General features: G+C 44.2%; 5 protein-coding genes and 1 long non-coding RNA gene across 8 annotated transcripts; 2 read left to right on the top strand and 4 right to left on the bottom strand.

Annotated features, from left to right (window-relative positions):
- Positions 1-9962: 9962 nt before the first annotated feature.
- On the bottom strand, positions 9963-12984 carry EGR1 (early growth response 1). The gene is made up of 2 exons (XM_068159399.1): positions 12568-12984; positions 9963-12266 (listed from the first exon to the last, which is right to left on the bottom strand). The coding sequence occupies exons 1-2, from the start codon at positions 12800-12802 to the stop codon at positions 10969-10971; spliced, it is 1533 nt and encodes a 510-aa protein (XP_068015500.1). The 5' UTR covers positions 12803-12984; the 3' UTR covers positions 9963-10968.
- Positions 12985-20601: 7617 nt separating this feature from the next.
- On the top strand, positions 20602-24095 carry LOC137451689 (uncharacterized). Its single transcript, XR_010989872.1, has 3 exons — positions 20602-20864; positions 22383-22465; positions 23504-24095. It is a non-coding gene; the product is annotated as an uncharacterized lncRNA (long non-coding RNA).
- Positions 24096-28621: 4526 nt separating this feature from the next.
- REEP2 (receptor accessory protein 2) lies at positions 28622-48314 on the bottom strand. 3 transcript variants are annotated; one of them, XM_068159377.1, is made up of 9 exons: positions 48096-48314; positions 47622-47694; positions 43143-43219; positions 41984-42052; positions 41661-41781; positions 41002-41115; positions 40462-40609; positions 40040-40197; positions 28622-38122 (listed from the first exon to the last, which is right to left on the bottom strand). In XM_068159377.1, the coding sequence occupies exons 1-9, from the start codon at positions 48125-48127 to the stop codon at positions 38048-38050; spliced, it is 867 nt and encodes a 288-aa protein (XP_068015478.1). In that variant the 5' UTR covers positions 48128-48314; the 3' UTR covers positions 28622-38047. The 3 variants fall into 3 exon arrangements, with proteins under 3 accessions (XP_068015478.1, XP_068015463.1, XP_068015471.1); XM_068159362.1 differs by lacking the exon at positions 41984-42052 and having other exon boundaries at positions 48096-48229; XM_068159370.1 differs by lacking the exons at positions 47622-47694; positions 48096-48314 and having other exon boundaries at positions 41661-41869; positions 43143-43172.
- A 4830-nt stretch (positions 48315-53144) lies between these two features.
- Positions 53145-102102, bottom strand: KDM3B (lysine demethylase 3B). Its single transcript, XM_068159350.1, has 24 exons — positions 101801-102102; positions 87990-88157; positions 87507-87620; positions 87023-87128; positions 85438-85562; positions 84029-84097; positions 82565-83143; positions 79438-80680; positions 78857-79058; positions 76744-76958; positions 75625-75777; positions 74449-74556; positions 73525-73652; positions 72631-72910; positions 71415-71671; positions 69668-69934; positions 62243-62414; positions 58788-58878; positions 58570-58700; positions 57222-57341; positions 56604-56743; positions 56101-56277; positions 55440-55574; positions 53145-54446 (listed from the first exon to the last, which is right to left on the bottom strand). Exons 1-24 carry the CDS (start codon positions 101969-101971, stop codon positions 54366-54368), a joined length of 5232 nt encoding a protein of 1743 aa, XP_068015451.1. The 5' UTR covers positions 101972-102102; the 3' UTR covers positions 53145-54365.
- A 2220-nt stretch (positions 102103-104322) lies between these two features.
- On the bottom strand, positions 104323-115191 carry LOC137451655 (C-terminal-binding protein 2). The gene is made up of 9 exons (XM_068159337.1): positions 115041-115191; positions 114280-114434; positions 114022-114166; positions 111451-111657; positions 110650-110864; positions 109784-109914; positions 109477-109604; positions 108824-108944; positions 104323-107730 (listed from the first exon to the last, which is right to left on the bottom strand). Exons 1-9 carry the CDS (start codon positions 115087-115089, stop codon positions 107559-107561), a joined length of 1323 nt encoding a protein of 440 aa, XP_068015438.1. The 5' UTR covers positions 115090-115191; the 3' UTR covers positions 104323-107558.
- Positions 115192-121528: 6337 nt separating this feature from the next.
- On the top strand, positions 121529-132531 carry GFRA3 (GDNF family receptor alpha 3). The gene is made up of 8 exons (XM_068159324.1): positions 121529-121630; positions 124594-124869; positions 125567-125659; positions 126071-126416; positions 126490-126599; positions 127629-127763; positions 128649-128779; positions 129053-132531. Exons 1-8 carry the CDS (start codon positions 121588-121590, stop codon positions 129185-129187), a joined length of 1269 nt encoding a protein of 422 aa, XP_068015425.1. The 5' UTR covers positions 121529-121587; the 3' UTR covers positions 129188-132531.
- The last annotated feature ends 1959 nt before the right edge of the window (positions 132532-134490 follow it).

The following is a 134490-nucleotide window of genomic DNA, read 5'->3' as shown; positions in this document are numbered from 1 at the left end:
CCACCTCCCTGGACAACCCATTCCAGGGCTTCACCACTCTCATGGTGAAGAACCTCCTCCTCACATCCAGCCTGAATCTCTCCACCTCCAGCTTCATTCCATTCCCCCTAGTCCTATCACTACCTGATATCCTGAGAAGTCCCTCCCCAGACTTCCTGTAGGCCCCCTTCAGATACTGGAAGGCCACAATTAGGTCACTTTGGAGCCTTCTCTTCTGCAGACTGAACAGCCCCAACTCCTTCAGTCTGTCCTCGTAGGAGAGGTGCTCCAGCCCTCTGATCATCCTTGTGGCCCTTCTCTGGACCCGTTCCAGCATGTCCATATCCCTCTTGTAATAGGGGCTCCAGAACTGGATGCAGTACTCCAGGTGGGGTCTCAGCAGAGCTGAGTAGAGAGGAAGAATCACCTCCCTTGACCTGCTGGCCACACTTCTCCTGATACAGCCCAGGATCTGATTGGCTTTGCGGGCTGCAAGTGCACATTGAGAGCTCATGTTGAGCTCCTTGTCCACCAGCACCCCCAAGTCTCTCTCCTCTGGGCTGCTTTCCAGCCAGTCACTGCCCAGCCTGTATTTGTGCCTGGGATTGCCTCGACCCAGATGCAGGATCCTGCACTTGGTCTTGTTGAACTTCATGAGGTTGGCTTGTGCCCACCTCTCCAGCCTGTCAAGGTCCCTCTGGATGGCCTCCCTTCCCTCCAGCGTGTCTGCTGCACCACACAGCTTGGTGTCATCAGCAAACCTGCAGAGGGTGCACTCAATGCCACTGTCCATGTCACCCACAAAGATGTTGAACAAGACAGGTCCCAGGACTGAACCCTGAGGGACTCTGCTTGTCACTGGCCTCCACTGGGACATGGAGCCATTGACAGCCACTCTTTGGGTGCGGCCATCAAGCCATTAAGTCTTTCTATGAAGAACTTCTTCCTAACATCCAGCCTAAACCTCCCCTGGCACAGCTTGAGACTGTGTCCTCTTGTTCTGGTGCTGGTTGCCTGGGAGAAGAGACCAACCCCCACCTGGCTACAACCTCCCTTCAGGTAGTTGTAGAGAGCAGTAAGGTCTCCCCTGAGCCTCCTCTTCTCCAGGCTAAGCAACCCCAGCTCCCTCAGCCTCTCCTCATGGGGCTTGTTCTCTTTTTTCTTTACAGTTTGAATTGCTGTTTGTTGTTTCTGGATTTTTGCTCGTATTGCTTAAATTGTTACATGTTCCTGCTGCTGAGACATCTGTTCCACAACCAAGTATTTTGAACCACTAAACAGGTTTTATTTTCTGTGGGATTTTTTAAACATGAATAAAGTGATTAATATTTTTATTAATTGTTCCATCTATTGAATATTAATAACCTCCATACCATCATAACTTCCACAAAGAACTCTACTGAGTCATTTCTTAAGCAATTTCTTAAGCACTATTCCTACCAGTGTGTGCATTACATCCAGCTCTAGTCTTAAGATATACTCAGCTATGAGCAGGAAGCAGAACATTACTGTAATCATGTTTTCCAAGCCATGGTTTGGGTTGATCTAGATAAATTTTTAGAAAGGTGTAGGAAATTAGCTAGTTTCAGTGCTAATAGCAGTTGAAAAACAAAACAAAAGCAAAACCACAACAACAAAAATAAAACATACAAACTTGCTTAAGTTTTAACACCAACATTTATTCTGTACCTCTTTTTTCCTGCTATAACCACTGGTGATGCACAAACAGGCGTCCAGCTACCCAACAGCACAGCTCGGCGACCGGACCAGAGGGCACTGCTTCAGAACCTGGCTGGCCAACAATCTTCATACCTTTGAAAAAATAACTTTCACCTAGGGAAGTGATTCAGAGATACAGTTCCACCATTTAGATTTGCATTTAAATTGTCCTTGAAGCAGAGGAGGTTCCTGTCACCAAATACCCTGGGAAATAATTTGTTGGAAATGTGTATACACACAGTTCCAATGAGTTACATGGCTTTAAGAGACGGCAAAATGTCTTCCACTACACAATATCTACGTGCAAAGTGATCACTACAGTGTTTCTCAAAGATTTAAAGCTGATCACTCAGGCATTTTAATCATAGTATCATAGTATCATAGTATCATTCAGGGTTGGAAGGGACCACAAGGATCATCTAGTTCCAACCCCCCTGCCATGGGCAGGGACACCCCACACTAGATCAGGCTGGCCAGAGCCTCATCCAGCCTGCTCTTAAACACCCCCAGGGACGGGGCCTCGACCACCTCCCTGGACAACCCATTCCAGGGTTTCACCACTAATGTTAGGATACTTCAGCCCGCCTGTCTCCTGACTCACTAAATCAAGTGTTACTTTCAATGGCATCACAGATCCCTTCTGGGAAAAGTATTCCCAGTTTTAAGAGTTTGTTCACTCCCAGGAATTTTTCTGAATTGTTAATTTTCAGATTAAGACAAGGCACAAAGGTGGCTCTCAGCTGCGGTACCGATATTCGGACACACGGTGGCAGCACCGAGCCGTGCAATGCTTGCACAAAGATCATAGAACGGCCTAGGCTGGAAAGGACTTCAGAGATCATCTACTCCAACCTCCTGCCATGGGCACGGACGCCTCACAACTAGACTCTGTATTGGGCACATTCTGTATTGGAAGGTTCAGACAGAACAAGGGGAATAAATCAAGAATTATTCTCCTAATTCTATGCTTTGTGTCCTTGCCTCTCTCCTCTCTGGCATTGGCCAGCGGTGACATTTTCATGACAGAAGAACGTAAGAACCCCACAAAAAAGCAGAGCTTCAAAAGAAAATCTGATTTACATTTAAAAAAAAAATCCTAGTCTTTTTACTAACTTTCACCTAGTAGCAAATCTTACCATGCTGAGATATGTTGTGTAGATATGCAGTTCTACAGGGATAGGAACTTCCATGAATACAGAGAAAACTCCACTCCATGGTAAGAACACACTATTGGTATAGGCTACTGCATCTCAAGACAATGACATTTTTTAAAAGATGAAGTTATAATTCCCTTTTTTTATTATTTCTAAGATTTAAATTCACTGTTTTCAGTTAAAAATCAAGACTGAATACAATTTTACTTCGCAGAAGCTGGACTTGTTTAGCATTGTCCATGTATAGTAAATACATGCATACAGAACTCACCACACAGCAATTCTGCCTGGAGCAGAGCTGGTTATTAGTTTGTAAATGCTTAAATCACTTAGCAGAAGGAATTCAAGTAAATTCAAGTAAATCCTTAAGAGCTAAGGATGAAATTCATACCATACAATGACAGCATCAATATTCAAGTATATTCAAGTACTCGCCCTGCTGCCAGAGGGCAGATTCCTGCTGAAAGACAAGATTTCTCTCAGGTGTTGAAAAGATCTCTGTAAGGCCACGTGTTCCAGGGGGCACTGAACAATTTTAACTCTCTGAAGTGTGCCCAGGTGTTGCACACATGCAAATGAAGGAAGAATAAAAGCACTCTTTGTCCTACCTAGGCTCATTGGAGACAGATGGGCATCCCAGACTCCAAAGCACAGTGAAGTTTATTTAGTGTTGTTTTGTGCCTTTCCCAGATACTGGAAGCAGCTTGGCTAGTACTCCTTAAAACAAGAATCTAGAAGTTTGGTGTTTACACAGGGCCTCACAGAGCATTCTTGGCTCTTCTGATTGTTGCAAACTGACAGCAGGAACGAACCATGAAAAGCAGTGTCAGAAAACGAAAGTTACAGATTTCTAGGTGTAAGCCATGCTCTTTATGTCACACTCCAAAGATATGCCTTCCAACATTTGTCTCTAGGAACCCTGAACGAGAAAACAAAACAACTATGTTCTTGTGAGTTCAGGGAGGAATTGGGAAAGAGGAAGAAAACTACACACAGACAAAGTAACCCAAAAGCCTTAGTCTCAGATTCATAAAGGAAAGCATACTGATTGTTTTCATACACAAAGTGATTGTTTTCATACTCGAGACTGGACCTACAGTTATAAGGTCACTTAAGCACTGTTAACACAGGTATTTCCTAGAAAGATCACACATCCAAGCTGGGTTTGTTTCCAAACACAAGGTGGCAGCATATGGACATTAGTATCTAACGCCCATTAGTGCCACCTCTGAAACCGCTCGGTTACGGCACTCTGACACAAGCTGCTCTCTCTCAAGTTGAAAAATCACTCAAAATCTGTAAAGCTTGCACAAAAGAACTTTAAGTACAATCCTTTCACCTATTTAGCTATGCCTGCCCTCAAAAGAAAACAAAAGCTACCACCACACTACAGGAAAAGTGGAAAATGCATGTCATTTCCTGTGCTGGCAGTCACTGCAGTCAGGTAGCCAGCCTTTCTACTCCATGAACAGATGTCACCCATTACAGTGACTTTCTTTTTCTCTCTCAGAATCATTATAGCCTATACTAGACAAGGCATAAAAGGCCGACCAAAAAAAACAATCTCAAAGACCTTTTCTGCTGTCAAGCATTTCTTCTTTAGAAAATGCCACATTCGCTGCTTCTGAGAATGCCTCCTTCAGACAGGAGAGCTTCTAAAACCCAATTTGCAAGAGTACTTTGTGGTTTGATATTTCTAATGGAACCTAAATGCATTTACATCCTGTTAAATTCTGTTTAAACAAAAGAACATCTTCTGGTACATCAAGAAACACACATACGATAATCTCTGAGAGAACTGGCTCTGCCTCCAACCAGATGGAGAAGAGGGACAGCTGGGTTTGTTGGTTGTATGGATCTGATGGCGTGGCAAATTGAACCCACGAGAGTATAAAGCTTTAGTAGATACAGGTGCACAGTGTACTCTGATGCCATCAAACCATGAGGGGTAGAACCCATCTATGTTTCTGGTGTGACAGGGAGAGCCCAACAGCTGCATGTGTTGGAAGGGGAACAAAGGAATGCAAGCCACAGTTTGCTTACACTTGGTAGAGGTGGAAGGAGCCACTGGACTCAACTGCCCCAGAAGTGAAAACCCAGCCACACAATTTGGACTGGTCATGGACTGATACAGACTGTAATGGAACAGGGTGGAGCTCCAGACTATTTGCAGCAACAAAGTCTCCTGTGTACCACACAGCAATCCCATTTTGAGTGAGAATGGACAGTGAATGATGTATGATGTGTGTTGTTTGATATTAATTGCTGCTGGAAATTACGTAGATGGTATAGAATAAGGGGTAGAGAATGTCATGGGTTGAGTTGAATCTGCTGCTGATATTCAATATCATGCTGCCATCATGCCAGCTTCAAAACAATAGTCCTATATGGATCAAAGTATCATCAGGCTGGAAGTTCAGATTGTAACATGAGAGGTTTCTTGCTCCAGTTGCTGCTTCAAATTTTCAGGGGTTTGGGGTGTTGCTCATCTCCACTGGGCAGGCTGTGGATCATAAGTGCGGGGAGGTCACTGGGTTCTGCTGACGCTTCTGCATTTGGCTACCCTTTTCTGCAAAGAGGCTAAGGTAATTGTGGATTGTATCATTACCAGTCAAACTTTTTATCTTAACTCTTTATCTCAACCCAGAGGGGTTGTGTTTTGGTGTGTGTTATTTTCCCTTACATCTGTGTGGGGAGAGAGTAAGGTTTGTGAGAGCGAGATGTGTTAACTCAAGACAGTGCTACACACTAGGTATAAGCATCAGCCCCTGATATTTATCATAGTATCATAGTATCATTCAGGGTTAGAAGGGACCAGAAGAGTGTTTTATTAAGTCAAGACCATAAGTCATTAAGACCTATGAGTCAAGATGGTTGCTTGTTGTTGATTTGGGTTTTTTTTTTAAGTCACTTTGATGAATAACTTAACCACTTAAAGAGTTCATTTTCTTTAGCTACAGCTCCTATTTCATCCTAGATTCACTTTAAAACACACAATCCTCCTTCTAGGTCTAACCAGTACTTATTAGGGCTGCATTTGGTTAATGTACACAAATAAGAACATGGAATGTTTAGCTCAAAAATCACACAACCAAGCCCTCTTCATATATGTGTTATCTTCACTCCTAAGTCTTGAGAATTCTTGAATCTGCTGGGCCACAATTAGGAAAAAAATAAAACAAAAATGAAAGGCACAGACATTTATACCAAAAAGTCAACAAATACACAAGCCCTCTAAATGTTAACATTTTGCTTTAGAGGGGGACAAAGATATTCTGCATAAGCCAGCCTTCAATCACCCCATTTAGCTTTAGTCAAACTTGACAAGACTGAGGGTGTACTTGGGAGAACCTCTTCTAAGGACATCTTTCAGTCCCCAGCTACTAAAGTACACACTTATTTTTATTGGGGTTTCTTGAAGCCTTGCTCAGACACACAAAATCATTCCCCTCTGATCCAGGCATACAAAATCAGAACCCTACGGTCCAGACCTTTACAGCCCCATAGGGAAGGCCTTGTGATCACATGTACTTCTTCACTCTAGCGTTTCTACCTACGACCCTCTGCTTTCTTTGCTAAGCCTCATCTCTTCAGCCAGCCACGGCCCATGACCTACTTGGTAAGAGTAATTCAGAGTCAGAACAGAAATAGCTTTAACAGCTGCTTTTCACCCGCTTTATATGGATTCTCCATTAGCATTTCCTGAACATTAGCAGGACACAATGGAACAAGCAACGCCGGATCACAGAGGGCACGGGGCTCTTTACAGAATGCCTGAGCTGGTTTTTATCTATTTCTAATGAGAAATTAAAATTTAAAAAATAGGGGTTTAAGTGTAATTAAAGCACAAATCAGTCACCTAGGCGAGGCCTGTCCACACTTCCTCAGGGGAAACAGAGTTTATGGAAAGGCTGTACAGGGGAGAAGCCCGGGTGGAGAGGGGCACTAGCCTCTTCAGTAGCCCCCACGTTTAAACTGCATCCTACCTATTTCGGAAGCGTGTAGACAAAGCGACTCAGTCCCTGATAAAGAAATCACGAGAGCAACCAGCAGCAAGGGAACGCTCCATGTCTGTCTGTCTGCCTGCCTGCCTGCCCTCCAACGCTGCCCTTGGGAGCGCTGCACTCAGACGGCAACACATAGCCGCGGCTAGCCGAGGCCGCGCCGCCAGCGAGTGCAGCAAAAGGCCCCGGGCCCGCCGCGGGAGCCCGGGCGAAGGAGAGGTTTCCCTTGCCCGCAGCCGCCAGCCGGCTCGTGCGCAGCTAGTGCGGGGCGCGGACCCTTCCCCAGCGAGGGGCCTGCCAGGACACCCTGAGGCAGGAAAGGGGTCAGCTCCGCAGCGCAGCCCCGGGAAAGCGAGAGCAGGAAACGCCTTTTTTGGGCCGCGGAAGTTCCATAAAAGGCTCTGCGGAAACGCCAAATTTGGTGAGCGCGGTTCCGGCCGCCGCGGGAGCGCCGTTTCCGCTCGGCCTTGGCCGCCCCTTGGCTTGCGATGGGGCTCCGCCCGCTGGCGCGCTCCCGGCGCGGCGCGAGCCGGCGCGGCGTGTCCCCGCGGTGCTCCCCGAGCCCAGCTGGGTCCACGCCAGCGGTGACGCGGGGCCCTGCCTGTCGCTCGTCGCCAGCTCTGAGGCTAGGCTGTAAATCACAAACAGCTGAGCTTCAGTTCAGGCACACAGACCTTCTGACAGCGAAAAGCGAGAGGCCTTCGCTTGCCGTACCGCCGCGCTGCGCTTCCGGCGCGGCTTTGGGCCTCCATTTGCAAGGGAGGCGAGGGGGTTCCCCGGCCAGGGGCAGCACCTGCTGACTCCTTGGCAACAGCTTCCTTGAGACCCAGTTTGGCCAGGAACAAATTTTTTAACAATCAAAAGTCCTGGCTTTTTCGGACCAACAGCAAAGAAAAAGATCGTGCAGGAAATGAGCAGTCAATGCTTTGTCTGCCCTGAAATCTGCATCCTTTTGAGGGATGAAGGACGTGAAAAGAGTGAGAGAAGAAGATTCCATCTGTTTTCTTTAGGTTATAACAGGGAAGACAAATGTAAAGCACAAGCTACTGCAATTTGGAACAAATGCCAAATCTTAAATTATGAGCACTTTATAGGAAATTATACCAAAGGGGATCTGCATTAAAGTAGCCTCATTTGGCACATGCCAATAGTTAGGACTTTTTTTCTTTTTCCCCAAACCAGACACTCTGATACTGGGCAGCTTTCTGCAGTGAGATGCAATTCAGACTGATCCCCCCAGGCTGGACAGAAAGTGGATCTGCCACCTTGCAGGCTGCTACAGGCAAGCTACAGTGCATAGGTGCTGAGCCCTGCCCTCGGAACCACTGGCTTGCACTACTCTATTTTTGAGTCAGAGTTAATGTGAGGCTAACAGTAACCCTACATACCTGATTCGGTGCCTCTGGATATCGCTGCTACCTATGGAATGCCAATGCCTGTGACCAATGCAGCTGTGGGAAGCCAGAATTCTTCTGTTTAATGGGAAACTGCAGCACCTTCCAGAGAAGGCCTAAGGTGACTTGGAAGGGGGGAAGAGGGTTGAGGTGGGTTTCTGGAGACCTCCACGAGTCGAAAGAATCTTCTATCACAAAGCAGAGAAATCCTAGGGTGCGTAAGACCAGTGTTTCTTTGAGCTAGAGAGGCCTTGCATCAGGGGACATGCAGTGTTGACGTTAGGAAACATTTCTTTTCCAAGAGGGTCATCAAATGGGAGGCTCCCTAGAGAGGTGCTCAGTGCCCCATGCCTGACAGTGTTTAAGAGGCATTTGGACAATGCTGTTGATAGCATGCTTCAGCTTTCGATCAGCCATGAAGTGGTCAGGCAGTTGAATTGGATGATAGTTGTAGAGCATAGGTCCCTTCCAGTTGAACTATTCTATTCTAAACATCTGAACAGAGCAGTGCCCACAGATCAGAATGGGCTTGGGCCGACTCCAAGTGTTTACATTGCTGTTGACTTTGGAAACTGGAGGTGGGAAAAAAAGTTGTGGTTAGCTTTACATAATTTGCTTCCTTCTTTGAAGCATCATATTTGAAGGCCGTTGTTCATTGTCTCATCTCCCATAAGTGGATTCTATGGCTTCTGACATGAGTTACATGCTCAGACAGTGTGAACCCACACATTCAGCTTGCCTAGTCAATCTGCCTTGGCTGGAGGCCGCAACCCCTTGGGCTGAAAAGAGCTAGTGTTTTTCTCTGAAAAGGCCCAGCAGGGCCAGCTGCAAAGTCACTGTTAACAGCCTGCAGACCGCACCCGGCACTGCAGGCACAAACCAGCAGAGAGACAATGCAGCACATGCCCTTACCCACAGCTTGTCCCAACCCGCTGAGGACAGTCCTGTCTGAGACACAACAGACTGGGATTCATCAAGGCCTGTATCTGCATTTCAGCCCCTCACAATCCTAAACAATAGTGATTTGTAGAGAGACCACCTGAAAGGACTGGCACTAGAACCCTCTGTGCCTGCACCACCAGTTCTCATGGATGCAAACTCCTCTGCACTTTGCAAAGAGTTCACATGCCCCCCGAAACATATTTCAAGCGACCATGTAAAGAAGTGCTTTCCTCCTGTAAACATCTCTACCGAACATTATCAGGCCCATGCCTTTCTATGCCTTGTGTTGTGTCAAGGAGGAATTTGTGAGAGCTCTCAACTGAGCAAGGCTACTTTCTGTCAGACAGCCCTTCGAACTCAGCTTATTGGATTTCCAGGCTAGAAACTGCTCTATTATCTTGCCATCCAGTAAGATTTCTGACTACCTGTGAACACACAATCGAGCTGCTAATTTTCAACTCTTATTTTCAAAACTAGGAGAATTGCTTTTTCTTCCTAAGATTAACTTGCATGCTTCTGGAGAAGCCAGAAAGCAGCAATCAGGACTACTACAGAAGAGCAGTCGATGCACCTAATGCAGGAACAGGTGTACTCCATCCATGTCTTTGCAAGCAACTGGACTTCAGAACGATTAGTCTACCCCTCCTCTCCAAGTGGGTATTTCCCTAGGACACAAGCCCCAGTGGTTACTTACCAGCCACGCAAGGAGTCAGGGTTGCTGCAGCAGAGTCTTTCTATGCAGCAGCTTAAAGGAAAGCGTGGAAGCCACATGATTTGGTATTTTTTTTTTTATTATTTTTCTTTTTTTTCTGAGGGGTATTGTACACCAAATATCCCATTGGCAGGAAAGCGCATTCAATGTGTTCAGAAGCCAAACAGTCACTTTCATTTTAACAAACACAATTACAAAGTAAAAATAAACCACAAAATAATGAACTGCATGTTCATAACATACAAAAATTGCTGCCTACTCAGTAGGTAACTACAACATTCCAACTCCTGAATATATATATATATATATAAATTTACATTTTGGTAACAAAAATAGACTTTGAGAGGTGTGGGGTTTTTTTTTTTTTGCTTACATTCCATCCCCCAGGGCTTTCTCATGCTCCCCTCCCCACCCATTCCCTGCTCTCCTTTACATTCTTGAGTAACATCCCTTTCACTTTAAGGCAAGATGCAAAGCATCTGTTCACACATATGCATGACGTCAGCAAGGCTTCACAAAAAGGCACCAAGACTTGTAACTTTAAAAACAAAACTTCTGCCACATGTGAGTGTCTCATCAGGTGATATTTACATAGCATCACTCTAACATGCTCAAATACAGTAAGTGCTGTTCCCAAAGAAGTTTGAAACTTATCGTAGCATTGTCACTGAAACAGAATTAACATTTACAAAATATGGCCCTGCAAACTCCAAATAATACAATATGGATATGCAAAGATTTGTCACATCAATAGTACCTAAAGGAAAGCAAAACCATGGCACATGTACAATTTACATCAGCTATATACTTAATCAAAAGTCCTTTCTTCCTAATAAAAGACTATTGTTTACGGGGGGGAAAATATACTGAACTTATATCCACAGTCCATGCAAATTAAGTCATTCGACAGAGGTGGAAAACTTAAATGGCAGTTGTTTCAGGCAGCTGAAGTTTAAAGAAAAGTTAAATAGCCTTGCAACGCATGATGTCGGGGGAGTAGTTGGAGACTCCATGTCTGATAATACCAAGGAAAAAGGTGAATTCTCCTGTTCCAGAAGGTAATCTCAGCATATCTCAATTGTCCTTGGAGAAAAGGCTGATGTCATGTCTGAAAGTGCTGAGGTCACCTGTGAGCTGAAATTGTTGGTGACCGCTGGAGATGAGAAGGAGGTGGCCACTTGGGTCTGAAAAGTGGCAGTGCCAGATGGGTAAGTGGTTGCTATAGAAGGAGACGGGAATGTGGTGTGTGCAGGGGAGGGATATGAAGAGGGAGCAGGGGAAGAATACACTGTGCGCACTGGAGAGGGGTAAGTGGTGGAAATGGAGGAAGGGTATGATGTAGTCACAGAAGATGAGTAGGCAGGAACTGGGGAAGCGGTTGAGACCGGAGCTGCCTTCTCCACTTTCTTGTCCTTCTGCCTAAGGTGGATTTTAGTGTGTCTCTTCCTCTCATCACTTCTGGCAAACTTTCTGCCACAAATGTCACAGGCAAATGGCTTCTCTCCTGTGTGTGTGCGGATGTGCGTTGTCAAGTGGTCGCTCCTACTGAAATTCCGCATGCAGATGCGGCACTGGAAAGGTTTCTGTCCTGTGTGGATGCGGATGTGCCGCGTTAGCTCATCGGACCGCGAGAACCTCCGGTCACAGGATTCCACTGGGCAAGCATAGGGTCGCTCATGAGGAGGGGTCTTGCTAGGACGGTTTGGGTATTTCCTCATCCTGCTGGGCTTGATCAGCTGGGACTGATAGTTAGTGTTGAGAGTCTTCAATTCTTGGGAGCCAGTCTGAGTAGCAAACGCTTTAATAGTGGACAGTGGTGTGAGGGAAGGCTGCTGTGCTCTGGTCTCAAGGGCTGGGAAGGGCTTCTGATCAGCTGGAACAAGACTGAGCTCACCCTGTTGCTGAGGAAACAGGTAATCCGGGATCATTGGCACCTGAAAGTTGGTTTTAGCAGTCGGATAAGCTGGAGGTGGATATTGGATGGGGGCTCCAGAGGGGTTGGGAAAGGACTGGGTCTGCGGTTCAGGGAAAATGTCAGAACTGGAATTGGGAAAAGTTGGTGCAGCTGAATAAATTGGACTGGTCTCACTGGCTTGGACAGAACAGCTCAGAGGGGGGCTCTGCGAAGAAGAGGATGGCGATGATGAAGAAGGCGTAGAGGTGGGAGGTGCATTAGCCATGCCCACCAGCCCACTGACGAGGCTGAAAAGGGGTTCTGGCCATAAGGTGTTGCTACTGTTGGGGGCCGGCTCTAGGGAGAAGCGCCCCGTGTATGTTATTGGTGGCAGTCGCGTTGTTTGGTTGGGATAGCTGGTTTCTGGCAGGGTTTTCTCGTTGTTCAGAGAGATCTCGGGAAAAGTGTCTGAAAAGAAATAAATAGTGATTACTTCCAGCAGTTGTTGCCAGTACTTCGCAAGCCATCCCCACATAGCGCAGCCCCAGATCCTTGCTTCTGGTTAATTAATAATTGAGCGTCACATATTGCAGCGCCACTGGCAGCTCTCCAGCAGCAGCTAGCTCGGGGCCGCTGACGCACACAGGAGAATCCCCCCGCGCAGCCGCTGGGACAGGAGCACCGCTGCAGCGCGGAGTCCCCGCAGGCGCCGCTGCCCCCGCAGTAGACCGGGACTCCCCGCCCGCACGGGCGAGGCCAGTGCGCTTACCTGCGGCGAGGTGCTCGAAGTGCTGCTCCCCGGGCTCCCCGGCGGCGCCGAAGCCCGCGCTCTCGGGCGCCCCGGGTGGGGCAAGGAACTGCGGGCCACCGCCGCTAAGCAGCATCATCTCCTCCAGCTTGGGATAGTGAGTATCCATGGCGGGGGGCGAGTGCGGGAAAGCGCCGAAGGGGTCGGAGATCTGCAGCGGGGGCAGCAGCTGCATCTCTGCCTTGGCCGCGGCCATGAGGGCGCCGGGCTCGGGCTCTGACGGGTGGTGGCGCTGCCGCCGCAGGCCCGGCGGACGGGCCGGCTGTGGAGAAGCGGCCGTCGCCTGCTGCGTGCCCTGCGCCGCGGTCGCCCCGGCGCTGCCCGCTGAAAGTGGTCGTCTCCCCGCCCGCCCGCCCGGGGCTCCCCCGGCTCTGCCCGCTGGAAGCGCTCGGCTCCCCGCCCGCCCCAGAACCGCCTCTATATATGGGGTCCCACCGGCCGCAGCCCGCCCCAAGCCCTGACGTACATGGCCATATATGGAAAGCAGGAAGCCCTTATATGGATGCGGGCTGGAGGACCCCGCCTGGCGTCAGAGCCTGGCACCGGGGAAAGCCAGGCCTTGGGGGCCTCGCACGCCCCGGGCTGGGAGCCCCGCGCCCGTTGCGGGCCTGTGTCCCGCCATTGGCAGCGCCGCCGCAGCGCTACCGCAGCGCTGCCGGCCCCAGAGCGCGGGGTCCCCGGCCCCCGCCCTCCCCGGCCAGCCCGCCGGAAGCCCCCGCCGCACTTTCCATATTAGGAAACAACCTTATAAGTCTTGGTTCCGGCGGAGGCTTCCCGCTCCTTATTTGGCGATTCCGGCCCCGGGAACGGAGGTGGGGGAGCGGGGAGCCCGGGCGCAGGAGCCAGGCTGCTACTGGGACGCGCGCCCGCCCCCGTGCCGCGGGAGCGCGCGGAGGCCCCGTACCACGGCGGCGCAAGGCTGCTGCCCGGGCACGGCCGTCTCGGGGAGCTCCCGGCAGAGCCTAACGGCCGCAAAGCTCTCACTCGCACCCGCCTTGTTTGCTCTGCTCGCAGCACTACCCTCCCCACAGTCTCTGCAGAGGGACTGCGCGTCGGTGGCTCACGGTCAGCGGCGCTGCGCGCTCGGCAGCCTCGGAGCGAAGGAGTTTTCTCGGTGCTGGCAGCGCGCCCCAGGCGGGGGCTGCCTGCTCCAGAAAAAGGGGAATCTCTGGGACTCCGGAGGCCTGCCAGGACCGCCTTGCTCTACTCGCTCCAGCGGAGAGCCATGGAGCTCTACCCGCAGCGCCAGACTAAAGCTGTATGCGCCTCTCTCCCGCAGAGGAGAACGAGTCACCACTAAAGCCAGAGCCCCGAGCACCGCACGGCAGCAGCCGCCCTTGACTTCGGCACGACAAAAAGTGACAGTGCTCGGGACTCTGCTCTCGCACCATTAGGGTTGTCCCCTGACACAGCCGCGGCCCCTTCCCGCCTGCCTTCGTCGCAGATACGGGCTGCTCCCAGTACTGGCTCCGCACGGAACCGAGAACCGCGCACAGAGGGGCCGGGAACCCGGGCTCCTCGCCCGAGGCAAGACGCACAGCGTGGAGCCGCGGGAAAGGACTTCCCGGGCCAGAGGGAGCCTCCTGCGCTATAAATAAGCGCTCGACGCGGCCCCCGCCCCGCCCGGGCGGCCTCGCTGCCGGCGCGCCGCGGGGCTCCCCTGGCGCCGGGCCAGACGGCACCGGCGACGCAGTGCGGCCGTAGAGCGCGTGCGCGGCGGCCAGGGCTTCCCCGCAATGCGCGGAGCTCCGGGGGCGGCGCCGGGAGCAACAGCTGGGGTTATGGCGCGGCGCGGGCCTCGCCGCGGGCTCCGCTGGGGCCACTGCAGCTCTGTGCTCCGGCGGGCCCGATCCGTTGGAGTCCTGCTCGTCTGCTGCGCGGAGCTGGCCGGAGTCCTGGCTCGATGACGCCCGCTGCTCCGTGCTTTGTTGCGGCCGGCTCTCCCTCCGCTGCAGAGATGGAGGGGAACCACAGGCGCCCTCGTACCTAAGGCGCAATCTCGCTCCGCGCATGGCCCATGTCCGATGTCCGGGCAGGGGTACATAGCCCTGTCCGCAGCATACACGCCCTTCGGCCTCGCCCCCCGAAATGCGCAAAGCGAGGCCGCACACCTCGGGCGCCAGGCACTCCTCTTCTGCTTTTTAATTCACCTGCTACATTTAGGTGTCTTGTCAGTAATACCATGCAATGCCTCCCGCACCTCCCACTCTAGATTCAGTTATGGGTTGCAGCCAAGCAATGCCTCTAGGAAAAAAAAATGTAGAAAGCTCTCACTTGCAACTTGTGCGTGTCACTCAATGGCAGCTAATACACATCTGTTCTTTGGTACTCAACTTTTTATAGAGAGAAATCTTAGTGGTTTTCAAGTGTCAGTACACTAGGCCAAAGCTCTACTTGGCTGTTTGGTGCTTTTAATTTTTTCAAAACAAATCTCTGCTGAAGGTTGTGAGAAGTTCCATACATAATGATTACAGCTAGTCTCTGATTTCCACCCACTTCTCACATTCTGGAGCCCTGTCAGGGGACAGTAGCAGAACTTGACTTTTTCTGCTAACACTGTAGAAAATTAGACATCTTGAGTAAATCAGAAACTGAGATTCTCACTGTTGTCAGTGGAGCAGAGCAGGACCTGCGGAAGCCAATTTACCTTACCTCATTTCTATACTTGTCCTTAATGAGTTGGATCCCTCTCTGTAAATGCCTAGCAGGTTTTGCTTGAATGTGTAATAATAACAGCAACAATAATTTCTCTAGGTGCCTCACTAGCTCTTGATTGCCTTTATCCTAAGCCTCCAATTAGCTCCTTCTGTTTTCTCTATTTCCCCTGGGTACTGTTTTTAACATTCCATGCAGGAAAACATGTTTACATAGATACCCCTTTAAAAAGTGTTCTTATTCTCTAATTTTATCATTGCCTGATTATTCTGTTGTATTAGTCTATGAACCTGAAGAGTTAGAAACAAGAGAAGGTGTTTCAGCTTTTTAAAGAAGTGTTGCAGTGTTGTTTCTTCCCTCTCAGTTGCTCAGAACCAAGCCATCTGACTTTAAAAGCTGTGGTATTTTAATGTATTGTACTGTAGGTCATTCTACAGATATTTTAAACTTACTTACCATTATTTTTGCTTTCTGTGGAGTTATATTCATTACAATAAAAGTCTAGCACAAATAGAAATGCAGATACAAATGCACTCATAGTTTAAAATGGGAAAAAACAACCAACCAAACCAAACCAAACAAATTTAAGCACCTTTTTCAGCCCTGTGAGGAATGAAAAGGGGATTTTAGCACTCTTTGAATGCATGGCTTTACTCTAATGACCTAGATAGAGGTCCCCGTGTTTGCTGCAAAATTTTTTATCCCATTCTGGTGACTCTTCGTTCCGTAACCAGCTCCGAAGTGTCACATCCCTTGTCTGCAGCAGGATTCTCTATCCACAAGAGGGAACTCTTCCCTGTGATCACTGCAGGAGCTGGGCGTGGTCTACAAACATTAAATAGAACAGGGATTGTGTAAGAATCAGGTTGGTTGGTTGATTATTCTTCTTGATCTCTCAGACATTACAGTTGACCAGAATGGTGACGTCACCAATTTCCCTCAGAAATCTAAGGCAGCTCAGGCTTTTCCCCTCAGGCTTTTATGCTCCAATTTAAATAAATCCTTTAAAAATATTTCATTTGGGATGCATGATTAAATAGACTTCAAAAGCCTCTAAAGGTTGTGTCATTGCAATGAGTTGTTATACACCGCTTAAAGTATTCATACGTTTCCCCCAGTGCCTAAGAGGAGGACATAAAGGTTCAGCACAGTCAGTCCAACAGACAAAACATAAGATGAAAAGCATCACAATAGATCACTGTAGAAATAAAGCTCCTGTTGCCCATTTTTATTATTTGTCATCATGTTTGGTCCTCTTCCAAGTCATTGCAAGCCTTGCATCCTACAGGAATCTAATAGTTCTTCCCATCTTGGGCTGCCATAAATGAAGTCAGGTACAAATGGACGGTGAACAGAAGCGCTGCAAGCACTTTCATGGATAGCCGTGATGCTGGAGTTCCCATTCATGACATGCACAGAATCACAGAATGTTAGGGGTTGGAAGGGACCACCTCTGGAGATTATGGAGTCCAACTCCCCTGCCAAAGCATTTTCACCTAGGGCAGGTCACACAGTAATGCATCCAGGCAGGTTTTGAAAAGTCTCCACAGAAGGAAACTCCACAACCTCTGGGCAGCCTTCTCCACCACCCTCATAGCAAAGGAGTTTTTCCTCATGTTGAGATGGAACTTGTGTTCCAGTTTGTGTCTACTGCCCTATCACTGGGCATCAGTGAAGAGACTGGCCCTGTCATGACACCTCTGGCCAAGCACTGTTATAAGCCTACATGTTTTGTGTTGCATCATTTGAAAAGTGGGATCCCAATGCAGCAGAATCCTTGGATGTGTGTGATTTTAGGTATACAATTAGTCATGGTGAGTTTTTTGCATTCTCAGATCTTCAGGGCATGGCCTAATAATGTATCAATTCACATGCTCAAACTGAAGTGTGTACTTGAGCACCTTTCTAAATTGCAGCCAATATAAGGCAAGTCTGCAGCATTTATTTTTAAATAACATAACAAATGAGAGCTGCAATGAGGACAATTACTGTCTGTCATGCAAATACTGAAGTACTGTGATTCAGCCTGACTGCAAAAGGTTTGGAAGTTAGGCAGCAAAACACTAGTAATTCATCAGGGAAATAACTGTGAGCTCTTAACTACTATGCTTTTCTCCTTCACCTGGAGTACCTATGCAGAATACTCTCCCTCTTGCTGGGATGGTTCACTAAGAACAAAAACAATTCACTGCTGCATCCTCATGATGTTATAAAAGGATAGCAGTTTACTCCTCTGATGATCTGTTTGGTTCTTTTGGTTGGTTCAGGTCTTGTTTGTTTGTTTGGGTGATTTTTTCCACTGCAGTGCTGGATAGGAAGTAACTTGAAAAGATGGTTGTGTTATTACAGCAGTCTATCTCCTGTTCTCTCCAGCCTATAATAAGAATTCAGGAAGTGGGAATTTTATTGTGGGTGACTGGCTGATAACTAAATCATAGTAGCGAAGGGAGATTCTACCTCATTATGCAGAGGCAATTAATTGGTTTTCACTTCACAGCAGCAACCCACCAGCCACAGACATAGTACCCTCTCACATGCACTTTTGTCTGTAAATGGCCCCTCGCTTTTTGCTTGTGCACAGGTGTTTTTTCTTTTCCATTAGTTGGCTTCCTCAGGTGTTGTAGGTGCATTCATACACACACATACATACACTATCTCATCCCGGGATGGTAAAAAGCACCTACTCATCCTGTCATGGTTAAAGGCAGCAGCAAACTGCAGAACACCATGCAGTGATCACAACAGCCAGAGTCACTCTGGCAAATAAACTATGCCAAGGTTCCTCTTCCCTCTGGAGAGTCCATCTGCACCCTCTGTTCTCCCTCTAAAGGAAACAAGATGGATTTGTCCAGACTGTTAGAGAGACCAGTTCCTGGGCTGCGTGACTTGCCTGAACTGTGCTTGGGCCCACAGTGATCTGCAGAGCAAGTAACAACTCTGAAGTGAGGACAGCCATGGAGCTGTGCCAAGTGCATGACCCAGCTAATAATGGTCTTAACCATATGGGAATCCTATGTCTTTTTGTAATACCTAAAAAGAGGAGGAATCACTTTTTAATCCGTTTAGAGTTCCTGGATGCATTTCTTAAGAGATTAAGTCTGTCACTTAAAGAACAGTTCCCTTCAAGTTTTAAAAATAGCATTTATTTTTCTTCATTTTTTGCTCTTCCTGAAACAAACATTGTTTGCCTGTGGAGATGGATGGGATGTATAAATCCTATCTTAAATACCTCAGTGTGAGAGTTTCATGAAAGTTTGAATGGATTTCTTGAGTAGGAGCAACAGGTCAGAGATCAAGGATTGATGACTGCATTGGTTAGGCCACACCTTGAGTACTGTGTCCAGTTCTGGGCCCCTCAGTTTAGGAAGGACATTGAGACACTTGAACGTGTCCAGAGAAGAGCAACAAGGCTGGGGAGAGGCCTTGAGCACAAGCCCTATGAAGAGAGGCTGAGGGAGCTGGGATTGTTTAGCCTGGAGAAGCAGCAGCTCAGGAGAGACCTCATTGCTCTCTACAACTACCTGAAAGGTAGTTGTAACCAGGAAGGGGTTGGTCTCTTCTCCCAGGCAACCAGCACCAGAACAAGAGGACACAGTCTCAAGCTGCACCAGGGGAAGTTTAGGCTCAAGGTGAGGAGAAAGTTCTTCACTGAAAGAGTCATTCGTCATTGGAATGAGCTGCCCAGGGAGGTGGTGGAGTCCCCATCCCTGGAGGTGTTCAAGAGGGGATTGGACGTGGCACTTGGTGCCATGGTCTAGTCATGAGGTCTGTGGTGACAGGTTGGACTTGATGATCTTCGAGGTCTCTTCCAACCTTGGCGATACTGTGATTTGGAAACATTCTCAGTTATACAACCTTTCCTCATGGATGTCATCAGTGTTCATCCTGTATTTGATGGACTGGTATATGGAGTAAAGAAGATGGTGAGATTCCCCACATTTTTACTCCATGGCAATTAAAAATGTAGTGCTAAATACTACTTTGACTTGAAAGAGATTTTAAAATGCACATACTGCCAACTACCTTTCTTCCTCTCACTTATCTTACATGTTTTTAAATGAGTTCATCACCTATCACTATGTCTGGCAGCTAACTTATGAGAAAGAACTATAATTTGGCTTTTCCATACTTTAACTGGCAGGTATCCCCCACCACCACCCCAGTTCGCTTTCATGAGTGCTGATGTACATATTGCTGCAATCACCTAGGTGAACACCAGCAATGTTGTAAACACCTACAGCCCTGCACCAGAATAGACACTCTCCTCAACTATATCCTTGGTTTTAAATCTGCCTTTCCAGAGGCCTTGCTGTCATCTGTAGTGATTGCTAGAAGTTCAATAAACGACAGCCTTGCCTTCCTCCTCCTCCAGTTTTAGTGTACTTTGTTTTAGCCATAATTGTACCTTAAAATTGTGCATCTCTCTTGCATTTCTTGAGCAGTTTCTAGGTAAGGGCATAGTATTGTGTTACTTCACCCATTCCTCAAATGCCCATTTGCTTCTTTTCCTTTAAAGATACAGAATAGAGTGTGATGGCAGGGGGGTGGGGAGGAAGGGGGAAAGAACTTTCCTTAGGAAGCAAGCTGTAGTGAAACTAAGCTTGCATTTTCTATGTGTGTCAGTGCTGCTTCTGGCTCAGTATCCATGGAAACCTAATTTCCCATCCTACTGCAGGAATTAGTTGAAGATCCCAAACCACTTGTTCAGAGAATCACTATGATATAATTCACATGAGGCTATCAGGCTCACTCTATTATCTCAGATGCTCTTTTCAGCACTTTTTGTCAGAAGAACAGGTTGAATTAGCGTTCATCAATTTATCTGAATCTTTACATCCCCAAACTAGGGCACAGCACGTAAAGGCTACATATTGGAAAGCAGTGATCTCAAACAGAGCTTGGCCAAAATGTCAACAATAGGAGGTGGCACACAGGTAGGAGCACCCTATGCATGTCCCCTTTCCCACATCATATACCGAGCTCTATTTTAATTCACCTATGTTACCGACTGGATTATCTGGCAGGAAAGTCACTGCCCACTTTTCAGTATCGGAACATACCTTCCTCTTCCATCATTCTGTCCTAGGATATGACATGCAAGGCTTCAAAGACAGTAACCCCAAAGGGACCAGACTTCTCAGAAGGCTTTTTGTTAATTACAAACATAAGCATATCAAGTTCTCACAGGGTCTGCCCCTGGGTCACCCATCACTGGATATCTGCCTTTGAACTTGCTTCCCTCCTGCTTTTATTTCCTGCTTAATTCCCTAGCTGCTCTCCCCATTCCGTTTCTCCCTGACCTCCAAACCGTCTTCTCTACTTGGACATTGATTTCCTCCATTTTCTTTTTTTTCTGATAACTTTGTATTTAGCAGCTAGTGCTTTTGTAACCATGACAACTGCATCATGATGTCAGCAAAGGACTTCACTACTATCTGAGGAACTGGATCTCATTAAATGCAAGGAATACTGCTTAAGCCGACCTTTAGTGCCACGTATCCAGAGAAGGAGTTTTGTTTGGAATATTCCATATTTTGTCTATAAGCCAGGAAAGGCTCACCATCAGAAACACAAATCTGGGTTGACCACACCACATAGCTGAGGTAACTCAGCAGTTGTGTCTTGATTTTTTTTTTGAGGGGGGGAAAGGTTTGAAGTTTGCTATGGGAGCAACAGGAAATTTCTTGGGCCTGGCCCATGTCTTGGGCCTGGCCCATGTCTTGGGCCTGGCCTGGCTAACATTGCTTCTTTCATTTTACAACTGCAAGTGGGTTGGGAAAAGAAGGGAAGGAAAAGCAGCCATTGTTTCCTGACACTGTTTTTTGCTTTATAATTTTCCATAATGTTTTGACTTTGAATTAGCAAGTGTGCCATAAAGCAAATCAAATAATTCAACTGGAATCTGAAAACTCCTTCATTTTACATGTGCTGCAGCCAAGAATTCCACAAATGAGCAATCACAGTGTTAAAAACTCCTATGTATCTAGAGACAAAAGGAGAGAAATTCACTTTCTCTTATTCCCAGAGTAAGCCCAGGGAATTAATTTCCATATTATATAAGAATTTAACAATACCTCCTCTTGTACTGTTAAAGTAGTAGAACAGGAGGAAATACAGTGTGGCTGTACTGCATTCACTCTCTTAACCTTCCCATTTGCATTCCTGACTTTTATTTTTAGATATTCAACTTCAACAGTACATGAACAGAAGGGTTTTATTTTTTGCATTGCCTTCAAGAACATTTTAGGTACACTGAAAAATAAATGTTACAGCCATTTTAGCTAGCTAATCTCCTGCCCTACCTCACAGCATGTTATTGTTCCCAGATATTATGTAGCTTTTGTTTATTTCCAAAGGTTGAGCTGTGCGCCCCCCCCCCCCCCCCCCCCAAATAATCCAAAGTAAAGCACAGGTCTTGCTTCAAAGAACAAAATGATGAAGGAAAAAAAATTACTTTAGTTTATAAACCAATAAACCAATGTTTAAGTATACAGCAAGTTAAAAAAATCACCATCTCCTGACAGGAAAAGTCTTATAGCAGTCATAACAGTGGTAGACTTAAGGGTTTTATTAAGCCCAGCTTATAAAAGGTGAGGAAAGAAGTTTGGTTGTAACAAACTAAACCACAATCCAGACCTATCTCTAGAGGCAAGGGTCCTGTCCTCCTCATGACTGAAACTGGCCAAATCTGGACTGTGTCTCTATTCTGATCTTGGGTTTGCTTAAACTGTTCTATTACTGAATGCTAAAGAGGTTTTATCCCAGGCTGAGCAAGAACTCTGCAATCAGCTTGACTAAAAGCCCATTGCTGCTTCCTCATTAATATGCCAGAAGGCCTGTGTGACATTTCTATGGAATGTCTCCATTCTCTTGAGATTGATGATTCAGTGCAGAGCTGCTTGGATTTTCTACAAAACTTCATCCCTCCTCACTTCTCAAATGGCTTCCTTTTACTAGCCTGTCAAGCTAAACTAAAAATAATTGCTTTGTGTGCAATAACAAGGGGAAGGATGGAAATTTCACAGCACAATGTATTAGGCAGCCCACTAGAAAGAGGGAGCTGCATTTTCGAGAGCAGTGTGAAATGTATGCTCCATGTTTAACTCCTTTTTTTCCTGTAGTTGGAAAAAGAAATAGCCAACTTTTAAGATGCATAATGAATAACACTCAAGCTAAAGGAGCCATCAATTAAGATCTATGTAAGGTCAGTTTGATGAACTTTATTCCTTATCTGATTTCTTTCACGAAACTGTGGCAAGGAAAAAGCTGTGTTTAGCTTTTGCTAGTCACTGGCAAAACAGACATGTGAAAGAACTGCAAACCTCAAAGCAACTATTAAACCACAGGCTCATTTTGGTTCTCACAACACTGTGGAGCTTAGAGACTGGTCTCACCAAAAATTCAAAGGAAAAGACCAGTTTCAAGAAAATGAATGCCTCAGCATACCTCTCAAAATCCAGCAACTGTCCTCACAGGCCTATAGACAGGAAATACACCAGTATGTGTACTGCATGTTAGTGATTCTGCTACAAGGAATCCTTCAATTCACACCAAAACAGAACTGGGACAAAACCAGCAGAAATCATCAGATCCACTGGCAACTAGCAATCAAGGATCTTATGAACATGCTCCCCACATGGCCTGTTTCTTTGTCTGTTAAGATCATGAAGCTGAGGAGAGTAGGTTTAAACTGGATCTTAAGAAAAGTTCTTCAGTACAAGGGTGGTGAGGCTCTGGAATAGGCTGCCCAGGGAGGTTGTTGATGCCTCCTCCTTGGGGGTGTTAAAGGCCAAGCCAGATGAGGCCTTGAGCAGCTAATTTAGTTGAGAGGCATCCCTGCTTGTGGCAGGGATGTTGGAGTAGATGATCTCTAAGGTCCCTTCCAACCTAAGCCACTGGATGATAAACTATGAAATGACATACTTTAATCTCCCTCACAGGCAATTTCAAAAGGAAAGAACAGAGCAGTTTTATTAAGAACTTTTAGCACATTTAATTATAGATCCAGATTTTTAATTTTCTGAGATAACAATTATGTTGAGAAAGACCTACAAAGATAATGGAAGTGTTGCTGAAAAAGAACTGAGTATCTTAAAACCTGATACACTTCAGAGTCATTATTGAATCATATAAGAAATCCATAATTCATGCAAGTTAAGATGCATCATAAAAGCTGAGGAACATTGGTTTTCCTATCTAAGAAATCTACAATACCTAACTGCTACATTCTGTTTGATTTCAGGGATAGAGGATGGCATCATCAGAGGGTTAAGGAAAAATCATGGCAATAAATGATTAAATAAAAAAAGAAAGAAAGGAAGAAGAAGAAAATATAAAAAGGTAATTTGAAAATACTATCTTCCAAGAAGAAACAATGTCTTGAATCATAGAATCAATGAGGTTGGAAAAGGCCTCAAAGATCATCAAGTCCAACATGTCACCAAAGACCTCGTGACTACTAAACCATAACACCAAGTGCCACGTCCAGTCCTGTCTTGAACACCTCCAGGGATGGTGACTCCACCACCTCCCTGGGCAGCACATCCCAATGGCTAACAACTCCCTCTGTGACGAAATTTCTCCTCACCTGAAGTCTAAACCTCCCCTGGTGCAGCTTGAGACTGTGTCCTCTTGTTCTGGTGTTGGTTGCCTGGGAGAAGAGACCAACCCCCTCCTGGTTACAACCACCTTTCAGGTAGTTGTAGACAGCAATAAGGTCTCCCCTGAGCCTCCTCTTCTCCAGGCTAAACAAGCCCAGCTCCCTCAGCCTCTACTCATAGGGCTGTGCTCGAGGCCTCTCCCCAGCCTTGTTGCACTTCTCTGGACACATTCAAGTGTCTCAATGTCCTTCTTTAATTGAGGGGCCCAGAACTGGACACAGTACTCAAGGTGTGGCCTAACCAGTGCTGAATACAGGGGCACAATGAATTCCCTGCTCCTGCTGGCCACACGATTCTTGATGCAGGCCAGGATGCCATTGGCCTTCTTGGCCACCTGGGCACACTGCTGGCTCATGTTCAGCCAGCTGTCAATCAGCACCCCCAGCTCCCTTTCTGTTTGGCAGCTCTCCAGCCACTCCAACCCCAGCCTGTGGAAAGAACTCCAGAAAACATGATGTACTCAGCAGTAAGAAATCATGGGATCAGTATTTGATTATTATGGGAGCAAGAAAAGATCACTCTGTGATTTTCATTTACATAACCTCACCTGTAGGAAGAAGTCACTCTGCTTTTAAGGAGTCTGTGTTCACTGCTGAATACTTCTGTAACAAAACCAGACTCAGGCAAAATGCACAAAGTTCAAAGCAGAGAGTACTTTATAAGATGACATTTAAAGGTTTAGGTATATATTAGTAAATCATCAGCTTTTACGGCCACAAATCCATCTGAGATGCATGTGCTACAGGAATGCCAGCACTAAACCAGAATTAAATGAGTAACTTAAACTAAACAACATATTCAGTTAGTTCTTTTCCATTTTGAGTCAGTCTAAGCAGGCCACATCCAGCTGTCGTGGTCCTAATTGTTTAACATTTTCCTTTCAGCCTGTTTTCTTCAGCCACAGGTGTGTGTACATCTGTGTACAGTGACTTCTGCCAGTCGGTGCATGCTCCCCTTTGCTCTATCTACGTGCTGGTTAGTAAGATTTCGCTTCCCTGCTTCTCCCTTTTGCTTTCTTACTGCATGGAAATCTACCAGAAATCCTAGCACAGGAGTTGGCTGAAAACAATCCAGCTTAATTTGGTGGGACTGTTTCTCCTGTTTAAGAGTGGGGTGAAGGCAAACCTCATAAAATTCAATAAGGACAAGTGCAGAGACCAGTATCAGGGGAGGAATAACACCAGATACCAGTACGGACTGGAAAGCAGCTCCATGGAGAAATACCTTGGAGCCCTAGGGGCCAGCAAGTTATCCATGGGACAGCAATGTGCACTTGGAATACTGTGTCCAGTTCTGGGCTCCCCAGTTCAAGAGAGACAGGGATCTGCTGCAGAGTCCAATGGAGAGCTACAAGAATGATTTAGGGACTCAAACATCTCTGCTATGAAGAAAGACAGAGACCCAGGCTGTTTAGTGTGGAGAAGAGAAGGCTGAAAGGGGGATCTTATCAATGTCTATAAATATCTGAGGGGTAGGTGTCAGGATGAAGGTGCCAGGCTCTTTTCAGTGGTGCCCAGTGACAAGACAAGGAATAATGAGCCAGCACACAAGGAAGTTCCACCTCAACCTGAGGAGATGCTTTTTACAGTAAGGGCAATGGAGCACTGGAGCAGACTGCCCAGAGAGGTTGTGGAAATTCCTTCTCTGGAGACTTTCAAAATCTGCCTGGATGCGTTCCTGTGTGGCCTGCCCTAGGTGATCCTGCTTTGGCAGGGGGATTGGACTCGATCTCTGGAGGTCCCTTCCAAGCTCTAGCGTTCTGTGATGATGACAGCTTTTCCTGCAAGCAGACTGTGGCAGCATTTGCACTGTCATTTACTATGATGATGGCAGAAGCTCCATAGCAACAGCATGTTTGAATTCCTACCGGAACAACATTGCTCCTGTACTGTCTAACAGGAAAATTGGGTTTTGATATATATAATCACAGTTATTTAGCTTGTGTGCTAAAGAATTTATTCTGATTAAGGGAATAAAGTTTGAACTAAAAAGCTGTGTTTATTTGTCCATTGTTAGTACAAGGTTTCACTGTTCCAGCTTTACTGGAGTTTAGAATGACAACATTTCTTTGGTGCTAAGAAGCTGGAAGTTTTGGCCCCCTTCACCTGTAATTCACCAATACACAAACATGGGCAAAACCTGTTTGTAGGGTTGGTGCAGATATTCTCTGAAATAATTCATTTCTCTTGTAGAAACCCTGATCCTTTTCTTTCCAGGCACCCACTTCCAAAGTGTCTGCACTCACATAACACTGTCCAAGAAAAGCCTTTCACCAAGTACACACAAACAAACTGAAAGAGATTAGATAAAAAGCAACCAAATGACTGGGCAAAATCATATGTAATATAACTAGTAATACATGTTTTTAAGGATAAACCACCATGGATATATTGTTGTACCCCTGATACTACCACTTACAGCCAATACTAAGAGGCTCCAAAATGAAACTTAAGTGTTTCACTGTGCCTGTAGCACGATCCATTAAACATGACACCTGAGTTGACATGTGAAATCAAAGGCAGAAGCACAAATAGATCATACTCACCTCATTGCTCTGTATCCTTGCTTTCATTTTCATCCCTGTTTTATGTAGCCAAATGACATTTATGATTTAGAAACAATTCTAACGGTTCCTATACGCTAGGAAGAATGCAGACCATCCCCCCACCAAATAACCAGCAGAAGAAAAAGCACATCAGCTCCAAACAGGTAAGTGTACTCCCACTGCATGGGAAGTCAGGCTGATGAGAACTGCACAGAACTCCTACTGAATGGGCAGAATTTTGTTTCAAAGCTTCATGGTTATCCACATGATTAAATAATGACAGCTCTAGTGACTCAACACCATAAACCAGGATGAATGCTGATGACCAGATAATCATCTCTGGGCTCCAAAGGGCTTATCTCCATTGCTGTACTAGCATATTAAGCTGCTTGCCAACCATCTCTAACCTATTACCCACAACTCACAAATTCAGAGATACTTTACATCGGAACCTGATAACCCAGGAAGAGAAGTTAAAATTCAAGAGCTGCCAATTCTAACAAACAGGCAAACTCCAAGTCCAAACCTGTGCAACTCATTAACTGCTCCTGTAACCATTCTGCATAAGTCAGGATCTGTTATACCCTATCTGAGTGTATAATGAATACATGAATAGACACTTGTCCTCTGGGAAAAGTGGGGATGTGAAATGTCACAGACATACAGAGAGTAAAATAAGCACATAATACATTTTTCTGCATATACAGAGAAGTACTTTCTATTTACTCCATAAAGCTTTCAGCTTCTGCCTGCTGGGGTTGGGACTGTCAGCTCTGAGCTGGCTGAAAGAGAAGCAGCTGCAAATCAGCCTCCTTCATCAAGACATCCACAGAGGCATAAGGCTGGCAGGTTTGACATTCATAGCATTGGCAGGAAAAACTGACAGCAAGGGGGGGGGGGGGGGGGGGGGGGCGGGGAAGAGAAGGGCTTCACCTACACAAGAGTCCCAAAGGGAAACTACACCTGAGGGGAAAAAAAGAGCAAGGCTGAATTTCAAAGTCAAAAGGGTTTGCAACTCTCACCAAAACCAGAGACTCAGTCCATTACTGCTGTTACTAAGTTCCAGCTGGAAACCACAGTCCAACAGCTTGAGACCCCAGTAGTGTCCAAAACACCAAGCAGAAAGATGGCAGTAGAAGCCTGTTAGCTGAACGCCTTTTACCCCAGTCACTACAACTGCTAGTGCTGACTACCCACTTTACACACTAGCAGGGCCTGTGGAGGACCAGCTGTTGACAACTGCAGAAAATTCTTCTCATAGTCCATATTTTTCTCATGATTTCATAGAATCAATATGGTTGGAAAAGACCTCGGAGATCATAAAGTCCAACCTGTCACCCAACACCTCATGACTAACTAAACCAAGGCTTCAAGTGCCATGTCCAATCCCCTCTTGAACACCTCCAAGGATGATGACACAACCACCTCCCTGGGCAGCCCATTCCAATGGCCAGTAAATCTTTCTGTGAAGAGCTTTCTTCTCACCTTGAGCCTAAACTTCCCCGGCACAGTTTGAGACTGTGTCCTCTTGTTCTGGTGCTGGTTGCCTAGGAGAAGAGACCAACCCCCACCTGGCTACAACCTCCTTTCAGGTAGTTGTAGAGAGCAGCAAGGTTTCCCCTGAGCCTCTTCTTCTGCAGGCTAAACAACCCCAGCTCCCTCAGCCTCTCCTCATAGGGCCTGTGCTCAAGACCTCTCACCAGCCTTGTTGCCCTTCTCTGGGCACATTTGAGTATCTCAGTGTCCTTCTTAAACTGCACACACTCTGGGTCTGCCTGCACCAGAGACTTTTCAGTAAGCTGAATTCTTGCTACCTGCCCAACATGATTGCAATTACTTTCTCACCAATCTAATATTCCATGCCTAGGTTCAGTAGCTCTGTAGTACTGACTAAACATTAATGCTTCTGCACCCAGAAACAGATATTCACAATTCTCTAACTCTGCATATTCAACTTCTTTCAAATACAAGTTATTTTCAGTTGCAATTCAGGTTATGTCTCCTAGATACATGACAATCTGTACCTGTAGAAGCAACAGGGCCATGTAACAAATACACTTAAAAGACAAAAAAACCCCAAACAAACCAACCAGGACAAATCAGATTCTCAGAAGTTGCCTTCATTTTTACACCACAGAAACACCAGGACTCAGTATTAATTTTCATATCTTTATTCAACAAAGGAGAGGAGGGAAAGGTGGAAGACCAAACACATGAGGAAGACATGAAGAGAAATCAAAACAATTTAAGAGCACAGTTTGAGAAGATAACAAAACAGTAGCCTTTTAATGAAAAAATATTCACAGGCATCAATAATAAGAAACCAGGGCAGGGAGTGGGAAGAAACTGTGTAAACTCAGTAACAACAACAAAAAAAGATGTACCTGCAACTCAAAAACTTCTAAACCTATTCTAATGACACATGGGAGTTTGCAATTCCAATTATCCAAGATATTTATCTGCCAGAATAAGCTGGAAGTAATAAGTGAATAACTAACTTCCAGAAGCGATCTCCCCCACCCAAATCAATAACTAGACGAACAACTTTTGTCTGGAGGTGCCACCATGTATTTGTGTTCGGCTATGCTTGCAGCACCACTTACAAAGACTCACACAGAACAGTAGCAATATGTAATAGTCAAAATCTAGTCCTTGGGTGATGGTTTGTTTGTGGGGTGGGGTTTGGTGCTTAGTTGTTTCTTTTTGTCTTGTCAGCTATTACAATCTTCAGCAAGTAGATACAGCCTGAACAGACACAGCTTTCCCAAATACTGTTTTTCACCCCAACAAAAGGGCTGTATTCACAGGTTCATGACCCCTATGCCTCAGAGGGGAACTTGGCCAGGAAAGCTGCTTCCAGCAGAAACGGCAAAATAACAGAGAAGGGAAATAAGGATTAGCTGCCACCCTGTGGAATGAAAGCACATCGGCACCGATAAAACCTTGTGTGTCATACTGCAGGGAGAAATGGAAGGAAAACAACATGTCCTTTGAAAGAGGAGAAAATAAATGAGAGCAAAAAAGATATCAAAGAGATAAAAACCAATTTTCTTTAATGATGTTTGATAACGAGAATGGAGAAAGATACCTAGAAAGAGTCCAGGGAGCAAAGCAAGCACAGCATGGGATTAGGATGCCTTAAGGTTTCTACACTTAAGTCATTATACTGCAGCAGGTGACCAAACTTTTAATGACTACAAAACACTAGTGAAAGAATTCCAACTCCCTCTCTCCAAAACCCCCAGTAATCCAGTCATTTAACATCACTGTGCTTCAGAGGATGGGTGAAAACAAGACAGAGGCAGGAAAAACCTTTCCCAACACACGTGCTAGTTCCAGAGTGCCCACTGTCATCAAATAGACTGAGCAGTATCAGAGACAGGAAACTGGACTCAGTTTGGGCTGAGTTTCTGTTCTCCCTTTTCTGAGGTAATGGCCTTTGAGCAATACAGTGGCTCCACTGATCAGCTACTATATTCCTGTGTCAACTACAGAATGGTCACCACAGCTGGCTTTCACAAAAATTGTCTTTTAAATGCAGTTTGGTTTTAATGCAAGACATTCATTGCCCCAAATTAGTAATAGCAGCAATGTTGTAGTGTCTATTCAGTTATTAGATTCCCCAATAAGAACTAGGAAAAAGCAAGCTTGGAAAATTCTGTGACTTGGGCTTCGGCTAAACTCCTATCTAGCACATTTCTTCATTAAATCAACATTAAGTGATTCTAGTAGAGCTTCATGCTGGCAGAGACAGCCATTCACTAAGTACAAAGCTTAGTCATCAGTGTCCATTCCTACCTCACTCAAAATACATTAATTCCATTCTTCTAATGTAATACATGCTCTGGGGGTCTCAACTGCATCAGGGCAACCTACAACTTGCAGCTGAAATTAGGCACCTGCCTGAAAGCAGGTTGTGTATTCAACTCTGATCATAGGATGGAAAAATATAACAGAAACATTCCTTTCCCCCTCCCCTTCCCCCCCTTTTTATTTCCCCGAAGTCTGACAATGAAAAATCCCCAGCCCTAGTCTAAATTCTACTTCTGATATGTCCTGGACCTTTCTTCAGTCTGTAAGTCTCCAGATCAAAGACCTCAGAAAGAATCTCAGTCTCATTAGGTTCCTATTAGGATTTCCAAATATTTTTGAGATGCAGGGTCAGATACTCTATGTAGCTCTTGCTGCTTCCTGCACAATATTCTGGCATATCATAAAGGTCCTTTCCAACCTTAATGATTCTATGACTCTCTATCAGCCACTCCTCCCTGTTCAACGGTGTTATCAGCAAACTCGGCAAGGGTACACTTTGCCCCAATCACTCAGGTTATTAATGAAGATGTCAAACAGGACCAGACCCAGTATTGAGCCCTGCTGCTAGCTACTGCCCTCAGACTTCCTGGAGCTGATCACCACCCTGTGTACTTGGTCATTCAGCTAGGTTTTTATCCATTTCACTGTTTGCTCATCCAGCTGGTACTTCATCAACTTTTAATTAAAAAATCTTAAGAGGCAATGCAAAAATCTCTTGTATGATTAAGAAAGAAAAAGTCAGTGGCTTTGTTTGTTTGCTTGTTTTCCTCCTGAAATGCTTGCACTGTTAATTAGGTTGCTGACAAAATGGAAAAGGACCAAGAAATTATGGAAAAATGGGGAAAAAAAGTAAGATAAAAAAGGAAGTAATAAAAAGAAGGGGAGGAAAAAAAAGAAAGAAGCATAGAACCTGCCTGTTCTTCAGAAGGTTAACTGTTGCCATGGTCACAAATTACTGTTGGATACATCTGTATTTTTAGATGAAAATTGCTTCTCCTTTCACAGAATATAGATCAAATTGAAAGAAACTACTTATTCTTACCAGGAAATATTACAAAATTCAGAGTGTAAATTAGGACAACGCTGCTGAATGAACAAATACACAGAAATTGGCTAATTGCAGAAGGGAGGGAATAAATCATGTACTTTGCCATTTGCAGAGCTGCTTTCTGCAGCTAGAAAATGGTTTGCACAGATAAGAAAAAGATTCGGGGGCAGTTATTTGCTAACACTGTTGTCTCAGCAAGCCTCACTGGAAAGGGACTCAATTAGAAAGCCCAGCAAGGTTAAATAGCCTTTGTGGTCAGGGGTTAACTGCAGTATTGCTCCCTACTGATCCAAAAGAACCTCAGTTTGTTCTTCCCCCGGCCTCCACCCACATTTTAAGCAGGACCTTCACTCACATAGAGGAAGTATTGATGTTTAACCTGTCCTAGTTCAGCTGTTACAAGTCTCTGCTTCTGCTTCACCTACAGCAGTCGGATATTGTGCTTCTGCCCTCTGGTGGACAAAACTCAAGTTGCAGCCCTCCCTGCGCCTTACAGCCTTTAGTCAGCACTGTGCTAACAGGAACTCTGTCAAGAAAACGTTGAATCAAAACCAAGCATCACTACATACTCTTTTAACTTCTGAACTCCAAGGAAGGTCTTTCAGCTATCTTTAGGATATGCTGAGGGAGCAGGATAGGCTGAAGGAGCTGGAGTTGTTCAGACTAGAAAAGACTCCAGGAGGACTTCACAGCTGCCTTCCAATGCCTGAAGGGATCCTATCAGAAGGCTGGAAGGACAGGAAGGGAATGGTTTTAAGATGAGGGAGAGTAGCTTTAGACTGGATCTTAAGAAGTTCTTCAGTATGAGGGTGGTGGGACGCTGGAGGTTCAAGGAGGTTGGGGATGCCCCCTCCCTAGAGGTGTTTAAGGCCAGGCTGGATCAGGCCTTGAGCAGCTGAGTCTAGTTGAGAGGTGTACCTGGCCATGGCATAGATGTTGGAGTAGGTGATCTCTAAGGCCCCTTTCAACCTGAGCCATTCTATGATTTTCTCATTGGGCTTCCATTCTGCCAACACTGTCTCATACATAGCTCAGAATGCCTGAATTTAGACATGAATTTCTGGTCACATGCCAAAGCAAATATTTAATTTCTCTGTGACAGCCACAACATTTGAGAAATAATCTACCAGAGGAGTCAAAAGTGAGGAGTCTGTCAACTCAGTGCTTCCCCAGAAAAGCAGCAGCATGAACCCAAAAGATTTGTATTCAATGATGATCAGGATGATTTACTTCCTAATTTTACAAATCACAAACCAAATTCAACTTGCTTTCTTTGTGGGAAGTTACTAAGCATTAATTATGGTTTTAAAACAAGTTCCCTTGTATGTGAAAATTTTATATGCTTGCAGTCCAGCCTGACTGTGCTTCCTGACCTGCCATAAAGAAGGGGACATTTCCCATCTTTGCTCAGTCACTCTAGCAATGTCTTTCTACTTCTGCTGCAAAGCCCTTGGATAGTTTCAGGCAGCTTTCTATTACAGATCACTTGAACTCTTGCTTCTTCAGAGTTCACTCACCTTTGCAGCCTTCCCAAAAGTGTTAATTCTAGCATTATTTGGCTAAGCAGAGACAGAATGCTCTTGTCCAAAGGGTCTGCAGTGTGGATATTACAGCCAGAACCCACTGCAAGGAAAGGGAAATACATCAAACTATGCTACTGGCAATAGATGCTCAGATTCCACCTGGGAATCCAGCCGTAGGTCTTGTTGTACAAGTCACTGTATGATTCTAGGTCATAGGATTTAATAATGGAAATGGGGTAAAATTCAGCTCTAGAAGACAGTACTTTTCATGTCTCCACAGTCAGCAAAAAGTAAGTAGTCCCTTGCTTAAAAGGAGAAAAGATAAGAAACATAACTGGGTTATGAAAGGATAGAAGCCAAGAAACAGAATAAGGAAGTAACAGTTTGCTCCCAAGGGGGATGTGAACTTCAATTGAGCTGTAAAATTGCAGGGGATTAAAAAGGGAAAAGAAAAAGAATTCAATTTGACACTGTTTCTTTCACTTCATAGTATTTTGACTCCAGTACTGGCAATTCTGACACTGAAGGTCAGGATTCTGCAGACAGCTGTGCATGCAAACATAGCAACGTCCAGCATTTGGTTCAGCCAGAAATGTAGGCTTTGGAAGGGGTATATGGAAGTAATTCTCCAGATGAAGTTATCTTCTGGAGCTCCTGGCTGGTGCTTCCACAGCATAACACATCTACTACAAAGTGATGTGAGGTACTTGATATTCACCTGGTCCTCCCTGCAGATTAACTGCTGGCTGAGGTAAAATTCAAACTTTTTCATACTGAAGTGATAAAAGATTCAAGAATCCCAAAGCATGTAGCTCAAGTTCATCTTAGAGGCAAGACACAGAATAAGAGGTGTAGCAAGAGAGAAATCAGGCTGTAATCTGTAGAGTACTGTTGCTTGAGGATCAGAAAGTCAACAGTACTTCCTGGAGAACTCTCTACTGTACACAGCCCGTTTTCCACTCTTAATTCTATCTCACAAGACAGGTTCTTAGCAGCTGTGCAGGTTTACTATCTTCCTTTTGTGTTTGAACCAACTGTTCCCACAAGTTACTCCCCACATCTTCTAAAGACCTCTTCTGAAGCCTGTAGCCTTCTTAACAATAGCTATAAATAATCTAATACTGAGTTACCTTTGTAGTGCCTTCTAATAGTGCTAAATTCCAGATGAAACCTGCCCAGGAACCCTTTCTCCTCAGTAACACTAAAGCTCATCCCCATACAGCATAAGCATTTCTGCTCAACTCAATGGCTGCTCTCCAGCATATACTTCCCAGTTACCATGCAAGCCTCCTTGATACAATGCTATGTACAAATCATGGGATCAGCAGAGTATTCCATAGTCAGCCCTCTTCCCTCCTAAGGCACTAGATTTCCTGCTGATTAAGATAGTGAAGAAGAACGAACAAGTTCTGGAAAGTCAGGGTCCTCTAGAAACCTTGCTTTGCAAGGCAGAAATGACTTAACTGTACTGTGAGGGAGTCCTATTTCCAAGAGGGATATATAAAAAGAAAGGCCAGCACTGCAAAAAGACAATGAATGGAACTCCCATTACTAAAATGGAGGAAAGGGCAGCTGCTCCAGAAAAAAAGCTTTGCAATTTTGAGAACATCAGCACCTCTGTCTCTAGCACACCCTCTACCCACCAGGGAAGTTAATCTAGTCTAAAAGAAACCAGAGCCCTCAGACTCAAACATAAGCCTGCAGAATCAGAAAATTGATAAAGAGCAGTAAGAAATTAAGAGGTTTAGTTCAAGTGCAAGGTTTACAACCTGACAGCAGTCTCTGTATTTCTCTGTTTCTTACCCACTGTGAAGGATACTGCTGACCAAGAAAACTTTTGTTCTGTCCTATGCAGCAAATCATTATGTTTCTGAGAAAGGAAACTGCATTTCACTGTTTTCTTTTCCAACAGCAGAACACTGACTCACAGTGTTATGAAGCATGAAAGTACAACATTTCCTTCCTAAAGGCAGTCATGGCTTCACTTGGTATCTCGTGGTAGAGGAATTTTAAGACCATTTTTAGGCACACCAAGTTTGATACACAAGTACTACCACCTCTCCACCCAACTTGAGGTTTCATTCTCTCTCTGTGCCCAGGCATATTAGCAAAGGGCTATAAACACTGAACACAAGAGGTTGAGCTGCTAGGGGAAGATTTCACTGTTTAATTGCACAATGAAGCCCACAGATGATACTGAAGAGAAACTACATTCCAGCATTTCCTGCTGCAAACACTGCCCAGCTGATAAAAGCGTTTTATCAAAACAGCACATTCAGCATTCCCCTTTGCAAGAGAATTTCTATGTAAGACCACACCAACCAATGCAGAGCTACATCTAGAAACTCACTAAGAGATCATGTGGGTGGTCGGCAGATCTGCAAAGGCTTTGATCAAGCAGAGCACAATCTAGCAGTCACATTTGTGCTGGAAGAAGAAAACAGCATCCATGCTAAGATATTGTTCTTGCTCTGGGTAAGTTCTGCTGCTTGACATCAGCTTCAGATTGCACACTAGATAATAGTCCCTGACAACTCTACTCCAGACTGTCTCTTGCAACCAAAAGTCATTTAACTCCCCTGTACAATAAAAGCCAGAGTATGACTGACCTGTACTTACCTATAGGCTAATGACATCAACCATCCACACTAAATAAAAGACACTTAGCACAGGACCTAGCTCAGAAAGACAAAGGTGAATCCAAATGCCAAAACACAGGCTTCAGAAATCCTTCCTGTGCTTCAAAGTAGGAAGAGTTACTGTAAATGAACTGATTCTAGAAAACATTCTGCAAAGTCTGTCAGAAAACAGGGTAATCCAGCATTACTGCAACAAAACCACAAGGAAAGGGCTTGAAGATCAGCAAAAGGGGAAACTAACCAAGCCCTGGCTTCCAAAAAACAGCCAATGGCTCACTATGGAAATGTTTAGTTAAAGAGAAAAAAACCAAAACAACCCAAACAAAACTCAACAACAACAAAAAACCAAATCAAACCAACCCAACCCAAACCATTTCAAGAAATGTGACCACAGAGATGCCTGGTTTAGAGAATAATGCTTCTACCCTATCCAGTACAGTAAAATCTAGGACAGTAACTCTTCATAATTAAACCTTCTACATAATTAGTAAAGATTTTTTTTTATCCCTTCTGTGGAGAGAGGAATTTCCTTTGGAAATAAAGAATTCCTACTCCAGGATATGACTTTGCATGTGCTAGTGAGATATGCACACAATGCCTGCTAATAAAAGATTATGAAGTACTTGGTTTTCTTCATGAAGCTCAAAATTCAAAGCCAAATCAAGGATTTTCTACTGACCTCCTCTGGCTAAGGCCCTGTGGATAGGATGCAAGTTTCTGACATGGGCTGTCAAGGCTTCCAATTTCAGAATCTACAAATCAAAGTAACTTAACTGCTTTCCTGACATAACGAGTCAATTCCTAATCTGCCATCAAAGCAATGAGAAACAAGAAAAACTTCAGTTCTAAACTTCAACTTCACAGACTTTTGAAGGGCTGCTCTTGTGGAACGTTACTTGCAGAAGTGCTTCAATATATTATCAAGAGCAAAATGCTGGGAGCTGTGAAGAATCCACTGTAATTTCAGAAATGTGACACCAAAAAATGTGGGCAAACAAACACCTGCACCTAGACCTAAGAACGGTCTTCAGTAGGGAAAGAGGAACCAGGTCCCTTTGAAAACATTAGATTAAGACCAAGATTAAGACCATCAAGACCCAGACAACCATGCCTACAACAGTGCTCCTCTGTTAGAGATCTCAACAGGAATCCTACTGATCTCAAATTCCCATGAACTCTGTTGGCATGGCTACAGGTGATCTCCCCTCAACAACACTCAACAGATTAGAATCCAGTACGGCTCGGCATGACGCAAATCTTCCTGCAGCACTGCAATTTCACCCCGACAATTCACACTCTGCATTCAATGCAGTTCTCTCCCAAGTGTTACCACTTGAGTCTCAGGACATTGATAAATGTGGTAAACAGTCAGACAGAAAATTTGTGCAAGAGCTGCAGCAGGATAAAGCAAGAGGACTGATGAATCACAGTATCACAATACTCCCTGCCTTTTATTCTTCCATAAATGGAATGCTGGATTAGTGGAATTTGTATATCAGCTATTCATCAGCTCTCGTGGTCTGAGGACTGGATCTCCTAAAATTGAGTGATAAAGGCTTCTGAAATTCTCAAGTATGCCTGAAGATTACATTGAGCCAGGTTTTGCCCTGTCATCTGCTACAACGAAAGAATCTGTCCACGGTAATAAGCATCAGGATGACATGGAGTTCAATCACTAAACAGCAAAGCAACGGTCTCCTTGCCAACTTTTCCCACTGCATGGCACTCATCTCACTCTGATGCTCTCAGAGGATTCAAATAGAACAACAGAACCCAAAATAAAATTCAAGCAGCTTCAAAATAAGCCAAAACCTCCCAGATACCAAACTTTCCTTTTTAATGGTTAACTCTTGCAGATACCTGTATCTACTTCATTACACATGCACACAACAGTGCATTTTCTTCATTACTCAGTTTTTCAATCATCTCCCCTCACCTTCTAGAAGAAATAAAACCCAATCTCTTCATCTTCCAGTACTAGTAATGGGAATCCAGCATATTCCCATGAGCTAGTCCTTCATGTTCAAAAGCACACAGCATATATTATTTCAGTCACCTTCTCAAAGGGGATGGACATGACAGGTATGGTCCATTCTTAAGGAGGATGAATCATGGTGGGCACTTCTTAACAACATACAGCTGCAGAAGAATACCCAGAGCAAGATAAGACATTTTAGGGAGCCACCCACCCCTGTGGAACTCCAGTATCTAATATTGTTCCAGCTTCTGTGCAATGGATGTCTCTAACCCTAGTCAGTTCTTCCAGCAAAGATTGTCCCCAACTAGGGTTATACAGTGGGAATTCCAAAGCAACAGGCTATGTACAGACATATCAGCATTCCCTCCAACAGAGAGATGAAAAGGAGAAAATTCCTGAGGATGTGTATCCTCTACTCCATTTTCTGAATCCCAGCCTCCCCCTTGCCTTGGAATGAGCTCTACAAAGCAGTATCTGTTATGTACATGAATCTCAGCTCCCTTCCTTTGGGGAGTTTCCCCTCAAAAGTGACAGGCAAATCCCGGGACACAGACAGGTGCTGGGGAAGGGGAAGGTCTCCTTAGGATGACTCGCCAGAAGCAAGAGAGCCTGCAGCTTTCTTCTTAGGACGGGCTTTCACACTTCTTACTGGAAGCTGGGGAGAAAGGAAACAATGAATCATAGCTCAGTTTACTTTAACACCTAAATGTCTAACAGGGAGATAGAAGAATGCAGAGTGAAAAGGGGTCAAAACAACTACAACAGGATGGCCCCATTCACGTCACCCATGGTTTCAAAAGGGCTATTTAACCTTTCCATTTGTTTTGGGTTAGTAAAATAAATCCCTCCTGAGCATATCCATCAAACAGCAACCAGGAGAGGAACACATTCTAAAACAGGACAAGTGTGGTAATAAAATCAAAGTCAGCTGTCTCAACAGAAGAGGAGACAGTGATATTTCTAACTGGTGACATGCACATAACACTTCACTGCTAGAACTTTTCTGCCTCTTGACTGTCGCCCCAAATGCTGTTCTCTGAAAGAGGGAGAAACATTATGAACTAGTGTGCACACTTCACTACAGTCTTTGTTTCTAGGTACTGGCCAGAAGAGCACATTTATGATCTATGATGCATTCAGCACTTTCAGACAGTCACAGGAGATCTCAAGTGAATGTCCTCCTACAAGTCCCACATCTGAACCAAAGAACCAAACACATGGAGCATAAAACCTGACCAAGCTGCAAAGGGCTTTGCTGGAATTTCTCCATTCAGTTAACAGCATAGAAGAGTCATTATTGTCTTGTCATGATTTCACTTTAAAAACTCCTCAGGAGGAAGCTTGGAAACCATTTTTTTTGTTTTGCTGCTCCTGTCTAATATGCTAGAGAAAAAATGCAGAGGGGTCAGCTCAGAAGTAAGCCTTGGGAATTCAAAAGAAGATCCAGACTGATCTAAAATGCATGTTTAGATATGCATGTCCCTCCCTGGAGATACTCAAAAGCAGTCTGGACATGGTTCTAGATAGCCTTGCTTGAGCAGAAAGGTTGAACTAGATGATCTCCAGAGGTCCCCTCCAACCTCAATTATTCTTTGATTCTGCTTCTAAGAGTACTTAATCCCATGCAAAAGTGTCCTGCATGCTGTAAAATCAGGTTAACAGTACAACTCAAAATTACTCTCCTCCAAATTATTTAATATTTAGCTTGGAAAGCCTGACAATGTAAGTAGCCATATAGCACACTCTATCTTACATGGAAACAAGAAATAAAATTAGGAGTCCAAGCTGAGTCAAGCAAACAGGATCTCAACTTCATGAAAAGGGAGAAGCAATTCATCAAATGCAAATCAATCCATAATAAACATTCAACTAAGAGTCAAAATCTGGAAAGCAGTACTTCACAAAACATATTCTCCAGACTGTGAAGCTAAAATGGCTCTTGGTCCCAACTGTGTTTCTTTTCCTGTAAGGTTTGTTTTCATAATAAGATTACAGGCAGCTCATGTCCCATCCTGGATCATCACATGGACATACAGAGAGGACATCTCAACAATGACTAGTTAACCAAACTTCAAGACAAAAGCCCAGGGTAGGGGAAAGCAGGCAGGGCAGCAGGTGGTGGGCAGGGGTAAATTACATTTTTCTCCTATCCAATATGCAGAAGTCCAGGAAGGCCTAAGGGAGTACAGAACTGTTGCATTTTAGATGAGGAGAAAGTGGCTGTCTCAGGGCTAAATGTCACAACAGTATTAGATATTCAGACTGTAACAGACAAGAGAGATAATACAGTCAACAAAATGTTAAAAATATTTAATGCTCTGCCTTTCAACAAAAAAACTGAATGAAAGCAAAGCTGGGTCCTAGCTTATGACAGAGGCTTAGAGGCACAATAAAGATACAAAAGCTAGAGACTAGCATTGCAAGTAGACAGGAAGCCCTCTGACACAGAACTCAGCTAGCAAAGACTGAGCCCAGCAAAGCTTTTAAATGCATCGAGACTGTGAAGCCACAGACTTCCAACAAAGCTCACAAATCAGTTTCTGTGATGGGAAAAATTCACACAGCAGCTCACCTCAGTTTTCAACACCTTCTTAGGAGCTTTGAGACTCTGGGTGCGTTTAGGAAGTTTGTCTCCTGCATCTTCATCTGACGGGTCCGTCCTAGCCTCCGACAGAGTTCCATTAGACCTCTGTGTCACATTGCTCTCCTCTCCTGAGGAGTAACAGGAAGCTAAGGAATTAAAGAGAAAAAGTCTGAAGTGGCCAATCCTGAAGGACCCTGTGAAAGGGAAATGTCAACAATCCTAAAGAATAATAATACAAAAGGTCCAGAGATACATTAGTAGATGGGAAGGGGCTAGGGAAGACAATGCAACTTCTTCCAGATAATCAGGCATCCTGGAGTCCTGAGATCCAGTGCATGAAAAGTCTAGTCCTCCCCTCCTGGTTCACCATACAAGGCCTTGTACAATGGCCCAGAAGAGGTGTTCTGTACCTGAATCCTCAATGGTTTCAAGAAGACCCCCACCAGAGGGGTGCAGCTGTGGCTCATGGCTTCGCATATGCACAGTATCTTCATCCCGGATCAGAGTGAGATCCTGCATGCTGAAACTTCGTAGCTTCTCTGACAAAACTCCCTGGCCCTAAGAGGACACAAAAATTAGGGTCAGGAGCACTTTGCCTTCATGAAGATCAGCTCATATGAGATCATTCAGAAGAAGAAAGGTGCCCTATTGCCCACTAAAGTAGTCTGGAAAAAATAAAACCCAACAAAACACAAAAAAACAGAGAGGGGAAAAAGAAAAGTATAATCCCAAGACCAACAGGGAAGAGGTTAAAGCAAATTTCATTCCCTTCTCCCTCCACTTTTCTTAAGTCAAAGGACAGGGTTAACTGCAAAGCAAAATGGAGGAAAGGAAAAGCACATTGGTACTACCAAGTACCAGCATCCCCAACAGACCCACAGCATGAACTGCTGGCACAGAAAGCTAAACTGCTGGGAAATTCCTGACTGTTAGAGAAGATGTTGCATTACCTTGGCAGCTGCAGTAACTGCTGCATTGGCAGCAAAGTTTAACCCTCTCTTGCCAACTCGCATCATGGTTTCATAGCTCTTGTCACGAGCCTGAGTAATGTATTCATCAATTTCCTGGGAAGGCAATGAGGAACACAGCATTTAGCTCCTCCTTACTAACATGATCAAAGTCTTCCCACCCTTACCAGCCCAAAGCTCATCTGGAGACTTTTCTCCAGGCTACAATATCACCTGTCATTGATCACTGATCACTTAACTGCAGTTTCTGCAAATGCAACTTTTACTTAAAGTCTGCTATTTCCAAGTGGTAACAACTGAAACAGAACAGCTGCTTATATTGGCAACATGAAAAAACCAGCATGGCTACAGAACATGCTGCTTCCATCCTGATTCAAAGAGCTTAACTACTGACAGTGACTATAAGAGCTCATGACACTGGGTTAGCCAAACATGCTTTCTAAGCATTAGGCAAACTACTGGCTACATTACAATCTTCAGTAAGCTGCAGTATGACATCATTGTCAGAGACAGAATCATTCTACATCCACTAATGTCAGCACAAGCATGATTCACACATTTCAGGGGTTATGGTGGCATAACTGAATCAGAAGTCAGTCAGGTCCCAGACAGGTCAGTATTCTCTAACAACAAACGAGTACCTTCTCCTTATTGGAGAGCGTTGGGTGCACAAACTTCCTGTAGAGGACACTGGAGCCCTTGGTGTAAGGGGAGAGCAGCCAAATCACAAATGCGATTTTCAGCTCGAAATAAAAGGGAAACCTGAGAGAAAGAGGGAAGAAAAAAAAGAGACAGAGAGAGAAAGATGGAGAGCTGGAATCAAGATCAGCGCAGAGACAGGTGGAGATAACTGGCAGAAAGCAGCACAGGCAGAAAGAGCAAAGGCAAGATAAAGGCTCAGAAACAAAAGAATTGATGTATCAGGTCAGAATAGCAGAACCCTGTTTGGAATCCTAGGACATACCTTCTTCGAGTCTCATTTAGTCTTTCATCCATAGCCATGAATACTCCATAAACAGGGCATCTCTCAGCCCTGCAAACACACCAAATTACAATCTGATAGCTACTCTCCTCATTCTGAAGTTTGTTCAGAGGCTGGATGCTAACAATACATCAGTTTCTCTCTCATTTTCAAAAGTTTTAAACTATGTATCTCAATAAATCTCAAGTTCCTGCTAAGGCACTGGTGGCACAGTTTCTCAAACTCCAACTCAAAAGGAGGATTGGTGTAAACGAAAAAGGGCAGACAGCATGCAAGTCTTTTCTCTTACCCTCACCCAATAAAGTCTCTGGAAAGATACAGTAACAGAGATTGAAACGAGTAAACACAAACTTTCTACTGGCTCTGTTAGCGGTGAAAGACTTCTGTTTGCAGCAGTCCATTTTAAGTACATGAACAAAGCTCTCATCTTTTCAGATCTTTCTCTGCTTTCCAAAGTTAATGCAGGAAGAGGCAAAACTGCTGCACACTTTTGTAAGGCATGTGTAGCCACTTCTTTAAAAGATGCAACTCTCAACAAGTATTCTTTCAGAAATGTATGGAAAGTTAAACTACAGCAATGAAGAAACTCAAGATAGCCCTGTTCCAAAGCTTCAGAAGAAGACATGTAATAATGAACTGTCATTTTTTAAGGCCTCCATATTGCCAAGCATAGCACACAGCACCAACAAGATTAAGAATCTGCTTCCTGACTCCACTCCACCTCACCCCTGCTAGCAAAAGAGAATTTCATCACGCAGAACACCACTCAGGGCACAGATACATATGTGATCTGCCCTTCCTTGCAGGGCAAGACTGGTCCCTTATTTCTACCTTTTTAGAAGTGTCTTTTAGACCAACATTTCTAACTTTACCAGCCCACATTAACAGCTTCTGTGATGAATGGAAGGTCCTCTTACAGACGCTGTGTATTTACCCAAATTGTTTGCAAGTATAGGCGATGACATGGCTAACACAGCAGCTACTACCCACCAAATCCACAAGCCTGCAGTCTTTATAAAGATTGCTAACTCCTGAAGGAGAAGCAGTTTGTTCTTAGCATCCTAACACTACTACCCTCTTCTTAAAGCCAGCCAACCAACCAACCAAACAAGAAGAAAAACCATGCTGCCAAGGAACTCACCAAGAGAGAACAATGTCTGTAAGTGTTTCTGCGGTGGTGAAAAAGGCAAACACAATCCAGTACATCATCCACTTCACCTGCAAAAAAGAGCAGTCACTCAATGGACATCCAGCAGAGCCCAGAAAAAAGCAAAATGTCTTCTCAGGGAAAATGACTCGGCACCTTCACACAGTAAGAATTCAACAAGAAGGCATCTATAATCAGGAATGGAGCAGGTCACACCCCAAACGGTACATTTGAGTTTGGGAAAACATGCAGGATTGATGGCCACTAAAAAGATAAATGCACACTGATGAATACATGCCCTGTAACAGTATTGTGATGCAACAGTGTTAAAGGCACAAATAAGCTGAAAAGAGGAAGTGGCTCACTTCAGGAAGTTAGAGTCTTTTATTTATGATCATTGTGTTTTATATATATATATATAGAGAGAGAGAGAGACACACACACACACGTGTGGGGTGTGTGGGGTGTCCCTGCCCATGGCAGGGGGGTTGGAACTAGATGATCCTTGTGGTCCCTTCCAACCCTGATTGATACTATGATACATGTATATATACACACACACACACACAAAAGTTTAGCTTCAACTGTAGCACTGTATTTTCATAGAATGGGAGGGCTGGAAGGGACCTCTGAAGATCATTGGGTAAAAAGGAAAAAACCACCACCAAAACCCAATGCATTTTGTTCCAACTCTTTCTTTGCCTTAATCATTACTCCCAAAAATTCCAAGAGCAATTCTCCTTTTAAATAAAGGCTCAGTAGGAGAGGTATGAAAGCAAAGAGCATGCTACATCAAACTTTTCTTCTTCTCTAAAGGTTACCATGTGTACTCGGTGCCATGATGGCATATCTGTACGTCTATTAACTATCTCCCTAGCTCCTCACATCTTTTCTCTGGAAATATTTCTTTCAAAGCAAATACAAATCAATTTCCCCTAACACATGCTCACACTTGACTGCCTAATAATAAGTCTCCCAGGTACAGACCTAACTGTTCCTCAAGAGGAATCAGATGAATTATAGAAACTGCTACCCAAAAATTTCCAACGGCATAGCAGTTGATATCTCACACAGGAAGCTGCCAGTTTTCCATGTTAAAAAGTAAAGACAAATGTAAGCAGCAGGTAAATGGAAAAAGGAGGTAATCTTTGCTCAAAGCATCTTAGCATTCTTACTGTCATCAAGAATGGGAAAGGAGAACTACACTGACTCAAGGAAATGCCACATACTGAATCCATACGTTAATCCATCTATTAAAATGACATGAAGAGTTTGGTGACAGTCCTTCTTACAGTTACAAAACCAAATATTCTCCCAAACTTGCACATGCTGGAAAATTTTGTCATCTGTTCTTGAAAGACCATCCAAAACTCTCTAAAGAGCCCAGTAAAATTAAGCTGCCTCCAATCCCTTTAACACAGTGCTTTTGAAGACAGTGGTTAATCGCCCAAATCATTGCCACTTTATTGTGCCATTTTTTCCCAGTGGGAAGCAGCAAAGCCTGTATTTTATGGTGCTCTCCTATCCTTCTGGTTTTCAGTTTTTCCTCTTTGTATCATCAGTTTAGGACTAGATGGCATTCACCAACTTCTAAAGCAACCCTATGAAACAAATGGTTAACTCTTCAATGCAGTGGTATTAATCAGCTTGTGTGACTAACACATTCAAGGTGGTAATAAACAGGGGTCTTCGGGTGAGGGATTTCAGGGATACTACACACTGGTAAGCCTTACTTCGGTATCAGGCAAAATGAAGGCAATAATAATAAAAGCAATTAGCAGATACATAAGTCTATAGAACATAAGGGGGAATATTCTTGGTTTTGCAGAAAAAAAGAATTAACCTCACAAACACAGAAGAATTCTTAAGTTTCAGTAAGCTCTTACTATAGTGCTCCCCTTTTAAAGTATGCAGCACAGCATTCAAATTTTCCACTGACTTTTCACATGAAGAACTGTTAGAACAGATATTGGCCCCCTTTCCTGTGTTTAACAATATCATTTTCCCCCATCTGCTGAGAAGAAAGAAGCCCTCCAAACATAAGTGAATCAGGCAGACAGCAGCCCGACATCTAAATGCTTACTTCTGATGTACTTCTCTCAAGGAGAAATCATTTCAAACACATTTTCTTGAACCAACTTCAGTGTTTTCACTGAAAATAAAAGCAGGAGACAGTTTTCTGCTGCAGCAGTCCAAAACTATCTACATCAAGAAAACTGCATCAATGAAGCATTAAGCAAAACCCAAAACTGAATGCCAGAGTTTTCTGCATCAGCCCTAGTGGGACTTACAACCAGGGGATTAGCCAACGTTATTAAGACAATTTTATGATACTCAAGTATTGCATCCCATTTCTTTTTCATCATCAGATTAGGGAAGCCTTACAGCAATTTAGGTAAACATCTACACAAAGAAAACCAGATCAATACAATGTTTAGATACTGTGCTTCCTTGCTGAGTATACGCCTAAACACAGGAAATAAGCAAGTTTTTACTGTAAAGAATGCCTACAAATTGAAAGGCTCCACACTCACTGGGTCTTTGAGCTCCAGAACAAGCATGCTATAGGCTGTTTTAAAACCTGAAGTGTTTGGAGGTTTTTTCCCCCTTCAAGTTCTCAAGAAAATTTAAAATTCTGAAACCTGTGTCTGTCTTAAAGTCAATGTAAATTCTGTAACTGGAACACAATCATTCTGTGACAGACACTCACTCATGAGACAGAATAAAACCTGGTGCAAAAAAATATGCACTTCATGCAACAAATAAATGTCATAGAGAAGTGAAAGGAAAAAGAAGATCATAGTTTCATAGTTTCATTCAGGGACCACAAGGATCATCTAGTTCCAACCCCCCTGCCATGGGCAGGGACACCCCACACTAGATCAGGCTGGACAGAGCCTCATCCAGCCTGCTCTTAAACACCCCCAGGTACGGGGCCTCGACCACCTCCCTGGACAACCCATTCCAGGGTCTCACCACTCTCATGGTGAAGAACCTCCTCTTCACATCTAGCCTGAATCTCCCCACCTCCAGCTTCATTCCATTCCCCCTAGTCCTATTACTACCTGAGATCCTGAGAAGTCCCTCCCCAGCCTTCCTGTAGGCCCCCTCCAGATACTGGAAGGCCACAATTAGGTCCCCTCGGAGCCTTCTCTTCTGCAGACTGAACAGCCCCAACTCCTTCAGTCTGTCCTCATAGGAAAGGTGCTCCAGCCCTCTGATCATCCTTGTGGCCCTTCTCTGGACTTCTCAGAGAATACAATAGTGCTATGATAGTACTTTATACATAACTTGAAGGTAACTATGCTATCACAGGATCATATGATTGATTATTCAGATAGCTCCTTCAGTGTTTATTGCTTTGGGTTTAGTTTCTATTGTTATTACTACTAAACGTCCAAGTTCAGTAAGGTTAATCTCTAACAGCCACTGAAAACACTGTATTGGTCATTAATGACTCCAGAATACTCCAATTTTCACTTTTCTGCTGAGACCAGTATTAAAAAGTCAAAAACCTCAGCCAGATGGGGTTTATTAAGCTGCACACTATGAGCAGGCCCCTCACCTCAGCTAGCATCTCCTTCAAAAATCCAGTGGACTGAATTTTAAGGCAACACATACGAAAGGCCTAGGCAATTCTAGGGGACTGAAGCAGCATGAGCCAAAAAAATAAAAGGACTATATCCTGCAATACTTATTGTGGAGGTCTCACTTTGTAGAGAGCAAACAGAGCCAGATGGATGAAGAGTCTTAAGCTGCACCTCAAAGCAATATTGACAAGTTACATTCTATTCACTCACATATAACCTGTTACCTCTCTTCTCCACCAGGTTATTCCTCACTCTAGATAAACAGAAACTTGTTCCACGCATAAACCAAATTGTTCTTGTCTCTATTGGTCAACTTAAAACACTCCTTCTGTAATAAGGCAAGACACAACACTACATTCTTAAAAAGCATTTGGTGTTTTAAATTGTAAAAATAGTGCAGAGACAGAGAAGGGGAAACGATTCCAGAAAGGGAGGAGGATGAAGGATCAACAGAAAACACTTTACAAACAAGGCTGATAAAAAGACACAAACAAAGGGAGATTACTCAGCCCTTTTTTTTTTTTTCCAAACAAAAAACAGTACTGGAAAAGCTGTAAAAGAACAGAGCGTAAGGATAAAGTTAGAAGAAAGAACTTGTCCTGACACTCAGATGTTTCCAGACTGCGGTGTTTGCCTGCTCATCCTTCCTCACTCAGCGTTTCCTGAGGAGAAGCTACCCACGTTTATGGTGCGAGACCTCCCGTTTCATTGAGCTCCCTTCCTCGGCAACTTCCCCCGAGGCTGCTGGGGCCGGGCCTCAGGGGGCCTGGTCACCCGACCTCTCTGCGGAGCCCGAGCCCTGGCCTCAGGGCCGGGCTGCAGTTTGCAGGGCAGCCCCGAGAGGCAGGGCGGGCGCGGTGCCGGCAGGCAGGGCCGTACTCACGTATTCCTTCACGTTTTTCGTCTTCACGGCCTTGTAGGAGGAGTACGCGGGGTACAAGGTACCGAAGATCAGCCTGCGAGAAGAACAGACCCCTCAGCGTCTCGCGGCGTCCCTCACCGCCGTCTGCCTCTGCCGGGACCTCCCCAGCAGCTCCCAATCAGACGCCGGCCCCCCGCGACCGCCCCAGGCAGGGCTCGGCCGCCCCCACCGCGGCACCACCCGTGGGCCGCGCTCGTGCCGCCGCAGCCTGCGCGGCCCCGCAGGTGCACAGCCGCAGCCGCCTGCGAAACAGCAGCCGTCCTACAGCCGCCCCTTCCCGCGGCGCGGGGACCCACGAGGCAGAACCGGCGGCACCGCTGCGGCCCCGCTCCGGGCGGCGGTCGCATCCCCCGGAACACGTCGGGGCGCCCCCGCCGGGGCCGGGCCCTGCGCGGCGGCCCTGCACCTCCCTTCGCCTTGACCGCCCGCACTCACACCACGAGGCGAGAGATGATCCAGGACACCATGGCGGCGCCGGGCGGCGGCTCACTACTCGGCGGTGGGGGGAGGTAGCTCTTAACGGGCAGGTTCCTGCAGCAAGCGCAGCCCCGCCCCGGGTGCTTGAAGGGGAGGAGCCGCCGCGGCGGAGGGGAAGGGCCGCAGCGCTCCCCGCGCCGCCGCCGAGTCCCCAAGCCCTGGGTCGGCCGCAGCGACGCTCCCGTTAGAGCCCGGGGCAGCAGGGATGAGCAACAGCGGGGCGGGGAAGGGGCGCTCCCGGAGAGGTGGCAGGAGAGCACCGTACGCTATGTAAGAACAGGACGAGAAGAAAGCGCAAAATTAAGGTCACGGATCCTTCGGCAAACGGAGCAATATTGACCACAGCAGAAGCCATCTCCCGTCAACTTGCCTCCTCGACCAAGTTCAAGACAACAGCGATTAAATGCTGCAGAGAGACTCGTTAGGGGTAGAAGTGGTCCCACGGCTACCGGTTTCTCCCTGAACCGGATGTAAACCAAAACGCCCTGGCGGAGAGTGGAGTCAGGGTTATCAAGCCGAAGGGATGAGGGCTGTTAGCTATAGTATCCAGCACAGCTCAGCGGTACCCGCACTGCAGCGGAGAGGCCGAGCATTCTCCTGCTGCAGACGGGCAGGGCGGAAGAGGGGAAGGAATCCCCTTGTCCTGTGGGAATGTGCGTGTGTGAGCATCCCATAGCACCAGAAACTGTTCTAACAACTCCGCCCCCTCGGTCAATGCCAGCCTTAATTAGGGGGCCGCTTTTGCTCCCCTCCCGGGGTAGTGCGTATGTACCTTACTGTCAAGGACTGATCAGACCCTGCACGTAGATCTCTGAATCCCACGAACATTATCATTATGTAAGCCGGGCTCTTATTAAAAAGCAAAATTATATACAGATGTTGAAAAAACACGTTAGAGAACTATTGTGATTCTTGAGCTAACCAAAAATAACCCTGAAGGAAGGCGCTGTGGCAGAATCTCATTACTTGCCAAAAAGGAAAGAGTCCAAAGAAAGAAAGCAAAAACAAAGGGAAGAATTTTCCCACGAATGCATGAACTTCAGTGTAATGAGCAACGATAAAAAGTACAAGGCATTACCAATATGCAAGAGCTTTGTCTCTACAGTGACAAAGAACATTTTGTCATAGTCTGCTTTTGGATATGAATGGCCACAAAATGATTGCGTAAGGGACTGCACAGTTGACACCACTGATTGCAAAGCTGACTTACAAATAGGATAAAAGGAATCTGCTCTCACATACCCAAGCATCAATATGCACAGCCTACACCAAAATAATTCTATTTCTAACAGTACTAGTTTCATCTCAGAGACCAGCATGGCAACAGCTCTGGTACTTGAAATAGATGACCATACTGAGGTGAGCAAAGGATGCAAATAGAGGAGAAAATTCAGAGACCTGGTAAGTACAAAGTATGAAGAATGTGGGAGTGCTAGTACTGCAGCACAGGTTAGTGGCACCTAAATAAAATGTACCCTAGTATTTTAAACTGTTTAATGTGCCAAGTAACAGTATGAAGATTTACAGTGCATTAGAAAGAAATGGTAGCAGAAACAACAGAATACGAAACATCAACATTAGTAGAGTAGGTGGTCTTGTGAATGTCTTAAGCAGCAGCTCATTGTTATGTAGTACATTGAGCTTTAGAACAACTTTAGGAAAGGTACTTTAAGGTAGCAATGTACCATTAGCAACAAGTAACTCAATTCCTTTCAATATTATAGTGAAGAATGAGAAACGTATTCATTAACTTTCCTTCCCACACAGAGAAACTCCTGGTACTGAAGGGCTATTCTTGGAAGAAAAGTCAGCTGCAGATTGAATTAATAAATTCATAGGATGGTTTGGGCTGGAAGGGACCTTAAAGATCATCTAATTCCAACTCCCTGTCATGGCCAGACACCTTCCACTTGACTAGGTTGTTCGAGGTCCCATCCAACCTGGCTTTGAACACTGCTCCCTAGGGAGGGATCATCCACGACCTGCCTGGGCAACCTGAGCATCTCACCACCCTTACTGTCAAGCATTTCTTCCTAATGTGCAGTCTAAAGCAAACTAGAATGACTTATTAGTAGTATTTTTATTAAGCAGTTAGTAAAATTGTATAGGTGCTGTGCAATTAAGACCTTAAAGCCAACCCAGGAAATCAGTTCATTGTGTTCAAATTAAGGATGTGTATTTTTCTAGCAGACATGCCACTTCTGAAACATCTCATGACAAATTTGTGTTGCACCAGTGGTTAAAAAGGGTGACCAAGGAAGGCATTGAAAAGAAGTGAAATCTTGGGGACATTTCTTCATCTGCACCTGAGAGAAAAAGATGCATAACAATTTGAAGGTTCTGTGAAACTGCAGAGCAACAGTGCTAAATATGCCTCTGCATGGTTGAGCACACACCAAGCTTCAGCATTATATTCCACATAACAGATCAGAAGATACTGTGATAAAGCCTACTGACTCTACACCCTAAAACAATTATAATCAGTTCAGCTGGCTGCTTTTGCTAGAAGCTCTATATGAAGCACAACAGAACTAGTGTTGGAAACTCTGTTGTAGTGTTGGAGGGTGAGTGCTTACATAGTATAAGCATTATACTGACCCTTGACACAAACCCTGTTAAAACAAAATCCTAACACATGCTCTTGAGGGCACCCTAACCATCCATGGATAAATGTGTATGTGGTAGGCACCAGATTAGCTGTTGGTACTCAGGAAAGATAATAGAGTCAATGCTACTGGAAATCTCAGTGCTTAGCATTAGTAAGAAATGCAGCAACAGGAATATTTCAGAGATTAATAATGAACATCATTACCTCAGCACAGAAATGCATGGTGAGAAAACTTTAAACCCCTGCACGTGGTTTGAATCCTCTTCCCTCACAAATGGGGTAGATGAAGAAACAGGAAGCACAAGAAAGCCAACAATAACGAGAGGCACTGACCAGCTTCTGTGCAAAGATTCTACAGTCCAAAACTCTTGGAAGAGAGATGCATCAGAGAGTTGAAATAGCACATAGAAGTATGAAGGTATGAAAGTTGTCAATGGAGTAAACAGGAGAAATACTCCTTAGGAAAAAAGGCTCTGGGGCCCAGGTAAATTACTAAGATAACAAAAGTACATACTTTAAAAAAAAAAGCATAATTGAATCTTGCAACTCTGTCAGAGGATGCAGGAGAAGCTTCTAATACAGTTATTTCAGGCATCAGCAAGACAGATTTGTTGTGAGCTTCATATGACTTCTAGAAAACATCCCTGACCAAGTAATGCTACAGCAGAGAGCAGCAGGCTGAGCAACTCTGAAAGAAACTAACCCCAGACCAAGCCCCTGCAGTTATGCAACGTGTAATATATACACCCACAAACATAGGAGGTGTTACATATGATCTCTCAATATGTATTTATAGCTCTGATCAGTATTAATAAAACACTGGGTTTGCAGATACACGATACATGAAAATTCCATTTCAGAAATTCTGGAATTGCTCTACAGCAAGAGCTGCATTTTAATTAGTTGAACAGAATTCTAAGAGCTGACAATTGCAACTTTTAATTACCTGAAGACCTTCTCCTAATGAAAAACAACGAAGAACTCATAACTAGATTCTGAATTTAAATAAATACATATCTGTGCCTATTAAAAAAAAACCAAAACCCAAACCAAACAAATAATACACACACACACAAACAAACCCTAGTTGGAAAAACTTAACAAAAGAAGTGGTAGTCTCCAGCCCCTGATGCATGCAATCCAGATAGAGGATAACATTTTTACATTGTAAGTTACTGCAACTGATTTGCCAGTTGAATTTACAAATTCTTCCTGACCTCATCTGGTCCAAAATCAGTCTTAGTTTTAATCTGCATTTTGTGTGCAAATGATTCCTCTGGTTTTGGCTGAGTGCTGCTTTAGGCTGATTGTGCTCTATGATTCTAATGAACAAGGAAATTCAAGAGACACAAGCAACATTTGATAAACTCAAATCAAACAATGGTTCAGCAGGAGATGCAGCATGCAGTGCAAATCACTGCACTGGAAATGACTGAGGCTATTGTCTCACACATAGCCAAGTCTTTGTCTTTTTTGATCCTTACCTAATTGCCAATTTACAGATACAAGTGAGGGAAACATCTCAGCTATAATTAACCATTCAGAACGTGTGGTATGCACAGAGTGAGAGAGGAGTGCCCAAGAAATTCTGCACAATAGGAATATGAAGTTGAATGGTTCAACTGTGATGGACTGAATTAGCCCATATTCACAGAATAGCTACAAGGCTGGGTCAGCAGCAGAAGCCCAGGAGTGAGCTACTTGCACCAGCCTGAACAGCTGCCAGCATGCCACACATTGGTGAACTAAACTGCTGCTTACATCACTATCTCCAAGGTCAGAAACCAAGGAACTTTTACCACCCCATCCGTATCTCCAGCAATGAGGGCAACTCTGAACTCCAGCCACTCAGGAAGATAGTGAAAGGTGGAGGAGCACAACACAATAGATGTTCGACAAGACAGATCCTCTGTCCAAACTGTCTCTGAGACTCAGGAATCACAGAATCACCAAGATTGGAAGAGACCTCAAAGATCATCAAGTCCAACCTGTCACCACAGACCCCATGACTAAACCATGGCACCAAGTGCCACGTCCAATCCCCTCTTGAACACCTCCAGGGATAGTGACTCCACCACCTCCCTGGGCAGCACATTCCAATGGCAAACGACTCTCTCAGTGAAGAACTTTCTCCTCACCTCCAGCCTAAACTTCCCCTGGTTCAGCTTGAGACTGTGTCCTCTTATTCTGGTGCTGGTTGCTTGAGAGAAGAGACTAACTCCCTCCTGACCACAACCACCCTTTAGGTAGTGCAGCATCAGGAGGACAGCACCCAAAGCGTTCTGCGTCAGACACAGGGCAAGAAATTACCAGGTAGCCTACACTACCAGAGACGGCAGCTGAGACAAAGGCAAAGCAGGAAGATCAGTGTAGAAGTCTGAAAGAAACTGCCCAGGCTGTTACAGTAAATGACTTTTATTTTTTAAAAAATGAAATAACCGTGAACATATTAACAGGCCTGCAGTGGCACTACAGTACAGCTGGATATAAGGTAGATACATTTCCCCATGTACCCAAACAATGAAATCCATTGCGTCGATGCTGACATTAGTAAATTCTGAATACAGGTCTATCAAGCAGGAACATTTTACTTAAAATAGTTCTGGACAAAGTTGACACTGAAAGTTAACTTCTCCTTCACTTTGGAAAGGATAGATGTTTTCGGCTAGCACTGGTATGGGGTAAACTATTGCCTGCAGTCACCAGTGCAGGGAGAGATGTACAACATCTCCACACGAGAACAGAGTATATACTCCTTTTTATTTCTCATTCTGAGGAAGTAGGGTGGCAGAGGAAGAGAGGGTAAAGTGGGTGAGGAATATGGGCAAGGGAGATGGGGTGTCAATTTCTATTCACTCTCCTTTGGCTGTTTTTGTGCTGTTTTGGACCGCTTTCTAAAACTCACTTCTTGATTTTATTGAAAGGAAGACTAAACGTAATGCGCCTTTCCTTGAAAATCCAGGAACAGTTGTGGTACTTCAAAAATACTAAAAATAGCTACTTTCATGAAATATTAACTGTTTCACTACAAACCTAGTTTTTCACTAAATACACAATTCTCCTATTTCTGGAGTCTCCTGGGGAAAAAAAGTGGGTTCTCCCTTTATTTCTGCAACTCTACAGTGTATAGAGAAACGGCTACGAGAAGGGGAGTGCAGTTAATAGCTTTATTCTTTTCCTTGGCCTGTATCTCACATGGGAAGTTTGCTCCAATTAACTAAGTCTGCAGTAGGACAACCCACCTCCGGCACATTCCTTCTAACTTTGTGGAGACTAACTAGGCATGAGGAAAAGAAACATCCACACTCTTTATACCATTTCTAATCATAATATGCAGGAACACCAAGTGGTTTCCACATTACTCCAATTTGCAAAAGGCCACAGGAAAGGGACATGACACCCTTCGTTAGAATCGGAATTCTGCGTATAACAGTGCGACCTCCCGTGAGACCTTCAGTGTTGAGGCAGCATAGGAAACAGTGGCTGAAGAGTGTGTGTAATACTGACCACACCAGCTCTCACTGAGAAGCCTCTGCTCCTGCAGAGGCAGTCATGTGCAGTCCCTGTACGTACTGTGAGCAAAAAGGCTTACTTCACAGGGTGTTTGGAATTAGCAATTCCTACGATCTAGCTAGTTTGGATTCGTGAGCTTTCAGTGTGCCAACAGCATCTTTCACTGCGTGGTAGATAATGTTCTTCACCTGTAATAGGACAAAAATAAAGAAATCAACTTCCACAGACTAACAAGGAGAGTCTCACATACCTGTGCAATCAAATCTGACAGCCACATTCACAACAGTTGGCAAGCACACCCGAAGTATATACTATTGCTGCTTAGGATGTCAACAGCACAAATTTTAAGTGCCACAGCTAAATGACAAATATTTTAGACAGCTGCACTTATTTAACTTACACATTTACTCATGTTATGTTAAGATAAAGTCTCTCTTCCATGAGAGCTAGGAGGAAGTATACCATAAAATCACATACATGATTTTATTGTGCAAAAGTTCTTGTGATCCTGCTCTAGCAGGGAAGTTGGAAGGGACTTCAAAAGATATCTAGTCCAACCTGTAACATTCTGTGCCATTCCTGTTCAGAACTAATTCAGGATCATAGAATTATTTAGGCTGGAAAGGACCCTTAAGATCACCAGGCCCACCTGTAAACCCAGTACTGCAAGTCCACCTCCCTGATTTAAATAAAGCCAGCCTTCACTTCCAGAGCAATTTTCTGTTAGTCCATAAAAAAACAAATGCAAGTCTACTCAGTAAAATAAACACATCTCTTCAAAGCAAAGCACTGCTTCTTCCTTTTTAAGAGTTTTGTTGGGTTGGGGTTTTTTGTTTGTGTTTGGTTTTTGGGGGCTTTTTTTGCCTGCTATACTTCACTGTCATTTAGGATTCAGCCATCAAAAAACTTAACTAATACTGACACAGGCACTAGTCCAACAGCAGGAAAGCTATCTGGAAGTCTAACAGCTTGTTATTAATTTGTGATGACATAACAGTGTAGACACAGGGACATTCTTTGGTTTTTTTAATACTTATCAAACAGGAACATCCAAGGCTGCTGAAAGTTGGGCTTTTTCCTTCCCTCCCTACCCCCCAAATCACCATCCACATGTTCTTAGTGCTGAATAAAGCCAGCAAAACACAGGACATATTTAGGGAGCGCTATCATGAAATGGTTACCTGCAGTTTATCCTCATGGTTTGTGTGAGTATTAGACAGGTGCCTGAACTCCTGGGTCAGACGGAAGCAGTGCTTCACGTGCTCTGGAGATACAAAATCTTCTGCCACTTTAATGCAGCTGTACAAATTATGGACCTACAAAAACAAACCATACCAAATAACAGAAATCAAGACTTAGTCAACCACACAAAACCCCAACTCACCCCTGCCCTGTATGTTAGGTTCTTCTACATTTACTGCTCAGAAACAGGAGCTGAAGACTATGTGACCTCACACAGAATTGTGTCTAACAGAACCACAACAAGCTAGGTGACATCTTGCATCTTCCCTGTTCTCCCCCCCACACTGGTGTTCTCAAAGCAAGCTCTCTACTGTTCTCAACACTTTTTTTGGCATCATGTTCCCTTAGATGAAGTTTCACTAGACAGAATTGCTTTCCCACCATTCACTCACAGTCCTATACACATAATTCAGGTATTTATGTAATTGTTACTAATAGAATGACTCATTCAATTCAAACAGTTTTTGTAATACCTGCAAATGTAAAAAAAAAGGAACCCAACTCAGCAATATTAACTAAGAGCTATTTTGAAGTTGCAGGGGTTGCGGGCCTCAAATTCAATTCTATTTATCCTATTTGGTTTAGAATTGGCATACCTACCTGATGAGGAGCACCTGCAGGAATGAACACAGCATCTCCAAGGAACTGCACTATTGCCCAGCCTTGTACACCATACTCGTCATAGAGTCGCTTACGTAAGGTCTGGTCCAAGTACCAACTTTGGTCATGAATAGGGTCATGGTCTGGGGGATTTTCTTGGCCTTGTTCTTCTCCAACCTAGAGTCAAGATACAGAGACAGAGGAAAACCTCATGACATAGCACCTTGATATTTCTGGCTCAGAAGAAGCTCTGTAGCAGGAATAGATAATAAACAATTTCAAGGCAGGACACCACTTTCATTAAACTCATTTAGGTCTTAAGTGATGATGTATTAGTAGGAGAATTCTAGACGAGGCTGAAAACCCAAGAATGTAACAGCTATTAATATCCTCAAAGACAGCATCAGAATGCCTATGCACTTTATATTGACAGCAATTCAGCCACTGTAAGCAATCTGGTCAGGGATCCCTCTAAGCCCAAGCCTCTTTTGTAACCAACATACCTTCCGGAGAAGTTCCCGTATCTTCTCAGCATCTTTGGCAGCATAGATGTGCCATAGTGCTCCAGGCTTCTCTCTTCCTTCATGGATTCGCTGCTTTGTTACATCATCAGCATCTCCCTCATCAATTGTTTTCAGAACCTCTGGAAGGGTAATCCAGGTAAAGCCAAAATTATTGCAAAGCTTCTCATTTTTGGCACATAGAAAAGGAAGGGGCATTTTAAGCCTTTAAATCCAGCTACCCTGCTACTGCAGTCCTGCACCACACAGTGCCCTTTCCAAGCACATCAAGCTTCACCTTAAAAAATTCAGGAAATGTGTCAATTGACAGCTAATCACAAAACTCAGTCTTGAATTCCAACTGAATTGACTGCTATTATTCAAATACAAGGAGAAGAAAGACTAACCTAACTCCTCTTTCTCCTGATTTCTAGCAGAACTCTGTTCGTTCACAGCTGGGAATCAATGAAGCACTACTACACTTTAAAATGCATGCTGCAGACATACATATTTGGGTCACATCGCATAGCTATGACAAGCTTAAACAATAAGTCACAATCTTCTTTCTCACACATACAATTGATTTTAAATGGACAGAAAACAGCTTTCCTCAAACATTACCATCATCATGGGTCACTTCCCCAATGGGAATGCCAACGTACACCATGACATTAACAGCATCAGACACATCCAAGTGCAGGTTTGTGGTGCCAACTCGTCTGTCTTCCGCAGTAATTAAGCCTATAATAGAGTGCAAAATAAAACCCATTTCTATTTAAACTCTTATACAAATCATCTGACTGAAAGACCTTTCTAGAATGCTAACTTTACACAGCAATGAGAGAAGAACCTGGTGTCAAAGGACAGGTGAAGTAGTTATTTTCATGCCATGTGTGGTGCAAATAAAAAGGTTTACTGCTAATTAGTATTTTTATGGTCTTTTATGCAGTCTGAAGTAGGGAACTGAGATTGAGAATATGAAGTTAGTAGGCATGCAGGTGTATTGATAATTGAAATGCAAAACATTACAACACCCTGCACCCCCTCAATATTCACAGAGGGCCGCAGATGTTGTATGAGAGTGAATTTGCTTCCACACACTTGGTTTGCAAGATGGCTGCAGCTTTTTCCTTATCAGTATCACTTGACATTTTTCAGTACAAAGAGCAACTACATGAAATGTTATTTATCTTGCTCTGCAGTTGCAAGAATTTCCAAATCAGCTGGGTATTTACAAACATCCTGGATCTTTACCAGTCTCTTGTTTTGAATTGTAAGTCTGCAAAAACGACTTTCAGCCACGGCCTCAATATAAGTGCATTCAGAAACTGAAACCATTCAAGTTGATATGACATTTAGCAATTGTTCATATACTCTCCACACTGCTATGCTGCCAACCATTTGAAAGTTTAATGCTCCACAGCCCCATGTGTGCTGCATGTTCAGACAAAGGTTTCCTGCAATTGTATGCTATTTACCTACTATATAATTAGAGTCTTAGGAGGATGAAATAATTCAATTCAGGAAGCTGAACATGGTGACCGTTTGGTCTTACACTTTGGCTGTAATGACAGACGTGGATTAAGAAAATTACAACCCTGGTCAGAAATGTGAATGCACAGATCAAAGTGCCCAGCGGATGGCTAATTTTCTTCTCAAATGTATCATCATCTGGTCTCAAAACTTCCCTTGAACCCTGTACTGGCATTTTGCTTATTATATATGTATTAAGTAAGAGATGTTTGCAAAGTTAATCATACATACATGTTTGGAAACCACAAGGGAAAGAAAGGGCACATCTGACAGAGAAAGGACTAGCACAGGAAGAGGTCCCAGGAACAGTTAAAGAAAATGACAACATGCTCTAGGATGAGCACTGAGTTTTGAATAATCTCACAGACTTCCATATGCTCTAAGAATATAATAAAGAGTCAGGAAACCCAGTATCTGCAGAACTGTTCTCACATACCATAGGCATTGTACATTTTGGGACCCAAATCAGGACGGACAAAGTAGCTTGGTAGCCTAGAAGCCAAGTTCAGTCTGCCATCCCTCTTGGTATACTCAGGAAGAGGAAGATTTTCCATCAAGTCCTCAAACCTGGAGACCAAAAAGAAAACAAAGGAACGTTTTCCTCCCGTAGTGCACACAGCAGCCCTGTAGGCAGTGACAAAACGTTTTGCTTACCTTGTAGGCATCATGTCTCTAAAGTCCTCCCCTGGAGGCCAGTCCTTTAACTTTAGTACCATTGGCTGACCATCATCTGACCTGAGCCGCTCTGCAAGAAACAAATTAAGATTCCTTCATGTAACATCTTTTCACCACAGTCCATTGCCTTGTTGAACACGTTAAGTCTTATGCACCAAGACATCTCACATTGCACAGCAAAACGAATTCTGATTTTGATTTGGGCTTCCAAAAATTACAGTATGACTGAACAGCAGTTCAATCATTGCCTTCAGTAGAATTCTTACAGACCTCGCACAGCTGCTAAGTTTTAGAGTCTCTTCCATTCAACTTTGAAAACAAGCCTTTGCACAGCATTCTGTCTTACTGCTTTTATCAAAGTCTGCAGGAGCTTTGTCTTCCATTTCACAAGGAGTGGTGGCTTCTCTAAAATTAAAGTTACTGGCTCATGCTCTGAAATCAACCCTAACCTCAGTACAAAGCAAGAAACTATGGTACACTACACACAAAAACCTAAATGGCAGGTAGTTACTGAGAAAGACAGCATGGAGTTTTTAATTCTTCTTTGCTGGAGGCACTCAAAGGTGTCAAATTCAAGTATTTGTTCTTCAAGAGTTGTACATGAGCCCTGACGGGTAACAGAGAAAGCTGACAGCACAGAAAGGTTTTATGTACACAGCCACAGGTGTGTGACATGACAGCACTGACCACATCAGCTGCTGCTCTGCCTCAGGTGTGACAGTGGCCAAGAGAGCAGCCACATCTGGAAGTTGCACGCAGAGCAACTTAGACAACACTCAGTGTCATGTTTAGAGAGAAAAACTCACTCTGCCTGATTCTTCACAATACTACATGAAGCCATCAGTTGGAAACCAGAGTGTATTGCAGTCTGACACATTTATATCCCTTCTTCCCCGCTTCAACCATACCAGTGCTTGTCAGCCAGCCAAAGGGCAGCTAATCTTGCCCAGCCTTAGCACAGCTGCTGACAGCATCATAAGTGAAAGCAAGTCTAAGAAACTAGGACTTGAAGACCTGCGAATCATATCTGCGTTACACACCAACAGGCTACAGAGGACAGCTTTAGTCTGCAAGATTAGCAAGCAAAAATTTCTTTTATTGACATTAAAAGGAATTAAGCACTGCAAATACACAAACCAACATGAATGACTTAAAAATTTTGATGACCTACAATTTTAAAGAGTCAAGTGAACCAAAAAGCCCAAGGACTTCAATGTATATATGGTTCAGAACTTCCTGTAGTCAAGATTTTGAACTCAAAGATCTCTGACCCAAACAAGGTGAAGAAACTTGTAGGAAGGCTACTCAGAAACGACAGAATGAAGAGCTACATGGAAGTAAACATACAGATCTGACACATGGAACTGCACAAACCCCTGCAAACATGCCATCAGCAAGGAGAAGCAGGTCTAAGGAGGATCAAAACGAAAAGGCAGACCTGACAAAAGTAGGCCTAACTCAAAGGTATTAAATGTAAACAGCACAAGATTAAAATTAGCTAAAACATAGAATAGTGAAGGCATTATCTAAATACCACCTCCAAATTCAGTGGCTATTCTACTTCTATGGTTCAATAACTTAATGTGAGTGGCAACAGGATGAGCAGCCACACAAATGTGAGAAATCTAGAGTTCATAGCACAGAGAAGGCAGTCACTACATATTCTGCAAACAATTTTCTTATGAGTTAGTATGTGTGAACTCTCTGGACTAGCAGCAAGTAACACTCAAGCTGGAGATTGCATGTGGCTGAAAAACACTATATAAAACACATGTAAAGGAAACTATCAGAAGTGATTAGGTTTTGCAATCTAGATTACTACCATTTCTCATGCAAGTGTGGTAAAAGCATTAACTGAAGAACAGCATCAGCTGCTTTTGCTGAGAGGAGCATCTGGAGATAAACTACAAATAACATTTCTCAAAGATAACTGGACCCATACAAATTTGCTATTTTCAGGAATGCCCTAGCACAAAAAGTGAAGTTTGTGAAGGTTCCCAGTTATGGTTAATACACAGAAAGACCACACTAACACATCCTTACTGTCACATTCTTCCAGGCCCTCTATTTCTGAGGAACAACAGAAACAGTAAGAAATTTAACAGTACAAACCACAAGACTCTCTACTTGGAACCACATGAAAACAAAGTTCAGAGCTCTTTGATTGGAAAACGAGTAGGGAAGGGAATACTCTTGGCCTACAAATCTGTCATTTGGTTGGCTGCTGAATAAATATTCCATGAAATCATCCAATAGCTCACCACTCCTGCTATGTGCACACAGGAGTAAGTACAGAAATTGTTTTACACAGAACACTGCAACTGCAGCATTGCAATGAACTGTTACAACTCTAACATCTGCAAATTGTAAGACCACTCTCACCTAGGTATGTACAAGCTAAACCAGAGTATTCTGCTTTTCAGAAGTCCTTTAATCTGACCTGTTACATCCCCAAGCATTTCAACTGGTTAGTTTCCACATCCACACTCAATAAAAGGTTTTCTCAAAGAACTCAGCCATTAAGTAATGTGTTAGCACATGAGGTATGCACACAGCATTGCTATTCAGAGTACATAGAAAGTTGTATTTGTACTTGCAGATGATGTACTACAAAAATAATTTGCACTATCTAGTTTACTTAGTTGATGCATTCCATTGAGTCCAAGTTTCAGCAACATAAGCCTCTGTCTGTTTTAACTCTGCAGGGTCCTTCCAGATTTACAATAGAAGTTGAGGTTGTATGGAGAGTGAGGGAGTCAAATTACTTACTGTCTTACTGAAAGTATCACAGTACATTAGAGGTTGGAAGGGACCTTAAGAGATCAGGTCCAACCCCCCTGCCAAAGCAGGATCGCTTGGGGTAGTCCACACAGGAATGTATCCAGGTGGGGTTTGAAAGTCTCCAGAGAAGGAGATGCCACAACCTGTCTGGGCAGCCTGTTCCCGTGCTCCGTCACCCCCCACTGTAAAGAAGGTTCTCCTCATGTTGAGGTGAAATTTTCCATGCTCAGGCTTGAAGGTAACTGAGGTTTAATTTCATTGAGGAAAGTTAATTGAAAAACAATAAATAAAATTCCATAAATGGATCATCTTTGGACACATAACAGTTACACACATCAACAGCCAGCAGAACAGATGGAAGTGGTTTTGGGCAGTCCTGCCCTTGTCTTCACCAATAAAGTATTTTCTAGGGTGCATTAGATCTAAGGAACAATGGCTTCTTTGGATGAGACTGGTAGCTATTTGGATTCCTTTCATTTGGCTTTGTTGGTTTGGGGGCTTTTGTGTGCTTTATCTTTTGTCTGTTTGTTTGTTTTTAGTTTGCTGTTATTTGTTTTGGGGTTTTGTTGTTGAGAAAATAGATGGAAAAGGAGGAGTTGAAGGTAGCAAGACAGACTGCTCAGTTAAACTAGTCAGCCATAGATATTACTTACTAGATATTATCTCAAAGCCATCCCAGAAGTCACGCACTTTCACGTCTGAAATTATGGCACAGTTCCTGCAGTTCACCAAATCTACATCTTGATCTCCAAATTCCAGGCTGAAAGCTTCTGGTTTCCAAAGCTCTGACTTCAACTTCTTATGGACACCAGATACCAGCACGGGCTGAGAATACAAAGATGAATGCTTACTCCACCATAACCAAACTTCTTACACATGCAGCCACATTTTCTCAAGAGCTGAGACTCCTGGCTACCATCATGCAAATGACATGACACCACAAATCTATTTTCATCCATGTCTGGGTTTTGTGCATCAATCAACCAGCCAGAGTCGAAGCAAACTTAATTCCAGGCCATGTGCAGTTACCTTAGAAGTGGTATTGGATTACCCTTACTAAGGCAAGCATATTAGGTCTACACTGCAAGGTGCTGGCAGCAGAGGTGGGCTGTGTGAGGGAGGCCTGAGTTGCCCCATACTGGACACAGATGGTTCCCCCTGACTCCAATAGCCCCATAACTGGCCAAAGCTGAGCCCACAATTGACACTGCTGGTGTCTCTGTGATAGTAAGAAAGGGTAAAAAGTATTCCAGAGTTTCTGTGGGAGTGGGGAGGGAGGGAAGGAACAATTCTACAGACACTAAGATTAGTGAAGAAAGAGAGGAAGGAGGTGTGCCAGAGATACTCCTGCAGCCTGTGGAAGTGACCATGGTGAAAGAGGTTGCTGCCCTGCAGCCTGTGGAGGAACACAGTAGAGCAGATATCCAAAATGGAGCCTACAAAGGACTCCACACCAGAACAGACTGAGAGATCCTGAAAAAAGCTGCATGGAGAGCTCACACTGGGGCAGGCACCTAGCAGGAGCTGCAGTCATGGGAGAGAAACCCATGCAGAAAGAGTTTTATGGCAAAAGCCGTGGCCCACTGGGAACCCATGCTGGAGCAGTGTGTTCCTGCAAGACTGCAGCCCATGGAGAGGGCCCAAGCTTGCACAGTTTATGAAGGATCATATCCTGCGGAAGAGACTCCACACTGGAGCAAAGGAGACGTGAGAAGAAAGAAGCAACATAGATGTAGTGTTTTGAACTGACTGCAACCCCCATTATCCTCCATCCTCTCTGTGCTGCTCTGGGGTCAGGGATGAAGGAACAAGCTGAGTCTTTACCACAGAGAAGTGTGTGGGGTAAGATATTTTTAGCTTTGTCTTTATTCCCCACCATTCTACTCCAGACAATTCTCCCAGCACTGCCCAAGACCTTGTCAGTTCCTCTCACACTGCAGTCTCTAGAAGAGTTACAAAAGAGGGTACAAAGTGAACTTACACTTAAGAGTATTCCACCTGAAGAGCTCTAGGTTCAATAACAGTTCAAATGTCTATGCAAGCCTGAATGAATTCCAATATAGTAAAGGTGGATTTTGAGTTCGCTGCCACAAAGCGCTCAGTACAATCCTAAGGAGTACAGATGGCCCTGGATGTATGAGCAGCATTGGTGCATTAGCTCTCTAGGTATCTTTGTCTATAGAAAAGCAATTCTAAAGTTATGCTGCTTAAAACCACTCCACCACTGCTTCACCTGTATTCCCAATGGCCTCTAAAAGGACTGCTCTTCACTTCACTCCAAGTGAGGACAACTACTCATTCAGAAATTAATGGAGGCAAAACCCCAGCCTTGGGAACAACAGCAAAGGGCTTGGTTTTCAACAAAACCTCAACTCCAGAAGAACAAGGTCTAAGAAAACAATAAAAGGGGTTGTTGCTTTAGTCCTGTTAAATTCAGAGGGAAAAAAGAAAGAGGAGGGGGAAAAATCCCCACAGAAATACTGAAGTTGGAAGGGACCACTCACCAACAAAATTGTTTTCCTGTGTTCAGGTTGACCTTCCTGGTTTTAATTTGTGCTCACTGCCCTCTCATCAGGGATTTATAAACATTGGTAAAATTTCCTCACCACACTCTCCTGAGCCTTCTCTTCATTAGGATGAGCAGTTCAAGCCCTTTCAGCCTCTCTTCATGAGAAATACTCTTATTCCTTAATCACCTTTGTGGCCCTTGACTGGACCCTCTCCAGTAAGTCCACATCTCTCTTGTACTGGGGAGCCCAGAGTGCAGCACAGTACTGCTGGTGTGGCCCCTCAAGTGCCAAGGAGGGGGAAAGGATCACTTCACTTGGCCTGCTGACAGTGTTTCTCCTAATGCAGCACAAGGGTGTCACAGCCTTTCTCTCTATCAAGGACACATTCTTGGCTTGTGGTTACCACCTTGTCCACCAGGACCCTAAGATCCTTTCATGAAAAGCTACTTTCCAGCTGACTTCCTTCGAGCATGTGCTACTGTAGGGTGATACTCCTCATGAGATGCAGGACTTTTCCTTGCCTAATATCATGAGATTGCTCTCAGTCCATTTCTCTGGCTTGCCCAGGTCCCTCCAAACAGCAGCACAACCATCTGCTGTAAGCAGACATTCCTCCCAGTTTGTAGCACCTGCAACATTGCTGAGGGTGTAAGAAACCTGTCCCATACAGGTCATTAATGAGGATGATAACCAGTACTCAACCCAACACTGACCCCCCACCAGGGTACACCACTAGTGACTGTGATCACAAGCCCCTGAGCATGGCACTTCAACCAATTTTAAATCCACCACACTACACCCTTACCTAGTCTGCACTTCATCAGCTTGTCTGATGACATTATGATGGTGTCAAAAGCTTTATTAAAGACAAGATAAAAAACATCCAGTGCTCCCCTCTCATCCACCAAGCCACTCATCTCATCACAGGTGGCTAATGTTAATCACGATTCAACCAGTATTCCTGAGCCCCTCCTCCCTTCAGGGCCATATCCCACAGGATTCTTCCAAGAAGCTATCTAAAAAGGTGGAAGTCTGTCCTTCTGAAGCCCACCACACAGTGATCTTGAACTGAACACCACCACCTGACATTCACTGCAGCCAAAGCTGCCCCTTACCTTCACATCTACAGCCAGCTCCTTCTTGTGTGTCAGCATGAGTTTCAGCAGTGTGCCCTTCCCTAGCTGGCTCCTTGATCAGCTGTCAGGACATGGTCATCAATGCACTCAGGGAAACTTCTGGAGTGCCTGTGACCTGTTGCATTGTTCCTCCAGCAGATATCAAGGGGCCTCCATAAGGCTGAGGAAATGTGAAGCTATCTCTCGCCATACTACAGCTGCATGAGCTATCCCACCACTTCTCCACCACACCAATGAGATGGTGGCCATGCAACTGCACACTAGTTCCTTCTGAACAGGCACTTAAAAATATCACCTAGTCATGCTGATTTCCCAGAAGTGCTAGGAGAGCTTTTCTCACAATACCATGATGTACAGAGTTCCTTATTTATGTGTATACACTTGAGGTGGACATCTCTTATCCCTCTTTCCTTGAGTATGAGGATTTCTCCTGTTGGCATCACCCTGCACTGCTTGCTTGCCAACCCGATCAGCTAACCCCTTTCTTGATCACTGGGCATACTCTCCCCTCCTTCATAATTTCTAGTTTATTCCTTTCCTAATCATGTTGACCAACCTGTTGGTCAACAATGCATCTCCTGTCTTCCAAGTAGTCCCCTTAGAATCCTTACAGAGCTTCCCATGACCATAAAATCCAAAACCTTTTTGAAATCAGCTGTGCAAACAACGACTGACATGCAGGACCAGTTCACTCCTTTGTCCCTCATTGGGAAGATTAAGAAAATCAGCTGGGCTCTTTGGCCACAGGTCACTCTGGATACTCTCCAGGTCTCCCTGGTAGTATTGTCTGTGCCAATACAGAAGAGCAGCAGAGGGTAAATGCATGAGGGGCAGACAAGCTTGGGTAGCCTTTCCATTATGTCCCAAATTTGTGCCCTGACAAGAAGCAAACCTCCCTAAAATAGAGCAGACACACCATGTTTAAATATATTTCCTGATCCCAGAAGGAATTGTAACATTAAATCAATGGAAAAGTTTTAATCATAGTCTACAAAAATCTAGGCATCACAGACGAATGGTAAAACAACAGTTACCTTTCACAGGATGTGTGGAAAGTGCTGCTGCTGGATAAACCAGGCTCTTTCAATCCAAGAAAATGATGACAGATTTTGACCCCTGATGTATTCATCTGACCACTTCAACATAACAACTAAAGAAGTCCAACCCTTCCAGCTATTAGGCAGAGAATTTCTCGTGGTAAAAAGAAAGCATTTTCTTTAGTGATGAACACAGAGTTGCAAGATAAAAGGAGAGTGGGCTTTTGTTAGCAGCCATTTCCTGATGGATCTGAGACTGCAGGGAGAAAAATAAGAACCTCCAACACAACCACAAATGCATGAAAATTCAAAAAAGAACAGGTTGCTATTGGATGAGAATCCTGCCAGTTTTCCTAGATAAGCAATAACCATGTTCAGGAAAGCAAAATGTCTTTGAAAAACAGCTTCAGAAAGAAATAATCCAATGGTGCTTCAATAAGTTCTGGGACAAAACAGAGTTTAACTTACTTCTGACAATTTGCAAGATGAAGAACTTGAAAAACATTGTTTCACCACTCCAAGCATGTTGTTTGTTACCCAAATACTGTGGGAAAAGAACTTTCTCTTAACTACTTGGGATGCTATCATGGCCAAGATCTCCATATAGCTCAGATCTAGTATCCAGTGTGCATTAATTGTGCTGGGGAGGGTAGCTATGAAGTTTTTCTCCAACTAAAATATTCCATCCCACAAAATGGGAAGAAGAAAACAGTGGAATTAATGTTCTTTGTCTTTATTTTTAAAGGTGCAGTTGGGATGTACAGGAGGATGCCAACTAAGGGAGAATCATGTCAGAGCAGCCTTTAAGGAGAGAATCTCTGCTTGAAGAAATTCTATTTAGAATAGCCTTGTCAGGACAGTGACACCTGCCTGGCTCACCTGCTCTCTCCTGTGCAAGAATGACAGAGGTTTCACTAAGATTGCTTTCCACATTTCAGCAGGAAACTCAAGTGAGTGCATCACCACTGGAGAATCCTTGAATAAGCAATGCACTTGGCCTCATATGCTGCCGTACAAAGGGTCCTCTAAATGATAAAGTCATCCAAAAGCATCCACAGCACATCTTAGGGAAGAGTCTAAAGTAGAGGGTTAGATGAGCATGACAGTTGTAGCCAGAGCCTCAGAGTGTGAGTCAGCTTAGAAGGTATCTCACATTGCAAGCTACACATCTAACAGAAGATCAGTAATCACAGTATGGTAGGGGTTGAAAAGGACCTCTGGAGATCATCCAGTGCAATTGCCTTGCAGGGTCACCCAGAGCAGGTTGTCCAGGATCTCATCCAGGCCAGCTTGGAATCTCTTCAGAGAAGGAGACTCCAGAACCTCTCTGAGAAGCCTGCCAGTGCTTTATCACCCTCTAAGCTTCTCCTAGATCCCATCCTCTTGCCTCCTGCCTGTTAGGTTATTTATGTGCATTGATAAGATCCCCTATCAGTCTGCTCTTCTCCAGGCTAAAAAGAGCCACATCCCATCTCTAGACTCCATAAGGCACCTTGCAGGCTCATTAACAGTTAAGAACTCCACAGCAAAATGCAGCATCTTACTCCTGGTGATTAACCAGCCTTGTATGCAGAGAAACTGACACATACATCTTTTGTAAGTATTCACAGCATCTCAGCATCCTCCTCAGAGACACAGAGGCTTCAGAAAATGATCAGAGTATACCAGAAACAAATGAGCTCTTCCCAAGTCAGGTGGATGACTGATGCCACAGCACTGCAAAAGCATGATCTGAAATCCTTCAGAAGTCAGAAAGATGCAAGATTCAAAGAACCCTCTGCACTCCAAGCAAATCAGGAGAGGAAGATAACTGCAGTTAGGGGGAAAGCTGGGAATACCAGCAGCAAACCAAGCTGTAGTCAGACAAATCAGGGTGTGCTGCATGGCAGCCTCTTCCACCTCTCAGGACCTGGCTAGGGCAGTCAGAAACAGAAACCAGCAACTCTTCGGTTGGTGGTATCACAGTGACAGTGTGTTCAGTACAAGACCTTGAGTTCAAAACAATATTTGGCTTCACACAGACTGTAGGCTCAGGGTGAGAGACTGCATCAAGCACACCCAAATTTTCAGCAGAAATGCAGCACTTATTTTTGTACATGCTTGCAGCTGGAAGGAATGGACCTTTCCCTGAAGCTACAAAGCATGGGGTTGATTCCAGAATGCAAGCAGGAAATCACAGCAGATTCCCTACTGGACTGTAGTAGAGCAGGTTCAGCACAAACTACAATATAACTATAAAAGTACTGTGTCCAGTTCTGGGCCCCTCAGTTTAGGAAGGATGTTGACTTGCTGGAATGAGTCCAGAGAAGAGCAACAAAGTTGGTGAGGGGCTTGGAACACAAGCCCTATGAGGAAAGACTGAGGGAGCTGGGGTTGCTCAGCCTGGAGAAGAGGAGACTCAGGGGTGACCTTATCACTCTCTACAACTACCTGAAGGGAGGTTGTAGACAGGCAGATGATGGTCTCTTCTCCCAGGCAGCCAGTACCAGAACAAGAGGACACAGTCTCAGGCTGCGCCAGGGGAGGTTCAGGTTGGATGTTAGGAAGAAGTTCTATACAGAAAGAGTGATTGCCCATTGGAATGGGCTCCCCAGAGAGGTGGTGGAGTCGCCATCATTGAAGGTGTTCAGGAGGAGACTTGATGGGGTACTTGGTGCTATGGGTTAGCTGTTTGGGTGGGTTGGATTGGTTGATGGGTTGGACACAATGATCTTGAAGGTCTCTTCCAACCTGGTTTGATTTATTCTAATAAAAAGTTGTCACAGCATACATCCTCATACTGGCAAGCTGAGAAAAGCTCAGGCTGCAAGAATACACGGGCTTGAATCAGTACAGCATGGAGTGAACAGGGCTGCTGTCCCCTCTTTATAGAGCCATAGAACTGTTTCATGTGGAAAAGAACTTCAAGATCAAGTCATGTGCTACAGCTGAAATCTTTATTTATCAACTGGAGAAGAACAGACTGAGAGGGGATCTTCCTAATGTTTATAAATAGCTGAAGGGTGGGTGTCAAGAAGACAATTTTCAGTGCTGTCCTGTGAGAGGACAAGGGGCAATGGACACAAACTGGAACATGGGAAGTTCCACCTCAACAGGAGGAAAAAATTCTTTGCTGTGAGTGTGCTGGAGCCCTGGAGCAGGCTGCCAAGAGGCTGTGGAGTCTCTGTCACTGGAGAGATTCCAAACCTGCCTGGATGGGTTCCTGTGTGACCTGCCTAAGTGCTCATGCTTTGCAAGGGGCTTGGACTCAATCTCCAGAGGTCCCTTCTAACCTTTACTATTCTATGATTCCATAAATCAGCCAGACATTGAACAGACTTGTCAGTAACCAAAGCACATGTTGAAGTTTTGTGATACTTATACGCAGTAAGGTTTGGCTATGTGTTATCACCCACCTGGCCTTGTTTCCAGCACTCCCTGAAGATCTTCCAGTTGTTTTTGTTGCTAGGATCATGAAGGCAAAGGAGTCTACCATCACACAACCAAGAGTGGGAAGTGTGTGGATCCAGCACATTTAAGCCCATTACCATTTCCTTCACCTCCCTCTGTGTGTCAGCTAAATTACTAGCTCGTTTTGCAGCATCTGAAGTCTTCTTATTTTCCACCACAGAAGCAATGATATGGTCTAAGAAGTTAGGCAGGCTGGCTTTACCTTTGGCCCCCTAGAAGATGTAAATCCAGAGGTAAGTTAAGTCTTGCAACAGCATACATATTAATGCGTATCTGCTCTCATTCAGATTTTAGTGATGGCCATCCTGCTATCAGAAAAGCACACCACAGTAAACAAATCAGCTCAGAGACAGACATTTAATCCAGTAAGAACAGAAATAGCTTGATGATAATAAGAAATAGATTTAAGATAGTAAGATTTAAAATACCTGATACAGGCTATGTAGGAAAATATTGCAGTTAACAGTCATGGAACACTTAAGTGATCTAACATCTGCCACTTTAATGTAAAAAATAGTTCATATTTTTCTTAACTTCATTAGTATCTCAGCCTGTATTGCTGCTTGGGATTGTATTAGTCTTCTACAGCCTGTCTTATGCAAGTAAAACTAGATCATAAGATCATCTGCTCATGATTGTCTTAAAAATGTATCTTCATGCTGACTCTCTAGAGGCCATGACACAGATAACAGGCAGTTCAGTGATTACAGTCAACAGTAACTAGTCTTCACAACAGATTATCAATGCTCCAGAAACACCAAGATGATTCTGTTCATGAGCAGCAGCCTATTATTCCTCTCAATTTGACCAACACAACTGCTGCTTCTCAAGTATGCTTTGCTCATATACATGCTGTATGAAGTATCTGGGCATTCAAGCAGGACGTAGGACTAGAGGGGATACAGGGTAGAAGTGCTAGCAGATTCACTTCCCTGTAGCAGTGGCATATTTTCCAGCACAGCTCCCTTTACCAAGCATAAATAACACAAACTATTCCCAAGGTTGCATACTTCCAGCCTGACACAGAATGAAACCCCAAACAGATTCTGCTGGGAGACAAGCTGTATCATCATCTTGCTTGTTCCATCTGCCTAAGTTTTTGAAGCAAGTCTTCTCTGAGAATCTTAAACTAAATGATTTTAACCATTTCAAATATAACTGACTTGTTCAGGGTTTGGATTTTGTTGTTGTTGTTTTTTTGGTAGTTAATTAATTTGTTTTATTTCCCCCAAAACAGATTAAAGAGGAACAAAGTTATCCCAATTGCAGAATAAGCAACCAGAAACAGCAACTACACCTTAAGGTGTAGTTATGGTGCAACTTAAGTAACTTATACATAAGGACTTTTCAAAGAATTGCTTTGCTCATTGGTTTTTAGTCTTGTAATATTTTTGAAGATGTGGAATTTGGAGTGAATAGTCACAGGGATGCTGGTAATCAGTTGAACAACCTAAGGAGTGTATTTAACTCACTTTCTTGATCGCTTGCAGGGAATAGCTTAGTAGCAGTAGTAAACCAAGAGATAAACTAAGAGCATCTAAAGTCTCTACAATTTTGTAGGGTGGTGAGTTTTGGTGAGACATTCCTTTCATTTCAACATTTCAGGATACTATAAAAACATGTAGATGAAAACACTCAGACCATCATGAAATTCTAGAACAAGTATCATTCAAGGAATACAGAACTATTTACCGTAGAAGCTGAAGAAAACACTGGAGGAAAGGGAATTCCTGTGTCTAATGGGACCTGGGGAAGCTTTCCTGGCCCCGTGTGCAGCAGATCTCTGAGGCTGGAGCCTTCAGCTTTGTTGCTAGACGTCACTGGGCCCAACAAGAGACTATTAAACAGCTTTGGGGTTAGCGGGGAACCCTTTGTACTGGAGTTGAAGGAATCCAATCCAAAGGGTGAATGGGATTCTTTATTAAGCACTGACCTCAGTGATCCTGATTCTGCAAGATAAGTATCAGCATTAGGAGGGGGGGAAAAAAAAGGAAGGTTCAAATCATCACAAAGTTCACTGGAATTATTTGATATTGACAGTGACAGAATCTTGCAATGGTATGTCATCACTGGGACAGTGAATGAAGCACCTTGAGAATCAAAGACACATACTTCAGATTTCACTCTTACGCTGTTAAGGTTTTGAATAGCAGAGTGGATCTGATACGAAACTGTTTGATACACAAGGTATCACAACTTTGTGATAGACTGAATTAAAAAAAACATTTCCCTGACCTTCTGAATCAATACTTCAGTTAATAAATACTTCAAATTTTAACTGTAGTGAAAATATTACAGTGACTAAGCCCTGCAGAACTAGTGAAGGCGCCATGATCATTTAATGGTGACATATAAAGTAGCTCCTGCCAGGCATATGGACATTAGGAATTAATTCTGTGTTAATCATGCTACCTCTGACAACTGGGAGGTTCATTCTGGAAACAGTTATTTCATACTAAGAATCACACTCAAGCTATCAAGTATTAGAAAAGGGCCAATTTCATCTGACCTTCCAAGCAGAACCTACTCTCTCAGTTCTCTGGAATTGCTTTACATAGCAAACAAAACAGCTTTATTTACTTCAACAGCAATAAACTGACAAAGCTGCATCTGAAATTTATTACTATCATTTTACATCAAGACACCAGCTGCTTATTACTTACAAAAGATCTGGCACTGAAATAAACTGGGAGTGACAAGACAGTATTTTTATCTTCAGCTGTATCATTATCTTTCCAGTTCTGCATAATCCTGAGCCTGAACTTCCTGGTTCTTAAGAGGCAGAGGAAGAAAAATGACCATGTTCTTCTCTATTTAGGGCTAGGTACTGTCACGAAAAATAACAATCAAGCAGTAGGTTATAGTTTATCATTTAGTTCCAACCCCAGAGGACGTGCCTTCTGCTCACCTTTTGTTTCTTCTTTCGCTTTTTGCGTTGCTAAATCCGCAAGCCAGTGTAAGGCTGATGACGGAGCTGTTTCTGGACAAAGTGGTCTGCTAGTCTTTATTTCACCAGTGTTATTGGTTGGTAATGTCTCTGTTTTTGCAGAGTCTTCTATTCTATTATCAGTTGCTTCAGATTTTGGAACAGTGTCCATTTCTAGTTGCCCTACTCCTGCTGTCCCTGCACCAGTGGAAAAGCTGTTCTCATTTCCAGAGGCTGATGCACTAGGATTTACAGATGGAAGCTAAAAGAAGAACATAAACACCTGCTAAATGCTGAAAAAAGAGAAGAGTTCAACTTGGGAGACATTACAGTTATCCGATGCATTGGGTTTTGTTTGCTGTCTGTGTCCATTTGCTTTAACTATACAACACAGATCCTTTATGTTTGTGTAGCAAGGGAACACAGGAGCTGCTTCTCTGAGTACATCAAACTTTGCACTGTGGTGTGAATTCCTACCATGTCATCTCTCAAATTAAGCCCATGTGTTTCAATTTCTCTCTTTTTGTAATGAGTAATTTTTGTGGGAACAGTAACAGAACTGCTCTAGACTCAGCATTAGCATTCAGAAATATTAATAAATCCCCACATTTCAAGCTACTCAGAGTGGTTTGATTTAAGTTCAAATATCAACATGAATTACTTCTCACCCAACTTCTGCATTAAGAGTATTAGCCCACATATCCATTGGGTAAATAACAGTTGCAACACACATCCTGGAAACCGCCCCAGAAGAGTTCTGCTAAGCTAAACCACTCAGAACACATATGAAGAAAGTCAAGCTTCTGTTTCACAATAGATTGGTCTAAAGGATCTAACTTTTTTAAGATCTTAAAAGCAAGATGTCAAATGACACACCTGTGATATCCCGTTAGTGACAGCAGGTCTCAGCACCGATTTGTTCTGCCGGCTGATACACGGACAGTTGGCTTTGATACCCCATTTGCCTCGTGCTGCATGAACCATGTCCCCAATATTGTAAAGCGCTGGAAATAAAGCCAAAATCTTTAATATCATGTGTCAAAAAATAAATAAATCTGAAAACAAGGCTTTAAATATAATATATATTCAGAGAAGTGGGTTTTGTGAGATGGCATGCTGTAACAGGACACTTGTCTCCAAGCAGTGTGGAGACCTCCACTAACCCTGGCTTGGCAATGTCACTGCGAGGCTGTTCAACCTAAAAACTCCCACAGATTATCATCTCTGCCTTTTATTCCATGTAGTGTTCAATGATGCTACAATGAGGTTACTTCAAAAGAGACTACGTCTCCCTTGGAGCAATGTAGCAAGTACTTGGAGCACAGGTGGTGGGTTCTTTATCCTCCCAGTAAGAGGAAGGAGGTAATGAATGCCTGGCTGTATTCAGTTCCTCCCAACACCCCAGTTTTCAATGATATTCTCTTCCCACCTCTCTCAGGCTGCAGAGCATCATGGCAGGGACCAGAGGAACAAAGCCTCTCCCATCGTAGGAGCATTACAGACTATCTGAAGCTGGAAGGGACCCATAAGGATCAGCAAGTTCAATTCTCTGCTCCTCACAGGACCACCTAACACTAAGCCAAACAATTTAGAGTATGATCCAGATGCTCCTTGAACTCTGACAGACTTGGTGCCATGACCACCTTCCTGGCAAGCCTGTCTCAGTGACCAACCACCCATTCAGTGAAGCACTTACTGCTAACATCCAATATGAGTTTCCCCTAACAGAGCTCCATTCCACTTGCTTGCTCAGAACTGAGACAAAATTTGGAACTCCTCCTTTCATGTTTTAAGCATTACCTGTACCAGGAATGATCTGTGTCGGCATAAGATTCTCTGGTTCGTGAGACTGACCCTTTGCACACTTCAGCCATGAGAAGACTTCCTCATCACCAATCTCCTCTGTCTCTGAAATGAAGACACAAAAAAAGTAAAATTTTGTATGAAGTCATTTAAAAATTACAGTACAGAACATTTCTCCATCATTATTGCTTCTTTAGGATTTTTACAGGGTAGATTAATCTTGTGATCTCAGAAAGAGATCATAAATACAGACCATTAGAAGAGGATCTTCAGCAGCTGCTTTGCCTCCAGATCATAAAGCTACTACAGCAAGTCTGTCTCAGCACACAGCCTATGCCTCCTGATAGGCTGTAATTTTAATAATCAGATTCTAACCAAGCAGATAAAACACAGTCTACAGAAGCAACAAATGGAACAGCAGCATCTAAGACAGCCCTGTCAAAGTCCCAAATCTCCAGCATCCCAAGCTGATCCCCACTAATTCTCCCAAAAAAATCTTAAGCACCTCTCAAAGGCGGCCAATGGCATACCGAGGTGTACTAGAAAGGCTGTGGTTAGTAGGTTGAGAGAGGTTCTCCTACCCCTCTACTCTGCCCTGGTGAGGCCACATCTGGAACATTGTGCCCAGTTCTGGGCCCCTCAGTTCAAGAAGGACCTCAGGAAACTGCTTGAAAAAGTCCAAGGCAGAGCCATAAAGATGATTGACAGACTGGAACATCTCCCTTACAAGGAAAGGCTGAGGGAGCTGGGTGTCTTTAGCCTGCAGGAGACTAAGAGGTAACCTCTTTAAGGTTTATAAAGATGTGAAGGACAAGCATCAGGAGGGGGAAGCCAGGCTCTGCTGCTCAGTGATGTCTACTGATAGGAAAAGGGGCAACAAGCGCAAGCTGGAGCACAGAAGTGAACACAAGGAAAAACTTTTTCACTGTGAGGGTGACAGATCTATGGAGAAGGCCACCCAGAGAGGTTGTGGAGTCTCCTTCTCTGGAGACATCCAAAACCCACCTGGATGTGTTACTGTGTGACCTACTCCAGGTGGTCCTGCTCTGACAGGTGGGTTAGACTTGATCTTATGAGGGCCCTTCCGATCCCTAACATTCTGTGATTCTGTGGAAACAACCCCCCAGGAAGCCAAGTTTAAACATGACAGCAGGGGAACCCTTCAGCACTCACCACTCCGTGGGCGACTCTTCCTCAGGCGGTAGCAGTCCAGACAGACCCCGAACCCGCACTTGCGACAAACCCAGTGGATGTTGAAGAGCGTCGTCTCACACACGTCACACATCTCCCGCACGCCACGCACCGCTCGCTTCCACGCCACTTTCTCTGTCAAGAGAAGGAACGTCAGGAATTACTGCTTTGACATTCTGCATTTCTCCCACCTGAGAACACCGCAGTAACACTGATAGAGAAGCAATTAACAGGAACACGACTTGAGGGCAGAGCACAGACACACATGCTTTTGACATAGAGAAACACGTTCTTGGAGTTGCTAGTCTGATGACACTATTAAAAATCCCTAAGAGCAGGTAGTGCACACACCATAAGGAAACAGAGAACTTGACAAAGTTTACAGTAGCTGATTTTCAAGGAACACTTAAGAGGAAAATTACAAAACTACTGCTTGTTTTATGAACAAATAGTGGGAGTTTATAAAGCTATAAAGAAGAGGTATTTAGTTTTGCTAAGCAGATGCTTGGTAACTCTTCAGATTCTAAACCAACACATTTGCTGAAAAGGGGAAGTCCTCTCCAAAGTGCTGCCCTTGTATACCCCAGAAGCTAAGGATAAAAATCAGACAGAGCTATCCATGTGATAGACTAAACTGGGTACTTTCAGAGAATTTTTTTTAACCCACTCCCTTTGCAGTGGCAATGCAAGCAGCTAGTTGCTCAGCTCAGTCCTTGGAGGCTGAATGAAGGTACCGCTCCCTCCCTACAAAACCCTGAGCTTTTATGTGATGTCCCTGAAGAATATCAGGGTACAATATGTAAGAAAAGCTGCTTATTTCTATTTTCTTAGGAGCATGGGTCAGCTATTTCTGCATTTGTTTATTTTAACAAAGTATTAATGATGTCTGGGAAAGTTACTGCTAGCTTCCCTGACAGTAATGGTGCACTGATCCAGAAGAAAAATCCCAAATGTTGGTCCCAGAATTACACACACCCCCAAAGAAGTGAACATGAAGCCTCTTAACAGGAAGTATTATTACACTCTTGACTCTATTCCACTGCACCATACACACATTACACAGAGGAGACGAACAAAAAGCACATCAAAAGCCCAGCTTACGATGTGGCTCCACCATCATCATTGCCTCCTTTTCTGACATCACAAGCTGGCAGAACTGGTCCCCAACATTGGCCAAGATATATTTGGAAGTTTCCAGATCGATCCCCTCTGCAGGGGAGGAGGAAGGAATCCATAGGCTCATGGCATCAGGGTCACTCTGTTGTGGGTTCAGGAAACCCTCTACCCGTAGAATACCTTTCCGGGTAAATACCAGCCTGCAGAAAACAAGGTGAGTAACTGAGAAGCTGCTCAACCACCTTTCATTAACTTACAATGCCATCTATGTCAGAATATAAACCCAGAAAGGGGAAAAAGGACTTGAGCTGAAGTGCTATGCTCCACAGCCAGTACAATTATTACACGAACCTGAATACCACAGAGAATAAGGTACACAAAGGCAATAGCTGCAAAAACTATTAGCATGAATCCCTAGGTTCCAGTAAGTATTGGTGGGAAATTCCACATACAGGAAATTGCTACAGCTTGGTAAATCACATTTCTCTACACTATTAATAGAAAGAGACAACAAAATTCAATTTTGGGGGGGCTGCTGCATGACTCTGCGTGTAAAACTCTTATGTGTGGTTCTCATTCTCTGTTTCAGCTGAGGAGGAAGTTATTTTCTAACTTCTGGGAAAACAGTGTTTCAGTTCTGGCACAGGCTGCTCTCACTTGGCAACTGTTCTAACAGTTCACATTACAAGACACAAAAAAAATCATTACTTATACCTTCTATCCTTGCCTCTTTTCATCACAAAGATGACTTGCAACTGTAGCTGTTGACCCCCCCTAATCTTTTGTGTTACAGAACCTTGGACATCTGCCCACAATAGTAAAGGCAACTTCATTTTCAAGTAAAAACAACCTTGTCTTTAATCTCAAAGCTAGATTAATTTTTAACAAGCTCAGGACAAGATGCAACTATAAATCCTTACTGGATGGGTGGCATGTATTAAAAATTCACTTCACTCTTCACATACCAGAAAGCAAACAAACATCTTGAGACTCGTGGTTGATGAGAAGCTCAACATGAGCCAGCAGTGCATTCATGCAGCCCAGAAGGCAAACTGTATCCTAGGCTACATCAAGAGGAGTGTGGCCAGCAGGTCTGCCTTTTACTCTGCCCTTGTAAGACCCCCACCTCAAATACTGCATCCACTTCTGGTGTCCCCATCATAGAAAGGGCACAGAGCTGTTGGAGTCCAGAGGAGGGCCACAAAGATGATCCAAGGGGCTAGAACACCTCTGCTATGAGGATAGGCTGAGGGAGATGGGGTTGTCCAGCCTAGAGAAGACCCAGGAGGAGCTGCCTTAAAATACCTGAAGGCATCTACAGAAGGCTGGAGAGGGACTTTTCACAAGGGTGTCTAGGAATAGGACAAGGGAGAATGGTTTTAAGCTGAGGGAGAGTAGCTTTAGGCTGAAGCTTAGGAAGAAGTTCTTCAGTATGAAGGTGGAGAGACTCTGGAATAGGTTGCCCAGGGAGGTTGTGGATGCCTCCTCTCTGGGAGTGTTCAAGGGCAGGCTGGATGAGGCCTTGAGCAGCAGAGTCTAGTTGAGAGGTGAGCCTTCCCATGGCAAGGATGTTGGAGTATATTGTCTCTAACATCCCTTCCAACCTAAACCATTCTATGATCTTCACAGAAAGACAAATCAGAAAACTGTAAGACATGTACACAACAGAAAGAAAACACAAAGCAGAGTTCTAGCCCTAAAAATCAGTTCCATATTTAACAAAACCTTGTCAAACATTAAACACTGCCAGCACGAGGCTGGTTACTTGCTGACCAAGTTAAAATTTTATCTCTGTTCTGAACTCCTTGTGAGAGGGGGAGAGAACAGTCATGGTGTGCAAACTGCTATCCAGCAGCAGCATTCTATCCAAAGTCAATCTTGTGAGGCTGGACCTAGATGCTCACTTAGTACCACACAGCTGTCTCCTCCAACTGCAGCTCCGCCCACCCCAGCCAGGGAATTCCAGTCAGGTGATGCAGAGAAAAGCAAGACACGGAAAATCTTCATTATGGTACACAAACACATAATGACTTTGTGCTTGGACACGGTCCAAGCTCTGCACACAGACCACACTTGAAGGAAGGAAGGATTTGAGCACCTCCGGAAGTGGAAGAAGCGGCATGCCACAGTTGAGTCATCCTGCTCCTGCTCCTTAAATTTGCGGTACCGCTCCAGACGGCACTCCCGGCACTTGTGCAGATGTGGAGCTACATTGATGCAAGAGCCATCCTGGAGAAAAGGCTCACCTGACTGTTTCAGCTTCCTCACCTTACTCATGTCTTTCAGCACAGACTGGCCAACTGGGTGAGGCAAAGCAGAAGTAAAAATCCATTAGTTAACCGCAACAGGCAAAGGATGCTGGCCCCAATAAGACACATTTTCAGACGTCTGTCTGCTCATACCCATGCAGTAACCGTTCTGACCCACAGTAAGACTGTGCAAGTCTGTGCCATACCACACTTTTGTCCTGACAAATGTATGCTTACACATCTCTCAAAGTGACTATGTTGATTTACAAACAAGAATCACTAAGCTTTAGCCTTGTAAATATCTTGTGTGCTGCCTACTGAGCACAGATGTGGTTTACACATGGGGTTAGTTCACACAGTTCATCACACGGAGATATCCCTGTATCCCACCTCCTTGTGCTTCCAAGACCCCCTGCATTCAAGTCATCACCTTTTAGGGGAGCTGTGCGAGGCCGGCCCTTTGGGGCTTGCTTCCCTTTTCCTTTCCCCAGCAGCAATTCAGCATTGTGCTCTGCATTGGGGCCTAGCTTTGCCATCAAGTGGTCTGGGATTCCCTTCATACAAGCCTTGGCCTGCAACTGGTCTTCAGAATCACTCAGATCTGACAGGTCACTATTGGTACTGGAGTCCGAGTCCTGTTTGGATGTCAAGCTCCGCTCATCTAGAGAGAACCTTTTCACAGCTTCAAAAGGGGCTTTGTTCTCCTGTGGAAACTCTGCCTGTGAAGAGAAAAAGCCAGGTGGATGTCTGCCAAACACATTAGAAAAAGTTTTCAAAAGAGGATTGTCCTGCTGCCCAGGCCCAACAGATGGTTTTTCTTCTGTTGGGCTGGAGGAAAGTGTGGGCATCTCAATAGGCTGTGTCAGGTTGCTGGTCGGTGAGTTGGAACGGCCATTCCCAACAGTGGATGGGCTCTGAACACCAGCAGCAATCAATGAACCAGGAGTACTGGAGAGAATCTTTGATGAGTCAGTCTTTATAAACAAGGTTTTCTTCTTAGCTAGAGAAGAGTCCGTAGAGGTGAGTGAATCGGGCCAGCCAGAAGCGGCCTTGAGACCCACAGGTGTAGAGGGAGTAGAAACCCCTGTCTGAGATGAAGATGCAAAGCTACTGAAAGGACTGAGTTCTGCTTTCTCAGCAAACACCAGGAAAGGGTTTGAGGGTTCTTCTCTCGATAGCTTTGGGGGCTGCAAAAATAGGTTTTCATGACTATCTGGGGGACGAGTGTTCAACAGGCTTCGTGAAAAGGCTGGAGTAAGAGTAGGCATAGATTCCACAGGCAGCTTCCGCTCCACAGAACTGCCAGACTGAGTTGCTGGCTTAGTGTCCGTCGAAAGGATTTTACCCTTACAGATCCCAGCGCCCACACTCTCTGTACACTGCTTGAATGAGTCCCGACTAGAGCCATCTTCTGTCAAGCTCTCTGAAATGACCGTGAAGTAGTTACTGGAAGGTAGATTTTGGGACATGCATTGAAAAAACAAGTTCTTGGACAGATCAGAATCTTTCTGACCCTCTTGCCCAGTACTACAGCCAAAAGGAAATCCAGAAGGCTTGGTTTCTGGAGCCACCACTCCATTTGATTGGCTCCTTCCACCCCCAAATACCAAGGACTGGGAAGCACTTTGGAGAGAGACTCCAAATCCAGAAGCCAAAAGTGAATTTCGGGAATTCTGAAAGAAAATTAAAGAAATCGTTAGCCTATTGGAGGAGTCTCCTTTGATTCAGCAATACTTTGGTTCATCTACCTGTAAAAATAGCATTCTACTTACCCACCTGTAATGGAAACTTCCAGCAGAATTATTTACAATGATGAAACGTCTTCAAAGCAGACTAATTTTTCCTACCTACTAGCTACTGAAACTAGTGAGCTAACAGAGTCCATTACATACTAAAGCTGTATGGTGCAAATGAACACTTAACATCTCATCATACTTTAGAGACACAAACCAAGGTGAACTAATTCCCAGAAAAGCAATTACTCAACTGCTTTTTTCTTAAATTTCAAATCAGCAAGGCAACCTTAATTGAAAATGCTTTTCAGTAATCTCCCATCTTTTGCCCTCCCTCAAGATCACCCTGATAAGCTTCTCCTACTTAACCAGCATTCTTGAAATAATTAACTTAGTTTGAAAAGTTAATGAAATAAAGCAAGCCCTCTAGCACTTAGTGAACAAACTGTTCCTGGTCACAGCAAGCCACATCTGCTGACAGACAGATGGATGTCTACAACATGGTGCTCTCCAGGGGATTACTCAGTAGAGGTTAAGCACAAAGAGCTTAATTTTTATGATCTTCAAATACTGGAAAGGTTTCTGACTTGCAGACTTCTACTAGACCCATAACTGGGTTATAGAAGATTCACTTGCTCTCTTCTCTGTTTATAGGAAGGAAAGGTGGTACCAAAATTTCTCAGTACAGTTACAGCTCATCCTCAGTACCACTGATTAGAGACACCACTTTGAACATTCACCTACACCAGGTGCAGTTGCTCCCCAATGAACTTCTTTTTTTTTTGGCCAGGGAGGGGATGGGGACTAGAAGTGAAAGAGAGGGCAGGTTATATTACAACCATTTAATTATGTAACACTCCTGTCTTCCACAACTCTGTTTCTCCTTTAAAATTCATCCTCTAGGAATCCCTATCTCAAAGTAAACATCTCTCCTTTCCCCCCATTCCATTAGCTAATACATAAGGCAGGGATGAAAGTAACCCATTTAATCTCTTGGCAATCACCTTGGACTCCTGATGTACCTCCCATTTTCTTCACTTTTTTTTAACATAGTAGATTATGAGTTTCTTAATTTTTGCTGTACTGCTTTGAGGTTTTGGCTCAATTTTGTTTTTATAAGCCTTCAGCTGATTATTCAGTAAATATCGTTTTGTTTTGACAACACTTCCTTTCTATTTTTCCACTTGAACACAAGGACACAGCTAGAAGGACTTCAAGCTGTTCCAGACTGAGCTCTTGATTAAAATTTCCTCTAAAGGTATGCATCTCAAGTATTTTAATTCTTTGTTTTCAGTCCTGTGTGACATGCCTAGCTCATTTTAACACTACTGAGATACCACCGTTGTGACTGACAGGTTGAGAATCTTTAAAAGGCCTCTAAATATAGCTTCATTGTTTCTCTGCTTTGGAGGCTTTTCATTCTTTTAAAGTAACTCAGATGTTCAACTCAGTGCACATTCTCATGCATATCTGTTTATATAAAGGTAAGAGGTATTAAACAGGTTATCTCCCATATGACACAACAAAATCAAGTGCAGTGCTTAAAGTGACTTGCAGGCCGCATTTCTCAGATGATGGCTGAATAAACATAAGAGTGCTAAAACGCTGACTCTTACTGACTCTTACAACTCCTCCACCTCTGTCTTTGTTTCCTTTTGTGCTCTTTATAAGGTTAACAGAAAGGTTTCCTTTAGGAAGGGATTCACCAGAGGAAAAGCCATTTTCTCAATTCCACAGACACACTTTAGAACAGAAATGTGTTGCAGAATGTCTGCTGCAGATATGTATGACTTTCTGGAATGTGCTGAGTCATGAGCTACTCACCTCTCCCTGGGCTTGTGATCGGCCTGTTTTCAGTTTCTCCTGTCCTGTAACAGCTGGCAAACTGGTATCAGAGATTCTCACAGTTGTTGGCGTTAAAGCACTTGTAGTAGCTGCAGTTGCAGAAGTCACTATGCCTTGGCCAACCTGTTCCAGTGATTTTCCCACCTCCTTACATCCAGAGCCAACCAGTAATGCTTGTCCAGAGCCAGAGGAAAATGGAGTGAAGGGCAGTGGTGCGTCACCACCAACTGGCTCATCCTGGACTACTAGCGTCCGGCCATTCTCTTTGGTGTAAGTGGCAAAGCGAATATTGCGATTGATCTGAGCAATGAAGGCAGGCACCTGCTTGGCCCTTGGATCCAGCCCTGTCTCATTGTTGGAGCCTCCTTTCCAAGGTCCTCTGCTTGCCTCACCTCCATCGCTACCATTACTGTCCACCTCACCCCTCTCTTTCAGTTTCTTTGTCACAGGATCACACCCAGGATCTGAAGCATTTTTCCTCCTCCGACCATCCTTTCCCTCCAGACTTTCTTTCTTCTTTTTGCCTTTAGACGATTTTGCTGCTTTTAGGCCCCCACCCTACAGTGGACAAAACCGTGCAATCATTGAACAGAACAAACAGGATGCCTGCTCAAAGAACATTCTTCTGTAAGAACAGAACACATTACACTGCTCTTAGGCACACTTAACCACAAATCAAGACATCTAAGTAAAGACACTGTGAACACACAACACGGTCTAGGTGCAGCCTTGCCCCTTTGGTTCTAGAACAGGATCTTTACAGTAAGACCTGTATCCGAGCTGCTTTGCTGTGGCATATTACCTTATCATGGCAGATTCAGGGAAAAATGCAACATGGCCCTACTCTGGCATAGCTCTTGCTAACATATGATAACTATCTGCACGCTAGTTTTTGCTACAAATCTAATCCCCACAGGGCTTTTGAAGGGCACGCTTCAGACCACTACCCAAAGCCCACAGTATTTAACCACAGGACATAGAGCTTGCCCTCTAGCCTAGGGTAAAAACACAGGTTCAGAGGTTATCATGGAACCTCTCAACTGAAGACTGCTTCAGAGGAGCCAGACTATAAATTTTAGAAATGTCTATAAAGGTCTGTGAAGAACTACAGAGCAAGTCCACTCAAAAAAGGCAGTGAGCAGAGACATTCCTTATCAGAACACTACCCCTTAAAGAGGAGCACAGCCACCATGACTGTTGACCCCTCACTTCCCCATGTTGAACTTGGTAAAACAGGCCTGAAAGAAGAGAGAAGATTGCTTAAAGAAAGTTATGACCATCTCTTGAAGTGGTAAAGAAAATTCTTCTCTTTCAATGACATTAACAAAAGCCCACAGGGAACACAGTAATCAGTTTTCAGCTCTCTCCACATTTTAGATGTTTTATATCTAAACCTTTATGAACTTTCACATGGTATATACAAGACCTGAACTGTTGCAGTACCTCACTCGGAGAAGTGTTATCCATCACCACATGAACCAGTCGAGGATCCACCGACTTTATTTCACCACTCTGATTTTCATGCAGATTGACATTGAGAAGGTAGGAGGAAGAAAAGAAGAGGTTAGTTTTTAATTCAGAGTACATAGCAGGAACATAAGAGAGACCTTAAATAAAGGGCTAGTCTGCAGCCCCTCTCTCATTTGCCTTTTCTTTCTGTACCACTTCCTTTGTAATACTACTGCTTTCCAGTCTACCTTTCATCCTTTTGCTCCTTTTCTATTTCAAAAGCTTTCAGATTTGATCACCACCACTGTTGTCTTGTGCATTTTTTCTACCAAGCACCTCTAGAGGCACTCATTGCATTAAACACAGCTGCTCTTAAGCATGATTTATTGTTGTTCTAGCCTTCTGCATATTCATTCTGTAGATGTATAAAAGAGTACCAGAATGATGCCCATCAATTTATTTCACACTAGATACGTAGTAAGCTGGGATGCTTCCTAGCATGTATCTGCTGAAAGCATATACTGCATGATTTCAGTGCCTCTTCAAGGTCCTGTATTTACCACACGTAGCATGCTTTTTGCCTGTGCACCAGCAACAGATCTAGCAGTCAAAGTGCAGGTTACTGCATGCATACACCAGACTTACTGGGCACATTCAGTGCACTCATTCTGCACAGACTGCTGCACATTAAGAAGCTAAGAGGGTGGAGAGTGTGGGATGGGCCCAAGAGTGCTGCTGTCACAGTAATTTACACACCTGTAAATGCAATTTACCACAGATCTGTTCCTAGTTGCTCCTGAAAAAGGAAGCCATTAGGAGCAGGCTGATGGTAAGGCTGAGTTGCCTGTCAGACTCCACAGAGCATACAGCACAGAGCAGACAGCTCCAGCAGAGCACACATTTCCTGTGCTGTTTACAACACTTACTGGGCTGACTGGTAGGAACAGGGCAAAAGTAAGCAGTCTGAGCTCAAATACATAAATGAGTTCTGTTTAGCTTAAGACTTCATTTTCTGTGCTACACTTGTTTCAACCCCTTGTACAGGTTGTCAGAAGCTGAGACTGCACAGAAAGACCATGGCATAACAGACCCAGAAGGTAGCTTTCTGCACATCAGGAAGCTCACTCAGAAAGCCACCTGTAATATTTTTCCATATAGGACTTATTTCCAAAGAAACTCTTATAGCTTCTTCTACAGAAGTGGGCTGTGCATCATCAGTTACTGTGGAAAAGTCATCATCACAGAGTAAAACCCCAAAATTTATGTGAATTGCAATATAGGTAATTACTCATCTATAACAAATAAAGAACCAAAAGTACAAGTTCTGGTGAAGCTGTCATCTTCCACAAGATGTCAACAAATGGCATTTTAGGAACACCAAAGAAGTGTTTTGTATTTTTTACCTCAGTCACTGACACCTCCATAAGACGAGTTATTGGGTCTTGATGGCTCACAACACCAGAGAGCCAGCTATTTTCATCCTCTGGTTGGTAAACCTTAACTCTTTGGCCTTGGACACTGTAAGGACCTAGAAAAAAAGGACTTTGAGTACAAACTTGGTGTCATACTACTTAAGGTTCATATAACAAACAAACAAAAAAGTACTGTGCACAAAATTAGGGCTTGAAGTGTAATCTTTCAGGTGGAAAGAAACTAAAATGCTAGGGCTTCTACTGTAAAAAGTCAATAAACCATCACTGCTGTAATTCAAACCTATTGTAAAAGCCAAATCAATACAATTTAGCAGTAAAAAAAAGGTGAATGTTCAAAATAAAGTCTCTCCTTTGACCAAAGTTAAGCTAGACAGGACCTCCTTACTAACTAAACTTCTGCTTTTTAACCTAATAGTCAGTAATTATCTATGATCAATCCAGTGGACACAACATTCTGACTCAGTCCAGATGCATCAAATCCAGTATAAATTGCATCTAGCCCAGAACAGAAACACATATTTCTAACTGGATGAAGTTTGATATAATTGCACAAACATACAATGTCTCTGAATCAGCCAGTCTTAGCTCTCTGACAGATAACAGATCATCTACAGAAAAGTTTCCCCTGACCCTGTCCTCACTCTCTACATCGGTGTGCAGAACTTCCCTCCTACCATGAAGGCCACAAAATCCCAGCCCCTCCCCCCACCCAAAAAAAAAAGCCCCAACACAAAACTTTAACACTCTATCCTCAAAATCCACATGATCAAACAGCTTGTACCTGATACATGCAGAACTAGGCACTTCAGCAGAAGGCTCCAAACTGGACAATTCTAAAGCTACTTGCTCGTGCAAGAACTATAGTCCTCATAGCATTTTTATCAATCAACAAATTTATTTAACCAAACCACTCCAAATCCCCATTAAGAACTACACTGTCCTTCAAATGTAATACAGTGGCCTAGTTCTGTGGCCCAGAAACCCAAACTCTGGATAGCATGTGAACCAGAAGACCTTGACAACAATAGTTGCCAACAGTCTCAACCCTAACAGACAATCAAGAAAACAGCCAAGGTATTAACTCTATGCTGAGCAGCCACACCATATTTTCAACTTAGGCAATTCCTCTATTAATTATCAAAATGCCAACATTCAAATTTCACATAACAGAATTTTTTTCAAGATCAACAACTGCAGAGTAGCTTCACTTCTAAACAGAATTATAGACCAGAACCACAGAACAGCAGAGCAAAACAAAAAGGTAAAAGGAGGAAAGTTGCAAATACATGGATGTTATGAATAAAATGCTGTTCCACTTTAACTAGGTATCTTCAGTCATCATTCCCAATAGATATTTCTGGTTGCATCTCAGCAACTGCTTACTTGTATCTGTGACACAATAATGCTTCTTTGTAAAGAAATTGCAAAACAACACAGAAAACTCATCTTCCAAATCAAGCAGTAACAGATAACATTACCATTCCCCTTCACAAACCCCAGCAGAGTCTTGACTGGTCCACAACAAAATAGTTCTGAAATAGTAAAACAGTCTCACCTCTACTAAATATCTCCTGAAGCTTCTGGTCACTGATCAATGCATTGACAGATTCTCTTAGTGAAGGCTGTTCTTGCAGAATCTGGTTTTGACTTTCTGTTCCCATCTACAAACAACAAACAATTTTACTATAAAAGCCTAGTTTAAGGTAATAGAATCATTAGCTTTTAAGGGACAGCTGTTCTTGATTGCTTTTGGCAACTGACCAAAAAAACCAGGTAAGAAAACATTGCTAAATGTACCAGGAGTTAAAAAAGGACTAGCTATGCAAAAGCTGCTGCAATTGTCAGCTACACATGCTTAAGTGCATGCAGATGGCAGTTACTGTAAGCACCTGGAAGGGAAGGGAAACAAATGCAAATGCACAACAGATCAGGGAAAGGAGAAAGACTAGAATATGCAAATGGAACCATTAAAAAAAAATTCCTCTGACAAGTACAGGACTACCTTAAATTTGTACTTTAACTGAATGCAGTTCAAATACCTGAAACAAACGTAATCCACTGGCATCAGACAGGAAGCGTAAATGTCTGTCCAGAAGGAACTCCACTGGGACCACAGAGCCTAAACCCAGCTTATCCACTAGAGGAGTGAAGGTCTGTGATGAACAGCAAAACACAAAGGTCATAAAAATCACTAAGCACACATACAAGCCAACAGTAGTTTTCACATGCTGTTTAAGTACCACAAAGAATAAAAAGTTTCATTTCTCAACCTGCACCACTCAGTGCCCAAGTTTTAATACAAATTACTCCTTGTGTCTACAGCCAATACTTCTGGCAAGCGTGGCACATTACAAGAAGGAATTACAGAAGATCAGATCCACCTTTTTAGAACTTACAGCAAAACTGAAAACACCTTTTATGTACCTGCAAAATTCTGCCCTGTACAATATCCAAGCCTCATGTTATACAGTAGGGTTGCTGTAAACCTCTGAGGAGAAGACAGCTTTTGGTCAAATACTCACCAGCGCAGGCCACTGTGCCAGTGAGACTCGAGCCCCCTGAAGCATAGCAGGATCATTTCGAGGTGCCCAAACCAATGATCCTTCTAGCAGTAGCACTATAACTTCTTCAGCATGGACTTTCACCCAGGCATGTTGCTTCCAGTTACAGCCATCAAATTCCACAAAGATCTGATTGAAAAACATCATAATAAATACTAATTAAAAAAAATTAGAAGACATTTCTGCTCTTGTCAGACACTGAATAGAAAAAAGTAATCCAGATTCCTACAATCCCTATGGAGGAGGAGACAGCAGCTTTAATCAGAAAAAACAGTGTATGTAAACACTGTATTTCCCCATGCAGAATTAAAGATGTGAGAATTGTTCATCCCAAAATACAGCTGAGCGCCCAATGCAAGCTTCCTTCACACTGGGAATTTGTAGAGAATTTGGACACTCTTACTTGGCACTTCAACAGAGAGCCCAGATCAGAACAGGTAACTGACAGTCACAGAAGCAGATCCTTCAGCCAAGAAACTCTGTTTGTGAAACCCACTCTAAGTTAGAAGTTTTGTGGTGTGTTGTATGTTGTTAAACTCTGAAGCAAATGTAAATCTTTTGGACAACATGATCCAGAAATACCCGCTCCGTAGATTTTTCATCCCCTTGTTTACAAGCGTGACAATACAAACCACAGCGCAATTCTCAGTCAGTATTCCGAGGTATCACCCTCTCCTTTCCTAGCACAAAGGACAAATGTTAAAGCCATATGAAATTACATGGCAAGAATACTAAGAACAGGAACGTGGGTTACACTTCTCATTCCACATCCTAACAACCAGGGCTATCATGTTACACACAGCTGCGATGGAACCCCCTTCATCTACACAACTTCCACACAGATTTGCACACTTTACATTCAAGATTCAGATTTATTTCATGCTTGTGTAATCAACATAAGCGATGGAGTCCTGCCAAACTTTGACTTACAGCCACTAAAAAGTGTGTTGCTAATTCTAAGTCAATACCCCAGAGAGTATTTTCCTACACACAGATTGCAGGGCAGCTGTTCCAGATCCCTGCAGCACCACACATGCTATTGTCAGTACTGTCTCCAGCAGATCACACAGCAACGAAGTGGATGAAAGCCTCCATATAAACAGCTATATTCTCAGTTTCTGTTTCCAGGAGAAATCACTTTGTGCACAAGAAACAGAAACTGATTTGCACAGCACATGAAGTATTTGTGTGTGTACCACTTAATATTATTACAGAAATAATAACAGCATATTCATGAACCTAATGCCCAATATGCTTAGATTCTATGAGCAAAACACTAAGGGAATGCTGAAAGGGATGCCTAAAGCAAGGAAAGGAAAGAAGAGGCAGACTTCAACTGAATAAATATATTTCCCCTTGCTATTTAAACAGAAATATTCTACCTTTGTTGAAAGATCCAGAAGCCTCAAGCAAAGCAGCTGCATTATTAACTGAGAACATCACGAGTTTTTTCTAACCTTAAAATGAAAACCATGTAGTTTTGAGTCAAGAAGGAAACATCCCTATGCTAAATTCCTGGCTACATCAGAATAAATTACCTCAAAATATGCTGGTGTCCCCTACAATTCACAGGTAACATCTACCAACAGCATCTGCTACCCTCCTAGTTCTGCCCTCAGTTTGACAAGCCATTGGTAAGCACAGCGATGCAGCTGTGTTAACACCAATGCTTTTGAACAGCAGTACTGACCACAGCAACTAGATATGCAATTAGTGCAAGTATGTCTGTGCCAGAAAAAAAACACACAAAAATGCACCTGCAGAATTTCCTAAATCCTCCTGTGGGGAAAAGCACCTTCCCTAAGCTGTACCTAATAGCAAACAATAAAGATTTGTATGTTTTGGTGGCTCGGTTTTGGTTTGGTGTGTGTTTCGTGAGAGGAGATTGTGTGGTTTGGGTGTTTGTTTTTTTTTTGGGGTGGGGGTTGGGGTTTTCTTCTGTTTTGTTTGGTTAGTTTTTGGTTGGGTTGTGTTTGTTTTGGTGTGTCTAGGGCTGGTTGGTTGGGTTTGGGTGGGGTTTTTTGTTTGGGTTTCATTTGGTGTTTTTTATCTACCAAACCAGGGTCTTTTTCACACAAAAATCAGAAAGGGGATATGATGCACCTGTAATTCTCCTCTCCTCCCCCTCTTATTTTTGCCTCTCCCAATGAGAGCTGTCACTCTGCTTAGCAGGTACACAAGGAGCCTGAAGCATGTATTCCAAACACATTCTTGTCCACTTACTGCCCTGATATCCAGGTCTCAATAGACCCCAGAGAACTACAGGCTGGTTCAAATGCAGTTTCCCCTAAAGTTTTCCAATATCAGTTCCACTATAAAAGCAGCAACAATAAGAAGTCCTTAGTGTAGGTAAGGCAGATACAGTGGTCTTTTTAATCACATGACACCAGCTCTAAACAGGATTTTTAACAGAAAAAAATCCTGCAGTTCATTGCATTAAAATCTGCAAAGGTGTAATGTAGATGCCATCTGAGTAAAAGAATTTTTCATTTTCAGGGGCTTAGAAGGCAGAAGATGGCAAAAAAAAATCCAAGTTCAAAAATATCCCTTAAAATGGTCTTAAATTTTACCTAGTTTTGAAAGGAAGGATGGTCCCTCAGTTGTTAGAGAGTAGCCAGAGACCCAGGTTCAACTCCCTGCTTTATCAGAGGCTTCCTGCATGACCTTGGTCAAGCCAGTTAGTCTCATTGGCTGAGTTTCCCCATCTGTAAATTGGAATAATAGTATTTGTGCCCAGAAAGAAGGCACTGCTAGGAATTTGTTGCAGACTACCAAGCAAAACTGGCTAACAAGTTGGCCGATGACCTCTTACTCATGATGTAGAAAAAACTCCATTGTCAACACGTGGGAGAGGAGAGAAGGGAAAGTAGATACTGAGAGTCCAAACTGGAGGACATGTCTGAAATCTCATGCAGATAGTGCCATCATTAGCTTTAAAAATAAAATAAGCTACAGTACTTCTCTATCAGTTTTTTGATGCAAAGTATTACTTTGGAATTCATTATGGGAGATAAAGATGACATAAACACCTACTCTTAGAAAAAGCTTTTAGCTTCTAATCTGAAAGACATACCCACACACTAGGTGTTTCACTGGAGCTAATTCTTAAAACCAGGAAAGTTAGGAAAAACAATAAGCAGATTCCTCTTCTGAAATAATTTGTCCTGAGCCAGACAAAAAACAGATTTCATGATATAATAAAGAAATCACAATTATTACAACAATTATGCTTAAACTCTGATGTTATGACACTATATATGTAGTGAGGACTCTGAATATATTACTAACATTAGAAATTATACATAGCCTATTTCCTTGGCACTTTCCTATAATACAGAGTGATAACAATCGACACTGCTTTTGACAGGATCTAGGGCAGAAATAGTACTAGAACATCAAGAGCTAGAAAAGTTGTAGCCACATAAGCCATTACCTGATGGGGTAGAGAGCTGCTAATCAGTGGCCATAAATAATTATCCTAAGTGCTTCTGCTCTGTGATGGAAGGGAAGCACTGGTGTTACACAAGCCAACACTCCATGTGCAGTCACCTACCACAGCAGCTAGTATCTAGTAAAGACCAATATATTTATGAATCAATGGGTTCCAGCTGACAGACTGCCTTAGTATACTTCAGACTTCTACAAAACCTTTTCTTTCAACAACTTCAACAGTTAAAGAACTCTTCCAGTATCTCTTTATGTGGCTCAAAAAGGTATTTAGATGGGTTGGGTTAAGTAGGCAGGAAAGAACGATAAAGCACCAAAACAAGCAGAATCCAGCAGCGCCCCTTTTCTTTCACGATTATAGCATTTCCAGCTTTAGCATCACTATCAACCCTGACACTGGCCACACATACAGAGGACAACATCAAGTAATAGGAATGTCAGAGCTTAAAGTCAGTGCCAGAAACTCCACACAAACCACACCACGCAAGGGAAGCAGCCTCATCTTTGGAAAGGTCACCCTTCATGCTGTACCAGTCATTTTAGAGCACATTTCAACTGCCACACTCCTGCTGTAACAAAAACCAGCACCACTTAGAGCCCTGTACAGCTAGCCTGTCAGTGCCTCTGTGACACCTTAATTATCACAAGGTGAATGGGAGAGCAACCAAGGCTGGCATCAGTCTCTGCTACCTCATCCTTTTAACCAGACACCACTCAAAACTGATGTACGATTTTGTTTACAACACAAGGTGAAGTATAAACAGATTTATGTTGAGCCTTGGACTCCAAAGATTCCACTTCATATAGACCAAAAGCAAAAGGTAGACTGAGGGTGGCCTTACCACTTCTGCCTCATCCCTGGGAGATCTGACCACCATGCAAACCCAACCATTACTCAAGTCAAAGCAGTTGTGCAAAATTTAAAGTCTTTCAGCAGTACAGTGCTTTAATCCCAAGATACACAGCAAGCAACAAATGTGGGCATTTATAATTCTGTATGCAGAGTATCTTAAAGATGTTACTTTCAAACAGCAGTTTGAGAAAATGCTGGGTGTTCTCTGCAGCCAGTTTGTATAGTTAAGGCATGTCAGAAATGCAGATGGGTAAAACCCCTTAAAAAAAAAGATGAAATCACACTCGAGCAGCTTGCTGTTCCTGGAGGAGTCAGGACACTCCCTCACCACTGACTCAGGGATCAGAGGAGACTCAGGGGTGACCTTATCACTCTCTACAACTACCTGAAGGGAGGTTGTAGACAGGCGGATGATGGTCTCTTCTCCCAGGCACCCAGTACCAGAACAAGAGGACACAGTCTCAGGCTGTGCCAGGGGAGGTTCAGGTTGGATATTAGGAAGAAGTTCTATACAGAGAGAGTGATTGCCCATTGGAATGTGCTGCCCAGGGAAGTAGTGGAGTCGCTGTCATTGGAGGTGCTCAGGAGGAGACTTGATGGGGTGTTTGGTGCCATGGATTAGCTGTTTGGGTGGGTTGGATTGGTTGATGGGTTGGACGCGATGATCTTGAAGGTCTCTTCCAACCTGGTTTGGTTTATTCTAAATAAAGGTTTATTATTGTACTGTCTCAGGCAGTGACATTAATGATTTTTGTCAATGAGCCAAAACCTTACGAGTGTTTTATGTCATTAAATAAGCAGTATGAGGCATATTTTATATCTCACTGTCACTATACAGTGCACTGCTTCCCCTTGAACATGTAACCTAGCTGACTTCATGGTGCCTCCATTTTGGGAAAGGAGGACACAAATAATTGTTAACTTCTTGCAACCATCCTCCATGTGGTTTGCTTAAGGATTCAGTGAAGCCTCATGCTCAAGAGATGAAAGGCAATTAGGTGTTTAAAAAGTAGCTACCTAATGTTCTGACTTAATCATTATGTCAGACCAAACTCTTCCATTGAAGTTTTCATTGAAAAGATTTTTCTTGAGACCAAGAGCAGGAACAGAAGTACTGGACTGTCATCTCTCCACTCTATCCAGTGGGGCACAACTGTCAACCAGCTGAACACTTCCAGATTACAAACTGACTGCCAGTTTTGGTTTGCACCAAAAAAGGAAATGCCTGTGCCAGGTGTATTGGTAACAAGTGATATTCCGGTCAACTATGGGATCTAACAGTAATTTTGTAGCCCTGTGGCTGCACGGTCAGCATAGGCCTGTCACACCAACTGAATCCAAAGCTATGCGTATCAGACACAGCACCACTTTGTGAGCCATGTCTCAAGCCAGGTATCCCTTGCACTCTGAAATGAATCCAGTGTATTTGACACCAAGCAGATCCAAATATGTTAATCACTATGATTTGCTTTTTAAGAGGAACTTTATTTCAGAAATGTTTGCATTCCTACAGAAACTTCCTGCCTCAGAGACCTCCTTGCTGTGCAGCCAGAGACAGACTGCCTTTTGAAGCAGCCACCAGCTCCTTTTGTACACTAAGGACTCATTCACCACTCCTCAGGCCTGCCCTTAAAATGGGACACTTTTTTTTTCCTTAATTTATATTAAAATTAACATTTCTGAATTTTCTCTGCTACTAGTAACTTGAAATCCTTGAGCTATTGGAAAGTGAGTTTCACAGAATAAATTTGTTTCGAAAACACGCATATTTTTGTCAATTACAGTGCTTTTTGTCTTCTTCTAAAATGCATATTTAGCAGCTGTTTGCCTGCATCCCAACCAAAGTACCTTCAGTGAAACAAAAGCATGACAATCTCCTTTGACTACTGTTTCTTTCTGAAGCTATTTGGACTGGAGAGGTAGTATCTTGTGTTTCAGAAAACAAATCACCTAGAAATCCAAGCAGACTGTTCATAAACCCAAGTACTCTACAACCCAGTTATCAGCAGCAAAAGGATGAGGCCCTCCAGTCCACAACTCTGAAGGAAAAGCGACACCTCAGATTGCAGGTTTCATACCAAGACTTTTTAAACAATTCACACCCTGTGTGATTGGGAAGTGGCAAAACAATTACTTGCATTTAAAAATAAGAAAGACAGCAAGCTTGATAATTATTAATCTGTTAAGACAATACCAGTCTTAACTTGGAGCATAATGCCACATTCCCATCAATCTGAGAATAAGAAACCAAAGCTATTTTTCTTAAGTAGAAAATTAACCTGCTCTTTTAAAAAATGCCTAAGAAACCCAGCCTCTCTCCAGAATCATGCACCTCAATGTAATTCAGCATACTAAGCAACTCTAACAAATTAAACTCTTACAGTTATTCACATTAAATGAACAAGGTGGACATAAAAAAAAACCCCATGACTTCTTGAAGGAAATTCAAAAATATGTCATAAGGGGTGCTAAGAATGCAAAAACTGCAAAGAAAACCTGACTACACAAGAAAACCTCCCTGTCTGTGTTTTGCAAACAGATTATCATCTAGTGTGGGTGAGTTATTAAAAAGCCAAGTCCCAACACAAGTACTGGCAACAAGGCAGTCACTACTCGGAACAGTGTGATCAGTTAATGGGTGATAACAAGACTGAAGATTTTTTGCCAACTACAGATTAGCTTGCAATAAATTCAGTTTCAAAATAAAACATACCTAGGAACTGAGTAGAAAATAAATCTGACACTGATTTAAGAGCTGGATGCCTTGATGAGATAGAGCATCTAACCAAAAGGAAGTAACACAAATTATCAGATGGAGATGCCAGCAGCTGTCTAAGGAGAGAAGGAAGCAAGTACAAGTAACTGGACAATAACTACATGGAGGTAAAAACTGAGTTTTGTTTTGGCTCTCTGATCAGCAGCTAAAACTGGAAACAATAAGGCTACTTAGCGCTCTAACACTATCCAGAAAAGTTACTGTACAAGCAACTGTGTTTTAGGACCACATTAAAGAGCTATTCAACAACCACACACAAATACAATACACAAACTTTCAAGACACAAAGGCTTCTTGAAAAGACATTTCTCCAACCATTTGCTTCTGTAAGAGTACCATGTGGCTATATAGCAATATTTTCAAGTCAGCCTGGAAGTTGGCTGGAAAAAGTGGAGCTCTGTGGAAAACTCAAGCACGTGGTGGCAACAAGGAGAAGTCAAAATAGGTGCGTGAAAAGCCCTAAAAATGTAAACAATCACAAGACAGACTTTGAAGGGGGAAAAAAAAGGAATGGTCTAATTAATAATCACTGAAGCACAGAACAAGATCAGCCAAAAGAAAACAGCTACTCAGTACACAGAACTTGACCAAGGAAAATGCACACACATGCAGAAGTTTGCTTTTCTACAGGAAAAAAAATCAAATTGCCTTGTACCTTAAGAAGTTAAATCTACAAAACAGAGTTTTGGAAGTAGCTGCTAGGTTAAGACACTGGCCTACCTCTGCAATCAAAATGTTTAGGAAACAGACTGCCAACAAGAGAGATGTAAAACAGTAGTAAACCAAGACAAAAACCCCAAACAACTTTGTCATAATCACTTGCATTTCAAGCAGAAGTTGCTCCACATCCACAAGTCCATGTGTTTTCACCTCCTATGAAACACTCAGTCTTCCATCTGAAACCTGACAGAAAACAGTATGCAACTGCTAGTATTCCACAGGAATTCCTGCATCAGGCAGCGCCCTGCAGTCACACCTAGAAGCATAAACAAACAAAAGAAACCTTTCAAACTTCTAGTATCTCCACTGAAAACAGACAGTATGGATATTATTAAAATCTGACTTTCTTCAACCCTTTGAATGGCAAAATCAACTCCCAACTGCCAGCCTGTATCTCAAAAACCTTATCAGTCCTGGCACTGAACAACCTCATTACAAATGCATGGTTCAGTCTTTCTGCTGGTTGAAGTGCCACATATAAAACAGCCTCAGAGAAGGACATACTAACCAATGTGCCAAGACTGGGACCTAAATTATAAATACTAGAATCCAGCTTGCTAAATTTTACTCTATTTGCACAGTTCTGACTGAATCTACTGCTTTCTGTAGCCATAACTGAAAATGCAGCTGAATGAAGTAACAACATAGCCACCAAGGAGATTGTAAAATACATTCTTTCCCAGCTCACAGCATTTTATCTGGTAAAAACTAAGCTCTTTACATACCACGTCAACACTGTCCACTCAAGAAAATGAACTGCCAAAGGAAAAATATGCTGTCTTGACAGTGATGGAGGAAAAAAAAAATGTATCTTAAGGTCTTGCCAATGTGTAGTTTCTTTTTCTAGCATTTTTTTAACTTGTTTCTGTTGTTACACTTCAACACTATGATATTCAAAAAAGGTCAAACCAAATAATTTTGATGAGATTTCTAAATCTCTTCTGCCTGTAATTTGTGCAGAACACTCAACTTCTTCAAAGGCAAAGTCTGACCTGCAAATGCAAACACTTACAAGGAACTTCCTGCAGGCAGACTTTGCCAATACGCAGTAACTTTCCAGCTTTCACTTGCAAAAGTTGGATCTGAATGCTCCTCTTAATTTAACACACTGTAATTTTTCACGTTGCTTATACCAGTATAAATAAACCCATCAAATACAAGTAAGATGGGTTAACTCTAGTAAGAAATTCTTTGAGTATACATTTTAAGCAGTAAGCCTATTTGAGCAGCAATTTTCCAAAGTCAAACAGCCACGGTTCACTGAGTCTGAACTAGTGAACCTGCAATCTTTGGTTCTACAGCAACAAACACCACGTGGGAGGAGGAAGAGACCAACCCTCCAAAGTCTATTTACAAGTCAGTGAGCTCTACGGAGCATCCACTATGAGATGAGCAAAAACTTATTTGATAGCCCCTCACTGATGTAAACATACAGCAGGCATGCTGTGTGTGATTTTACAGTGAGAACTTCCACCGGACAGCTTAACAACTGACTCCTTCCACAGCTGCACCGAGACACTCATGTCTGACCAGCACACAACTAGATAGGGCAGAGTAAGGGTAGCAGGTGGATCTTTCACCTTGTCCAGTATACCTGTTCTTTCATTGACACAAATGAAAAATACTCAAGACTGCTGTACTAAAGGCAACATTTCTCTTAGAGGTCTACTTTCCCACTGCAGTGCTTCCATATTTCTACCTAGACCTCCCCAAACATTTTTATTTCGCAAAAGTCCAATAGGTTGGAAGTGTTTTGAAATAGCTGCAGATGTGCAGATCAGCATAGTAAGTGTTCAACAGCGTGACAATTCCTAAAATACCAGAAACACTGCATAAATGCCATGCAGGCACGGTGGACATTCAAAGGGGCATTTCCATAAGCCCCAGGAATAAGCATCTCAACTGAAACTCCTGCACGTAAATGGTAATTGCTGCCGGGTCTCAATAAACTGTAACAAATATCCTAAAATAAGCAAAAGGGGACAGAGAAAGAAAGGAACTGTAAGCATCCTGGTTAGCAGAAACATGGAAACTTGGAAGCCAGCAGGGTGAGAGAGTAGTGGACACAGAATCAGTGCTGTGCAAGGACAGCTCTGCAAAGAGTTTAACCAAATGCATGCGTGTTCACAAGCTTCTCATTCACTGGCACACAGAACCACAGAATATACCTGCTTGGAAGAGACCTCAAAGACCATCCAGTCCAACCCTCAACCCAGCACTGAAGGGTCAACACTAATACCATGTTCTTAAGCATCAAGTTCACATGCCACTTGAACACTCCCAGGGATGGTGACTCCACCACTGCCCTGGGTAGAGCATTCCAATGTTTAAGAACTCTTCCAGTGAAGAAGTATTTCCTAATATCCAGCCTCCCCTGGCATGGCTTGTAACCATTTACTCTAGTCCTGTCCATTGACATCAAGGAGAAGAGGTTGACTTCCTCCTCATCCCAACCCTCCTTCAGGAACCCTTCAGTCCCACTGCCAACCTTTATAACCTCATTGCTGAGGTCATTCATACCAGCTCCTTCCATGGCCACCACCTGATCTACTCCTTACTATTCGCTGCACAACACAGGAAGGCCAGAGATGGCACAAGACTGGGAGGGCTCATTAGCTTGAGTTTCCAACTCATAACTTAATAACCACTTCAGATCCACCAAGACCTGCCAAGTCACACTGAGTTTCCCCTCCTGCAATTACACTGACAAAGAAGCCAAGACTTTTTTTTGTTTTTAATAAACCATACAAACTTATATCTACATAAATTACCAGAGGCCTTCCATCCCCCTCATACCATCCCTGTTTCTTGCATGTCAGTAGTATAAAGTGATACAGAATCCATCACATTCCTACTGAGCCCTGAGAAAAATAACCAGTAGACTCACAGAAGACATCACTCACTGTATGAATGCCAATTTTTCAGTGTGGATGTCTATCCTTCACACATGGGAAGACAGAAAGGCTGTCAGAAAGAAAAAGCAAACCCATGGCATAACATGCATTCACAGTGCTTTGTATTTGGGCCACCACCAAAGTATAAGGGAGTACGTGGAGAAAAGGTATGGCCACTAATTTTGCAGCCAGCTGTCCTCTGCTGAACTGCATTCAACAAGAAGAAGCACTGAAGATATGCCTACTGGTCTGACCAACACCCAGTCAGCAGCAACAGCCTACGTTTCTTGGGGGTGAGACGATGGCTAGACTACTGTCTGTGGCCCATTCCCCTCATACTGTCTTTCAAAACACAAACACATGCAAGTGTCCTGACAGAAGAATGGCCTGTGAGCATGATCAGCTTTGCAGGACAGAAGGAAATTAAATTAGTGCAGCAGCATAGACAGTCACCTGGATATCCCAGACACATACAAACCCCAGCTTGTTGTGAACCTTCCCACCGTTTCCACAGCACCCTGTTTTCAGCTCTCTGCCTGAAAACTCTTTGCACATCTATTGCAGTTTGAAAGCCTCTACAAATTCCACGTTCAGTCCTAATCTGAAATTCTGTGACAGACACATATGCACAGCTGGGAAGAAGCTCACACACCCTATTGCAAGCGGACTGTACATACACATTTTCCCACATTCTTCTCTGCTGTCAAGCTGACTTCAGTAGCACCTGAAAACTAACCAAGTGCACATAAAATGAAATCAAGTCTTGTAAGGTTCTAGCATCCCTCATCTGCTACATACACTCTGCAGACGAGAGGATATTCTTTTTCAGCGTGACCTAGTTAGGAAAACTAATTGAAATACCCTGACAGTAATGGTTAACTCAAGCAGTTCTGATACTTGCAAAGTAAATTAAGCTTATTCCACAATTCAGGTAGTTCTTAAGTTTCACCTATATGCAGAGATATCCCTTACACATGGTATAATATAGACTAACAGGTGTTTTTCTTAAGCTGTACTTGTGAGACCTAATTTACTATCCCTAAAGCAGGGGGACAGACCCCAACACAACCCTTTTCCTACCATGTATCAAAAGAAGCAAAAAAAAAACCCTACTCAAAACACCTTGCACCCCAGGCTTCCTATCTACCACTCTATCTGTACACCTTGCCTATGCATTGCAAGTCATCTCACACACTTCTGCTTTCCACAGGAATATGACACATGGAGCTCCTCTACCATTACCATATAATGTGCCTTTTTACAATACTGGGGTGGTACTGAGCTAAAGCCTGACAGGTCTTTTATGATTCTGTCCCAATAGAGACTTTGAGGGAAAGGGCAAAATCCGCTTCTAGTTAGAAGAGGCAAAGCTGTTTTCTAACAGCATAATTTTTCCTCGGGGCCTCTTCTAGATGCGAGATCTGACCACTGTGTAAATTTTTTGTGGACCAAGCAGCACATTTTATCAGAGAAGGAATATTTAAGAGCTACTATCTAAAACCAAATTTATAGAGGGGAAAAAAAACCAACAAACAAAACAAAACCAAACACTTTTCAGAGGCTTTACTCCACCAGAAAAAGTAATAGCATCCTAAATTTCCAGCTTTAAAAACACCCACAAAAAACCCAACCCAACCCCCAAAAGTTATTTCAGTTGCTTTCTGAAACACTTTAACTTTACACTTTTTGTCTAGTCTTAGTTTTCTTCCTTGGAGAGGTTTTGGTATTCAACTGCAGTTTTGTTTTTCTAAAAGCCCAACATGAGACTAAGCAAAAGACTCCCTACAGGACACCACAAGAAAGCAGACTTAAGTAATCCAAAAGGTAGAACATTTTCTTCTAGCCTGTTTCAGACTCATTTCACATTTTCACTTTACTTTAGATGAGGATTTCCTAAACTGCAGTTTACTGCTTGCTGCCAACTTATCACTCCTTCTGACAGAATGAGTTTAAGATGACTTATTTTTCTGACAGTACACTGTTATGATTGCCACAGTAGTGTTTGTTATACATGGAAGATTACATGACACCACTAAATATTATACATTAAAGAACTTGAAGAGTCGGCCTTGAGTCTTTGACATGGTTCACATTTAAGACTGCTTGTGCAAATCTGGAGAATATAATGTTTAGAGATAGCTGCAACTGTGCTAAGTCAAAGGTTACTGATGAAAGGAACCAGGGCGAGAGCTGAAGTGCTAAAGGAAGGCAACGAATTCAACACACCAAAAAGAAAACTCCTGTTCTTCCCATGATTATGAAGCCCTGAATCCGCTTTATATTTTGTTAGGCTAATCTAACAGGTATCCCATGGTTGGACAGCAACGGCCAAACAACAAACAAGTGACTCCCTTTTATTGCACAGAGATTCACCAAGAAAAAAAAGTAACCAAACCACTTCAGCAATCTTTCCACCAAATCAGGCACACCAAAAATTCATTACATCACACTCACACTCGGGATGGGCGATTCTACAGGTCAAGAGTACTGATAACACACACGTCGAGCGCAACAAAATCCAGGGAAAATGAAACCAGTAATCCTCGTTCAAAATTACTCCTTCAAGCAAAAGGCATCATTTAGGCTGATCAAGAGCACTTAACACCTCGGGGCAAAAAAACCCCACCAAAACCATCACTCGGAAGTTATACAGAGACACATCAACGTCGGAAAGCAGGCACGTCCCAAACGCGTGTTTCACACGTCTGTTAATTCTAACCACCGCACCCGAGGCTGCTGGACCCTCTCCGCCTCGAAGAGATCTAAGCCCCAGCAGCCCGCAGGGCCGCTCCGCCACCGCGCTCGCCACAGGCCGAACCCGCCACTCCTTAGCCCGGGGCGCACCCCGGCAAGCCCAGCGGGGACCGGCAGACAACGCGTCCCGGGATGGCCGCGGTTCGCCAACACCGCGATGTCGCGACCCCGGCCCCGCCGCCTCGCCCCACCGCAGCCCTGCCCGACAGCGGCCCGCGCCGGCAGCGGGAGGCCGCGGCCCGTGCGGGCGGCCCGACCCTCGGTGTCCCCGTCCGCGGCTCCCCGTCGCCACAGCCCACCCTCCACTTCTCCGCCGCCAGGGCCTCACCGCCAGGTCCTGGGGCACGGCTCCGCTCATGGCCCGCACTGTTCCGCTCCTCCAGGCCCGGGAGGGAAGCGCAGGCCCTGGCTCCGGCCCCACCGCCTCGCCTTCGCTAGGCCCTGCCGCCAGCAGCAGCAGGAGCCGCTTCCCCACGGGGGAGGCCGCCGCGTCCGCCATCCCCGACGGGCAGGAGCCTCCACCGGCGAGAGCCCACCAGCCGCCGTCGACGCCCCGAAACACCGAGCAAGAGACTGCCCCGCGCTGGGCCTCCGAGCACCGCCCGCCCCAGTCCCGGCATGCACAGCGCTCAAGCAATTTCCACCCCCCGGATCCCCCTCCTTCCTCTGCCCCACAATGCCCTACGCTACCCCGCCCCGCTCGCTCCGGCTGGCAGCGGGCAGCCGGAAGAGTGGCGCAGCGGAGCGTCCCCCGAGAGCGACGGTGGGGGAGCCGGTCAGCAAGGAGGAGGCGGAACAGAAAGCTTTCCCACGGCAGACCCTCTCACTTGCGCCAAGTTCGGAAACGTTTACAGAAATTAGAGCGAGTTACCTCCTAAATTGCGAGGTACACACAAAATCCAGGACAGAGCAGTTTGAGATGCAGGATCCGAGTTGTGGTTTGCTTGACTGACATGAGCTGTCGGTCCCAGGACAGCAGCAGCACCTGCCGGTCCACCTGTTTAGCTTTCCAGTGATTTTGAAATGGCATATTTTTGGGGTGTGGTTATCGTATTAAATCACTACCTTAATAGGATGTAGCTGTCAGGACTAGCTGATACACTTGAACGGTTCCATATAGAATTGTGCAATGCCATAGACACATTCAACAGACTTGGGACTCCATAATCCCACACTTGGAGAAATTGCATGCAACAGCTCTTTTTGCTTATGCTGTAAAGACACGGGAGCACTGGTAGAAACTGGAAGGAGGAGCAGATGCTGTCCTCCATACCACAACATGGACATTCCTGTGGAGCTAAGTTTTCTTATGTAGGTGCCGCTTCCTCACCCTCGAGTCACATTTGACACTGAATTCGCAGCAGGAAAGGCAAGTTGCTTGCTTTTGCTTTCATTTATGCAAAATGATTGTGCCAGTAGATAACCACAATTGATCTTTGTTACTTCCTGATTAAAGAGATGCAATTTACTTACTGGGAAATGGGTGAGGCAATGCCCAAATATCAGTTTGTACAGTATGCCTGTCTTCAGAAGTGTATTTTATCCAATTACCTCTACTCTTTGTGGTCTGATTTTAGTCCTGAACAGGTTATAAAACAGATTATTCCATCAAGAAATGGTTTAAAAGACTTCTTTTTCTTTTTAAGCAAAGTCTGTCTTTGGTATTTTCAACAATTGCATAGAACTTAAGAACAAAGATAAGTGGCATCCAAACACCAGTCTATCCTCCTGTGCTTGCTGTATAGGATGGGTTAGATTTGGTGTATTACATTACTAACTCCCCCACTCTCCTTCCTTCAAACCAAACCAAAACAAAACCAATACCAAACCAGGAGCCAGAAGCTACATGAAACATTGCTGAAGGGCAGAAAAGCCAATATGGTCCAAGTGATAGCCATGATAAAACCAAGATCAGTACCACATTCTTTGAAGACCAGGCTTTGCCTTCCTTTCTTAAGTTTCTTTACTGAAAACAGTAAGATCAGCTATGCATTAGTACAACATTGTAAAAGCTCACAAATGGTCCTACGTCCCCTTCCCATTCCACCAGCTCCAAGACTAAAACTGCCATGGTAAAGCAGACCAGAATTTCCCATACCCCATCTGAGCACGGTGCTGGATCTTCCAAAAGCACAGAGCACAGGCTAGATGAATAGTGACATGATCCTCTAGGTGCAAGAAGGCATTTCTTAACTGTCATTGGTGACCAACACAAGGGAGATAGGCCATAGAACACAAATTAACTTCTATTTATGAAAACCTAACCTCTTTTCTATGTTAATTCTGTTGCAATAACTTTTATTGTATGTTAGAAAAATCAGTGTCGTCAGCCCATTCTGTGTGTTAACTTCAAACACTATTTTACTGCTAACAAGTGAAGACAGCTGCTGCTTAGACATGCATTTTAACCACACAATTGAAAGGCCACAAAACCCAGTTACCACAGTTTCAACTTGTGAGGCGTCACATAAGTAATCACCAGGCTACACCCAAAGCTCTCCCTTAACCACTGAAGATGGCTTCTTTTCCAGTCTGCCACTTTCACAGCTGTGATTCACAGGCAATGCCCCAGCATCCAGTCATTTGCCAGAGTGGCTGATCCAGGCAGTGACTGTGGAAGGTCCCACTTTCCCTCATTTGAGAAAAGTGTGGCTGATGCAGACTCTTGCCTCCACAGGTTTTCAACCCTCTCCTTCAACACTCTATCTAAGGCCACCCCTTCCATAGACAGCAGCCATGTTCTTTGGAGAACTTTATTAAAATATATCCAAGAAGTAATCAAACATTTTCTAATGAGTCAGGAGAGAACTGAAGTGAGAAAAACATCTGTACAGAGGACAGTGCTGTAAGTTTTTGTTTACATGCTTTATTTCAATGTTTCACAGTTTAGTCATTGTCTACAAAAATATATTTCTGAAACTCTGAGTCCTCTATAAAAAAGCTGGTCAGCAGCAGTGACCCTGACAAACAGAATGTACCTTGGGACAGTGTGAGCACCTCCTGTAAGCAGATTAGTGCAGTGAGGGCACTTCCACCTCACCCTGGGAGACTTCTGTTCTTTGGGATTAAAGCTCTGCGCTAGTTCTGAAGGAAGGCATTAAAACCAAAATTAAAACAAAATAAGTCCTTCCTTTCACTTCTGTGTACTGCACTAAGCTTGGGAGGGAGAGCTGCAAGTCGGTGTATCACGCAGGAGAGTGCTAACAAAGGACTTGGCACTTGGGATGGAGAAGACCGAAGGGGACTTTAGTACTGGTAAGTTTTGCTTTGAGCTATCTGCTCAGAACAGCCTTTGTCTGGTGATCAATAGGTTCAGTCTATAAACAGAGGTACAAATGGCATACAAGCAGAGTAATCCTATAAACACAAAGAGAGTCCTTCCTTGAGGTCATAAGAGTTCTGTTCATTTTTACCTCCACATTTCCTGAGGTGGCTTTAATCAAGGGCAAAATTGCCTTCATGTCCAATCACAAGCCTACACGGTGTTGGATAGAATAGAGCCACTATCAGTGCTGTCAGCTTCAACTCCTTAGTACCCAACTCTTAAAACACCAATTATTTAATTCCTACACTTACTAATCACCAGTGTATCTAGGCACCAAAACCAAGAACTGAGAAACTCAAGAGTCCCCCAAATGAGATCTTTCCACTGTTCCTCTGCTCAGTTATTTTACTGGTCTATGGAGATACTTGCAGTTTGAAAAGAAAAAGGAAAAAAAAATAAAATAAATTGCTGCCTCTTTAAAAAAATAAATCTATCTTGCACTGTGCTCTAGAAGAGATAAGGTCAATGTACTCTGATCCTCTGTATTCACAAAGCTTATAACTAGAAACCCTTTACCACAAAATAATCTCAGACCTGAACCTCTATGCAGAGCAGGAATTTTCATCAGCAAATAAGGAAAGAGTAGTTATGACAGACTGCTTCCCTAATGTGGTAACAGCCAGGATGAGCTCTCACTCCCTGAAAACTTTTCCCCATCTGCCTGTCAGAAAAACAGCTTTCTGAGCTAGTAGCTTGCAAAATTTAGATTTCCTAGAGATTAGAGAACTCAGGAAAGTGCTGCTGGTTATTTTAGGTACAGCTGCAATCAAAGTGCTTCTCAGCTTGAGGCTTTTGTTCAGGAAAAGTTCTCCTGTAGATTGTGCCTACCACCTGTCCCAGTCTGATCTGCTAAACCTGAGCAGCTAAGGAGGTATATGAATTATAAGTAGAATCAGCATCATCCATGAAAACACAGAAGCTAAGAACCTTCACCGAGACAAATACCTTACCAAAAAAAGACACTCAGCACTAGAGAACTAATATCATCTCACTAATGCTAAACAGTTAAAGTGTAAAATCTGTAAGAGAACACCTGAAGTTTACTTCTTGCCTATTTTCCTTTCTTGAATTGCTGGGGGGATGGGGGTGGGGGGACATGAAGGAGAAAGAAATCACTTCACTGCATCAGTAGTAAGCCAGTAGGAAGGCAGTACTAGAGAAAATTTTAAACCCAGGAAAAAATCTAAAAATTTAGTGACTCTGGAATATTTCCTCAGCTTCCCACACTGTAAACAGCCTAAACCAAGGTTTTTGTCTACACCTCAAGGTGCTTCCAGCCTGTTCTCAGCTGTTCAACTTCCAGTCACAGACACACAACAGAGGGAAGAATCAAGGGAGGCAGACAAACCCACACACAGGGTATGCCTCTCATATAGCACCTACTTTAATATAGCCACACAACATGAACAAATCGATCAGGAACTGTTACATCTTGTGCACGGAAAGACTGCAACTGAAGTGTAGTAAGATTAAACTAAAGGAAGATTTGGAATTAAAGAAAATGTTCTCCTGTGGAACCCATTTCACTTATGACTCCATACCCCTCAAAGAAGTGATTCATACTCCATCATTGGGGAAATGGAGAAAGACTTGAGAGCAACAACCTTGCCGCGGCTTTGAGTGACAAGCCAGAAGCATTCTTTCTCCTTTAGTATCATAAAGCTTATTCATGTGAAAAAAAAGCCTTGCCCTGCCCACTATGGGAGATGCAGCATGTTAGCAGGGCTAAAGTAGTCATTTGGTCAACTGTTAAAAGCTGCTTTCTCCATCAGCACAGAGACAAGTGGTATGGTACCTGTAATTGATGCAGTTATGCCAAAACCAGTAATAAAAATCCATAGCGTAAAACTCCTATTTCAAACGTGATCAATACCTTGTGAATAAACACTGCCATCATCCTGCAAGGTATGTGTGTGAGCAACTAGCAACTGAAGCTGTGAGTTATTGCTACCTGCTGTCTCCCAGTGCAAGTTTTTCCCCATTTCTCCATTCTCTTGCCTTCTCTGAGTTACATGGACTCCAGGCTGAACTCTTATGCAGCCTCACAAAAATAACAGCCACCAGAACACACTGAATGACATTTTAGTGCCTTCTGAATTACTGACAAGGGTGGCATTGAGACTGTTACCTTTAACTTCAGGCCTAGAACTGAACAAACAAAACTTTGCTTTGTCAAGGACTAGCAATGCCTGCACTCTGTCTGTTCTCAGTGGAAACCTTGAGCGAAACGAGCCAACTAAGACACATTGCTAAGCCTAGGCTGTATCCTACCAAGGGCATAAAGGCAACAGTCACAACTTCTCCAATATTTTTCTGTTATTCCCCATGGCTACACTTAAAAGAGAGGTTCAGCCAAATTAAGTTTAAGCTGTAAGTCACATATGAAGTGTGCATTGAAGTCTGGCCTTAGGAACTCCAAGGGCCATCCCTGATCAGGCAGCTCCGCTGCTCTTTTCCAGTGCACAAGACAGTTCCCTGCCACAGACACCTGGGGCAGAAACACGGGAAAACTCATTTGTTAAACCAAGTATTTCCAAGGGGAGGCAAGGTCGCTGCTGCCCTGCCCCAGAGAAGGAGAAAGAGTCGACAGATTAAAACTAAAGGGTTACAAAAGAAAGGCAAGAGCTAAAGTTTGCCGGTCATGAAATGCATTCTCCCATCCTGAAGGAATGGGAAACAGTCTCTGTAGGGTGTTAAAGCAGGTCCTAGGAGATATCCTCCTACTTTTTTTCTGCTGCCAGAGGAGAAGAGAAAGATGCTGCTATTGGTCAGCAGGAATCTCTCTGTCTGCATCCAGTTTGCTTGTCTCTCCTGGGGAAGGGGTACGTGGTGCAGAGTGAGAAACAGGAGGGATCCCATGAGCTACAATCCCCTCCACTACTGGTGGTTCTGGTAGCCCAGGGGTGGCTACTCCCACTACTCCTGGAGGAAACCTAAAACCAACAGAAATATAGAAATTACAAGCTTGTCCAACAGTTATGCAAGGCAAAAGGAGCTGTTCTCTGAGGCACCTGCTAAATACAAACCCCTCTTTCTAACAGAAATGCTCCAAGACAGAAGACAGGGAAAGTGTCCAGAACCGAAGAGTAGCAGTTCTATAACAGTACCAAAGGAGATCAGTTCTCACACAGTCTTAGGTCACATACTAAGTATGTGGAACACAGGCAGAAGTTTATGTCCAGTGGAAAATAGCGTGAGGCACTGTATGAAGATACCTTGAAGGGCTGGAAGTTCCCTCCCCATCAGCAGGAGTGCAAGTTGCCAGCTATCCTTCACTGGGCTCCAGGACAGAAAAAGTAAGGAGCTGAATTAATTTAACATCAAGACGTAAGATGAAAAACAGGAGAGGGATACTCATGAACTGCTAATGAGCTACTCTTCCATTACTTCCATCCTGCCTCTGTGTGCCTTCTCCATAAATATCTCTACACCTCCATAGATCTCTCAGAGAAGGGAAGAGAATGTATTTCCTACTTTGCAGATGGGAGAAAAACAGAAAGGAAGCAACCTCCCCACAATGATTTGGCAGGTCTCCAACAGACAAATAATCTGAAACAGATCCTATTTAGGCCACTGCCCAAAGCCCTTGGACAATGTCTCTTTGCTGGAATTAGGTGATGATAAGGTCCCTTCCAACTATGATTCTCATAGTCCACATTTGGGCTACAGGTAAGAACTGTGCTTTCTTTATACTGCCCTAACAACAGGCACAACTTTTAAGATCCAGACCTCTCTTCAGGCACCCAGTAGACTTTCTTATATTAAGGTATTTCTTGAGAAGGTCTTGCAAGGACTTGGACAGTATGTAGCTGGAATTAAATATGACCGAGTAAATGTTAATTCCTAGTACAATTTTAGAAGTGTTGCTGTTAAGTTTCTGGAAAGAGCTCATATACAGATTATATAGGAACAGAAACATACTTGCTTGCAAGCACAAGCAATTCTCAGACTCAAAGAGGGGTGTCAACCTTCTCCAGTAGGAATATAAGCTTGGAAGCCGTAACTTGGATAACCTACATATCTCACCTGTAAGCTGCAGCTCCATTGAGTTCTGGGTGGACAGTTGCAGGATCAATACTGGACCACTGAGCTGCTAACAGCAAGTACTCCTTATTAACACAGTTCCTCAAAGCATCAGGTATGTGACCTGCAAGAGCACCAAGAATGACAAAAGCCAGGACACAAGCAGGAGGGGCTTTCTCCCTCAAGCATTTATAAACAAAAGGAGAGAAGAAACACACAACATTTTTTCTATCAACCTCCACAGGGTAACACCAGGCAGGGCATAACTGAGCAACTGGTCTTTGGAGAAGACAAGAAACTGATCCCTCCTTCCAACTTGTGTGATCTTGCAGAAATTATTTTCTACAAACTGCAACTGCCAGGCCTCACCTTCCTCAAGGGACAATATGTAATACTCCAGAAAAAAGGTGTACAGTGTAACTGCCAAAGGAATTATTGGAAAGAATTTGATGCAAGCATTCCCCAAGAGGGAAAGTGCCACTCCAGCAATAAGTTACAAGATTCTCAAAAAGCAAAGAGGCAACTATTCAACTTACACTCCAGTTCCAGAAACCAGTTACTGAGTCCACGGAACAATCAGCATCATCCTTGCAGTGAACTAAGAAAAGAACACTAATTTCAGCAGCAGCTATAGAGCACACAGTCCTCCTCGTTACCTGTAATAGCTCTGCGGATCTCCTTAGCTGCATCTTCTCTGGATTCAATGGAAGCCTGTTCACTATACCAGGCAGTGTGAGGGGTGCAGATCACATTGGGTGCATCTTTTAAGGGTCCCTGAGCAAAGCTGTGGGGGGAAGGGGAAAGAAAGAAAAAAACAAAACCAAAAACACAACATGTGTTTTCTCTCCTGAAGTGATAACCTCCTCTGTGTAACTCAAATAGCCAAAGGAGAAAGAACTAAAAAAGAATCATCCAGTGTAGGCAAGTGACAGGATAGCAGCAGGCATGCAGGTGCAGTGTTACCTGAAAGGCTCAGACTCATGCACATCCAATGCTGTTCCTCTGATTCTCCCCTCTTTCAAGGCTTGTGCTAAGGCTTTCTCATCTACCAGTCCTCCCCGGGCTGTGTTCACTAAGAAGCAGCCCTGGCGCATCTGGAAGAAGGAAAATATTAAGCAGGTTGAGAATGAGACTTTTCATGAAAGCTAAGTGAATCTTGGGAATTCTACTGGAAATGAGCAGGAGCCTGCAATAATTAGATAAGGCCTGGATGAACTAGGAGTGCTCTCACTGCAAAGCTAGCCACAGGGGAAATGCCTGCAAGCAATGCTTGAGAAATTTGCTTTAAAAATGAACAAACAAAATCACAAGACAATAAGGGCAAAAGTGGAACTCTAAAGTTCTGCACTCCATAGCCATCCTACTACATTAAAAAAGAAAGAGGACATGAATCAGTTATCCAGCTATACAAAATTGGACTACAACATCCAGAGAGCCCGAGACTGACTTTGCAGTGGGCCTGGGCACAGAGGCTTTGGCAGAGCTGCATAAAGACCCTTACGCAGTCTCAGCCACACCACATCTGGCTCTAGCCAGCAGAGTGAATTATGCATTTTAAAGAGAATTAGAAATTACTGAATCACCTAAAACACTCTTTATAAATGAAATTACTTGACAAAAAGAGCCAGTCTTATTCTTCTCTCAACATGAAATTGTATACAGCACAAAGGACAGGCACCCGGATCCACACGCTCCAGCCTCCAGAGGCAGCAGGAGACACACGACAGAGGCAGCAGGATTCACACACTCTCAGCCTCTGTGAAAGCAGCAGTTTCTGTTTGCATTCATTTCCACAGTGCTCTGTGGGGGAAATCAAGTTCCTGCTGCACCTGTTTAATAGTGAAGTCATTGATGAGGTGATGGTTATGTTCATTCAGGCTGCAGTGCAATGTGATGCAATCGCTGTGCATTAGTAGATCCTGCAGGGTTCCTACTCGTTGTAAACCCAAGGATCGCTCCACTCCATCCGGCAGATAGGGGTCATAGAAAATCACGTTGAAGCCAAAGGACTTGGCTCGCAAAGCCACTGCCTGTCCAACTCGGCCTTCACAAAAGAAAACCCACAATCATCAAGGAAAGGTAAAACAAACTTTAAAGACAAGATATTGAGGTAGACTGGGAGCCTACGCTGGAGTTTACTTCTATGGCCCAAGGTACTGCAGCCTTGGAAACCCCTAGGACTGCCGTAGGGATCCAGAGGTTACTCAGCGCTGATCCCGTATGGCTAATTCTAGTCTTTCCCCATGCAATAGCCATAGTTTAGCCCAGAGGAAGCTCTGCTTTTCAAACTAAATCTGAACCCTGAGTCAGAGGCAGTAATAATCTGACTACACGAACTTGGGAGAAGGAATTGGTAGCTTTCAGGTGGCTTTGTTACTGATACAGGAAACAGTCACTGACATGAGCTGTCTGAATGTTCTGATTCTTCTAGCCATTTGAACATGAAAGAAGTCCCCAATCCCCTGGCATACAGCCAGCTCTTGGAGATCTCCACCATCACAGAACAGGGCACTAGCATTCCTTACGAGTCAGTATGTTTCACAATGAGCAGCTGTAAAATTACAACTTTTTTCAATCTGTAACTCTTAGGTTCCCAGAAACTTTCCATTGTCACAATTCCCACCACTTACCTAGTCCAATGATGCCCAAAGTCTCCCCACGGATACGCACGGCGCCTCCAGCCACCTCTCGAATCTGCTCTACACTGGCAGCTCGGTTCCCTTCCCGCATGGCCTGATGCAGCCAAGTAACACGGCGATAGAGGTTCAAGATGTGGCAGAGGGTGGAGTCAGCAGTCTCCTCTACTGAGGAGGAGGGGATGTTGCAAACTGCAATGCCTACAAAGCCATAGAGGTCATATGAGATTTTTAGCATCACAAGGCTAAACCAACATAGAGCTCTTCAGGCTGAAGTGCTGAAAGGCAATTCAATACTCCAGAACTCCTCCTGCCAAGAAACACAGGATTCATTTCAGAAGCTCATTCTACAGCAACACAGATGTGACCAGCCAGCATTTTTAACCTTTCCTTCCTTGCAAATATCCATTTGATTGACATGCTCACCAAAAGAAACAAAAAATAAACCAAAAAAAGAACCCCAAAACAACAGACTGAAATGAGAAAACTGGGTCATACAAGCGATGCAAGAAGCTGACTGTTTTAGATCTGCATCCTAAAAGATGCACTTGTTCCAGAGATACTCCTGACAGATTAACTGGCAGACTGCAGAAGAATTAAGGCAGATGGTGGAGCTCTTTCATGCCTCACAGTCCAGATGCTCACTGCAAGCATCATCTTCCCCAGGAGCAACAATAAGTAACTAACTCATTTAACACAGAGAAAAGCCACAGGAGCCCTTCTAAATCCATTTGAAGTTACACTTAACAACACATCACACTCCCACTCTAGAATAACACACAGCCACATGGGACCATAAACCCCATGGCTAGAATAATCAGGTAAATTACCAATGCAAACAGAGTTAAAGTCCTGGAAGCACAATTACTGTCAAGAACGGGAAAGATGGAATACTGTAGCAAGATCTACTCGTTCCTGAACAGTCTGGGGTTGGTGGTTTTTTTTCTCAAAGGGGGTGGGAAGAGGGGCAGGCTGGCAACATATCACTTCATTGCTGCTATCCTTCATTCGACAATCCAGCCAAGAAGTAAAAATAACTAGATGAAAAAAGGGCCCCTAGGCACCTGCCAAACCAAGGAAAAAATCTTTCTCCTCAGAACTATCTAAAAACTACTAATAAAATCTAGGCAACAGTTGAAGGCACATAAAATTCAGCATCGAGAAGCCCATGACAAAGGAGATATTCAACTAAACTAAGACCAGAGAGAGGACTTGGAGAGCAATGGCCACACAATCTCAGATATCTGACTCCCTTTGTCTATCAAATCCTTTGCAATTGTACTATAATGTTACACAGATGACTCAGAGGACAGACAGAGAGGCAATATGAAAACCTAACTTTTTTATCTCACTGGTTACCACCTCATTCAACTTCAGACAAGCCACATGCACTACTATGCCTAAATGTACAAAAACACAAACACACAACAGCTCTTAGACCCGATTTGAAGATTCAGAACACATAAGGAATAGTATCTTACCTCAGAATGAATTAAAGGACCTGGCTAAGCATGAAAATAATCATTATCTGTCCATGAAAAAGCAAATCTGGCCATGCTTAAGAGTCATTGCACAAACACTTCAAAGCAAAAGTGGCAAGCAGCAATATGATGCTGAATAAACTGATCCTTTTCTCCCCAGGAGGGGAAAAGGGACAGCTCTGAATCTGAATTAATCAAAGATATGGATGGTGACTTTAAGTAGAGTAGATTAAGTTCCAAGCTCAGCCCAAAAATGTAATGGCTGCATGAGAGCCAAAGTCCTTGCCAGGAACTCCTGAGACTATTCAGTTGAATCACTCAGATGAGAAAGCTCTTTAGACACAGTTCAAGCACTAGACAAATATACAATCTCCACTGATTGTATTCATCTCTTGCTACAGATCTGTAGACTGAATGTCTACTTCCATTTTATATATAAATACCTGCATGAGATTTAAGCTTGATCTGATATGCATTACATTAAGAAAGGTTTCAAATCACTAACACAAACTCAGAAATGAAGGAGCAGGGTGCTTAGATGATCTGCCTCACCTAGGAGGCTATAAGGTCCAGAAGTCTCACTGCCCTATGTTTAACAAAAAGACAAACAGATTTTTGTCACCTCAGATTCCTCATATGCCTAGGGCTCTAAGGGAATCAAAAATAAAGTGGTGAATCAGAACCAACCTGTATACTTAAGAAAAACCCAAACCAAAAACACACACATCAAACAAAAACCCAGGAAGACTCACTTATTAAGCATTTACAGTGAATTTATCCTGCACTTGCATTTGCAGGCTGCTTTCAGATGTCACTTGCTCAATTCTTTCCCCACAAACAACACTGAAAGACCCTCAGACACCATATTTGGGTTTCTGAATCCCAAACAATGACATCTACACCAACACTAAAGCAAAGCAATCCAAGAATCTTTCTTGCAAGCCACCTACCAGCTCTGATACTGGCCATTCAGTCAGAGACCTGATACTAAAGAGCTCCAAATCTTTCTAAACAAAAGCTGTTAAATGCACTCAGCTATACAAAACACAAAAACACATACAAAGCCCTAATGGTGTCATCATACCTAATTCTGCTGCAGATTTGATGTCAACATTGTCATAGCCACTGCCAATACGCACAATGACCCTGAGGGCTTTGAATTTCTCCAGATCCTGACGAGAAAGGGTAATGGTGTGATACATCAGAGCTCCTACTGCCTCATTCAGCACCTACAACAAAAACCAGTCTGTATCAGTCTCAAACCAGTCTGTATCAGTCTCAGCTTTGGTTACTCTAAGAGGCAGAGCTCTATGTCTGAATACTTGCACACTTTCTTGCCCACCTTTTCATGGATTTCCTGAGTTGACTGGGCGTCACAAAATGCCACTGTAGCAACATCCTTCAAGATGGGCATCTCCACAGTGCAATCTCGTCCATCCAGGAGTGCAACCAGTGGCCGTGCTGGCATTGGGCCATTCACAATAGGAGGCCGTATGCCTATTAAGAAATTCATCAGGAGTGATTACATGAAAGAGCAGAATTCTGGAACCCTCATTTGCTAGTCCAATAACTCACTAGGTTCTGCTAAGAATTATGCTGTGTTATTTAGGATGGGATTAGTCAACGCAAAAGAAATAAATGCAGAACACACAAATAAACACAAGTAACTGAAGCTAGAAACAAGCAAAACAAAACAAAACAACCCTTTACCTAAAGCACTATACAAAGAAAAAATAAAACGTTTTCTCCACAACGAGGTGGTCTACTCGCAAGCATGTCATCGTACTCTAGGCTCCTGAAGACACCTATAAAGCCACTTCTGGCCTCGTCCCCATTAACCCGCCCACCTCCCACCTCAGCATGCCAAGGTTCTAAGTCTATTTCCTCCTTAAACGAGCAGAGAGCTTGTCGTCCGTGGGGCCTGTGACAGTCACGGTAGCCGCCGCTTTCCAGGAGGACGTAGCGGGAAGGGTGAGTGGAAGCCCACCTGCAGGCAGCGGGACCCAGACAAGCCGCCGGCAGGTGCGCGGTCCCCGCCACTCGGGCCTCCGGCCGCTGCCGGGCGTGGCCCCACGCGGCGCCGGGGTGCCCACCCCGCCTCACCTTCGCAGATCCGGTCCAGCCGCTGCCGCTTCACTTTGTGCCGGTCCATGGGCCGCGCCGGGCCGCGCCTGCCCCTCAGAGCTGCGGAGGGACACTCCGTCACTCGCCACCGCCGCCTGCCGCCTCCCGCCGCCCGCGCAGACGCGCCCGCCGCCGGGAGGAAGCGGAAGGGCCGGGCCGTGGCCCCGCGGTGAGCGGCGCAGCCGCCACAGAGGCGCCGCAGCTCGGGCCGCCGCCCGCTTCCGTTTCCGTCCGCGCCGCTGCCGCTCCGAACCGCCCCACAAGCCTCTGGGGGGAGGCGGCGAGTGGGGTCCCGCGGGTAAGGCCGGACGCGGCGGAGCAAAGACGAGCGGGTATTATCGCTGCTGCTCCGGGGCCTCTCGGTCTTCTTGCGAGCTGCTGGTCCCTAGCGCTCCCCGGGCCCTCCGGGTGTTACGGGAGGGGTGTGCGCTTGCGGGCCGGAAACCGGCGCCCAGGATCGCCGGGCAGCGAGGAAGTAGGGTACCTGCGCGGCCTCCGCACTGCCTGGGCCCCCTCAGCAGGCAGGGGCTCGGCCAGCGCTACCGGGCCCTTCGGGGTGCGCGAATGCGGGGTGGGGATTAGAACCACAAACTCCGAGGAGTGGCCTCTCGGAGCCCCGGCCGCTAGGGAAGTCGATCGCGGTGTCCTTCAGCCCCAGAGTTCCTTACAAACAAGCACAACGCTCACAGAGGCGAGAGAAGAGGCATAGCTTCTGCCTGCTTTCAGAAGGCATAGGCCCTAGCGGTGCGTTCTGGCACGCCTCCCGCGAGAGCTGAGCTGCCCGGCAGTGCCAGGGGCTCTGCCCAGGGCCTGTGGGGATGGGTCCCAGCAGGTGGCACTCCTGCTGCAGCCCACTGCCCTCCGCAGATTGGGACCCTGCTGTCTTTCGAGTGGCTCAGGCAGAAACTACAGAGCCCTGCAGAGCATCGAGCGTTCCTAAGCCTGCATAAGGGGATTTTTTTCACACCAGGGCATTAAGTGGGCTACAGACTCCAGAACAATAGCCCCACTGTGTGTGTGGTCATCAAAACCAGCTGGTGCTGTACTCCTTTGTATTACTCTAAGCTCTCCTGCCTCCCTAGTGGTGCCCCTTGCCACTGAGTAGGGCCCTAGGGACTGAGCTACACCACCTTCCGTTGTTGGGGCAAAAGAGGTACTTGAGCAGACCTGCAGCAATGCCTCAGCTACCAGCACTGCTTCCCTTCAGCATGAAACAGTGAAATTAAAAAAGCCCTGCCACAACAGTGTCTATATACTGCTATTAAAAGCTGCTGGACAGCTTTACCCATTTGGCTTGCATGCAGAATCTCAGAGGCAAGCCTCACCTTCTGTTAGCCACACAGCCTTCGTTCTAGAGCACAACTGCTTATGGAGTGTACAGTCTTCCTTTGTGTTCATGCTGACTGACACTCAGCACTGTATACAAAACTCTGTTAGAACCTCTCCTAGTACAGTGAGGTAACTTCTTGGACTGCCAGTGTGTCTTGCTGATAGCTCCAAAGGCAAGTACTTTGTTGGATGCTAAAAAGAACAGGAATGAAGATAAGGTTTTTCTGAGGACAAAGAATTTGAAAATCCTAGAAACCATGTTGCCAGGGGCAGAACTAGTTGAGAAAGCCTCATCCATCTGGACACTGCAGCTCTATGCCTCAGTCCAAAGTCCTGCCATGTGGGAGTGGTTTGTACCTGGGTCTTTTCTAGTAGTCTCTAAAGCACCTAGGGCTGCTGATAAGACATAAAGTAAACAGCCCCTGTGCTGCTGCCCTGCCATGTGCCCATCTCTTTAGCAAGCAAAGAAGAGAGTGCAGGAGTGGGTCAAATAAAAACCTACTGCATTGTATTGTAATCCTACAGGAGAAAAAGGAACCAGTAGATTTACTATGATAACCATTTAGAGTGAGTAATTAATATGCCGAACAACAAAGCTTCAAACCACAGGGACTGAGAAATGAGAGAACTGAAGCAACAGGCACTTTGTGAAGTTTAGGAAGGAGACAGGTTCTGTGACAGAACAGAGTGATCCCAGGCATCTGTTCCAGCTGGGGACTGACTGGCTGAGAAGCCCTACTGGAAGGGCCTGGGAGTTGCTACGGATACCAGTAAGCTCTGATCCTGAATAAGACGCGTCATACACCACACTGTTTTAGGAACAACATGGCCAGAGACTCAAGGAAGTTACTCCTGTTTCCTTAGCAATGGTGTGGCCACACCATGACTGCTGTTCCCAGTTCCCCACCCCTGAATTTCAAGAGGGGTGTGGAGGAACATGAGAAAGTTCAGTGGATGGCTACCAAGATGGTAGCATTTGACATACAAAGAGGTCAACAGAGCTGAGCTTGTTTGCTTGTCAAAGAGGAGTTTCAGAAGTGATCTATAGGCTACCAAACTCACATTGGCAATGGCAGGCGATACAAGAAGTGATGATGGCCACAATTTCTTTCTATATTATGAAAACCTTTTTCTCCAAGAAGCTGGTGTAGTGCTAGAACAGATTATCCAGAGATGTGTTAGAGTCTGTACCCAAACTTGTCCAAAAAGCCCCAGGTGACACTCCCATGGTGGTGGTAGTACTGCCTAGGGCACAGATTTTTGGGTTAGAGACTCCTTAAGTGCTGTCCCACCAATTAATCAAGGCAGTGCATGTGCTTTGATGACAAATTCAGAAGTTTTCCAAGTGATGAACAGCTCTGAAGAAAAATTATGTATTTTTAAAAGGAAAGACAAAGTTAGAGTCTATCTCTGGGTAGCTTTTTACCTAGACAGATACACAACTAAATGTCTCTGATCTTCCTGCTGTAAACCACACCAAAGCTAAAATGCAAGAGCAGCTTTTCTATTTTCATCAGAACAAAAGAATAAAACTGAGCCAGAAGTGGCCAAATACTGAAGCAGAAACCTATGGGAGGCTGATATGGATGTCAAACCCTTGAAACTTCTTTGGCAATGAGCAGCCAGAGCTAAACGGGGCACTGAGGTAATGAAAGAGGTTTTTATTTGGTTTTCCGTGAATGTAGACATTAACTTCTGCTGGGCTGTTTGCATTAGGTTAATATTTCTGTAGTGTACAGGTGTTAATATGAGCTGTGAGTGTCTGTTGTCTGTCTCTGGCCCTGTAAAGAGCAGCACGGTGCTGTCAATATTAGCCCAGGCAGAGAAGTGTTTGCACAGCCCTGCTGTGCTGCCTCCTGCAGCGGTGCTCTGAGTGCTCCTCACAAATGGCCCCGGCTCAGCTCCCCAGGCCCCCAGCATCGCTTTGGCTGCACACCAGCATGCTCTGGTGTGACTCAAGAAGGGTTGTGGTGATCAAGTCCTCGAAACAGCAGCAAAGCAGCAGTGTTCTATAATCCTCATAAGACTGACACTACACAAAATAATGTACAACTAAGTAACTCAGCAAATGCTGCAAGCCAAATACTTGCTTGGTCAAGCCCACTCTTTACTGGCTGTCAGTCACAGGTGCAGAAAAGAAATGCCTAGCACACCGCCAGAGCTGCTGCTTGCTTTCATACAGTGATATTCAGTTATTTCCAAGGACATTGATGGTTTGTGCTCTGTTCTAAAGGTTTCCCCAGTAATGGAGAGGACTGTCCATTGCTGTTGATTTGAATAAAAGAGGAAACAATCCTCCTACAGATACTGTAGGGATCTACCTATTTCATCACAGGACCTGCTAACATCACTAACCCCAGTTAGAGGATAAATGTGCTAAGAGTAATAAAGATAACAGAATCCATGGAACTGGTGCTAAAAGCTGAGCAAATGAGATCAGAGTTGATCACTGTTTCTGCAGCTGTTTGATAAGGTCAAAGGCCTGGACCCAGCCCAGAATTAGAGAAACTGATTCCTAAGATATTCTATATTACACTGGTAGATAACCCCCATAGGTCAGAGCTGGCCTATACAATGTCAAATGGAAAGAGTGATGAAAGCTCTGGTCATGAGAGACTGGTAATTACTCAATTCTCTGAGACCTGTAATGAGGTTATACTGCTGCTCTGCACGTGTGGGGAGCTGAGAATAACCACAGAACCTCACATGCTGCAAGCCTCAGGCACAGACAGCAGTATGCCAAAGTCAAGGAAGGGACCTTCCCACTGTAGCCTTGGCCTGTGCTGACCAGTGGAGTGCGCTGAACTTGCCAGCCCTTCCCCAGACATTGTCAGGGTTCCTCTGTGGGGCCACTTGCCAAGGCAACCTGAAAACACTGCTGGCAGCCTTCAGCTTTAACGTGGGAGGAAGAATTTTCTCTTTTGATTTGCTGGAGAGCAGAATTCGAAGTTCAGTTAATGAATCATTTCAGTAGGCTTTGGGTGAAGATGATCATCACAGAACCAGAAAAAAAAACAAAAGCCAACAGTCTGGAAAGAAATGTGAAAAATCCTATAAACTCTTTTCTCACACTAAGCTGGACTGACCTATCCAGAGCTGGTCTTAAAGATCCCCAGTATTTATGAACTCTTCTTTTTCTCCCCTCCTCACAAAAGTTGTTATTCTGTTGTAAGGAAAAAAAAATAAATAAAAGATAATTTAAAAAAAAATGACTGGTCTTGACAGACTCATCTGGGAGACAAATAGCAAGCCTGCTATTTTTTCACACATTAACAGATTATTCATGATTCCAGAATTTGCCTAGAGCTTGAAATGAATTGTTTATATTATCTCCTTTTTCAGGGAATACAGTTTTTTCTTCTCCAGGGTTTTCTCCTATGAGATCACTGAGTTTACTGGAATCTGGTTTTGCTGAGCAAAACAGTAAAGCCAGCAAGACAGAAACAACAGACTGAGGATCACAGACTGACAGCCACTGCCATCCACCTTGCTTAATACATTAATATTCTCCAAAAGCCATGCCTGTCAGCTACAGTCAGGTCTAGCAGAACTTCCCCTCCTGTGGTTGTCATCATCTTCTGTAAAAAGAAAGCCAGTAACATGTTCCACAAAATCTCTGTGCCATTACTCTGTAATGAGTGGTATCTGGGCAGCTGTAATCTACTGCTGAGTACTGCCTGACTGCTTGGTTTTACTGTTAGGCAGCCAGAACACAAACAGGAGCGCCCAGTTTTCTTTCCTTTTAGCAATCACTCAAATTGCTCAGAAATTATCCTCCTACAGTCTCAAACCAAGGATAGTCTCAAACCAAAGGCATGACACAGAAAGCTCTCTTTTCCTGCCTGTTGTTCCTCACAAGTTGCACAGTTGTATTAATATTCCAGCCACAGTAATCATGCAAACATGTCTCTACTGTGCCACAGTGATAACTGAGATCACAATTAAAACTGGTCAGACCCTTGTTTATTCTTAGCATTCCTCACAGAAAAACACAGAGGAGTTCACAGACAAAGCCACTTCTTGCTTTTTCATGTCAGCATTGTAAGTAAACCTCTTTGTTCCTGGTTTTTCTTCAGTCTTATTTTACTGTTTCCTACTTCTGAATGGTAGCTACAAACAATTCACTATGAAGTTAAAAGGCTCCATCCAATTCAACCCTTTCATTAAGCTCCTGCAACTATTAAACTTTGACTAGATCTTGAGCTATAGTGAGAAATATTTTTGTCTCCTCCTTAGGCATGAGTTTAAGAGCCTCCAGTGTTTGTGGACAACTTGTTCACATTCAGAAAGCACGCACGGCAGGTCCTCGCAATAGCAGGACTGACCTTGATCAAAGCCCAAAGAGAGCCCCGCTGAATGGGGTTGTGAACAGTTCGTGTGCTCGCACAACCCCTGCCACGTCCGCGGGGCTTCTCGGGCCGGGGCTTTGTCCTGTGCAAACAATCGACCTGCATCAGGTTTGCCTTGTTTCCTTTTGACGTTTGACGCGCGTGTGTTGGACTGACACATTTTCACATTACTTAATTTGATCGTAGGATGCAAGCAAGGGTCTGTCCACAAAACAGCACGGCTGCCTCTGGCCAGGCGGCGTCCCCAAACAGTTCAGTGAAGGCAGTGCCAGAAACAGGTAAGAGACTCAGTGAGACTACAACAAAGTCAACAGGAAGGAGCCAGAAGCTCGCTCATCCTGCAGACCAAAGCACCACCAAAGACCGTCGGAATGTGTCCTCTCCAAGAACACTCCCTCCGAGACTGCCTTTGTTTTGCCGAAGGACACCCCTGCAGGTGCTCCGCACTGGGCAGTCCCGGCTTTGCTCTCGAGGGCACGATGTGCTGTCCGCCTTACACAAAAAATGTAGCCTCCCCAGGCGCTCTTCTTGCAACGTCCCTGCAAATGCTGCCTGAGCAGCGGATCCTGCACGGCACGGCACGGAGATCGCTCCGGGACAGCCGCAACGCCTCCGGACGCAGCAACGACCCCGCGGGCGGGGCGCCCCGCGGGCAGCGCCGCCCCCCGGATCGGGCCGGGTCCCGGGGCGGGCCGTGCCATGGGGCGGTGCTCGCCGGTCGGGGCAGTGCCGTGCCGAGCAGACCGCGGTGAGCGGGGGTGGTCGCTCAGACGGCGGTGGGCAGGGTGCAGCATGTGAGCTGCGGCTTCGCAGCTCAAAGCAGCCGACCGCCGGTGTCGGGCTCCAGCATGGGGCTCTCCCTGTTTCTGGGGCTGCTCCTCTTCCGAGCCGGTAACAGCGCACGGAGCGCGGGGCGGCGGGACGGGGCGGGCGCCGGGCAGGGCAGGGCAGGGCAGGGCAGGGCAGGGCAGGGCAGGGCAGGGCAGGGCTGGCCGGCGCGTCTCCGTCCTTCTCCTGGCGTGCGGCGAGCGGGGTCCGGATCGAGTTCGGGGCTCCCGACCGCTGCCCGTCTCTCTTTTCCCCGGCCACAGGCTCCAGCGGGCGTCCCTCCGCCCCAGGAGCAGGCGGAGGGGAAGATCCTGCTTCTCAAAGAGGGAAAAGCGAGCTCCTGTTTTGACCCGAAACGCGAACCAAAACGTGGTTGTGACCAACCTGGAGGGAGGCTCGGTGGGCAACAGCTGTCCCAGAGGCTGGGCTGGGCGCCCAGCTCCTTTTGCGTGCAGCACCCTGGCCGGAGCCCCGAGTTCGGAGACGATCGCTCGGTGTGGCAGGGGAGGTACCTAGCGAGCGCCCCGGCAGAGCCTCGCTGTGCCGCTCACACAGACCCTGCTTGGGGGCTTGTTTGGACACCTACATTCCGCGCGTTCCCCTCCCTCTGGAGTTCCCCTTGGCCGGTAGTTTCTGAGATGGGGCTGCTTGCGAATCCTGGAGCTCCTGCAGAGACGCGTTCTGCGTTCTGCTGCAGAGTAACAGGAGCCGAGGGTGGCAATGATTCCTCTCTCCAGTTCATCTCTGGTGAAGCCTTCACGGCTGATGTTACTGGAAATACTGAAATTGCCAAACTGCTTTTCCTAGACCCTAGCTGTGCGATGTGAGTACTTTACACCCAAAAGAGGCTGCAGCTTCTCGATATCACAACTGCTATTAAAATGGGCTTTTGCACTGAATAGTCTGAATTGATTATTACCTTTTATTTGTAAGCTACAGAAAGGACTTTCACTCCACACTTGCATGTGCTGCAGCCCAGGCCATAGGTCTAGGAAAGAATTTTCTTTCTCATTCTTTCACTTTGTTATCTGGAATGCTAAGACAAGGTTTTAAAAAACTGAAACATCACAACAAGTATTAGGGCTTAGTACAATGCATCACTCTTAAGTGATGTCTGTGGAGGAGAAATGGTTTAAATTTGAGGTTTACAGAAGCTTCACCTGGAGCATCTAGCATGGGCCTGTGGTAGATGCACATTCCATCCACTTACACCCAGCTCTGTCCTGGCAATTACCATATCACTTGAGTTTTTAAAATGTTACTTTAAGCTCAGGTGCTTGTTGAGCAGAGTCTTAAATCTTGGAAAGTGCATCCTGTCCTTTTATGAACTTCCTAAAATGGCTGCTGCAAGCCACTGTTAGAGATGGGATCCTGGGGGAGATAGTTCTTTGGTTTGGGGTAAGTTAGTTCACTTCATTTAGGGTTCCAAAAGCTACAGGACAGAATGGATTGATTGACTATTGGGACTGCGTTGGCTGCAGCCTTACAGGGTGTAATCACACTCAGAATGTTCAGTAAATTTGAGCCTAGATGTAGTGCCTAACCAAAACCCCCTTGGCTAGGCACAGAGCGTTTCAGGTGAGAGATTTGCTCTTCAAGGGGCTGTGCATGTCACAGCCTCTACAAAACAGCCAGATCAACAACAAAGTACTGCAGGTTGCTAGGAAAACAGACGTTTGTGCAAGTGAGACGGAGACACCTAGACAGTGTTACTGGGCTGTAGGAACATTACAAAGTTTGAGACGCAGCCTACTGCTTACAGCAAATAAACTGGTAGAGCCAGTAAAAGTGAAGGAAGTAAGAGAACAAATTAGATGGTGAAGATGGGAATATCAGATAATATGAGCTGCATCAGGATTTCTTTCTAATCTGCAATGAAGGCAGACTGGGATAGTATTAGTATACCTGCTGAACAAGAGAATGATAGGTAAGATCATGTATCCAAGGAACATTAAAGGTAAACACAGGACTCAATACAGTAATTTCCTAAAACCAGCCAAGTGACATTACCCTGAAGAGAAGAAACCTACTAGCTTGTATATATTTTTTTGTCCTGGGTCCTCACTGTACTTGAACAGATTGATTTACTATAGAAATGAAGAAAGATTACAGTTTGAATTCATCTACCTGTGACAAGATAACACTAGGTATCACCCCAGTATTAACCTCAGGAGACAATAGTCCCTATAGAAATAATTTAAAAGCTGGATAAATGTCTAGTTTTTAAGATTATATTGTTAAATTTGGACTATTTAATACTTCCACATGAGATGGTGCATGTGTGTGTATATATAATCAATGCATGTGTTATGCAAATACACATACAGAGACATAGCCACAGTTCACAGTCAGCTGGCAGGCCAAGATTGCACCCCAGCATTTTTGTCAGGAATTTCAGAGACTGGGTTCTATATACTCAAATGGACTGAATATCACCCCTTCTGTATGAAATTATTTGCACCTTATGTTAAAGATTTATTCTGTTATGAAAAACAAAAAGTCATTCTTAAGTTTCCAAGCTCAGTAAAGCAGTTGTTTTTACAGCCTCCAAATGGCTTTCTCACTACATCTCTTAATGACCAGTGTACACTTTAGCAGTGGCATCAGCACTGACTCACAGCACAGTGTTAGATGTGCTTATTGCACTGCGGTTTTCATTACCCAGATGGAAAAGCTACTTCAAAGCAGGCCTCTGCAACCCCAAGGTTTCCACAGGGATTCACTACTCCATAAAATACAGAGCCACCCCTGAACCTGGCCAAGCTGAAAGAGTTAAGGGTGACAAAAAAGGTTTTTATTAAACAAATATATATTTGAGACTTTTCTTTAACCTTTTGTTCCCTCTTTCATACATTAATACTCATCCTTTTGTTTCTAAATGGAGCCATCTCTAATTCCTTACCCCTTGCCGTGATGGACTCAAACCAGTTCTGTATCTTAAGAGGAGAATGTAGGCTGACTACAAAACAATGACAAGTTGCTTGTGTGGCATTGGTCTGATTGACATCTCTTCCCTACCTGACCAGGAGCCCTCCTGGCCCCGCCGAGGAGCGACTGCATAGCAGCAGAACAGCTGTGCCTCTCGAATTCCACCTGCAATGCCACCTACAGGACCCTGGAGCAGTGTGCCCTGGCTAAGACCCGCGTCCTCCCACTGGATCACGACAGCAGGGTCAGGTGTTTGAATGCGGAGCTGGACCTCGGGAACAGCTCTTTGCTGCACTGCAAGTGCCAGCGGCGCATGAAGAGGCAGGAGCACTGCTTACGTGTGTTCTGGACCGTTCACGCCAGCATGGCAGATGGTGAGATGAAATAATAGTTCACAGGGTACTAGTAAGGCTCACCCCTGCCCCATGTCTGAAAACATCTGTGGAAGGCCAGTTTCCAGCACTGCAGGTATTGCTTTGCAACCACATCTAGTGAAGATAATTCATTACTGCTCTGTTTGATAAGCAGAGAAAGCTGCTCTGCTCAGGACCAGCCCTTCAAAAGCACCAGGGACCCTAAAAGACAACAACAGCTACTCAGAGGCAGTTAGAGTTAGTGCTGTGAGGGTAGACTGCTGTGAAAATCACCTCAAAATGGTCACGTCTCTCCATCACGGAAAGCAGATGTATGATTACGATACACACTGATGGCATCCTTGAGCATGCCGTTCCTTTCCATCTCTAGTGGGATGCTTCTACTTGGCCTCCCACTAAAGACCACCTGAGCTGCATATCTCACAAGTAAATTTGAGAAAAAACCCCAAATTACAAGACAAACCAAGTTCCAGCCAGAGAAAATCCAATGACAAAGCCTCATGCTGCTTTTGCGCAGTAATACCTCTGCCTCTCCACCAGAACAACTCTTGGCATTTGGATTTGAGCAAGACAGAGCATCTCTGAACTCCATTCTGAGGAAGTAGTCAGACACACATACAGAAAAAAATCAGTTCAACAAAAGGGCTGGTCAAAAAGCTTTTCTCCCACTGCATAAATTATCTTGTATCTTGTCTAGGTTATTTCAATTTGGAGACCTCTCCCTATGAGAATTCAGCAAATGAGGAACACTGGAAGACAGATTATAATAAAGTGGCAGCCGTGTTATCAGGTAAGGATTGTAATAGTTACAGGACATAATGCTGCCCTGTCTTTATCACTTCAGGGGCTGAAAATTATGAAGAAGAACAATTTGGGGTAATGGCCTTTTTAATCAGAGGAAAACATGCTTTGGATACTTGCCTAAATTTGTCCCTGCTACCAAGTGTAAATATAGCCACAGGTCCAAGGCCATGGAACAGGGAATAACTCCCAATGATGCACTGTGAAACAAACACCCTAACACAAACCAATAGCAGACACCATTCTGCAGCTAGTCTGACTGCTGTGTCATACAGGCATACTTTGTTCTTTTCCATGTTGCCAGTCTGACCATCAAGTAAGGATGGTCCTACTTCCATTTCCACACAGAATCGCTTCTGGAGGCTTGCTTCACTTGTTCTGAGTTTCTCTTGGCTTGCAGGCTCACGGTTAGCAGGAGATGCAACAAATCCATGCCTGAAAGCAACTCACATCTGTAATCTGAGCAAGAAGTGCGTCCGCCATCGCACCGACTACGCCTCCATCTGCACCAGGGGAGCGGGAAGCGAGGACATGTGTGACCGTCGCAAATGCCACAAAGGGCTCAGGAATTTCTTTGAGAAAGTCCCTGAGGATTTCACCAAAAGGATCTTATTCTGTCCGTGTCAGGATGAACTTTGTGGAGAACGACGCCGGAAAACTATTGTTCCTGAGTGTTCCTTCCACTATAACACCAAACCAAACTGCCTCTGGCTCCTGGACTCCTGCTTAGAAGACCATATCTGCAAGTAGGTGCATCAGCAGTGGACATTAGAGAAGAGAACAGCATGGGCACTGACAATCTCATTTTCCTTCCTACAGATCCCGACTGGCTGACTTCCAGCAAAACTGTCAACCTACAGACATGTCTCCAGATGGTTGCTCTCAGCACAACCACGCTGCATGCCTGCAGGCTTACATGGGGTTGATTGGTAAGTGATACCACAGCAGCATACAGGGTGGATACTTTGAGGCCACAAACTTCCAGGCACACACTGATGCTGTGAAGGACCATCTTGCTCTCCTGCAGGAGATAGCATTCAGCATACTTATAAACAAGCCATAGTTTAATTGATGCTGGTGCTCCTTCTCGCTTCTCAGGTAAATGCAGTCCAATGAGAGCTCTCCCACAGCTCTACTTTGTCCCATCCTCTACTGTCAAATTGGCAGCACTTGCCTGAGGTTTCTGAATACCTGTTTGCATTATCAGCTGGTGCACAGAGCTCTAAATGCCTGACCAGAACGGCTCATGAGCTTGTGTGAACTCAGTCATTCCTGCTGCAGGGGTTAGATTCCATCACAGCACTGATTAAATGTGATGTTCCCTCAGTGCCTGCCTTTTAGACTCATGATGGTTTCTTAGTGTTGTACACTCTTTTCTCAGAGTCAGCCAAAACATGGCACTACCAGGTGTTGGTCTTAGGCATACACCACCAACCTGCTAAAAACAGAGTGGCTCAGACGAGGAGCTGTAAAGAGCAGCAGTATCTCAGAAGCTGTAAATCTAGGCTGTATCTTCCAGTTTTTCAGATGTCTTTGCTGGTTCTGTGCTAAATGAACTCTGGCTGAAGGGCACACTGCAGGTCAGCAGCACTTGTTCTACACAATGCAGGTGGCCTCACAGCGCTGCCAGCTACACAAGAAGTAAGAGCTTCCATCTGTACCACAGTAGAGTCCCTGCAGGTGCTTCACATCCTTCAATCCAATGCTTGCACCAGCCTCAGTTACCAGTACACCTCCCCACCAAATTTCCTAAGTTAGGGGTAGCCACTTTCACACTTTCTCACAGCCCAGGCCTAGGTCATCTCACAGGGGCTCCTGACCTCTCCTAGGTAACACACATACCACAGTGGAGGGCTTCTCCCTACAGAACAGCATTCCATTCATTGTCACAGGACTCATGAGGCTTCTTTCATTTGGCAAAGTAAATCCTGATTCTAGTTTCTGGGGGTTTGGGACAGGCACACCCATGACACCCAACTATATTAGCAACTCCAGTGTGGACATCTCCCTGTGGTGCACCTGTGAGAGCAGCGGCAACCAGAAGGAGAAGTGTGACCAGATACTCGGCATGTTTGAGAGCAACAAATGCCTTGGTAAGCATCAGTCATGCCACAGAACCAAACAGCTCAGCACAGGGACATTCAAATTCTTTTGATTTCAAGGTCCTACAGCACACTACTCTTGTGTGTAGTTCTATCTTCTTCTGCTATCCAACCTATGGCACCAGCCTGGATCTGCTCATAGAAGTGTTTCTGTATCCTTTGGCAACACTTCTGTTCACCTCAAAAATCATGAAGCTATTTCCAAACAGCAGTCAAATAAAGGGGCTGCAAAAAACTCACAGTGGGAGGTCAGACGTGTGGCATCCATAGGTTGCTGAGTAACCACATCAGTGCACCAGGATTATGGAATTTGAGTTTCCTTCATCCCCCTCCTTTCCTATGCTCACCTTTGGCCCTCACTTATTTGGTGAAGGTTAAGCGGGTCCTGACAGCTGCTGTTATCAGATTCAGCAGCATAACTGTTACAAAAATCCTGTTACATGCAACTGTAATCCTAAATCTGCATTTCTTTTATCTCCCTAGCATTTTAGCAACAGACTTTAATAAGATTTAAATATTTCATGTTTGCAAAAGCTTCCAAAGGATATAACTGAAACCAGCATCATTAGATAAATGATTAATATTTAAATCTATTTCCTGCGGTATAGAAAAGCCTTGCACCCAGCATTATAGCTACACCTACAACCTAAATGTCTCATCTGAGCTACTATGTGCCTGCCCCTTGCAAAACAGACAGCTGGGAAAGTCCCAAAGGCACCCAAAGGTCCTCAAGTATGGTGCAAATGGGCACCGCATCTGCTTCATACAACCTCTGAGTGCGTTTCCCAAAACAGCTCCCCCAGACTTCTATTCACCAGACTCAGAGGTGTGCAAAAGAGAAGCAGAATAAGGCTCTTGCTTTACCTCTGTTTGCAGAAAATACCATTTTGTCTCAAATGCACCTGAAGAAGGAAGCTCCAGAAAGACTGGAAGACTTACTTTATTCATCTTCCATAAGCTTCCAGGGAGACAGTGCGAGCACATCTCTTGCTTCAGAAATGTCCCAGGTATGCTTTGCTTTGTTGCTTTCACAAAGCAGTGAGCCAAGTGGTATAGAGACAGTAGCTGAAAAACCTTGGATCTGGAAATGTGTGCACAATATGCATGCAGAACACCAGGCTACCTTACGTGGAACTATTCCTTCCAGAGACCAGCAGAAACAAGAGGCTGTGCTGCCTGGCCACAGGAGCTTCGTATAGTCTCACATTAGTGCTCAGAACTGGAGGCTCTTGAGCACAGGTATGTCTAACTGGGATCCATTCTTCCATTTGATTTCCTAGGTGGATGAAGGGAAGACACAGCGAGACATCTCCGAGCACAGCAGCATGCCTATGGCCTCCTCTGTATATTCTGGAGCTGCTGCTTCTTGGCCATCTCTGGTTCTCTTCCTGCCCCTGTTGCTGAGCTCGCATTAACTTGGCATAGATGGCATCTTTCCTTCACACATTACTGATCTGATTCCATATCCAGGCTCCTCCCACTACTGATTTACCTTTGGGAAGCAGAAGGCTTCCAGAAAAGAGGAATGGAACAGCCTTAATCCAGAAGAGCAGTCACTGAAAACCTCCCCACAACTCGCATCCTACTTGGCCCCAATTAGTTGTGCTGAGCTCTGCAGATAGGGTGCCCACAGATGCTTCTTCCATGTTAGCATGTTGGGTAACAGCCAGGCTAATATTTCAAACAAAGGTCTGAGCTCTTCCTCAAGCATACAATCATAGAATGGTTTGGATTGGAATGGACCTTAAAGAAAATCTCATTCCAACCCTGCTGCTCTGGGCTGGGACATCTTTCACTAGACCAGGGTGTTCAAGGCCCTATCCAACCTGGTCATGAACACTTCCAGGGAGGGAGCATCCACAGCTTCCCTGGGCAATCTGTTCAGTGTCTCACCACCCTCACTGTAAAAAAATTTCTTCCTTACATCCAATCTAAACCTACCCTCTTTCAGTTTAAACCCACTGCCTTTTGTCCTGTCTACAGAACCTCGTAAAAAAATCTCTTTCTTATCCCTCTTTATATATTGGAAGGCCTCAATGAGGTCTCCACAGAGCCTGCTCTTCTTCATGTTGAACACCCCCAACTCTCAACCTTTCTTCATAGCAGATATGTTCCAGCCCTCTGAACCTTTTTGTGGCCCTCCTCTGGACCCACTCTAACAGATCCATGTCCATCTTGTTCTGAGCATGCCAAAGCTGGATGCAGGATTCCAGGTGGGGTCAGGTAAGGTAGAGGGGGAGAATCACCTCTCTCAACCTGCTGGCCACACTTCTTTTTTATGCAGCTAAGGATGTGGTATGGCTTCCTGGGCTGTGAGTGCACGTTGCTGGCTCATATGTTATTTTTCATTCACCAGTACCCCCAAGCCCTTTTCCACAGGACTTCTCTCAATCCAGGCACTGCTCAGTCTGTATTGATATTGGGGATTGTCCCAGCCTTGGTGCAGGATGGCCTTGTGACCTTCATGAGGTTCATGTGGGTCCACTCCTCAAGCTTGTCAAGGCATCCTAAAACAAGTCTGTGCTGCAGGAGAGGTTGCAAGCAAAGCTCAATAGCCATACACACGGAGTCCCTGGGAAACACCAGTTCTGAATTACTTTCAGTGTCCTTTTCAAATACATTCTTTTCTGAAAAATACTATCCCAGATCAAGGCCACTACAAACAGTTTGTACTATTCCTTTCTGTTTTCCCTTGCAACACGCATGTATCATGCATTATCACAGCTCGCAAGAGACTTGGGTTTTGTAGGTTAAGATGAAATTCTCTGTTCAACCCCAGTAAATTTAGTCTCACCCAGCAAAGCACAAAACCTTGTGATGCTTAGAGAATGCATATAGCTCATTGAAGCTGTATTGACCACAAAAGCACTTGCAAAAATCTCTGGGAGCTGCAACTAATTGTACTTCTCCACTTACTGAAGTTATTGTCCCCTTCCATGCTGCCTACCCAACCTCCTTCTCTGCCAAGCTTTATTTCATGACCTGTTTATTCTGAGTGTAAATATGTGCACTATGTAACTGCTGTTATTTTGTACTGCATTTGCCTGTTAAAATGTGGTGTTAAGTGAATATTGATTTCTGAGCATAGGTTAATAGTCCACAATCAATTGTGTGCGAGAGCTGCCTTGTGCCAGCCTGTGCTTTCAGGAGAGCTGGAAAGCCAGCTCAGGGCAGCTCCTCCATGCACCACATGATGCCCCTTGCCCATCCTGTGAGTTATAGCAGATCTGAACAATGTTACACCCAGCCAAACAATATTACAGCCCCAAGAGATGCAGAACAGCTGGGTATTTCTTTTTACCCTGTGCTTTATCTGTTGCTAGGGAGACACCAGATAGGTAAGATGCTGTGGTTCCTAGCTACTGTCAGACACTTTCTTATTACAGAATCTTACATTATCTCCTGCATCAGAGTAATTGTCCTTCTGCAGTGATAATATTTCCATTTCAAATTCTAGCCTTCTCTACCTCCTGGGCAAGGCAGGGCAAGGAATTAATTGCATGGCTCAGAACCCTCTCCTCTGCTGTACAGAGAAGCAACATCGTATTTCCATACAGTAGGAAGAAATATTATGTCTTCTTAATAAAGTGGAGCATAAATGACAGTATTTCCCATTACCTACTGAAATCCTGCTGTTGGATCAGGACAGCCACATGTTTGATACCATTCTTTAATGAATGTCCATGTTGCCCTATTCTAATATCTACCTTAGACCATTCTCCATATGATAGGACTAGAAATGTGTCAAAACTCTTGGCTGTAGTGTGGTAGCATCTGTTATCTCCAGAATTTAGTGAAGAGAGACAGGGATGAAGAAAACATTTTCTTTCCACTGTTCCACAAGTTGATGAGGCTATTTCCAATAATAATTGAGTGGATTTCCCTGTGCCATCTGTACCATGCAGAGTGTACTGCATTCATCTTCCACTCGTGTACACTGCCATCCTTCCCTTTCCCCAGCTTTCGTGCTTGAAGACAGACTGATATGGAAAAAGGTATTAGCATTTTTTTGTTCATATTAAGGGCACTGTGGATCTTTAGCCTCTAAGGTTATTGATTGCAACTGCAGCCTCCTGTCAAGGCCTGCATTCCATAGGAAAATGCCTGACAGACAAATCCTGCTCTACATTGAAATTAAAGCAAACTATGTCATTTTGGGTTTTCCTCCAAGTGTCCTGTATTCCTTTTGCGTGTACATGTGCACCTTTACCTACGTGGCTGCTTCTGGGGCGTGTTCATCAGTAACTGCAAACAGAATTCCCCTCTCAGTGCACCCTCACTCACCACAGGTACTCACACTGCTACCGGCGCAAACCCATTTGCACTAAGACTTTTGTAACACCTGATCTCAAATACCACTTACTCAACAACACAGCAGACATGCCTGCAGACATGCATGTGTGACTATTAGCAAGTAGTATTAGTATGTCAGTATCAGCTCAGGCCTGTTGGCACCACTGATGTTCAGACTGGCAGTTACTTAGACCCGTCCAGAAGAGTTCTTACTAACCACACTACAGGGCAGTTTACAGCAACTCCTCTGCTTCTGCTCCCCAGAAACTGGAATACAACATCCCATGAGTACCTTTGGTCTAAATACAAAAATAATCTAATTAAAATTCTCTATCCTGACAGTCTTAACAGTGAGCTCTCAGCAAGCATATACAAGGAGCAAACCTTCTACTTGTAATGTAGATTATTTTTAAAAGTGTTAAAAAGACAAATCTCGCTAATAAAATTTATCTTGCAATTCTAGAAAGTCTTCTGCCTCCCTTTGCATTTAACAGAAGCTGCCCTCCTTGCCTCCTACTGCTGCAGGCATTATGGGAAAGAAATGCAAAGAACAGAGTTGGACAGAATCTCTTACAAAGCAATCTTAACTTCTGCAGACGTTGCTCACTGTCAGGTACCTCAGATGTGGCTTCTAGAACTCCTACAATAGCTTTAGATGCCTCACTGTGGCCTGATGTGGCATTTACAGAGGGCATTCATTCAGTCCTTCTCCAGCAGTGAGCTCAGTGGCTGTGTCAGACAAGTTGTTTCTCTTCTGTGACAAGTGTGAGAAGCAATACACATTTCTTGCCAGATGTCACACACAAAGTGATGCCAGAGATAGGCCTTAAATTTGGAAGTTCAAAATTATTGTGTCCTTGCCTCATTAAAACCATTCCCAGTGCCTCCAACAAAGGCATGTTTCAGTAAGAATCAAGTGACTGCAGTTTTCCTTTTAAAGCAGGCACAATATGCATCACAGATGAGGAAAAGCTAACCTTGACTTCAGACAATGATTCCTGCCTACAGAACCCTGGCATGACTCTTAAAAGCTGCTGACAATAAAAAGTAACAGCAAGCTGACAAGACAACACTATAGACTCAGCACGTAATAAGAATGAAAGCAGCTTTCATAATACATCCTAAAAATCACCAGTCACTGTTTGCTAAAATGGTAAGCACAAACAAAAAAAGAACAATTTCAGTGAGTCTTTGGGGTCTCCGGTAACAAGAGAAAGCACCACTGAGCTCAAGAGGATCATTCAGCACTGCCTCAGAATCCAAACCAGCCACTATCCTATAGTTGCTCCATGCATCAAAACACATACTGGTAAATATGATCAGAGGCTGACCATTGCTGCCTCAGGGATTTTGTGGCTGAGCCTTTTCTCAGATGAGGGAAGGTTGGTGTGAGCTGAGCTTGGGTTAGTCTCTAATGGAAGCTCTTCTTATAGGTGATTAGCTCTCCTCCAGGAAGCGCCTTGGTGTTTGGGTTTCTTGCAAACCCCAGGGTTAGCAGAGGTCAGGGGATGCAGCACTTTCTCCAAGTGCCTTCATGAAAATAGCCCCACATACTTTCCATTTACAGCTGATCACCTCCATTATCCCCAGGCTAGGAGGAGATGATCAGCAATTGTTAAGTGCCTGAATCAGACTAATAGCTCACTGCTAATTCCCCCAGTAATATGAATCTAAATTCCTGGTAAACAAACTGACTGCTTTTCACACACAGGGATGAATGCCAAAAGCCTAATATTAGAGCTCTGGAGCTAAAGCTTTTAGAGCAATCCTGTCCACTCAAAGATGTCTAATGACATTATATTATGTACTAAATAATTAGAAAATGAAGGCCTACTTGGAATCAATGAGTTACTGTCTAATTAAGATGAAAAAGGGGCTCTACCCTGTTTTAAACAAGTTTATACTAAAATGGTGTACCTGATAAATGGCACTGATAACTTATGTTTTTACCTTTGGGCAGACCAAAACAGCCATTAAGCTAGCACAAAATAATTGTGTGATTTTTGGCTCATCTTTTGTCTCATTGGTCCCACCTGTTTTCCTGTAAAGCATGAAGTTCAACTGTTCTTCCCCTCCCACCATCGGAGAGCAGAATTTACTAAGCAAGATTTAAATAGCTTATCCTGATGGGGAGAAAATCATCTTTGCCTTTGTTTTATATCATGGCCAAAATCACAAAGTTCACACCACTAGGAGCATGAAGATTGAAGAGATGTAGACTGGAGCCTCTCGAAGCACTTTGCCAGAAGAATTGCTAGTGAGCTTGAGAACATGGAGAAGATCAGTTATCTGTGCATAAATAAAAACACCAAGAAATGCTCTACTGCTTATCTGACTGAATTTAAATTAATTAGTAGACTTCAGCAGAATTATATCTTGGCAACCCCTGATAAAGAGCAAAATCACAGAAAAGCACTAAACAGAA

This window comes from Melanerpes formicivorus, unplaced genomic scaffold (genome assembly GCF_026170545.1).
Source record: "Melanerpes formicivorus ecotype bairdi unplaced genomic scaffold, bMelFor1.0.p_v2 SCAF_2, whole genome shotgun sequence".
Lineage (NCBI taxonomy): Eukaryota > Metazoa > Chordata > Aves > Piciformes > Picidae > Melanerpes > Melanerpes formicivorus.
Note: the sequence above shows the minus strand (reverse complement) of the source record. Positions and strands in the feature narration are given on the sequence as shown.

What these genes read in the sequence shown, in the direction of transcription:
- EGR1 (XM_068159399.1), bottom strand. Translation starts at nt 12,802, where the DNA reads ATGGCCGCGGCCAAGGCAGAGATGCAGCTGCTGCCCCCGCTGCAGATC. An exon ending in CTTCGAGCACCTCGCCGCAG is followed by an intron (nt 12,267 to 12,567) that starts GTAAGCGCACTG and finishes ATTTCTTTTCAG; the next exon opens with ACACTTTTCCCGAGATCTCT.
- REEP2 (XM_068159377.1), bottom strand. Translation starts at nt 48,127, where the DNA reads ATGGTGTCCTGGATCATCTCTCGCCTCGTGGT. An exon ending in TGAAACCATTGAGGATTCAG is followed by an intron (nt 40,198 to 40,461) that starts GTACAGAACACC and finishes TTAATTCCTTAG; the next exon opens with CTTCCTGTTACTCCTCAGGA. An exon ending in AGAAGGTGTTGAAAACTGAG is followed by an intron (nt 38,123 to 40,039) that starts GTGAGCTGCTGT and finishes CTTTCTCCCCAG; the next exon opens with CTTCCAGTAAGAAGTGTGAA.
- KDM3B (XM_068159350.1), bottom strand. Translation starts at nt 101,971, where the DNA reads ATGGCGGACGCGGCGGCCTCCCCCGTGGGGAAGCGGCTCCTGCTGCTG. An exon ending in ATAACACTTCTCCGAGTGAG is followed by an intron (nt 83,144 to 84,028) that starts GTACTGCAACAG and finishes TGTCCACTGTAG; the next exon opens with GGTGGGGGCCTAAAAGCAGC. An exon ending in ACCATGAGGATAAACTGCAG is followed by an intron (nt 54,447 to 55,439) that starts GTAACCATTTCA and finishes GTCCTATTACAG; the next exon opens with GTGAAGAACATTATCTACCA.
- LOC137451655 (XM_068159337.1), bottom strand. Translation starts at nt 115,089, where the DNA reads ATGGACCGGCACAAAGTGAAGCGGCAGCGGCTGGACCGGATCTGCGAA. An exon ending in ATGACTTCACTATTAAACAG is followed by an intron (nt 109,915 to 110,649) that starts GTGCAGCAGGAA and finishes TCCTTCTTCCAG; the next exon opens with ATGCGCCAGGGCTGCTTCTT. An exon ending in AATGGAGCTGCAGCTTACAG is followed by an intron (nt 107,731 to 108,823) that starts GTGAGATATGTA and finishes TGTTGGTTTTAG; the next exon opens with GTTTCCTCCAGGAGTAGTGG.
- GFRA3 (XM_068159324.1), top strand. Translation starts at nt 121,588, where the DNA reads ATGGGGCTCTCCCTGTTTCTGGGGCTGCTCCTCTTCCGAGCCG. An exon ending in GCTGCTCCTCTTCCGAGCCG is followed by an intron (nt 121,631 to 124,593) that starts GTAACAGCGCAC and finishes CTACCTGACCAG; the next exon opens with GAGCCCTCCTGGCCCCGCCG. An exon ending in TTGCTTCAGAAATGTCCCAG is followed by an intron (nt 128,780 to 129,052) that starts GTATGCTTTGCT and finishes TTGATTTCCTAG; the next exon opens with GTGGATGAAGGGAAGACACA.